Source organism: Bos mutus, chromosome 10 (genome assembly GCF_027580195.1).
Source record: "Bos mutus isolate GX-2022 chromosome 10, NWIPB_WYAK_1.1, whole genome shotgun sequence".
Taxonomy (NCBI): Eukaryota; Metazoa; Chordata; class Mammalia; order Artiodactyla; family Bovidae; genus Bos; species Bos mutus.
In genome coordinates this window covers 87,757,815-87,901,993 of record NC_091626.1, presented here as the reverse complement: position 1 = coordinate 87,901,993, position 144,179 = coordinate 87,757,815, and the positions used below count along the sequence as shown (strand labels likewise).

Genomic DNA, 144,179 nt, shown 5'->3' with positions numbered 1-144,179 from the left:
GCAATAGTACTAGAGTGGGGTGCCATTGCCTTCTCCAAAATTCTTAACATTTTGACTTAAAGAAGAAATTCAATTGGAAATTAAATTTGCTTTAAAAATAAGAAAGTAATACAATGTATAGAAAATTCATAGTTCTTTGCTATAAATTGACAAGAAGTTCTCAAAATAGAAAGCCTGAATATACAAAAACTATAGGATACATTAAAACACTTATATAAAATCTGCCTCTTCAAAGTAAACAAACACAGATGTTTCAAGAGTAAGTGATATCAAGCTCTCAAGGAACAAATAACTCCTACCTTACAAAAACTGTTTAGAACGTAGAAAAAAGGTGGGAAGCTCTCCAAGTCACTTTGCAAGGCATCTATAAAGACAACTTTACTGTCTTCTTGGGACTTCAGCACTGATTATGAAGCTAAAGAACAATAGTTGCCAGACTGGCAGTACATAACATGCAGAGGCATCATGAACATTTGTGAATATTTCAGCCCATCTCCCAACTCAAAGCCCTAACAGTGCAGGTGAGTAGATGGAGCAGATGTGTCCCTTAGTCAGAATTCCTCTGGAGAGAATTGATAGCATACTGTGAATCCCCATCCCTTTCCCAGCAGAGAAGAGATTCAGATAGCCTTTTAGATGCCTTGATACAAGAAGACTAAACCTGGGATCACTTGGGAGATTGGCACCGACTTCCAGCTTAGTGGGAACAGGACTCATGAGTTTTTCTGTGGCTCGGGAGGGGTGAGGTACCTGCCTGTCAAAGATTCTGCATAAGAAGAACTGATGGGAGCCAGGAACTACCAGGCCATAACAGAGCAGCAAGAAAAGGCATCCTATGCATCAGATGATACGAGCATGGCCTTCTGGATACTGTGCATCTTCAAGAGTCAACGAAAGCTCTGCACAGGAGAGAAAGCCAGAACTCAGACCAATATCACAGGGATGATCCCAATACCAGGTGAGAATGGCCAGCTGAGCCACATAAGACTTCATTCTTGCTCTCTAATCCTAGTCCCTAACATTGCTTATTTTCCTGTAATGTTGCTCCCCACACTTGACCTTGGAGGAGCCAAAAAGATAGGCCAACTGGAGGAAAGGGAGATAGAGCAAGGAAAAGAGTGAGAGAACTGGCCCCTTCCCCGTTCTCCCTTTCCTTTGCATCAAGTAAATCGGGGTAGCTTTGATATTATGCTGGACATGCAGGTAATTAGGAACTGTCTGCTGTTATGTTATAATAATTCAGTAAGTTATGGGTTTTGCACAACAATCACCCCTGAAACATGCTTATAATTCCACCTCTACTGAGCCAATTTCCTTCAGTCTACTGGTAATACTGCAACATCTTGATAACCAAACAGATTTGGATAGCACAATAAAAGCAAAGAGTAAGAACATCTCCTTAAAAAGAAGATAATGAATGAAATGGCAATAGGTAGGAAAGTAGAATTTATCCCTAGTTTTAAAGAAATATGTTTCAATAGCACAAAGCATATAGATATGTATATATACATACATTTATATATATATATATATGTATATAATATATGTGTACATATATTTTTTCTACATAGAGTCTTTCTACTTATGCATTCTACATAACATTGGATTGGCCACAAAGTTTGTTTGGGGTTTTATGTAGGACCTTTTGGAAAAACAAACTCTTTAGTCAATCCAATACACACATTCTACATGTATGTATAATTTAATTATCTATATTCATAAATCAAACTGGAAAATATGATCCCAGTACATGCCCATTAAGCCTTAGCTAAAGTTAAATAGCTATGATGAAATTAAATTCAAAACAATATGTTAGAAGTTATGAAGTAGGGGTTTTTTTTTAATAAGGAACATATTCATTAGAATAGCATAAAATTATTTTTTCAATGCAAGAAATAAGAGATAGTAAAATTTACTATCACAACCTTTCAGGATAATATTGGACTTTCCAGTCAATTGAACCAGATAAAACATTGATAAGGTTTTATAAACTAAAAAGAAAGCAAAAGTTTTTATTTCAGATAGTATAGTTGTCTACCTAATAAATCCAAGCAAATCAACAACAAAGTAGCAAGGAGCTATATAAAAAAAATAGATCATAGAATTCAATACCATTTTCAAATAAACCTTCCAAAAACAAAAAGTCACAAGAAAAAAAGAAAAAAGCCCTCTTTTACCAAGTGTTGAGACTATTAAGTACCCAGGAATAATTACAAATGTGCTTTTTTTTTTAGTATAGTTTAACTGAATGATTTTTTTTAATGAAGTATTACTCAGCCATTAAAAAGAATACATTTGAATCAGTTCTAATGAGGTGGATGAAACTGGAGCCTATTATACAGAGTGAAGTAAGCCAGAAAGAAAAACACCAATACAGTACACTAACGCATATATATGGAATTTAGAAAGATGGTAATGACAACCCTGTATGCGAGACAGCAAAAGAGACACAGATGTATAGAACAGTCTTTTGGACTCTGTGGGAGAGGGAGGGGGGATTTGGGAGAATGGCATTGAAACATGTATAATATTATATAGGAAACGAATCACCAGTCCAGGTTTGATGCAGGATACAGGAAGCTTGGGGCTCGTGCACTGGGATGACCCAGAGGGATGGCATGGGGAGGGAGGTGGGAGGGGGTTCAGGATGGGGAACACGTGTACACCCGTGGCAGATGCATGTTGATGTATGGCAAAACCTATACAATATTGAAAAGTAAAATAAATAAATAAAATAAAAAATAAAAATTGAATTAGTGGAATAAAACTGTGATCATGAAGGGGATAAAGTAGAATAATGGTATTACATTGCTGTCATCAGTCAAGTCCCAGATATTATTCATAGAATCTGATAAAATAATTCAAAACTACTTGTGAGGCTTTTACTGTGTTACAGTAGACGAGATGATTATGAGGTTATGAGAGAAACAGAGCATCAGAGACAGAAGGAAGGAAATTATCTTATCACATTCCAAAATACTCATCATATAATTTCAGTCACTATGATACTGTGCAGAAATGGACAAAGAGATTAAATTGACCAGAACACAGTCAAGAAACAAACCTGTATTATAGGATTTTGCCAATTGGTGAAGAGTATTTCATCCCATAGACAGAGGAGCCAGGCTGCAGTCCATGAGGTTGCAAAGAGTCTGACATGACTGAACAACTAACACTTTCACTTTCTTTTTTTTTATAATGGTTTTCTGATGTTTAATTGTATATACATCTATGTGATTTACTTATTTATGAACATCAACATAGTTTATAGTCTTTTCCTGTTATAAATTATGCTGTAGTAAACATGCTTATATGTATATTCTTGCATATTGTCCATCTGTACTAGAATTTCCTAAAAATAGAATTGTTGGATCAAAAAGAATATACATTTAATCTTTCCTTAGAGATAAATACCCATTCAAAGAGCTTATAGTAATTTACTCCTCTACGGTTACATGAGAGTTCTTATTTCCCCCAAATCTTGTTAAAAATAAGTATTATCAAACTTACTTTTACGGTAACCTCGAATCTATTAGGAAAGTGAAATATTTAATGTAAAAAACTGGACAGTTATTAATTATAAGTTTTAAAATTGAGAAACTTCTTAAACTAGTCTTATTTCTCCTCTGAACTTAGGAGTTACTTTAAATTTGGTTTTTTAAATGAATACATGGTAAAACTGGCTTATTTTTATTCTATAGTGCTGTGAATTTCAAAGAGTATTTCAAACCGGTGAGTAAGCAATTCAATAAATACTGCCAAGAAAGCTTGATATTAATATGAAAATAAAAAATATATACTTCTTCCATTTATTCAAATCCTAAATAGAATAGAAAAAAAAAAAACAAATAGCAAAATGATAAATACACTGAAAGGAAATATAAGAAAATACGTTTATGACTTTTGGGGAAAACATCTTTGTACAGAGAATATAAAGTAAACACCACAAATTAAAGAAGGCATAAATTCACCAAATTGAACTTTTTAAACTTCTATAGGAAAAAAGACAACCGGAGTAAAAGTAAGAAGCATACTAGGGAGATACTCTTATAATGTGAAAAACTCTAACAGTTGTTCTGTATAATACAAAAGGGCATCCGTCAGTATCAATACCATACAAGCAAGTCAATAAAAATGGATAATTCCTATAACAGACAATTTTCAGAAAAGGATGTGAAAATGACTGAGAAAGTAAGAAAACTTTAGTACTCCCTAGAACTATAGTACTACCCTTAGTCCTATCGGCTGCTGCTGCTGCTAAATCGCTTCCGACTCTGTGCGACCCCAGAGACGGCAGCCCACCAGGCTCCCCCGTCCCTGGGATTCTCCAGGCAAGAACACTGGAGTGGGTTGCCATTTCCTTCTCCAATGCATGAAAGTGAAAAGTGAAAGTGAAGTCGCTCAGTCGTGCCCAACTCTTCTCGACCCCATGGACTGCAGACTACCAGGCTCTTCCGTCCATGGGATTTTCCAGGCAAGAGTACTGGAGTGGGGTGCCATTGACTTCTCCGTAGTCCTATCTAGCTAAATGCAAATCAGAACAACAAAATACCACATTTCAAGTTGGAGGGCTTAGGTGCACCTGTCAATAGAGGTAAATTCATTCAATCACTGTGAAGTGGTGGAGGAGATTGGGAAGAATCTTCAAAAATAAATAATAATATTGAAAATTCCCATGGCCTAATTAGCCAAGTACTCAATTTTTGAATCACCAACTTCACACATACATAGGCAATATTCTAGACGGCAGTTTGAAAGAATGAGATAGACCACATGGCATTGATTACACACAAGCGTACCTTGTTTGTTGCACTCTGTTTTATCACACTTCACAGATATTGTGCTTTTTGCAGCTGAAAGTTTGTGACAAGTCTACCAGTGCCATTTTTTCTAATGTATTTGTTCCCTTTTTGTGTATGTGCTGCATTTGGTAATGCTTGCAATATTTCAAATTTTTTCACTATTATATTTTTAGGGTGAGTTGAAGAGTTACTACTAGGACTCACTGAAGGCTCAAATAATCGCTAGCATTTTAGCAATGAACTTTTTAAAATTAAGGTATATACATAATTTTTTATACATAATGCCATTGCACACTGACTTATTGCACAATAGACTTATTGCATAAGTCTATTCCTTAATAGACTACAGTGTAGGATAGTCATATACTTTTATATGCACTGGGAAATCAAAATACATATATATGTTTCCTTTAAGACAGGACCAGGACCTCGGTGGTGTATGGAAGGTGGTTAAAATGATGTTTGAAAAAGTGAAGGTATTAGTTGCTCAGTCGTGTCTGACTCTTTGAGATCCCCATGGACTGTAGCCCAACAGGCTCCTCTGTCCATGGAATTCTCCAGGCAAGAATAATAGAGTGGGTTGCCATCCCCTTCTCCAGGGGATCTTCCAAACACAGGGATAGAACCCAGGTCTTCCACATTGCAGGCAGATTCTTCACCAACTGAGAACCTGAGAAGCCCAAAAGTAGTGTTCAGCCAATTCCATTTTCATTTTGTGAGCACTCAAGCTGTCACATGATGCTGTAGTGGGTCAAATGAGAAAGAATATTGGATCATCTCGAGTGATTCATATGATTGTTTTTCCTTATCTCATCTTTATAGTCTATCATTATAACTTCTATCACTTATGCATTGCATTTGTAGATCAATTGATATCTTCAGGCAAGGGGAAAATGCATTTATGTTTTGCCATTCTTATTAATGTACACATGCAAGGTTGCTCTTCACACTTCCCAGAAGAGTGGTCATCTCTGCAAGTTGTGTGGCCCTCGACCATAACTGCTTTTAAATAAGGCTGCCATTAATAACACAACTACAATGCATTTTCCGTCAATGATTCTGGTATACTCTATTTATTGACCTACTTATCTATGATTTGTCTATCTACATATCTATTTAAAACATTTCCAACTATTATTCTTTTGCCTAAAACTAAAACTTATTTAGGATTGAAAGAAAGAAAGAAAGTTTAAACTGTAGTGAGGCAATAAAAACCATCAACCCTTCTCTAAAGATCAGGCCATTCCATTCCTTCCAACCCTCATCAGCTCTACCCCGTGTATTAACAGAGAAAATAATCGTTTCCAGTTTCTCTGCAGCTGAGAGCCGGTGACAGCAGGCAAATATTGTAGATGAAGCACTTGAGCGTTTAGGGGAAAAGGGGTGCCACTATCACTCCACTCTGTGAGATAGCAATTAAGATGTGGTGCCCAAGTGCCGCGTCGGCAGAGCTGATGAATATTCTGTCCTTTAAATCTTAACTTTGAGTAATGTCTTGCAGGGAGAGAATTCAGCAGCTGTTAATTTCAGGGGTGGACCATTCTGATGTGTAATAGCTTGGGGCTGGAAATTATTGTAAAGTTTAGGATGGGATTAAAATATGCCCAAAACCTAGACAGCTTAAAATTAAAGACAAATGTGAATCTATTTCCACTATTCATCAGTTGAGTTCAGTTCAGTCCCTCAATCGTGTCTGACTCTTTGCAACCCCATGAATCGCAGCATACCAGGCCTCGCTGTCCATCACCAACTCCCAGAGTTCACTCAAACTCATGTCCATCAAGTTGGTGATGCCATCCAGCCATCTCATCCTCTGTCGTCCCCTTCTCCTCCTGCCTACAATCCCTCCCATCCTCAAAGTCTTTTCCAATGAGTCAACTCTTCCAATGAGGTGGCCAAAGTACTGGAGTTTCAGCTTTAGCATCATTCCTTCCAAAGCCACACCCAGGGCTGATCTGTAGAATAGATGAGTGGATCTCCTTGCAGTCCAAGGGACTCTCAAGAGTCTTCTCCAACACCACAGTTCAAAAGCATCAAGTCTTTGGTGCTCAGCTTTCTTCACATTCCAGCTTGCATATCCATACATGACCACTGGAAAAACCATAGCCTTGACTAGATGGACCTTTGCTGGCAAAGTAATGTCTCTGCTTTTGAATATGCTATCTAGGTTGGTCATAACTTTCCTTCCAAGGAGTAAGCGTCTTTTAATTTCAATGGCACCCTACTCCAGTACTGTTGCCCGGAAAATCCCATGGACGGAGGAGCCTGGTGGGCTGCAGTCCATGGGGTCGCTAGGAGTCAGACACGACTGAGCGACTTCTTTCACTTTCCACTTCACGCATTGGAGAAGGAAATGGCAACCCACTCCAGTGTTCATGCCTGGAGAATCCCAGGGATGGGGGAGCCTGGTAGGCTGCAGTCCATGGGGTCGCACAGAGTTGGACACAACTGAAGCGACTTAGCAGCAGCAGCAGCAGTCACCATCTGCAGTGATTTTGGAGCCCAGAAAAATAAAGTCTGACACTGTTTCCCCATCTATTTCCCATGAAGTGATGGGACCAGATGCCATGATTTTCGTTTTCTGAATGTTGAGCTTTAAACCAACATTTTCACTTTCCACTTTCACTTTCATCAAGAGGCTTTTGAGTTCCTCTTCACTTTCTGCCATAAGGGTGGTGTCATCATCATATCTGAGGTTACTGATATTTCTCCTGGCAATCTTGATTCCAGCTTGTGCTTCTTCCAGCCCAGCGTTTCTCATGATGTACTCTGCATAGAAGTTAGATAAGCAGGGTGACAGTATACAGCCTTGACATACTCCTTTTCATATTTGGAACCTGTCTGTTGTTCCATGTCCAGTTCTAACTGTTGACTCCTGACCTGCATATAGGTTTCTCAAGATCCAGGTCAAGTGGTCTGGTATTCCCTTCTCTTTCAGAATTTTTCACAGTTTATTGTGATCCACAAAGTCAAAGGCTTTGGCATAGTCAATAAAGCAGAAATAGATGCTTTTCTGGAAATCTCTTGCTTTTTTGATGATCCAGCGGATGTTTTGACAATTTGATCTCTGGTTCCTCTGCCTTTTCTAAAACCAGCTTGAATATCAGGAAGTTCACGGTTCACGTATTGCTGAAACCTGGCTTGGAGAATGTTGAGCATTACTTTATTAGCGTGTGAGATGAGTGCAATTGTGTGGTAGTTTGAGCATTCTTTGGCATTGCCTTTCTTTGGGACTGGAATGAAAACTGACCTTTTCCAATCCTGTGGCCACTGCTGAGTTTTCCCAATTTGCTGGCATATTGAGTGCAGCACTTTCATAGCATCATCTTTCAGGCTTTGAAATAGCTCAACTGGAATGCCATCACCTCCACTAGCTTTGTTCGTAGTGATTCTTTCTAAGGCCCACTTGACTTCACATTCCAGGATGTCTGGCTGTAGGTGAGTGATCATACCATTGTGATTATCTTGGTTGTGAAGATATTTTTTGTACTGTTCTTCTGTGTATTCTTGCCACCTTGTCTTAATATCTTCTGCTTTTGTTAGGTCCATACCATTTCTGTCCTTATTGAGCCCATCTTTGCATGAAATGTTCCCTTGGTATCTCTAATCTTGAAGAGATCTCTAGTCTTTCCCATTCTTTGTTTTCCTCTATTTTTTTTCATTGATCTCTGAGGAATGCTTTGTTATCTCTTCTTGCTATTCTTTAGAACTCTGCATTCAGATGGTTATATCTTTCCTCTTCTCCTTGCTTTTCACTTCTCTTCTTTGCACAGCTATTTGTAAGGCCTCCCCAGACAGCCATTTTCCTTTTTTGCATTTCTTTTCCACGGGGATGGTCTTGATCCCTGTCTCCTGTACAATGTCATGAACCTCTGTCCATAGTTCATCAGGCACTCTTATCTATCAGATCTAGTCCCTTAAATCTATTTCTCACTTCCACTGTATAATCATAAGAGATTTGATTTAGGTCATACCTGAATGTTCTGGTGGTTTTCTCTACTGTCTTCAATTTAAGTCTGAATTTGGCAATAAGGATCTCATGATCTGAGCCACAGTCAGCTCCCGATCTTGTTTTTGCTGACTGTATAGAGCTTCTCCATCTTTGGCTGCAGAGAATATAATCAGTCTGACTTTGGTGTTGACCATCTGGTGCTGTCCATGTGTAGAGTCTTCTCCTGTGTTGTTGGAAGAGGGTGTTTGCTATGACCAGTGCGTTCTCTTGGCAAAACTCTATGAGCCTTTGTCCTGCTTCATTCCGTATTCCAAGGCCAAATTTGCCTGTTACTCCAGGTGTTTCTTGACTTCTTACTTTTGTGTTCCAGTCCCCTATAATGAAAAGGACATCTTTTTTGGGTGTTCGTTCTAAAAGGTCTTGTAGGTCTTCATAGAACCATTCAACTTCAGCTTCTTCAGTGTTACTGGTTGGGGCATAGACTTGGATTACTGTGATATTGAATGGTTTGCCTTGGAAACGAACAGAGATATGCATAGATTTCAGTAAAATATCTTTTGAATTGGATTTAACACTGCTTTCACTAGAATTGCACATTCACATTAATCTGATGGACAGATTTGCATATATAAAGATACAGTATGTCTTGTATATATTTACTACTTTAATCATTCAGACCCACACAGTATTTTAAAACAATCTTTTTTCAATTAAAAAGTAAATTGAAAAAATATACATAAAAGCAGGTAAAAAACAAACAAACAAAAGATACAGCATATCCTACCCACAGAAAGAAAGATGAAAGTAAAGGAATGGATCTGTAAAATAACATGGTATGTGAAGAGTCTTAAGCACTTAGTTTCTGCAGGGAGCAGGGGAGGGCGGGGGTCGGGGGTGGGGACAGAAGAAGAGAAGAGATTGATAAAAGGGTATGCAGAGCCAGGTCAAGGAAAGCCTTGTCTGCCTGGTTAAGAATCTTGGGTTTTGTATTGAGACAGTCAGTCTTCTAAGATGGGCTTATTAGATGGGCTTCTAGAAAGAAAGTCTTCTTAGATGGACTTCCCCAGTGGAGCAGAGGTAAAGAATAAACCTACAATGCAGGAGACACATGTTCTATCCCTGGGTCAGGAAGATCCCCTGGAGAAGGAAATGGCAACTCACTTCAGTATTACAATGCCAAAGAATGTTGAAACAACCACACGATTGCATTCATTTCACATACTAGCAATGTAATGCTCAGAATTCTCCAAGCTAGGCTTCAGCAATGTTCTTGCCTGGAGAATCCCAGGGATGGGGGAGCCTGGTCGGCTGCCATCTATGGGGTCGCACAGAGTCGGACATGACTGAAGCGACTTGGCGGCAGCAGCAGCAGCAGGCTTCAGCAATATGTGAACAAAGAACTTACAGATGATCAAACTGGACTTAGAAAAGGCAGAAGAGTCAGAGATCAAATTGCCAACATCTGTTGGATCACAGAAAAAGTATGAGAATCCCAGAAAAACATCTACTTCTACTTCATTGACTCACAACAAACCAGGAGATTCTTCAAGAGATGGGAATACCAGACCATCTTACTGCCTCCTGTGAAACCTCTTTGCAGGTCAAGAAGCAACAGTTAGAACTGAACACTGGGCAACAGACAAGTTCAAAATTGGGAAAGAAGTACATCAAGGCTGTGTCTTCTCACCTTACTTATTTAACTTATATGTAGAGTACATCAAGTGAAATGCCAGTCTGGATGAAGCACGTGCTGGAATCAAGATTGCCAGGAGAAATATCAGTAACCTCAGATATGCAGATGATGCCACTCTTTTGGCAGAAAGCGAAGAACTAAAGAGCCCCTTGATTAAAATGAAAAAGGAAAGTGGAAAAAAAAAAACAAAACTGGATTAAAACTCAAAAAAATTCAGTCCCATCACTTCATGGCAAATAGATGGGGAAACTAGTGGAAATAGTGACATACTTTATTTTCTTGAGCTCTAAAATATCTGCAGAATGTGACTGCAGCAATGAAATTAAAAGATGCTTGCTCCTTTGAAGAAAACCTATTACATACCTAGGCAGCGTATTAAATAACAGAGACATTACTTTGCCCACAAATATCTGTCTAGTCAAAGCTATGGATTTTCCATTAGTCATGTAGGGATGTGAGAGTTGGACCTCAAAGAAGGCTGAGTGTGGAAGAACTGATGCTTTTGAACTGTGATGTTGGAGAATTGCTTGAGAGTCCCTTGGACTGCAAGAAGATCAAACCAGTCCATCCTAAAGGAAATCAGTCCTGAATATCCATTGGAAGGACTGATGCTGAAGCTGAAACTCCAATACTTTGGCCACCTGATGCAAAGAACTGACTCATTGGAAAAACCCCTGATGCTGGGAAAGATTGAATGTAGAAGGAGAAGTGGACAACAAAGGACATGCTGATTGGATGACATCGCTGACTCAATAAAATATGTTTGAGCAAGATTCAGGGGGTGGTGAAGGGCAGGGAAGCCTGGCGTGCTGCAGTCCATGGGGTCACAAAGAGTTGGACATGACTGAGTGATTAAACCACAATCAGGATTCTTGCCTGGGAAACTCCATGGACAGCAGAGCATGGCAGGCTACAGTCCCTGGGGTCACAAAAGAGTTTTGTGTAACTTAGGAACTAAGAACAAGAAACAAAAATATCAGTCTTCAGAAAGGAAATCTAGCAGGTACATAAAGCCTTTGCAAGTAGTACCCAACAGAGGTAGTAGACAGGAGTCAATTTTGAAATCCTCAATTGTGAGATTCTGAATTTTCACGTAGTCTCTTTCTAAAGCTGAATGCGAGCATGCATGATCCGGATAGCCTTTCCCTTACTTCACAAAAGAAAGGTATAGCACTAAGCTTCGTCAAAGAACAAAGAAAGGACATATATTATTTTTATATAAACTCCACTAATGATTAATGGATATGACTTAAACTTAGAGGCCTGCCTTCTTTTCCTGGCATTTTGCATATAAACATTAAGAGTGTTGGAATGTTCTAAATTCAAAAGAACTCTTGAGTTAAGGGTAACTGAACCTGATTCTTTTAAACCTAACAGAATTTTTGCCTGGGATGACCAAATTCCTCAAGGCATATTAAGTAAAAACTTCAGGATTAAAAAAAAATGTACATGAGTCTTTAAGATAAGATGTGCATTATTCAATAAGATATTTAAAACACATTTTATTAAAATATTAAATATTTATTCCAATTACAGTGAATCCTTATTTCATCTTACAAAATACTGAATGTACTTGTCTCCCATTAACCAAATATAATCTTCTATAATTGTGCTGATATATTTAAATTTGGAATAATTATTGAGGGAGAATGAAAGCAAAATATTTTGAAGACTATGGTTGAGGTCTTCAATGGTGAATCCCAAGGCAGGAAGAGGTGGACTTGTTAATCGCAGTTAACCTTGAGTGATATTAACAGTGAGATGGCAGAAGTTCTATCATGATGCATTAAGGATTTTAAAAGTATTGTGAAATCGAAGAGCAAACCAAATTGCTGCTTCTGTCTTCCACAGGTGTGCACGCACCCTTCAGTTAGTTAAGCAGAGAGCTTCTAAAAGCTCCAGGGTGGAGCAGGGGTATGAACATGGCAGATGTGTCTTCTCCCACAAGATCATGTACATAATGCTCTCCCAGTGTTTTTAATTATCATTCTTAAAGGTAGAGTATATCAGTTTTGGAAGTTCTACAGGAAAGAAATTTGATGCAATGTTTTTACAGAAAGGAATATTCATTTTTTGAAAAGTGAGTTCAGTATTTTCAGAATGAAAGAAAAAGTCTGTGACCTGATCAAAGACATGTTAAGAACCACTATCAGAGGATCTTAATTGCGTCATGCTTCCATGTTTTGCTTCATTTTATCCCTTTTTCTTCTTTCCTTCTTTTTCTCCCCCATCTTCTTCTTGGTCATATTCTCTCTCCCTTCCTCTTCTTCATTTCTCTCTCACTCTTTCTTCAGTAGTGATATTTGAAAACAAACTATGATGTTCATAATGTCTGTAATTTTATGTTCTGAGAATTTTGCTTTCTGGTTCTCCTCCTTGGAACTGTCCAGTGAAAGCTTCATCTATGGCCCACTGCCATATATGTGGGCTGTGTCTAGAAATGTAACGCTTGCACCATGATGTTGCTGAAACTTCAGGTCTGTAGTGAGAAGTGCTGGCGCATACACGGAGAGGACATCGTGATTATCTGGTAGCCACGCCTTACTGGAACGTGGATGAAACCACTGAACACCCATCCCACATCCTGCAGTGAAAATCTTCAAGAATTTTTCAAAGACGAAAGCCTGCCAAAAAGGCCAATTTTGAACTTCAGCTGTCTGAGCAAACAAGAATTGTTTTAAAGCCAAAATTGGAAAGGACTTCGGAGACCAATGTTCTCTGCCATAAAAATGAAATGGACTTTTTTTTTTCAACTGGAAACAATTGCAAAATAATTCATGGTCAATTGAAAGAAGAGTAAAAGTAGTGAATAACTTGTTTTGAAGAAGCAAACCTGTGTCTAATGAAAGTATGACTGCTTTAGGAAATTAATGTTGAAGTTTATGTATTTTGTGTGTTGGTTTCTATGAGCGTTTCTGCTTTCTCAAAACATTTCCATAGTTTGTCAGATTCCTTTCTTACTGTCTCCCTTTCTCTCTTAGGAAATGTGTAGTTGAATACAATACTACCATTTATCTTCTGCTGCCACATGTTACATGTGTAATTATAAATTTCTGTTTAGAATTCAAACTTTTGTTGAAACATAAAGTCTCCTTCAATAACCCAATAAATGAGATCAAAATTTGGCATTTTTGCTGTGAGAAATACCATCATCTTATATCAAGTCAAAGAACCATGGCCTGAAGTTGCTGACTGACTTGCCTGTCATTTCCTTTGCATCATGTGGTATACGTAAATATGACTTTCTAGTAAAAATAGCAAATTTAAAAGAAATTCCTCCTGTCACAGTGTATCAAAAGCAAACTTCTGATTCAAGGCAAGGCTCAGAAAAACTTAGACCTTAGACAAATTCACAGGAAAGCTTTGGCAGAATGCTTAGTTGATTAATAAATATGCTCATGCTCTAATTTGGGTGTCCAAGAGAAAAGTAAATCTATTTAGCAGCATTTGTTAATCAAATATAGAGCTTCATAAAACCATGCACTTGAGTGCTTAGTGAAAGAAACTGGAATATCATAAATGACATGGTGAGCAAATTATTATTTTTTGTATTAATACAAGAACTGCAGGGGAGGGGGAATCAGTGTCTGAAATGCTCTCTTATTCTAGGAGTGTGGTATCATCAAATGGTTAACTGCAATGTTAATGCAAAATGTCAGGGTGAATTGTCAAGGTTGTGAGATAGTATATATTAATGCTACATAAAAAGCTCGTATTATGTAGTGTACAATACGGCGCTGTCAATTCAAAGGCTTATTTTAAAAGTAGATAATTCTGAATTATATTCTTGTCTCTGTGCTGTGACAGCCTAAACCGAATATGTTCTTTGCTTTTCATTCTAAAGATGAAACTGATGTTAGTTCATCCGAGGGGAAAAGAATGGAAATGGGAGGCATCACAGGGAGTTTGGGACTATATCATAGTCTAAATTAAATACCAATTTTGCCTCTATGTGAGCCAAGGCTTTCCTGCTGCACAGAGGTGGAATTCAGCAAAGGCAGAAGCTAATTTCCTTGCTCTGTTCCTGGAATGCCAAAGGCAGAACATTCAGCACCCCATCAGGCAAGACACCCATAAAGCTAATAGATTTAGCAGAACTGAAAAGTAATGTGACCCCTGGAATTGAAAAACTTGTTGGCAAGGTAGAAATACCATAACCTTAGGATTTTCTACTCTTGGTTCTATAGCCAACTCAGAGGAGTTTGGCGCCTGCAGAGGACCACCTGGTAAGACAACAGGCTTTTCAGAGTAAGAATCCAAGACCCATAAGCTTTATCATTTGGTCAGGCTCACAGAGTGGTCTGTGGGACTACACACAACTGGGAGTGGTGACCGCAGAAAATCCTGGTTTAACGGGAGATAAACGATGCAGCTGGTGCATCGTGATAAGACTTGCATGTTTTATCAGATTCCCCTCTTTCTCTTTCCTTCCCTTTCTCTCTTAGGAAGCAATGTAGTTAAATGGGATACTACTGTTGACCTGCTGCTATGTTTTATGTTCACGAATAAAAATTTGTGATTAAAACTAAGACATAGGTTGAATTACAAAATCACTACGAATAACCCAATATATGAGATCAAAGCTGACGTTCTTGCTCTGAGAAAATCATCATCTTAAATCAAGTAGGCTATTTTGGGAAGGTCAAGTGGGGTCGGCAGGAGAGACGGGACAGAGTTACACAAGTCTCCCAGTCACAGAACAGGCAAAAGTCAGGTCGCTGAAACTAAGAACCAGAGGTTATTACGAACGATTATGAAAAATGCTCCACTTCCAACTTTGCAAATTAAAAACTTGCATTTTGCAATTTCTATATAGTTATGAAGGTGTACATGAGATATATTATTGTTACCATAAAATTCATATTCATATTAAATCACTATGACCAAAGGGTCTGTAGCTTTATGTGTCTGCGTATGTAGAGAAAAAGAGAAAGAGATTATTAGAGGTTGCAAAAGAGCTGATAAACCCATTGAAGAGGATAGATCAAATATAGCAAACCAAAATAAGGTCAACATTTACCTAACAAATTTCCGATAGGCTGAAGGAAACTCCTCTTATCTTTGACAACAGTATAGATAGTGCAACATTCAGTTATATTGAAACGTTTCGCTTTTATCTGCCTCAATAGTTTAATGAGCTCCGACTCATTATATTCCTAATAATACAAGTTTAGATTACTTGGCAATAGAGTGCATAACTAGCAGTTGCATTTATTAAAGAAAATGTTTTGTATTTTACAACCTAATATTTGAGAATTTGTTGGTCAAAATCTGAGGTGCTTAATTTAAAGAAGCCAGTTATCTGAACTTGTTTCCTAATAATAACTGTTAGATGATAAATCTTTTTTCTTGAAAGACCTTTGTGTTATTCATACAGGTATTGAAATTTGGGGTTATGCCCAAGACATTTCTCGTGATAAACATCTGACTTTCGAGCAGCTAAAATTTTAGCATGTTCCTATGGGTTAACATCAGAGAAGGCAATGGCAACCCCCTCCAGTACTCTTGCCTGGAAAATCCCATGGATGGAGGGGCCTGGTAGGCTGCAGTCCATGGGGTCGCTAGGAGTCGGACACGACTGAGCGACTTCACTTTAACTTTTCACTTTCCTGCATTGGAGAAGGAAATGGCAACCCACTCCAGTGTTCTTGCCTGGAGAATCCCAGGGACGGGGGGCCTGGTGGGCTGCCGTCTAGGGGGTCGCACAGAGTCAGACACGACTGAAGCGACTTAGCAGCAGCACGGGTTAACATAATATATAAATACATACATATTCTAATCACCTATAGAAGAAATGGTATTAGTAATAAAATAAATGCTACAATAAAATATTAGATAATAATTAGAACAAGGAAGTTAAACATCATTTAAATTATTACTGATAATTTTCTGATTTGTCTCATTTATGTTTCAAATATTTACCAACTGTGCCTTAATCAGGATACTCTGAATGTAGGTAGTTTAATATTGAACACAGAGACAAACACACACACACACATACATATATATACATGCAAATATATCTTTTTTAAACTTACTTTTTCTATAAAAATAGAAGGAAAAAATAAGATTATATAAGCTGAATTATGAATTTTGCTTCACTTGTATAATGTCATAAGATGCTCTCGTAAGAAAATTGGTTCCAAGAGATTTTGCCTGAGTATTAGTAAAATTAAACTGGGAAATTTTGTTGGTTACTTTGTATCTTATAAAGGTCAGAAGGGATAAAGTTTACTGTCCTCCAATGTAGAGAATTGGCAAGGTCATTTAATGAAAAAATTAAAACATTTTCCAAAAGCTGCATTTACATGTTGAAGTCATCCAAAGACTGTGTTTATGTCCCATTAAGGTATGTGGGTTTATATAGCTATCTATTACATTATTGAGACCAGTTCTAATAGCAGCTGCCATTTACAATACCTGAGAGATACTGAACAGTTTATTAAAGTGCTTATTTTCACTAATAGGAAATCTGATCACTAGTTTTGTTTTTTTTTTAAGTTTTTTTTTGAAATTTTATTTTATTTTTAAACTTTACAATATTGTATTAGTTTTGCCAAATATTGAAATGAATCCGCCACAGGTATACCCGCGTTCCCCATCCTGAACCCTCCTCCCTCCTCCCCCCGCCACCCTCCCTCTGGGTCGTCCCAGTGCACCAGCCCCAAGCATCCAGTATCGTGCATCGAACCTGGACTGGCAACTCGTTTCATACATGATATTATACATGTTTCAACGCTATTCTCCCAAATCTCCCCACCCTCTCCCTCTCCCACAGAGTCCATAAGACTGATCTATACATCGGTGTCTCTTTTGCTGTCTCGTACACAGGGTCATTGTTACCATCTTTCTAAATTCCATATATATGTGTTAGTATACTGTATTGGTGTTTTTCTTTCTGGCTTACTTCACTCTGTATAATAGGCTCCAGTTTTATCCATCTCATTAGAACTGATTCAAATGTATTCTTTTTAATGGCTGAGTAATACTTCATTGTGTATATGTACCACAGCTTTCTTATCCATTCATCTGCTGATGGACATCTAGGTTGCTTCCATGTCCTGGCTATTATAAACAGTGCTGCGATGAACACTGGGGTACACGTGTCTCTTTCCCTTCTGGTTTCCTCAGTGTGTATGCCCAGCAGTGGGATTGCTGGATCATAAGGCAGTTCTATTTCCAGTTTCTTAAGGAATCTCCACACTGTTCTCCATAGTGGCTGTACTAGTTTGCATTCCCACCAACAGTGTAAGAGAGTTCCCTTTTCTCCACACCCTCTCCAGCATTTATTGCTTGTAGACTTTTGGATCGCAGCCATTCTGACTGGTGTGAAATGGTACCTCATAGTGGTTTTGATTTGCATTTCTCTGATAATGAGTGATGTTGAGCATCTTTTCATGTGTTTGTTAGCCCTCTGTATGTCTTCTTTGGAGAAATGTCTGTTTAGTTCTTTGGCCCATTTTTTGATTGGGTCATTTATTTTTCTGGAGTTGAGCTGTAGGAGTTGCTTGTATATTTTTGAGATTAGTTGTTTGTCCGTTGCTTCATTTGCTACTAGTTTTTTTCTAGTGTTATTAGGAAGGCAAAAAATACATATTCTCTAGGTTAGATTTGGAAGCCATTTGTCTTTGTAGTAGATATAGATTTACCCTTACTGTTTCAATATATCAAAAAGGTAGGATTATGAAAGTTGTTTAATAAAAGGAAATCTGCAGAAAATGTAAAGAGTAATGGTGCACTCTGCCAGAGATATTTCTCCCAGAGAATGAATTGAAGCAATTAACTCACCCACATCCAAGTATCTAGATCTCTCATTTACTTGACTTTTTCACTCCTTTTGAGGAAAAATATTGAATTTGGAAAATAGAGCAGGTGGCTTCAGAAATCTAGATTTCTACATAAAATTTCTTCTGCATGATTTGTTTTGCTATTAGTGAGCACAGTCCCAAGGTCAATGAAAATCGAACTTTATTTTTCTTGGCAAATAGAGATAAGTAGCAGCTTGAATAAAAGAAATCAGTAGAATCTATTTCAATACTTTTGGAAACAAACATTCTTAGATACTAACTATACCTCCAATTAGTCCAGGGTATTCCAGAATATTAAATCGTACCATAACTTATGGTTACTTAAATTGGAATATCATATCATTTCAAACAAATTTCCACAACGTGGGAAATCATTTATAACAAAATAAACATCTATTTAGGACTAATGATAATAAAATAACAGTGATGATAATTATTTATTGTGTGCTGTCTATATGCAAAGCATTGTGGCAAATGCTTTACCTACAATCTATTATCTCATCCAGACAACTGAAAGTGAAAGTGAAGTTGCTCAGTGGTGTCCGACTCTTTGGCATCCCATGGCCGTGGGATTCTCCAGGCAAGAATACTGGAGTGGGTTGCATTTCCTTCTCCAGAAGATCTTCCTGACACAGGAATTGAACCCAGGTCTCCTGCACTGCAGGCAGACTCTTTACTGTCTACTCTATGGGTATTATAGTAGTCACCACCAACTCTGATACTTTCATTAATTTCTGTCTCATTTTCCTTAACTCTTTGTAACTATCTCATTTTGCACCCTGCAGGGATGAAAAAATAAAAAGAAAATTTTTTTTTACTTTGATTTCCCTAAAACATGACTTACAAAGACAATTATTTGCAATCTAGTTTTCATTCTATTTTGTAGGAAATAACAGAGTCACTTTTCTGAACATTACAGCAGAATGTATCCATGCAATAAAAATATTCCAGGTTTTTAAATCCTCATCCTTTCCACTTATTAGGTCTGGCTCAATTCATATCTTTGGTCTTGATGTGTGTCCAGAAATTCAAAAGCTCATTTAATTTTTGTGCAGAAGAATTTAACTCTCTGCCTATAATAATTTATATGTACATACCCTGATGAACTGCTGCATTTTAAATCAGTTAAAACAACAACAATAAACCACAAAGTTTCCACTACTACAGTTAAGAAAATAATATTTGACTCTGATTCTAACATGTAGTGATAAGACAAGCTTGATCTGTATCCTTTGCTGAATAAATTCATTTCTGCATAAGTAGCTTAATTCAGTTGGTCTCTGCTGGTTGCAACTCAAAATATCAGCTGGAAATATGGCCCAGAGGAAATGTGATCAAATTTTCTGTTATAGATCACATACATTCCAAAATGGGCTGTCTGGACTTCCGCACTCCGCCTGGCTCTTTGGAAGAGTACAAACTTAGGCAGAGTTTTCAAAGGTTTGGAAAGCATTTCCCCCTACTATGAACTCTGAGAGTATTTAATTGTCTGTATTTATTTGTCTCTTCCGGGTTTGCACCTCTGCACCATGCCGTAGTGAAGCAGAGCATGACCTGGACCAGAGACTGTGGGCTGTGTCTGTGACATGCAGCCTACCAGGGGAGGTGCGTTTCTCATTCATACATGGCCTGTGGCCTTGAATAGTCTGCTTTTCATGCACCTGCGCTTATTATCTGGTGGAGTGGGCCATGCTTGCTTCCTCTGTTCACTTAGTTTTTCAACCCAATTTTTAAAGGTTGAACTCCATTTACAGTTATTACAAAAATATTGGCCATCTTCCTTGTGTTGCGTAATACATCCTTGTAGCCTGTTTTACATCCAGTAGTTTGAATCACCCACTGGCCCACCCCTATTCTCCCCCTCGCCCCCCAGCACTGGCACCACTGTGCACCCACTGACAACCAGTGCTTATTCTCTGTATCTGTGCTTCTGCTTCTTGCTTGCTTTAGTCACTTTTCTTTGGTTTGTTCCCTAGATCCCACATAAAGTGACAAGTATTTGTCTTTCCCTGTCGGATGTATCTCACTGTGTATAATGCCTTCCAAGACCGTCTATGTTGCTGCAAATGGCAATTTTTTATGGCTGAGTAGTATTCCATTGTATGAATGCCTTTATCCACTCATCTGGTGTTTAGACACTGAGACTGTTTTCATATCTTGGCAATTGTAAATAACGCTGCTATGAACACTGGGGTGCGTGTACCTTTTTGAATTAGTGCTTTTGATTTTGGATGAATACCTAGAAGTAGAATTGCTGTGTCATACTGTAGTTCTACTCTTAGTTTTGGGAAACCTCCGTACTGTTTTCCACAATAGCTACACCCGTTAGAGTGTGTGAGAGTTCCCTTTTCTCCACATCCTTGTCAACACTTGTTGTTTGTATTCTTTTTGGTGATAGTCATTCTGACAGGTGTGAGGAGATATCTCATTGTGGTTCTGATTTGCATTTCCCTGATAATTAGCAATTCTATTCCATTCACTTTTGAGGGGCGGCACAAATATGTTCCTTATACACCTTTTGAATTTTTCATATTTTTAAATCTGCCTGCAATGCAGGAGACCCTGGTTCGATCCTAGGTCTGAAAGTTCCCCCGGAGAAGAGATAGGCTACCTACACCAGTATTCATGGACTTCTCTGGTGACTTAGATGGTAAAGAATCTGTCTACAGTGCAGGAGACCTGGGTTCAATCCCTGAGTTGGGAAGATTCCTTCGAGAAGGGTATGACAACCCACTCCAGGGGGTGGGTTGGAGAATCTTGCCTGGAGAATCCCATGGACAGAGGAGCCTGGTGGGCTACAGCCCATGGGGTCCCACAGAGTCGGATACGACTGAGTGACTAAGCACAGCCATATGGTACACACTGAAGGTGAATAGATGAACTATAATGACTAAAAGACTGAACCCAGCACTTATCTCACAAATCCCTTCTAAAACCTCCTGCATCACACACACAGAGAACTCCCTAGAAAGTGTTCTACAAATGCTCACAAACAAGCCCAACTGGGGCCACAGTTGTTGGGTTGAAAGCCACTTTCTGGGAAAGCCTTCATTTCTCAGGAGTATCATGGCATATTACATGTTACTGCTCTGCTATATTCCTGGATAATTAGATATTTTTACATCCATGCCCCAATCAAATATTAGCTTTTCCCACTATCTTCTCTGTAAAACGGTATGCTTTTTAAAGTTAAATTATGAGATACAATCTGGAGATACGCTCAAATGATAAAGTCATGCTTAGAAAATATGGTTCTCTCTAAAAATTCTAGCTGAAGTGTCCATGAGAGATGAAATAAATGTTTCCCATGACAATTTTCTGCTGTGAGCACAGTAATGCAGAACACTCGTCCTCAACTCTCACAGCCCAGGAGAATTCACCTGGGAGCTTTTAAAATTCAGGATGCTCAGGGTGCATCCCAGGCCAATTAAATCAGATGCTCTGGGGGTGGAGCTAGGGCACCAGAAGTCTGTCACACTTCCCAGGTGATTCTAATATGTGACTGAGGTTACGAGCTCCTGATGCATGTGCCATTTCATTTTATTTGCAATAGAATCAAGTATGTGATAGACACCAGTTAATAATAGAATGGAAAGAATATATATTACGCTTTTGATACAAGAGCCAAAAGCCAGTCTTACTTTAATTAATGAATCACTAATGTTTGACCCTCAAATTGTCTGGAAAATTCAAGGTAAAGAAACCCAACAGTCATAGCTATTTATTAGCTCGTATTTAATTTGAATAAGTGCGTGATGTACGTACAAGAGATATTTTTATAAGAACAAAACTTTCACTCTTAATAGAGCTCAGTTTCCTGCCGCCTGTTTCCCGCTTAATATCTTAATCTTCTGTGACATCACAATTAATTCCTATGGAGATGGTGCTAGTTACACAGAGAGGATTATAATTTCAGGCAAATGATAAACAGCAGGAAGAGAAGGTCATTTTTCACTTCTGAAGCAAAAACAGCCTGATAGGAATGACAGCCAAAAAAAGAAAAAAACAAACAAATAAAAAAATAGTTACTTCAGAATATTATGAAACTGTAAATTTAGCTTCTTTTGTGAAAGGCAATTTACTCTTTAAACAGTTATCTATCAATGGCACCAGCTTAATGACTTAAACGGTGAATGTTTTGTTAGATCAGATATTTCATTAGGATTACTTTAAATTAAGATTACTGATGTACCTTTGTGGTTTGGATTTATCAGTATCATTATTGCGGATATTGGCTACCTGTGACCGTTTAGCTTTGCAAATACCTCCAATTTTAGAACTTTAGAATAATGATAAGATATATTTGGCCTTCATGGAGTGCATTCATTTCTCCTTAATTTTTCAAGAGTTGGGTAATAAAATAGTTATTTTTTTGCTTATATAGCTTCATATTTCTTTGAGTGCAGAATCTATCTGCTCTTAATGCCATGGTATAATAATCAAAGGGCTCTGTACAAAAGATCTCCATCTGCACTTTCACTTGGACATCGTTACTTGACTCACAAGTCTCTCTTGATAATACTATCTGTCTATGTATCTAGAAAGTGAGTACCATATTTGGGGTGTGACATAGGTTTATGCCAAAAATGGCAGAAATAGGAATAGCCAAAATGCAGATCAAGTTTGACTATTAAACAAATATTATTTGCACTTGGCCTGACCATCTGATGAGTTTACCAGCAGGGATATTTGAGTGGCTACAATTTTTATTTGTCTGTCTGTATAACAGATTTTCATAGAAGTTGTAGTCAAATACGTAAGGGGATGTAAATAACCAGCTCCCTCAACTAATCATTTACACAAAAATCACATTTTAAGCTCAATGGTGGTTTTTTGTTTTGTTTTGATTTTTCAAAAATTTCTAGGAGAGCAGGAGCATTATTTAATAGTTAAACTATACTCAGTCTTGAAGGATTCAAAATTATCTACTTGGTTTCTAGAAATTCTTGAGTTCTCTTAGAAATCTTAAATGCTATAATCACAAACGGTTAACTCTTTTCTTTTTCACAATTTTGACACTGTGCTTGAGACTTAAAATCAAAACAAAATTTAAAAGTTTATAAATAACTTAAGGAACCTGCAAAATGGCATTATGTGAGGCTGTCTTTCTATAAAAACTTTCTTGATAATTGCCTGCATATAATTTTCACCCTGAAAGCTTTTTAGCTTTGAAAATTTCCTAAATTATAATTAATTGATTTAAATCTTGCCTTGATGAAAGAATCCAAGAAGATAAGATTAATTTCTTAGTCTCTAACTATCTAGCTTACCCAAGAGGCTATTCCAAAATGCTCAGCACTCATACACCCATCGATTATAATTTGTATAAATGGTCTTTTTTTCTCTAAAACTACTGAGGAAGTATAACAGATACACAAGTCAGCAGGCTGGAGGGAACAGACAGAGCAGACTCTCCACATGGGCTATTATGAAAGCTGATTTAATTATTTCTTTCAGAAGTTTAATACATGAAAAGTTAACTTCTAGAAATAGTCAGACCCTTTCCAGATGGCTATGAAAATTGTTTTTCATTAAATTGGACTGTTCAAATTTTCCAGGCCCATGAACCCAAAGACAGTCTAATCATAGTCGAGAGGGAATTGTAACTCTGGAAAACTAAGTGGAACGCTGTAGCCAGGGCTATAAGGATAATTATAATGAACTAAGACCACATGATCGGCAATCAGTCTACAAGAAGTTAATTCTCGTCATCTCGTCATGGCATGAGAGGTTTATCAACAGCAAGCCTTGTGGAACATTTCTGGGTAGGTTCTTGAAGAAACAGGGAGTGGAAGTCTCTTTAGAAGACAAGGTGATGGACATTGTCATCTCTGGGTTGTGCGAGCCATTAAGTTGGGATTATGGTTTCTCATGTAATATTCATTTACCCAGTGAAAGGGACATTTATCAAATACCTCATTTGCTATTCAAAATTTGGATACAAACTCAAGTGATTGATTTTGAAAACTGTCAAATGAGTGACATTTTCACCTGTATCTTTATTAGACGTTTTCTGCAAGGCTCCCCAATTCTCAGACTATTTTGGAAATCCCTCTTTGCAAAGCATTTTCAGAATAATTTCCTAAAAATGTAAGAAAATACATTATTACCTCAGATGTAGAATCTTAAAAGCACCGTGACTGAATTTTGTGGCTTGATGAGGTAGTAAAGAATTTAAGATTAACCTGAAATAGAGTTATTTCCAGGCTATGTAGCAAGTATGGAGTGTGTGTGCACGCTCAGTCACACAATCATGTCTGACTCTTTGCAGACCAATGGACTCTACCCCACCAGGCTCCTCTGTCCATGGAATTTTCTGGGCAAGAATACTGGAGGGGGTTGCCATTTCCTCCTCTAGGGTATTTTCCCAATCCAGGGATCGAACCCATCTCCTGTGTCTACTAAATTGCAGGTGAATTCTTTACCACTGCACCTCCTGGGAACCCTAAGTATTGTGTGGCTCAGCAGTAAAGAATCTGCACCCAATGCAGGAGACACGGGAGATGGGGTTTGATCCCTGGATTAGGAAGACACCCTGGAGGAGGAAATGGCAACCTACTCCAGTATTTTTGCCTGGAAAATCCCATGGACAGCCCACAAGATCGCAAAATAATTGAAAATGACTCAGCAAGTACACAAAAGAGTGGTACAAACGTAGCCTCTCAAAATACTCCCGCAGCAAGATCAAACTCCCAGTATTCATTGTCCTGCTGCAATGGGTACGTTTGATGGTGTTGTTTAGGGATTATTAGGTCATTCTTATTTGTGCAAAAACTAGGGATCTATTTTCACAGAAAAAACAGTCAGGGAATGCACCTTTGCACCCAGAGCAGATTTAATAAGTCTGATGCCTTCTCTAAGTTTGCAAACACTAATCCCACACTAAAAAAAGATAAAGTCAAAATAGAATCACTTTAATAATCACTCAGAGTTTTATAGACATTGCAGAGATACAAAGCCTTTCATAAACAATTAATGAAAAGTAGGTACCTGAAACCTTTACAAAGAGTAATTTAAATGCAAAGACTGGGCTCTGAAGCAGGACCCATACATCTTCCTCAGGAGTATCGTGAGATTCCCAGAAAACACTTGAGATTGTAACAGAAGTATTCCCTTAGTTCTCCTGGTTACAAGTTGTACCTGGCCTCTGTAAACAAGAATTCAAGTCTAACAATAGAAACTGCTATCCTTCAAGATTTATATATATCTATGTGTGTGTATAAATATATATAAATGCATAATCATAATTCTCATTAAAGAATGGGATTCAGTAGATCTCAATTAGTGATTTTGTCATACTTCTAAACACCTTCATTCATTATTATAAAGATATCACAACTGAATTTTTATAGTCAAATTATGGGACATTGAAGGATGAACATACTGGTAAACTCTCACCTGTAAACGTCTGGCTGAAATAGACCTATGTTAGATAGCAGCTGGACTGTAATGTGTGTGTTTTTAAATTCAAAAGAAACTCCAACAAAAGCATTATCTAAGGCTGACAGCAATGTGTTAACTCCATGCACGAGTTTCCATTTGTTCTTTCCTGAAAAGCACTGAAGTATGCACATTATTTTCTAAAATAAATGTACTCGGTTATCGAATGACTCATTACAATTTGCCAGAAAAGAAAAAAAAGTCTCCTAATGGTGATTTTATATCCAAAGATGAGTCAAAGTGTTCATCGCTCAGTGGTATCTGAATCTTTGTGACCCCATGGACCGTAGCCCACTAGACTCCTTTGTCCATGGAATTCTCCAGACGAGTATACCGGCATGGGTTGCCATTCCCTTCTTCAGGGGATCTTCCTGACCCAGGAATTGAACCTGGGTCTCCGGCACTGCAGGCAGATTCTTTAGTATCTGAGTCACCAAGGAAGCTCCGAAGATGAGTCAAGGCTTACTTTAACCAATAATGACTGTTCTCTTTTCTGCATTTCATTAGGTAAAGGACAGAAAGGAGTTAAACAAGACTTTCTGAAAAAAAAAAAAAAAAATCGACATATGCAAGAAACTAGTAAAATGCACACCAGTAATTTGGTGTGGATTTTACACCAAATTACACCATATGTATATATGTTTTCTTTTCTTATTTTTATCATAAAATACATTCCTAAAATTGAAATTGATGTGTCAAAACCTTTTTTAAAGGCTTTAAAACCTTGCAACAAAATCCAGAAAGCTCATGCTTTTGTTTTGAAAATACTCGAAAGGCCTCAAAGAAACAAAGCTAAATGTTAGCACTTGATTTGAGGATGATATGTTTTCATTTGGTGATTATTTGGAGTCCTTCCTCAGAGACCGCCCTTAGGCTCATGGTGCATGTATGCTCAGTACTGTCTGGCTCTTTGTGACCCCCAGCACTGTAGCCCGCCAGCCCCCTCTGTGCATAGAATTTTCCAGGCAAGCGTACTGGAGTGGGTTGCCATTTCCTACTCCAGGGGATCTTCCCAACCCAGGGATAGACTCCATGTCTCCTGAGTCTCTGCAATGGCAGGCAGATTCTTTACCACTGCGCCACTTGGAAACCCAGCTAACATGGCTTATGACCCTGGCTCCAGGAAACACTGGGAGGGACAAATGATTGGACTTACTAGGAACTGGGATCTTTACATGAGCTCCCAGTGTTTTATCTGCCAGGGGTCACTGATATGTTCTTTGACTGACATAAGAGCTACAATTTTCTACTAGTATCCCAGGTGACACAAGAGGTACAGAGTCCACCTGCCAATGCGGGAGATGTGAATTTGATCCTTAGGTAGGGGAGATATCCTGGAGAAGGAAATGCAACCCACTCCAGTATTCTTGCCTGGGAAATCCCATAGGCAGAAGAACCTTGCAGGCTACAGTCCATGGGGTCTCAGAGCATTGGACATGACTGAGTTACATAAAAATGATCTAGTTTAAACCAAACTTTTAAAAAGAAAGTGTGGGTACATTCATGGCTGAACCCCACATCTGTTTATTTGCACTCTTAGAAAGGAAACATATCTTGGGAATCTCTGTTTCTATGATTCAGTTATTAAAAAAAAAAAACTCTGCTCAACACTTGTTCCCAGAAATGTTGTAGATGGTTTGATCCTGAATTCTCACACACTTTCAGAACAATTCTTACCTCTGTCTTAGGATCATTGAGTTTAGTGATCTTTTAGGACCATTGAATTGAGTGACCTTTAAATGATTTAATATTTACAAAACATCTGGACCTCCTAGAAGTACTATGTAAATATGAAAATCACAGACAAGACAGTCAATATATGTAAATACCCCTTAATTTAAAAAAAAAAAAGAGAAATAAAAGGACTTGAATTAGGCACAAAAGGCTGTCTATTAACCTTATTTGGACAGAAAAAAAAAAAAAAAAAACACGAATTCTAGAGAAGGTTTTTCAATTTCACTTGTTTTTTTTTTTTTTTCTTCCGCCCAGCTCTCCCTGCACTCTCTCCACACCCAGCCGACTCCCGGCTGCGCGGCGGGGTCACAGCTCCAGCTGCAGCGCCCGCGGAGCTTCCGGTGGTCGCCTTTCCCAGAGCCGGAGAACAGGAGGCTCCCGCCCTGCTCTCGCGAGAACAGCTCCCGGACCTCTCGCCTTTCCCAGAGCCAGAGAACAGGAGGCTCCCGCCCTGCTCTCGCGAGAACAGCTCCCGGACCTCTCCTCGAGCCGAGATTTTACCCAATATCTTCACTTGATTTTAAAACAATCCCTTGAAAAATCCTTTTTAGTGTTTGTGAATAGTTGATGACTCAAATCTACACGAAGAAACAACATTGACTGTGCAATGTGACTTGTTTTCAGACTTTCTTCCCCACAAAATGATGCAGGTCTTGACCTGATGTAGCACATCACTCAACAAGGGCTGGGACGAAGCGGCAACCAAATATCAGACGTAGTCATGACAGTTTGCTTAGAATTCTTTGTGTTTATCCCTAAGGTTGTCAATTACCCCACACCCCTTGGTGCTGAGACTCCTTCCCGAGTTACAGGGATGAGAAACATTTGTCACAGCCCAAGAACTGCTTCCTGAGGTCATGCCATAAGACATAACAGGCTAGACCAAGCCCTAAAAAGTTTGCATGCTTATCTGTTCTCCATTCAAAAGTAATCTAAATGACTTTTGATATAATATTCTGACACTTTCCATTTAGATGTTGTTGGAGAGCAAGGGCAGAAGCAATAAAAAATGAGATAAAAATGTAAGGTGGGAAGAGTAAATATTGAGACTTCATGAACATAAAAGATTCAAATGAAATTTGTGGTGAAGGTCTGAAGAGTATATTGATGGAAACTGGTTATCTATTACCATAGCAAAGCCATCCATCACGTCCCCCTGGAAAATGCACATACCATAGGGTTAGCTAAGATCCTTGTCTATGCAGGCTGTTCTGTTTCTCAATGGAATAACAGACCTAAGACCCAATTATCTATTTTTGTTGTTTGTTTGTCAACAAGATTCTGTTTTTATAAGCTGGATGAAAACAGAACAGGCACAGCAAAGACAAGCAAATTCCATGGTGTTCAGGGCTCACCCAGTTTACGGATATTGCTGATGCTGCCCCTCCCTGCTCAGAGCACAATGCTCACTCCTTACTGAATGGTGATAAAGGCGTACCCAGAGTTGGGCGAGGGAGGACTTGGCTTCAGTACCCAGGCTTCCCTCAGCCATACCCTGTGATGGATGAGAATCTTTCTTCTTCTGCATTATAGTTGTGTGTGTATATAAGCTATCTATCTATCTATCTCAATTCAGTGGAATGACTCAGAATTAGAAAGTAAGATCATTCTCTGGAAAATGAAAAATAATCAGAATGAGATCATGTCCAGATTAGAATCAGAAATATTTTACAGGCATGTAGCTTAAGAATTGGTTTGTAAATATATCACTGGAAAGCTGGAAAGGTTGGGAAAAAAGATATATATATATAAGTTCAATTCAGTTCAGTTGCTCAGTCGTGTCTGACTCTTTGCAGCTCCATGGACTGCAGCACACCAGGCCTCCATGTCCATCACCAACTCCTGGAGTTTACTCAGACTCATGTTCATCAAGTCAGTATGCCATTCAACCATCTTATCCTCTGTTGTCCCCTTCTTCTCCTGCCTTCAAATTTTCTCAACATCAGGGTCTTTTCCAATGAGTCAGTTCTTCACATCAGGTGGCAAAATATATATATATGTGTGTGTGCGTGTGTGTGTGTGTGGTTGTGTGAGTGTGCTAAATCTCTTCAGTCGTATCCAACTCTTTGCAACACCATGGACCGTATCCGACTCTTCGTAACACAATGGACTGTAGCCCACCAGGCTCCTCTGTCTATGGGATTCTCCAGGCAAGAATACTTCAGTGGATTGCTGTGCCCTCCTCCAGGAGATCTTCCCGATCCAGGGATTGAACTGCATCTCTTAAGTCTCCTTCATTTCTTTACCACTGGTTTCTTTACCACTAGCCACCTGGGAAGCCCACATCTATGTATGTATATATGTAGAAAAATAAATAAATAAATATATATATAAAAACAGAACTTTCCCCCAATATTTTCTCTTTTTAAAAAGACTATTTATTTGTTTGGCTGTGTTGGATCTCAGTTGTGGCACGTGGGATCTTTCACTGCAGTAAGTGGGCGTCTCTCGTAGTGGCTTGCGGGCTTCCCCATGGCCTGTGAGATCTTAGTTCCCTGATGAGGGATTGAATCTAACTCCCTTGCATTGGAAGGTGGATTCTTAACCACCAGGGAAGTCCCCCAAAATCCTTAGCAAATGTTTGAGTCTCAGTGGAGAAAAGAGTATTTATTTAATTATGTTTATTTTTGTTGTCATTGTTTTACTATTTTGATTTACTCTTAGACCCAAATGCCAAAAAGTGTCTGATACACTGCAGTTCTCAGTGTCAGTTGTATTAATAGAATTCAACAAATCAGTAATAAGCAAAAGCTAACATCTTAGTATAAATATTGAAAAAAAAATATAAGGGTACAGTTAAAAAAGTAAAGCAAAGAATTAGTAATATTGGTATTCAGCTTATTAATAATCAAATATATATATATGTAAAACAAATATATTTGCCTATCAGAGTGACAAAAATTGACAAAAATCACTAATATAATTTTGATCAAAGTGTGGTACAGTTCTGCTTAAAAGTTAAATTCTGGAAAGCAATAATGTTCATATTTAAGCCAAATTTTCAAAATGTACATACCTTTGACATATCAATTCTAGTTTTAGGAATTTATTCTATGATAAAAATAAAAGAAAAAACATACATACATATGTAAGGATATTTTGTCCAATAAAATTCATAAACAAAGGAAACTTTATGGTAGATGTAATCTAAATTTCTATCAAATTCATTGAATATGTAAAGTATGGGTATAGTTGTAACCAACGGAGAAGGCAATGGCACCCCACTCCAGTACTCTTGCCTGGAAAATCCCATGGACAGAGGAGCCTGGTAGGCTGCAGTCCATGGGATCACTAAGAGTCGGACACGACTGAGCGACTTCACTTTCCCTTTTCACTTTCATGCATTGGAGAAGGAAATGGCAACCCACTCCAGTGTTCTTGCCTGGAGAATCCCAGGGACGGGGGAGCCTGGTGGGCTGCCGTCTCTGGGGTCGCACAGAGTCAGACACGACTGAAGCAACTTAGCAGCAGCAGCAGCAGTTGTAACCAAAACATGAGGTATATTAATCAATGCCGCTAGATGTTAATAATCTATCATTGAATTGCAAAGATATTTATAAGTACTGTAGGTTTATGTGTACATTATGTGTGTCAAAAGATGCAAAGATTTCTTATAAGTATCAATAGAGGTTGGAGAAAAGGTGATTTCACCTTCACACTTTTATATTTAGTAAATATTAATACATATTTTTGAAGGATTTATGTTACATTTATAATCTGATAGCTTTTATTTTGGAATATATATCCTTATAGAAAGTTAAGAACTCTTAGTCTTACATTTACTACAATTTAAAGAATCTTTAAGGAAAAAACTGTGTGATCTAGAAAATTAGTAAGAGTGATTCTAAGAGAAAGGCCCATGCATTTATTTTTAGGCCTCTGAAATGACTTTGATTTTGCACATAATTAATTTTACATTTTGTTTTTTCCCCATAGATGAATGGATTTGTTATGCTAACTTATTTTCATGTTTCCATCAGTAAAATTTTCCAACTCGTGTGTTCTGTTTGTAGGCTTCATGTGCAAGACAAAATGGACTACAAGTGGATACAAGTGTTCTTTCACATTTAGACCTCATGTTATCTGTCTCTTGTGAATCTGACCACCCTAAACTAGAATTCTAGATGAGCTAAACAAACTGAGTTTCTGATCTATAAAAGTGAGGACACGTTGGTCCTCTTACAGCAGAAGGCGGTGTCACCTGGGGAGAGGCATAGCTTCTCCCATGGCCAGCAGATCCTCCTGTAGGATGTGGCTTCATGGGTATGACTGGGGCCAGAACTTACAGCTTCCGTCTTATTGCACCATAGGGAGCTTTAAATATACACTGTCTGTACCATGCATGGCATGAAAATCCTCCTGTGATATGACTCATGCCTGCTCCTCCAGTGTGACCCCATGGACTGTAGCTCACCAGGCTCCTCTGTCCATGGGATTTTCCAGGCAAGAATACTGGAGTGGGTTGCCTTTTCCTTCTTTAATGGATCTTCCCAATCTGGGGATTGAACCCGCATCTTCTGAGGCTCCTGCATTGGCAGGTGGATTCTTTACCACTTGAGCCACCAGGGAAGCCCCAGTGCTATCTATAATCACGGGCAGGAATTCATAATCCTCTTGGCTGTAGAAGCATGCATACATACCTGAGCACACCATTCCTCCAGACTCAGCCCTAAATATAAGCTCCCAATCATACCAACTGGCTAATTTTCCCTGTTTGCCATTGAAATGACCTCTGTGACTACAACTAACCCCTGCTTTCTGCAGTCCATTCTTCTCTGCTAAGCTTCCTCTGATGACGGTATTGTGCTCTCATAGTTCATTCTGCACAATTCCAGTTTCACGTTGCTCAGGTATATGTTGGTTTTCTTGTCTCTTTGCCTGTTAGATTCTAATTCCCTAGAAGGAGTGACATGTCTGGTAGAGCCTATGGTAAGACAATGACAGACACTAACCACACAAAAACTGTTAATATGAATGAATGCATAAATAACAGCATAACTGAATGATGGAAAGTGAAATAAAGAGACTACTCTCCCTCTAAAGATAATCAACACAGTCCTCTCATAAGTGGAACTCAGCATTTTTGGACTTTGTATGTTTTAATTACTATGTATTTTGATATAGATATTATAAGATATTTAAATGACAGGAAGAAAAATCAAATAAATCCTAAGCATATAATTAATGTTATGCCTTGGACCTTATCTTTGTGTTCCATATATTATTTCCACTGCTAGCTCAAAGTTAATATTTACAGTGAACTACATGACAAGAGAAGACTCTGCACATGGACATCACCAGATGGTCAACACCGAAATCAGATTGATTATATTCTTTGCAGCCAAAGATGGAGAAACTCTATACAGTCAGCAAAAACAGGACCTGGAGCTCACTGTGGCTCAGATCATGAACTCCTTATTGCCAAATTCAGACTGAAATTGAAGAAAGTAGGGAAAACCACTAGACCATTCAGGTATGACCTAAATCAAATCCGTTATGATTATACAGTGGAAGTGAAAAATAGATTTAAGGGCCTAGATCTGATAGAGAGAGTGCCTGATGAACTATGGAATGAGGTTCGTGACATTGTAGAGGAGACAGGGATCAAGACCATCCCCATGGAAAAGAAATGCAAAAAAGCAAAATGGCTGTCTGGGGAGGCCTTACAAATAGCTGTGCAAAGAAGAGAAGTGAAAAGCAAAGGAGAAAAGGAAATATATAAGCATCTGAATGCAGAGTTCCAAAGAATAGCAAGGAGAGATAAGAAAGCCTTCCTCAGTGATCAATGCAAAGAAATAGAGGAAAACAACAGAATGGGAAAGACTAGGGATCTCTTCAAGAAAATTAGAGATACCAAGGGAATATTTCATGTAAAGATGGGCTTGATAAAGGACAGAAATGGTATGGACCTAACAGAAGCAGAAGATATTAAGACGAGGTGGCAAGAATACACAGAAGAACTGTACAAAAGATATTCACAATCAAGATAATCATGATAGTGTGATCACTCACCTAGAGCCAGACATCCTGGAATGTGAAGTCAAGTGGGCCTTAGAAAGCATCACTATGAACAAAGCTAGTGGAGGTGATGGAATTCCAGTTGAGCTATTTCAAAGCCTGAAAGATGATGCTGTGAAAGTGTTCCACTCAATATGCCAGCAAATTTGGAAAACTCAGCAGTGGCCACAGGACTGGAAAAGGTCAGTTTTAAGTCCAATCCCAAAGAAAGGCAATGCCAAAGAATGCTCAAACTACCGCACAATTGCACTCATCTCACATACTATTAAAATAATGCTCAAAATTCTCCAAGCCAGGCTTCAGCAATATGTGAACTGTGAACTTCCTGATATTCAAGCTGGTTTTAGAAAAGGCAGAGGAACCAGAGATCAAATTGCCAACATTCGCTGGATCATAGAAAAAGCAAGAGAGTTCCAGAAAAACATTTATTTCTGTTTTTTTGACTATGCCAAAGCCTTTGACTGTGTGGATCACAATAAACTGTGGAAAATTCTGAAAGAGATGGGAATCCCAGACCACCTGACCTGCCTCTTGAGAAATCTGTATGCAGGTCAAGAAGCAACAGTTAGAACTGGACATGGAACAACAGACTGGTTCCAAATAGGAAAAGCAGTATGTCAAGGCTGTATATTGTCACCCTGCTTATTTAACTTCTATGCAGAGTACATCATGAGAAACACTGGGCTGGAAGAAGCACAAGCTGGAATCAAGATTGCTGGAAGAAATATCAATAACCTCAGATACGCAGATGACACCACCCTTATGGCAGAAAGTGAAGAAGAACTCAAAAGCCACTTGATGAAAGTAAAAGAGGAGAGTGAAAAAGTTGCCTTAAATATCAACATTGAGAAAACGAAGATCATGGCATCTGGTCCCATCACTTCATGGGAAATAGATGGGGAAACAGTGGAAACAGTGTCAGACTTTATTTTTCTGGGCTCCAAAATCACTGCAGATGTTGGCTGCAGCCATGAAATTAAAAGAGGCTTACTCCTTGGAAGGAAAGTTATGACCAACCTAGATAGCATATTGAAAAGCAGAGACATTACTTTGCCAACAAAGGTCTGTCTAGTCAAGGCTATGGTTTTTCCTGTGGTCATGTATGGATGTGAGAGTTGGACTGTGAAGAAGGCTGAACGCTGAAGAATTGATGCTTTTGAACTGTGATGTTGGAGAAGACTCTTGAGAGTCCCTTGGACTGCAAGGAGATCCAACCAGTGCATTCTGAAGGAGATCAGCCCTGGGATTTCTTTGGAAGGAATGATGCTGAAGCTGAAACTCCAGTACTTTGGCCACCTCATTCGAAGAGCTGACTCACTGGAAAGGACTCTGATGCTGGGAGGGATTGGGGGCAGGAGGAGAAGGGGAGGACAGAGGATGAGATGCCTGGATGGCATCACTGACTTGATGGACGTGAGTCTGAGTGAACTCCGGGAGTTGGTGATGGACAGGGAGGCCTGGCGTGCTGCATTTCATGGGGTCGCAAAGAGTCGGACACGACTGAGCAACTGAACTGAACTGACATGAAAGTATCTTTATAAGTTAGGGAAACATAGGTGAATAAGATCAACAGGGTCCATGACCTCATAATGTCTGTGCTGGGAGCAATGAGTATACAATCAACAACCAAATAAACACATTTGTAAACAATATAATTTGAATACAATGGAAAATAGAAAGAGCAGGTCTTATGAAGAAGATAACAGTATAAATGGTGTTTATGATTTAGAATAAGTGGTTGAAGAGGATTTATCTAAAGAGGTGATGGATGATTAAATACTTGACCGGGGACAATATCAGAGTTTAGAAACTTCTCTTTGTCTGCCTGGTCATAACTTTTTTTCCAGTCCTAAATCTTCACCTAACTTGATAATCTCCCAAAACCAATGATATGTTTGATGGAGAAAGAATTCCTCAGGAGATGGAATTTCAAGATTGTACTTGCTCCTTATTTCATGGATCTTAACAAAAGCTGTCAGATTTCAGGCTTCTTTTCTCTTGACATTTTGAGATGCAACTTTTTCTTTTCCTTTCTGCTAGTTAATTGGTGACATATTTGCTATTTTTTAAGGGTCGCTCCAGACCCGTGGGCACAGTGGGATTCTTGTCTTCTGCATTTACACTCTTTGTCAAGAAAAAACAAAACAAAAACCAAAGCTGTTGAAATTGATGAAGGAAACCACTGTCTCTCTAGCTTTAGAGAAAATATTTCTTCAAGTTTCATAAATATGTTCCAGTTTGTTACAGCTCTTGAATAATATTAATATAGTTGCTTATTGTTCAGTTCCTACTCTTTGCAGCCCCATGGACTGCAGTACACCAGGCTTCCCCATCACTTCCTATTTTATTAACATGTATTATTTAGATACATATATATGTATATATAGCATGTATTATATTAACATAAGTATATTTCACACTCTTCCTGTACAAACATAAATAGGCCATCTATGCAATGCATGTGTATAAATAATAAGCTATATGCCATGGCACATCATATAGGCTCAAAACATCATGTTCATTTTACTTAGTAAGCATTTTTCTAGATTATTTTTTGTAGACTATGATTGGCTTCTCCAACACATGGGCTAGTTTATAAGATAAATTCTTAGATGGATATAGAAACCTTCTGACAATTTTAACTCTTCACAATTTAGTGATGTTCTCAGGAGGGAAATCTGAGATAGAAGACCAAAGTGATATGAAAAAAGTGCAGCCATCAAGTGGCATCTTTCCCACTGCTTTCAAAACATTGTTTCTGTTGTCACACATTCCACTTACTCTCATGGGAACAGAAAAAGCAAAACAAACACAAAAATATCCACAAAAGAACAAGACGGACGCGCACGCACTCAGAGATGCATGCACACCTTTAAGGCACAAACTTAAAGAGTTTGAAGCATAGCTTTCTATTTCACCTTAGAGAACAACTGTAGCAGTATTCAGACCAGCAAAGTTATAAAATGATAACTCTTTTTACAGTTTCTCTGACAGTTTCTAAAAGAGCTAAGGATTTCATGCCCCCTCTCCAACTTCCTGCCCCTTCCCTGGGCTTCCCTCATGGTTCAGCTGGTAAAGAATCCTCCTGCAATGCAGGAGACCTGGGTTCGATCCCTAGATTGGGAAGATCTCCTGGAGAAGGGAAATGCCACCCACTCCAGTATTCTGGCCTAGAGAATTCCATGGACTGCATAGTCCATGGGGTTGCAAAGAGTCAGACAAGACTGAATGACTTTCACTTCACTTGGCAATTAATCACTCATTATCTAGTCTTTGGTTTTGATATTTTGAAGTGTTACATAAATGGTCTATTTCCCTCAGCAGGTCTCCAGAGTTTCCTTCTTTATTTCCTCTAGAGCAGCAGTCCCCAACTTTCTTGGCCCCAAGGACCAGTTTCATGGAAGACAGTTTTTCCACAGACCAGGATGGGGATAAATGGTTTCTGGATGATTCAAGTTCATTGCATTTATTGTGCACTTTATTTCTATTATTATTACAAAAACTCCACCTCAGATCATCAGGCATTAGATCCCAGAGGTTGGGGACCCCTGCTCTAGAGCATTCAGAGCCTCAGAGAAGCTCCATTCACGTTAATTGATGCTTCTCTCTTCCCTTGTCAATAATTCTATTGCTTGAATAGAAACATATTATAAAAACAAGTATAAAATGACAACATCTTGTCATTAATTAATGAAAACAATAAAAGCCCTGGGATATTTTATCTAAAGGAGGAACATTTAAGTTGAGACCAGGTAAGCAGTTGGGATGGCACCCCACTCCAGTACTCTTGCCTGGAAAATCCCATGGACGGAAGAGCCTGGCAGGCTGCAGTCCATGGGGTTGCTGAGGGTCAGACACGACTGAAGGACTTCACTTTCACTTTTCACTTTCATGCATTGGAGAAGGAAATGGCAACCCACTCCAGTGTTCTTGCCTGGAGAATCCCAGGGACGGGGGAGCCTGGTGGCCTGCCGTCTACGGGGTTGCACAGAGTCAGACACGACTGAAGTGACTCAGCAGCAGCAGCAGCAAGCAGTTGGGAAACTGAAAATCAAAGAATCTCACTGTGGCTGGTGATCAAAGAACAAGAGGAAATTCTGGTGAAACAATCCTAGAGGAGAACGCAGAAACCACATTATGCGATATTTGTACGACAGGCTATATAGATTTTGAATTGTATTCCACATGTTAAAAGATAAACTGAGGCACAGTAAAATGTTTCAATTCAGTTCAGTCGCTCAGTCGTGTCCGACTCTTTGTGACCCCATGAATCGCAGCACGCCAGGCCTCTCTGTCCATCACCAACTCCTGGAGTTCATTCAAACTCATGTCCATCAAGTCAGTGATGCCATCCAGACATCTCATCCTCTGTCGTCCCCTTCCCCTCCTGCCCCCAATCCCTCCCAGCATCAGAGTCTTTTCCAATGAGTCAACTCTTAGCATGAGGTGGCCAAAGTACTGGAGTTTCAGCTTTAGCGTCATTCCTTCCAAAGAACACCCAGTAAAATGTTTAGGTTTATTTGATTCCAATCTGCAGCAGTAAAGCATAAGTGGTTGTTAGCACTCTACCCATGGAAGGTTGGGGGCAAGGTTTTTATAGAGAAGACAGAGAAGTGAAATAAGACAATTATTTGATTGGTTATGGCTTAAGGTTGCACTATTTAGGAAGGCCTAGTTGGCTGTTTGTGTTCGGTTTTCTTAACCTTGAGACATTTACAGAAATTGACTTTGGCTTAGGCTTGGGTTTGTTTATGTAGACCAAAGCATGAGAGCCACTTCACTTTAATGCCTCCTTTTTTGATCATTTTAGCACGGATATAAAGGGGAACCAATAAAGGACATTATGAAGGAGAGAGAAATTTTATACATCAAAACGATGTCATGATATGTTTTCCCCTTGACTCAAGGTCTTAATGTTTTCTTTCCTATGTTACTTCCTGGTTAAACAACTTCAAGTGCAGTTTTTATTTCACTTTATTCAGAAATATAATCACAATCACAGCTCTTTCTGGAGAGCTATCTCTGTGCATCTCACATACATTTTCACATTTATCCTTTATTGTCACCATAAAAGCCCCAGAGATGTAGGTGTTAATATTCTCATATTAAATATAAAGAAACTCAAGGCTAGAGACATTAAATAGCTTGCCATATTTATCCCAGGTTTGACACCAAAGTTGGTTGTGGGATATTGTCTATTATCCTCCACAAACCTCAATCACATTTGAACTCACAAATATATTTGTCGACATTTATCAGATGACAATCTTATATCTACATTTATCTCTCTATTGTCATCAAAGAAATTTCATTTGATTTTTTTTTCTTTACCCACTAATTCTCATCTTCTACTGTTATCACTCATGACATGCTTACTCTATCATCTTGGATGACAATATACAAGATTGGCAAGATTGCTGGTCAGTAGAAAACTTCAGCTTCAGTTCTGTTTCTTCCACAAATTGGGCCTCAATGAATGAACCTCAAAAAGTTTTCTGTAATTTCAACATGGTTATTTTTAGTTCACCTACGCTCTAGGAATGAAGTGAAGTTTACATGATATGTTGAACATAAGCATTTTCTTTTAACTCTATGAGACTATGCTGCTGCTGCTGCTGTTGCTGCTAAGTCACTTCAGTCGTGCCTGACTCTGTGCGACCCCATAGACGGCAGCCCACCAGGCTCCACCATCCCTGGGATTCTCCAGGCAAGAACACTGAAGTGGGTTGCCATTTCCTTCTCCAATGCATGAACGTGAAAAGTGAAAGTGAAGTCATTTAGTTGTGCCTGACTCTTAGCGACCCCATGGACTGCAGCCCACCAGGCTCCTCCATCCATGGGATTTTCCAGGCAAGAGTACTGGAGTGGGTTGTCATTGCCTTCTCTGCTAAGTGACTATACAGGTGTCCATTTTATTTAATATCTTGTCTAAGATTCTGTGCTTAGTCAGTGATGGTTTCCTCCCATCCTCCATCTGTCTAAACACCACCATATTCAAGAAATGAAAGAGAAGAAATGCTGTGAACAATAAAGCTTTTCTCATTGAACATAGCTGCTGTGTTCTTTGACTGAACTCATATCCACAGCAAATTAAGAGCTAATAATTATATTTTCCTGTGTTTTTGTGTGTTTAAATTATATTTGGCTATCAGTGATGCAAAATTCTTACAAGGGTCATCTTTTCTGCTATCTGCATTCTTACCAGGCCTGGCATGATGCTACTAGAAAAGCCAAGCCTAGCAGCTTAGAGAACAGATCCTAGAAGCAGGCAGCTCTGAAATCGAGTTGTGGCTCTGATCCTTATTAGCTGAATAGGTGGCTTCTATGCTAGAGAATCTGCCTGCAATGCAAGCGACCCAAATTCTATCCCTGGGTTGGGAAGATCCCCTGGAGAAGGGGAGTATTCTTGCCTAGAGAATTCCATGGACAGGGGAGCCTGGTGGTTAGTCATTCCCTTCTCCAAGGGATCTTCCTGAGTCAGGGCTCAAACCTGGGCCTTCTGCCATGCAGGCAGATTCTTTACCATCTGAAGTATCCCAATAACAGGGAAGTGAGTGTATTCTATATGTACACTTAAAACAATTGAATTGAACTCACCAGATTTAAAAACATTTATTTTATTTTATTTTTAATTTTACATAATTGTATTAGTTTTGCCAAATATCAAAATGAATCCACCACAGGTATACATGTGTTCCCCATCCTGAACCCTCCTCCCTCCTCCCTCCCCATACCATCCCTCTGGGTCATCCCAGTGCACTAGCCCCAAGCATCCAGTATCGTGTATCGAACCTGGACTGGCATCTCATTTCATACATGATATTTTACATGTTTCAATGCCATTCTCCCAAATCTTCCCACCCTCTCCCTCTCCCATAGAGTCCATAAGACTGTTCTGTACATCAGTGTCTCTTTTGCTGTCTCGTACACAGGGTTATTGTTACCATCTTTCTAAATTCCATATATATGCGTTAGTATACTGTATTGGTGTTTTTCCTTCTGGCTTACTTCACTCTGTATAATAGGCTCCAGTTTCATCCACCTCATTAGAACTGATTCAAATGTTTTCTTTTTAATGGCTGAGTAATACTCCATTGTGTATATGTACCACAGCTTTCTTATCCATTCATCTGCTGATGGACATCTAGGTTGCTTCCATGTCCTGGCTATTATAAACAGTGCTGCGATGAACATTGGGGTACACGTGTCTCTTTCCCTTCTGGTTTCCTCAGTGTGTATGCCCAGCAGTGGGATTGCTGGATCATAAGGCAGTTCTATTTCCAGTTTCTTAAGGAATCTCCACACTGTTCTCCATAGTGGCTGTACTAGTTTGCATTCCCACCAACAGTGTAAGAGGGTTCCCTTTTCTCTACATCCTCTCCAGCATTTATTATTTGTAGACTTTTGGATCGCAGCCATTCTGACTGGCGTGAAATGGTACCTCATAGTGGTTTTGATATGCATTTCTCTGATAATGAGTGATGTTGAGCATCTTTTCATGTGTTTGTTAGCCCTCTGTATGTCTTCTTTGGAGAAATGTCTATTTAGTTCTTTGGCCCCTTTTTTGATTGGGTCATTTATTTTTCTGGAGTTGAGCTGTAGGAGTTGCTTGTATATTTTTGAGATTAGTTGTTTGTCAGTTGCTTCATTTGCTATTAATTTCTCCCATTCTGAAGGCCGTCTTTTCACCTTGCTAATAGTTTCTTTTGATGTGCAGAAGCGTTTAAGGTTAACTAGGTCCCATTTGTTTATTTTTGCTTTTATTTCCAATATTCTGGGAGGTGGGTCATAGAGGATCCTGCTGTGATGTATGTCAGAGAGTGTTTTGCCTATGTTCTCCTCTAGGAGTTTTATAGTTTCTGGTCTTACGTTTAGATCTTTAATCCATTTTGAGTTTATTTTTGTGTATGGTATTAGAAAGTATTGTAGTTTCATTCTTTTACAAGTGGTTGACCTCAAAACAGGGGACACATACAGACTGAAAGTGAAGGGCTGGAAAAAGATTTTCCATGCAAATAGGGACCAAAAGAAAGCAGGAGTAGCAATACTCATATCAGATAAAATAGACTTTAAAACAAAGGCTGTGCAAAGAGACAAAGATGGTCACTACATAATGATCAAAGGATCAATCCAAGAAGAAGATATAACAATTATAAATATATATGCACCCAACACGGGAGCACCGCAGTATGTAAGACAAATGCTAACAAGTATGAAAGGAGATATTAACAATAACACAATAATAGTGGGAGACTTTAATACCCCACTCACACCTATGGATAGATCAACTAAACAGAAAATTAACAAGGAAACACAAACTTTAAATGATACAACAGACCAGTTAGACCTAATTGATATGTATAGGACATTTCATCCCAAAACAATGAATTTCACCTTTTTCTCAAGCACACATGGAACCTTCTCCAGGATAGATCACATCCTGGGCCATAAAGCTAGCCTTGGTAAATTCAAAAAAATGGAAATCATTCCAAGCATTTTTCTGACTAAAATTTTTATTTTATACTAGAGTGTAATTGATTTTCCCTGGTGGCTCAGAGGTAAACAGGAGACCCAGTTTGGATCCTTGGGTTGGGAAGATCCCCTGGAGAAGGGAATGGTTCCCCACTCCAGTATTCTTGCCTAGGGAATTCCATGGACAGAGGAGCCTGGGGGGCTACAGAGTAGGACACAACTTATGGACCAAACAACACCAACAACATATTTGATTTACAATATTATATTAATTTCAGATGTACAGCAAAGTGATTCAGTTATATATACACATATACCTATTTCAAATGTTTTTCCCACATAGGTTATTACAGTGATGAGATTTTTAGTAGTAGCTATTTCCCAACAGCCTAAGGTAAATCATAGCCAGGTTGCCTGAAGCTTTGAACAAAAGAAGTTGCTTTCTGTTTTATTAGCTTATAACACCACTTCCCAGAGACTAAAAGCATTATAATTTATGTTTAAATAACTTTTATCAGTGGTTATCACTATAGTTTTGAATATTTAATAATTTAAAAGGCAGTACTTACATCAAATATTATTTTTCAAGGAATATAGAAGCAGCAGGGCTGAGGAAGTGGAGCTGAGTGTTTTATTACCGGTTGATTTACTAAAGATGAATGTGGTTGAACGGAAGAGCCAGTGTCTTTTTGTCAAACGGAAAGCTGAATGTCGAATTGCTCCCACGTAACTATGCAAAGAATGCACCTGCAAATGATTTAAGTTGTCATCCTTAATCTCTTAAAATTTTAAACTAGATATTAATTATTCTATAGTACCATGTTCAGCTCATCACACATTCACCTTATGAATATTTTGAATCCTCTTGCCCTAAGTAAAGGATAGAGAAAATTGTAGGGATAAAATATTAAGTACTTTAGACAAGGAAGACTTTGGAAAACACTTTACAGAGAATCTATATGCCTTTAGAACTGTATTTATAAATCTGATTTAAGAAGGTTTAGTCATGTCAGTTCTTGTTTATATTCATGGGATTAAACTGATGGCTGGGTTTGAGAATGGAGAGTTTTTAAAGGACAACATGAACATAATTTGGCTTCTAGCTATTTTGTAATTGAAAAGTTCAGTTCATTAAGCAGATTTGTCTTTAGAGCTTGTGTGACAGAGCTCACCATTACTTTAGAATTCCTCAGAACACTCAGGTCAACCTAGGAACGAAGCTCTTTGAAACTTTTAAGTTTTTCAGTCTCAATATATTCAAGAATTGAAGCAGAATTGGAGATTAACATCAATCCAACTGTCTGCTACATTTCTCTTTCTATAATCTCTTTCTTCTCTTTCTCTTTGCCCCTCTTCTTTTTTTCTCTTCCTTGCCTCTTTCCTACAAGGAAATTGAGTGTATAGGACAGATACGTGGAACAGAAAGAGATTCTAGAGCTTAACTACTCAGTCTAAACCTCACAGGTAAGTGTCCAGTGGGGAGTAACTGATTTATTTTGATTCTAGTGTCTTTATCCTACCCCACAGCCTAAACTGAAGGCAGGTACAAATTCTGTTCCTCGAGAATGGGTTGGCAAGCTGGGTGGCCACAATGCCTGCTATCAAAGCCAAGTTCTTCTGTTGCGCTGCTATGGGGCACTGGAGAAGTTGTTTTACCACGCTCCACATCATTCCTCATCTATAAAAGTGAAACTCGCTCAACCGTGTCTGATTCTTTGCAGACCCCATGGACTCTACTGTCCATGGAATTCTCCAGGCCAGAGTACTGGAGTGGGAAGCCTTTCTCTTCTCCAGGGGATCTTCCCAACCCAGGGACTGAGCCCAGGTCTCCCACTTTACAGGTGGATTCTTTACCAGCTGAGCCACAAGGGAAGCCCAAGCATACTGGAGTGGGTAGCCTATCCCTTCTCTAGCAGATCTTCCTGACCCAGAGATCAAATCGGGGTCTTCTGCATTGCAGGCAGATTCTTTACCAACTGAGTTGTGAGGGGAGCCCTCATCTACAAAGGAAAGATAATACTAGCATGTACTACCAGGTTTATTGTGAGTATTTAAAAAGTTAATCTACATAAAGACATAAACGTGTGTCCTAAACATAGCTGTGATTAGGGACTTCCCTGGTGGTCCAATGGTTAAGAACTGGCCTTCCAATGCAGGGAACGCAAGTTCTATCCCTGGTTGGGGAACTAATATTCTACATGCCTTGGGGCAACTAAGCTTGCATGCCAACTACTGAGCCAGTGTGCTCTGGTGCCACAGCTAGAGAGCAGCCGGTGTACCACATACCTTAATGAAAGATTCCGCACGCCGCAACTAAGGCCTGCTGCAGCCAAACAAATGAATATTCAAAGCATAAATACAGTTGTGATCAATAAATATTAGCTATTATGATATTCTTAATTGTATTATTAATATACAGGAGATACAGATAGGGAAGTGGTAATTTCAGAAGACAGAATAGCCTGTTAAGAGGAGTCAGATTTTAAACATAGCAGTCTCCTTATCTGGAAAATTGGAATAATTATTATAGTGTCTACTACTGAGTTGCTTTAAGGATTCAGGGACGTAGTGCATTTAAAGTATTCAATTCAGCATTTTGTGCATGGTATACACTTTAAAAATGGATGCTGTTATGGTAATGGCAGTGGTGAATAAACTGACATAGAACCAAAGTTAGCAGGGAGTGACCTTGTTGCCATATGCAGACTAGAGACAGGGAAACTGTTGAGAGGAATGCTAAACATGATTCATGTTGATGTATGGCAAAACCAATAGAATATTATAAAGTAATTAACCTCCAATTAAAATAAATTTATATTTTAAAAAATAAATTTTAAAAAACCTATTATTCCAAAAGTAAAAAAAAAAAAAAAAAAATGTTACTAAGTCTTACAAAAGCATGAAGAAAATCATGATACTTCTCTTCCTAAAAGCCCTTAAGCTCTTTTCACTGTTGTATCTCAGTCCTTCCTAAATCTGTCCCCTTAGGTAGGTGCTACTCTCACATGTGTTATCATAGGGTACACTTCCTGACTCTGTCTCCTCCTGAGGAATAATGTTCAAGAAACGATATGTTGGTGCCTGAATTGTATTTTTCCCAAGTGCATACCCCCTAAAATGTGTAACTGTCAAAACTAAAAATCAGATCACCGACGCACCAAGAAACACCTTGCACGGCCGTGTGTGATGCATTCGTGGGAAGACTGAAAGTGGCACATATTAGTCACTACCTTTACTGTCACATGCCAGATCTAAAGAATGGAGTTTCATTCAGAAAATAAGCGACCAGTCACACCGAATTCAGGCGTGGGTTCTCCAGATCCCTGCCTCTCCATAATCAGTCAGTCAGTCTTGGAGAGTTTTTCACTTCACATTATGACAAGTTGATCCAAGAGCTTAGCATTTTACAAACAGCTCAGACACTTAATATATTTTACTTGCCTCTTATTATACACGTGTGTTATATGTTACTAAAACTATATTATTGTTATGCATAGGGTGTGCATGTGTGTGTTTAGTTTATTGTCTATTTTATTTTGCATGGGTTAGCGACGATCAGGATGTCATGCTTGTAAATCTAGGCCATAACACTTAGGTAAAGGACTGAAGTTAGCATTCTTAAAGTTCAACTCCCTCCCTTAATTCCTTCTTTTTTTTCTTTGCCTCTCTCAAGAGTTCTTAAAAGTGGAGGGAAGAAGGAGTAGTTTGACTCAAGTGCTTCAGATAGTTTTCTCACCTTCGTGCTTCACGTTGAGACAGAGACTATTAATTATTACAACTCTGAGTCGAGAGATAAGAGAGATGTACTGAGACAAGGACGAGGCATAAAGCCGCTCATTACAGCGCAGGCATCCTCTGCCCGCTCCGAGGCTCGGGGAGCCTTGATCACACACCTGTGCGACTCATCTCCGCTCCCCAGGCCCTGCGCAGTCGACCCGCAGCCGCTCTGACCTCCCTGCGAGCTCTGGGTTGGGTTTTTCATTTCACACATCATTCAACTCCTCGCCCCAGTGATTCCGGAGGGCCAATAACCCATCCGATCCTGTGTGCACATCAGCGCCAATCATGCAAATTCCTGCTTCAGAAAGGTGGAGATCCTAATACAAATTCTTGAAAAGCGTATACCCTGGGACTTTTATAGCGGGTCCTCTTACATCACCTCAGAAAGGGATGAAATCTGGAGCCAGAAAACAGAATAGTTTAGTTCCCGACCAAGCTTGGCAATTATATTAATGTTTCCTTGGGTAACTTTCTCTTTTCATGGTCATAATATGTAATTGAACTTGAGTTTACATTAGACAGACAGTATTTTTATTAAATTCAAAATAGCTTCTTCAGTCAAATTGACTTAATCTGGCCGCCTAATGGAGAGTAAGGAGAATCGGTTTCTAATCCTGAGTTGGTCCTCACCTAAAAATATCCACTTGCTCTAAAAGTAAATATTTTCAAATTTGGTTGTCTACCTGATACTGATTGGAATAGTCTCAAATAGAGAAATTAAAAATAATAATATTTTTAAACCAGCAACCCAATAGCAGGCCATTTTGTGATCAAAAAGAAAAGAAAAAAAAAAAGCCTAAAGTAATAGTTGAGCATTTATTAGAAAGCTTTACTTTCTTTAGAAGTGTTTTCACTTGATGTTGAGTTAACAAACTCAGTGATAATGTTTTTGGAGCTGCTATAAAACGTTTAATATTAGGAAAAAATAGAAAATTTAAATAGAAATTAATATTAGCCATATTTTGAATTTAAAATTAAATTTGAATTTGGGTATGAAGGGGAAGGAGCATTTTCCCCACACCCTTCTTTGTTCTTGCTGAGACTCCACTGTAATAAAACACAGGCAAACTGGAGAAAAAAATAAGTTTAATAAAATGTATAATCCCTGTACCTATGGAAGATACCCACAAAGCTAAGTAACTCCCTGAAAGGACCCAAGCCACCACCTTAAATATCTTCTGCGGCTAATGACAAAGGATGTTGGCGGGAGGGGGAGGACAGTTGTAGGAGGCTATCAGGAAAAGCACAGAAAGATTCTTATATAGATTGAATTTTTTGCCTTTTTCATTGATATATTTCTAGAGATTTAGTCATCTTTCTCTTCCCGGCAAAGAGAGGGAAGCACACTTACAAATAGAGATTTCTCTTCTAAATATTAAATATTGCTTACAAACAGATAATTTCTACTCTGTTGTTAAAGCTTTTACTGTGTCTACTATTTCTTAAAAATAATCAATCTGAAATAATTCTTATGCCAAAGAAGCATATTGTGGGGTGGTGAATTTTGCCCCCACCACCCCCCCCACCCAGGGCACTGTAAAATGTTGAGAGGTCATTTTACCTCCCTGTCTGAGTATCTTTCACACTGGAGTGGGTTGCCAGTTCCTTCTCCAATGCATGAAAGTGAAAAGTGAAAGTGAAGTCGCTCAGTCGTGTCCGACTGTTAGTGACCTCATGGACTGCAGCCTACCAGGCTCCTCCGTCCATGGGATTTTCCAGGCAAGGGTACCGGAGTGGGGTGCCATTGCCTTCTCCGTTCATATGGTCAGACACTGTCATCTACTCAGTAGCCATTGTTTACTTTGTCTTTGCTAGCAGAACCCTGCATTTTTTTTTCCCGAAATCATGCAACCATTCCTTTTATGAAATCTGTTAGCTCTGGATAATAAATGTTGGTTAGCAGAGGGAACCAATTCCAGTAAACCCCACTTAACTGTAATTTGTTTAGGCAAGAGAATTTGATACAACATTGGACTCCTAGAACATTTTTTTTGGGGGGGAGGCATTAAAAAAGTATAAAAGAAAAATTTTGTTTCCCTAAAACTGAGCCATGAGAATGAAAGTTCTTGTGAAAATAAAAATACCTCTCACTGACCTTGGATATTAAAGTTCATAATACGATGCTTGGATCCTCTGTAGTCATTGTTAACACATTGCTAGTATCCTAGAATAATGCAATTCCAGAGTACATTTTTATATAAGAAAATAAATATCCCACTGTTAAAATAATTTATGGTAAGATTTTCTGATACCCCAAACTAAGAGCATAGTAACTTTAACTTCAAGATTTTGGATCAATCACTGTGTCTTTATGACCTCATTATTTTATGTCTGCATGAATCAGATTAAGCAGAATAAATCAAAGTTTATTTCCATCTATATGAATTCTGCTGCAGCTCCCATGGAGTTCCACGTAAACTCTAAGCATTGACTTTGGGATTCATTATTCTTCTCTTTTGTGATTGTTCCATCTAGAATTATTAATATGATTTCTAGGGTTACTGAATGAGGAGAAGAGAAAGCTAGACAGTTACTCAGAAACATTTTACTGCCTCAAAATGATGGTGACTTCTATTTTTCAGTCCACTGTCCAGAGATAGGCACATGTACTGGGTCAACCACAAGACTCTGGAAAGCGTAGGCTATCTTGGATATTCAGTGAACTAAGAAACCTCTATTGAAGTGTGCCTGATGTAGATTAGACATATTAGAAGCCAGGGTTAGGAAATGTATTTCTCTTACTATATAAGAATTAGAAGGAGTTCTCCAGATTCCCTTCAGTTCTATCGATCCTTTGAAGGGACATTTTAGGAGACTTAATTTTAATTGCAAAGCAAAGGTTTTATAGTGTAAGAGTTTGAATAGGAGAAAGGACACACTGTAGGGAACTGCACATGTATGTAGCAGAATGCTCGCATTGATGGGACTGAATCAGAGCGTGGACACTGGAGTCTGATGACTCTGCAATGTGCATCAGCTCGTTTACACTCTACTTGTGTAAGGAGGGGAAACTTGAGCTTTAAATATTTGAGCTTGAATTTTTGCTGTTGTTGTTTAGTCGCTAAGTCGTGTCTGACTCTCTTTTGATCCTATGGACTGTAGCCCACCAGACTACTCAGTCCATGGGATTTCCCAGGCAAGAATACTGGTGTGGATTGCCATTTCTTTCTCCAAGGGATCTTCCCGACCTAGGGATCGAACCCAGGTCTCCTGCTTTGCCAGGTGCATTCTTTACCACTGAGCCACCACGGAAGCCCCTGAGATTGGATTGCTCATCTGAAAAATGGGAATAATATGAATACCAGTTCCAAAGTTTTGGAGAAAATATTCTCAGTTTTAGAAAAATGCACAATATATAATGAACTGTATTTTCCTATAACGTTGTAAGTATGGAACTTAAATAAGTCCAACAATAACCTAAACACAATTTTGAGAATCCAATATGGCAAAGCCATCTGTGTTGTGTGTTTTCCGACAGTACTGTGCAATTCTTCAGTTCTCTGTGGACATTGACCGGGTGTGCTATGAATTTACCTCAATTCTGATACTATTTATTTAGGGATAGTGTCATATTTCACAGGTTAAGAGCTCATCCTATCCCCCTTTCCCAGAAGAAGTAGGTGGGTGGGCTTGAAAGTTCCAGCCCTCTAACCCCATAGTCTTTCTGGAGACCAGCCCCATCCTAAAGCTATCTAGTAGCCCCATTCATTGCAAGTCACCTCATTAGTGTGATTTCAGGTGTGACTGAAAGGCCTCCATGATGAATAACAAAGACACTGAGTCACTCAGGAAATTCCAAGGGTATTAGGAGCTTTGTGCCAGGAACCTAGGAAAAAGACCAACTATATTTCTTACCATACCACACCATCCTATATGAAACAAACATTTTCTTTTCTTCTGTAAGTTTGCTACTCAGGATGCATATATTATACTTAATATGCAGGAAAGCTAGAATTAATAAATGTGTTATTTCACAAGTAAAATGGTCTTCCCAGGTGACTCAGTGGTTAAAAAAAAAAAAAGTTGCCTGTCAATGCAAGAGACACAGGTTTATCCTTGTGTCTGAAAGCTCTCCTGGAGATGGAAATGGCAACCCAATCCAGTATTCTTGCCTGATAAATACTGTGGACAGAAGAACTTACCTCAGTCCATGGGGTCACAGAGTTGGACATAAGTTAGCAACTGATCAGGCATGCACAAGTAAAATAACACATTCTTTCTTAAGCAAACTTTCTCCAAACTGCTCTCCGTGTTTGGTATTTTACAATCATGTCATCATTTTGTCAGTGGAAAGAGGATAGCAAAAGGCAATTAAGTATACTTAAGGTTATACTAGGCAATTACAGCAAATGGAGTACCATGGCAATAAAGCGTAGATTTTTCTCAATAAATAAAGTCTTGGGTTATAAATTCTTCTGCATTATATTTCCTACTCTCTGCAGTACATCCATAAGAAATTATGCTAGAAAGACTGTGTTATTGATATTTTAAGTGCACATTGGCATAACAGCACCAGCATTCTTCAACCATAATTGTGTCAAAATTTGCTAAACTTTCTTACTTTAAATATATATAGAGAAAGAATAGCTTGAGCATAAAAAGACCCTTAATCCCTTTATATCACCAAAGGTTAAGCCTTGCTTTTGGTAATTCCATGTTCTTTGTGGATATGGGTGTGCACTTTTGTGTGTACATGTGTGTGAGTGCGTGCGTGTGTGTGTGCTTGGTGTTGGTGGCGTGATTAAGTGGAACAAGAGAGGAAGTAGGGTCTGCTTCCCTCTTGGTCCGCTCTTCATTTATTTACCAAATTCCTACTGAGCATTCATTATGTACTGAAAACTCGGGCTAGGCAAAGAGGGCAAACATAGCCTGGGTCATCAAGAGTACGAAGGTTCAACTTCCCTAGCGGTGTAGTGTAATGGATGGGAGCCTGCCTGCCAGTGCAGGGGACACACGTTCTATCCCTTCTCAGAAGGATCCACATACCGTGGAGCAGCCGGGCCCGTGGGCCACAGCTGCTAAAGCCCATGTGCCTAGTGAGTGTGCTCCGCACCAAAAGAAGGTGCTGCAACGAGAAACACACACACTGCGACCAAGAGCAGCTCCTGCCCACAGCAACTAGAGAGAGCCTGGGCAAAGCAACAGAGACCCAATACAGCCGAAAATCAAAGGAATATATACTTTTTTATTAGAAAATAGTGTCCGGGTTAGCACAATAAAGATATGGTCACCCTACTTTATATATATAAAGTATAAAAGTTAGCAGCAAAGATTAAACACACTCAATGAACTATGATCAGAGTCATGACATGCCACCATGTTATACAAATATTTATCTGATAATGCAACGTAGTTTAGATGAGTCAGATGGGCTTATGTGAAGAGCAGAAATTTAACAGAATGGGTAGGAGGCAAAAGAAGGAGTCAAAAAAAAAAACATTCCCACAGTTCAACACATTCATTCTATTCTGAGATTCATTTTCTGCATTTTGTAATACACGTGTGTACAAGGGTTCCGAGGGCATGGGGTAGAGGGATTTTCAACCAAACCGAGTAATTAACATCTGCAAGGATCTCCCATCATTATACAAAAAGATTATTCTAGATCCCTCTATGCACTGTAGTCTGGAAAAGAAAACATAATGAGCCTGGAGTCTGACAGATACGTGAGTGAGTGTGTGTGTGCCAGTTGTGTGACTTGGGGGAGTTTTTGTTTGCAGGGGAAAGGGGAGATTTTTCAGCAAGCAAATTTTCTCAGTTCAATCAGATACTGGTTAAAACTTAACCTCTGCTGGTGCTTTGGTGAACCAGAAGAAAAAGATGCCAAAGCAGATGACTATCAGGAACAGAGGAGGAGAAAAGGGTATTTTTAAAATGTGGATGGATTCATGAAACATGGCATTCACTGTTCATATATACTGTACACTGAATTAGAGAATGGAAGATTAATGAGGCTGTAACAATAGCAATGATCACCAACGTGTGAATATTGCCCTAACACAGTACACAATAACTATTTACACCTATTCTCAGTATTGATCTTTATGTCAGCCACCTTAGTTCCAATTCCGTAAGCTTTTGCAAGGCAGAAGCCAATGAATGGTTTTATGTTAATTCCTACTCCATCATCAATTATTGCTGTGGCCTTAGGCACGACGTTTAAGTTTTGGCCTTGTACTCCTTAGCACAAGGAGTACAAGTACGAGCACTTGTACAAGGAGTACTCAGGAGTACAAGCACAAGTCTAGCACAAGTGCTCCTTAGGCATGCCATTTAAGTTTTGGCCTTGTACTCCTCGTCTGTAAATGGGACTGCAGTTCTCCAGACTTACTAGAGCTTCTGTAAAATAAAAAGCATTCATCCTACACAAACACGCAACTCACTAGAGGCAAAACTTGGTTTTTGGTGATACAAAAGAAAGATCAGTGTAGTAAGGCAAAAAAATCTTTCTTCTCTATCTTTTCATAATCCTTAACATTACAAAGATTGCCTTAGCCAAAAACCTGGAGGAGCAGAGGGAAAATAATTTTTCCTCCTTTACAGAGGATAAGAGAAAGGCAGAAAGGGAAAGAGAGAGAAAGATAAAAAAATTACTTAAACTTAACCCATGTTATTTCACGCAGTGAAAAGCCTAAAAGTAGTTTCATCCACTTGGGGATAAATATGAATAGATTTGAGAAGATCCAGAAGAAACGAAAATGTCAAAAGTAGATGATCGTGAGAGTTGCCAGAATGATGGTATCATGGAGATGGGAGGTTTGGAAGAAAAGCAGATTTTCTTGATAAATGTATTATCGTGGACATTTCTATGTTCATTCTATGCTAAATCAATACTTTGAAGCAAACTTAAGTTTTAAAAGCAAGGCTAGATACTATTTTTTCACAAGAACAATATATATTTGAACTCTGTTTTAAAATATTTTTTATGATATAAAATATTTATGTTTTCCTTAAAACAGAAAAAAAAAATCAAGGTCCATTTCCTTTGTAGAATAAAAGTATGACATTTACCTTATTTATCATTTTTCCCTGTAATGTTTTTTTAATCTAATGCAGCCAGGAATCAATAGTACAGAAATATTGAATGTTGGTAACAATGCCTGAAGGCTCAGCAATGTTGACAAGCACATTCCTAACCACCAATGAATAAACCGACCATGACTTAATTAAATTTGTGTATTAAGAATGAGTGGTGCTCTTTGCTCCTGAGAAGGCACTTTCATTTATTCAATAAGCAATATTGAGAGACTACTGTGCATTGAAGCTCAAAAATAAAGCAGGTAAATCCTTATGCATACAAAGTTTGCAGCCTAGAGACAGATAAACAGAAATTCGCAGCCGCTTGTACTGAGTGCTGCAGTCCTGTGACAACAAGTTTGAACTTCACTGTAACCTTACAGACTGTGTGCTTGTGTGTACATGTGCATGAATGCTCAGTCGTATCTGACTCTTTGTGAGCCCATGAACTGGAGCCTGCCAGCCTCCTCTATGAAATTTCCCGAGCAAGAAAACTGGAGTGGTTGTCATTTCCTCCTCCAGAGGAAACTCCCTGATCTAGGAATCGAACCTGTATCTCCTGGGCTTCCTGCATTCACAGGCAGATTCTTTACCAGTGAGTCACCTGGGAAACCAAATTACAGATTAGATTAAGGCAAAAAGCATAGGTGACCCTTAAATAATGTGGTTCTAAATTGTGCAGGTCCACTTATATAAGGATTTTTTTTACGTAAATAATTACTAGAAAACTACATGACCCAGGTTTGGTTGACCCAGAAGATGAGAAACCTCAGATTCAGAGGACTGTTTATAACTTTATAGGAGGACTTACCACTGAGAAGAAGGTTGGTGTTCCTAACCTTCCCCACTCCCTGTGTCGTTTGAAGGTCAACTGTAATTTGTCTAGTTGCCATAAGTTTTTAAAAGCAATGTACAAATCTTAATCTTTTACCCCAAAGTTACTTTTTTTTTCAATAACTTCTGACTTTTTAAAATACTTCTCTTTATAGAATATGAAGAACATATATTTTTAAGAGTTTCTCATTTGCACACTCAAATTCCATGATCCCCTCCTTCAGCTAAGGTGGACATACTGATAGACACGTGTTAGCTACCAAACCACAAAGTCTACCAACTGCCCTAGCATGTCTGTCTGCAGAGGGCTGCATCGGGAGCACATTCAGGGCCATATCCAGTCTCCTCTGTCAACCCACTGACTTTGATCTGACCATCAGTCACCAGTCTGGACTTTTCTTCTCTTGCTATCATTTCCATTTTGTATGTTGTTGCTCTTGCAGTCACAGAAATTGGAGTACCTCCTTCTTAGGAACCTGTTCTGTTACCCAAAGATTTTACTAAATCTTCACTCTTGGGGTCATAAAACTTTCCACTACATCTTTCTCCAAAGCAACTGATGCCAGCTAGTCTTAGACTTCCATAATCAGTGGAACCAAGGGGAAGCAACGTATAAAAACTCTTGGAAGTAAGGATCAGCTAGAAAGTGACACCTAGTCACCAACCTTAGACAGCCTTAGAGTCTTGCATAATTTTATGTCTCATCCCAGGGATTTCGTTGTGTTATTTATGTCTTAGTAGGAAGATTGGGTGTCCCCTATATTGCAAATACAATTATAATAATGGAGACATCTCAGCCTCAAAATAGCACACCTGAGCCAGTTCTTGACCTGAATGAGCTCACCCAATGAGCATTGAAAATTCACATATATTGCCGCTGAAAGCTTTCTCAAAATGGCACGATGAGAATTCTATCCATAGAAAGCAGCTTTGCAACAGTTTCTCGCTGGTGGGAGTGTAGCTTTCCACCACTCTCCCCTTGCCAGGTATCCGTTCCTTTTCCAACTGAGTATAAAGTTGGAACACAGTTTTCCAACTGTGCTTCTTCCTCGCCTTTGCCTACTCTCATTTCTTAACTCTATTCACATTATGTGCATTTTAGTGTGCAGTTTGTCAATTGACTGCTTAGCAACTACAAAATTATGTTGGAGGAGAATCTGTATTAAAAAATCAACTTTCAGTAATGTGTCAGTGCTTGTCCTTAGAAAACTAATTTTAGTGGAAAGAGATGCTCAGCCAAGACTGACATGATAAACAGTAGTAATGTGCATTTTAGTATATCTAATGGTAATAAAAATGCAAGCTAACGTTATAGTCCTCGTTTTATTTATTTTTTCTGAAGTAACATCCCATTTGTTTACTGTTTGATTCTCTGCTTAAACCAATTATTTTAATTTCAGAATTATATCTTCTTAATCATTGCAAACAATTTTTAAAAGCTGATTTATTTTAATTGAAGGACAATTGCTTTACAATATCGGGTTGGTTTCTGCCATACATCAACATGAATCAGCCATAGGTATACATATGTCCTCTCCCTCTGGAACCTTCTTGCAAACTCCCTGCCCATCCACCCACTCTGGGTTGTTATAGAGCCCCAGTTTGAGTTCCCTGAATCATAAAGTAAATCCTCACTGACTATCTATTTTACATAAGGTAGTGTACATGTTTCCCTGTTACTCTCTGTTCATCCCACCCTCTCCCCTTCCCGTTACATCCGTCTGTCTGTTACTCCATCCCACCCTCTCCCCTTCCATAAGTCTATTGTCTGTTACTCCATTCACATCCGTAAGTCTATTGTCTGTTACTCCATTCATCCCACCCTCTCCCCTTCCCGCACCCTACATCCGTAAGTCTATTGTCTGTTACTCCATTCATCCGTACATCCATAAGTCTATTGTCTGTTACTCCATTCATCCCACCCTCTCCCCTTCCACATCCGTAAGTCTATTGTCTGTTATCCGTTCAGTCTATTGTCTGTTACTCCATTCATCCCACCCTCTCCCCCCACCCACATCCATAAGTCTATTGTCTGTTACTCCATTCATCCCACCCTAAGTCTATTGTCTGTTACTCCATTCATCCCACCCTCTCCCCTTCCCGCACCCTACATCCGTAAGTCTATTGTCTGTTACTCCATTCATCCCACCCTCTCCCCTCCCGCACCCTGCATCCGTAAGTCTATTGTCTGTTACTCCATTCATCCCACCCTCTCCCCTCCCGCACCCACATCCATAAGTCTATTGTCTGTTACTCCATTCATCCCACCCTCTCCCCTCCCGCACCCACATCCGTAAGTCTATTGTCTGTTACTCCATTCATTCATCCTCTCCCCTCCCGCACCCATCCATAAGTCTATTGTCTGTTACTCCATTCATCCCACCCTCTCCCCTCCCGCACCCACATCCATAAGTCTATTGTCTGTTACTCCATTCATCCCACCCTCTCCCCTCCCGCACCCACATCCATAAGTCTATTGTCTGTTACTCCATTCATCCCACCCTCTCCCCTCCCCGCTCCTGTTACTCCATTCATCCCACCCTCTCCCCTCCCGCACCCACATCCATAAGTCTATTATCTGTGTCTGCCTCTCCATTGGTACCCTGCAAATAGGTTTTTTTATAACAATTTTTTTTGCAGTACAGTTATTTTTTTTAATATGTAAGAAGAATAAAGGATAGGTTGTATTACAATGGCATCAAAGCATTCCATATTTTTCTGTATGTAACATTTTTCAGTCATTCAAGTGGATAGTATGGCTAAGTGGGTTATGCCGGGAAGGAATAGTGACAGCTATACACACCTAAGGAGATATTGGGAAGCGATAATATATAATATGCCACAGGGTAAAACATGCACACAGAGGGAAACAGGATATACATTTATTTCAGTTGGACCCCAGATCACTTTTCCAAAAATTTCATTATTGTTTCTGGAACAGCCATGTCATCAGTGTCTTTTTAAAATTTTTTCTCTCTTTGTTTTTTATTTTATTTTTTGACTGTTCCGTGGTTACGGGATCTCAGTTCCCCAGCCAGTGATTGAATCCAGGCCACAGCAGTTAAAGCTCAGAATCCGTACCACTAGGCCGCCAGGGAACTCCCATAATGTGCCTTTCTTTCTTGGCCAGAGTTGATTTATTTTGTAGGAAGACATATCTGCTCAAATTGATAAGAAGAATACTCTGGCCACCAGTGCCACCGAAACAACCTCAATGGCTGTTTCAGCGGCTGAGAACCAGCTCCAGGCTGAAATCTGTGAGTTCTTCATCAAGTTCTCACTTGGACCCAAGAGACTTGGGACAGTAATTCCTTGGGTACCTGAATCCTAAGATGTGCAATAAGGGAGCCAAGAACAGCAATGTTTTCTGCTTTATAAACTGAAAAGAAGGAAGATGTTCTCCAGATACAAGGGGCTGTAGAAAGTGATATATGAAAGAAATAGGGAAAGGTGGAGAAAGTCCTGATGTTTGAATTCTTGGATTTATAGGTCTCTAAAGCCAATACACATTCTTGCCATTAACTTCTGAATCCAAGAATCTCCTTTAAGCATTACTCCTTTTTGAATAATGCAGTATGTGGCCCTGCTGATCTGTTGCTCCTGCATCCTCAGGCACTTCTCTAGCCCATGGTTGTTGTTTAGTCACTAAGTCATGCCCAACTCTTTGGGACCACATGGACTGTATCTGCCAGACCCCTCTCTCCATGGGATTTCCCAGAGAAATTACTGGAGTGGGTTGCCTTTTCCTGCTCTGGAGGATCTTCCCAGATTAGGGATCAAACACTCATTTCCTGTGTCTCCTGCACTGGGCCACCTTGGAAGCCCATTGGTGGCCTCATGATTAAGCTCCATGATTAAACTCTCCAAACTGCAAGACATCCCCTACGGAAGAAGCAGCAAATGGTACTCAGACTATATCAGATGCCACTTCATTCAAAAAACAACAGCCTAGAAGCCAATAAGCCAGGGCAGACTGAATAACACTTGGTTGAAATAATTGACTTTTTGCAAGTGCCCTGGGGTCGAACTTTGTGTTACCTTATTCAGTTAAGTCTCTCTCAGCAGCTTTCCCTCTGATCCTCTCTCTTTCCAACTCAGGCATATAGGTATCACAATACATAGACTTCTTTCCTACCCTCTATATTTGTGGTCAGGAAAATGAAATAAAATGAGTGTGAATCTGGAATTGTCTGAAGCTGAGTACAAACGCTTTCAAGATCTATGGACTTTAGATATGAGCTTAAGGTAGACAGAAGTATATGCAAGTCCTCACTTCTGTGTACATTAGAGATGGGATGGACTTATGGTAGTTGGCTCACAAAACTCTTGAATGTGGGCTGTTTAATAGCAATATTTGGTATAAGTTATCTTAATGTATGTGAGTATATTTGTATATGTGTGATCATGAAGTTGTGTATTTATGTAAAATGCCTGTTAACTTCAGATAGCATTCTTGACAATTTCTAGTTTTATTACTTTTCATATCACTTTGAATTAATGACATTCATCCTTGGGCAATAACAGACACTTTTGCACCCTGTTAGTAATCATCTTAGGGGAAAAAAGCCTTTGTTTGTTTATTAGTTTGCTGTTTTTCTTTAGGCAGTTCTTTTATAGGATATCATCAGACTGTTTCACTTTCAGGATTCTTAAGCCATGGTTAAGGAAACTGAATAATAAAGGCCATGGCATGTCTGATATTTATGATAGAACTTGTGTTCTACTCATGAACTTCTGTCTAATTGTGAATTACTTTATCTGAAGTCCAGATGAGATATTTGTTCCCTTCTCCAGGGGATCTTCCCAACTCAGGGATTGAAGCTGGGTCTCCCTCATTGCAAGCAGATTCTTTACCATCTGAGACACCAGGGAAGCCCAGAACTTGGGTGCTGAGGCTACAAAGAGTAATGCCTAAGACTGCAGGATGCTTCTGGCACCGGTGGAGTTGTTTTCTGGTGTGTTTAAATAATGAGTGCAGTGTGGGGGCCAAAACAAGCTGCCTCAGATGGGCATGTTTGCATTCATCAGAGACAAGGGCAAGAAGAGGATAGAAGGGGTTGATTGGGAAGAATAGAATGCATTTAAAATTCAGTGCCTCCTGGACAGAGTGTAATTGACTCCCACTGGCAGATCGGGGCCCTGTGCCAGGTGCTGGCATTGGCAGGGTGTGGGTTCTCAATTAGGCACATCTAATCGCTTCTTACCACCAGCACTGCGCGTGCTCCGGTCTTTGGCTGAGATTATTGCAATAACCTCCTAACAAGTCCCCCTGCTACTCCTTGGGCCCCTTTACAATCTACTTGCCATATGTCAGCCCAAGAGATCCCTTTCAGTTTGTTAAGTTACATTACATCACTCTTCTGCTCAATGAACTCAATAGTTCCCACTCACTCGGCGAAAGTCAATGTTCTCATGGCTTATAAGGTGCTAGATGCTCTGCTTTTCCCACTCCTCGTTTTGGCCTTAAATCCTGCTTCCCCTTCTTGAACCCTGTCCCTCCAGTCACAGGTGGCTCCTCGCTGTGCCTCCAACAGAAAAGGGACGAGTCTTCTTCAGGGCCTTTGCATTTGCTGCCCCCCTCTCTGTGGCATGCATTTCTCAAATAAGTACGTGCATGCTTCTGTACTTCCTCAGACTCAGATGAGGTGTAAGCTTCTCAAACCTTCTGTGCTTCATGCTAACGCTACAGGCCTCATGAGTATTCAAAAATCCATTCCTCCAACTAAAATTCTCTGTATAGAAATGACAACATGTAAATACATGTGTGTGTACATATTTTGTTTAATCTTCTATCTCTTGAAAGATAGAGTTTATCTGTTTTATTCATTGATCTACTGTAGTACTTAAACATGTCATATACATTATGTTCTCAATGAATTTATGTGCTCAGTTGTGTCCAGCTCTTTGCAACTCCATGAATTGTAGCCCACCAGGCTCCTCTATCTATGGGATTTCCAAGTAAGAATACTGAAGTCGGTTGCCATTTCCCTCTCCAGGGGATCTTCTCAACCGAAGGATCAAACTCATGTCTTTTGTGTCTTGTGCACTGCAGATATATTGAGCCACTCTCAATCCATATTACAAATTTGTTAAAGGAATGACTCCTTTAATAATTTGAGATGCCGTCGATTGAAATCATTTTTCTTTATATATATATCCTAAGATGTAATCAAATATATAAACATATACATATACATGCCTATGGGCTTCTCTTGTGTCTCAGATGGTAAAGAATCTACTTGCAATGCAGGATACCTGAGTTTGATCCCAGGGCCAGGAAGGTTGCCTGGGGAAGGGAATGGCTACCCACTCCAGTATTCTTTCCTGGAGAATACCATGGATAGAGGAGCCCGGTGGGCTACAGTCCATGGGTCACAAAGAGTCAGATGTGACTGAGCAACTGACATGTTCACTTTCATATATAGTTTCACGTATGTTTATGTGTGTATGCAACTTCTGCTTAATCAGCTGGAAAAGAAAAGGTAATGACAGCAAAGAGGAGAGGAATAAGGAGGGTATAAGAAAAGAAGAAAATGTCAACATAAAGAGGAAACAAAAGACGAGGAAAAAAAAAACAGAATGAATAAGGGAAAGACATTGGTTTAAAAGCTAGCCATCAGTCATCTTTAAAAGGAGATTTTTAATTTTTAGGAGGATGGGGGGAATTCATTAAAGAATTTAAAAGTTAAATGGACCTGGGGAAGAGAGCCAGGGCTTCTTGGAGAGTTGGTGATTCACAGTCTGGGGCAGGAAATGTACCTTGAATATCCTGTCATGCTAGAAATTAAGCATGCTATAAAAAGTCCTTGAACATGATACCATTGACCAAGGATAAGACAATTTGAACATTAACATGAATGATAAATATGTGGTAAATTTTATTAAATATGATGATATATACAGATTCATAATAAAAAGAAAAATGAGCAAAGAAACTGGAAATTGACCATCTTTGGGAAGTACTAGGAAACAAGCTTATAATTTTGGAACTGATACATGAAGAATCAGACATTTACACTGACTTTTTGATACCAACTATAAAACTAGTAAGCCAGATATTAGATGCAGGGAATTTTCTCTTCATAGAAATGTTCATCTGAATAAAGAAAGTCCTATAACATTAGGAGTTATCATCTTGAAACTTTTATTTGAGCTAATGAATATAAGTACTTAGCATCAGCAAAAAAGAGATAATTAGACATTACACATGTCCTGATGGAAGAACATACCACCAATGAAGCCATATTGCCAGAAGAAACAAAACTGAATCTCATCAAGCCTCTTTAAACAGCCACCAGTTTACAGAGAAACCCTGGGAAGGTGATCCACAAAATGCAGATCAGGAGAAATTTATAGGAGAAACAACTCAGTATTTTCAACAAGTAAATCAAAAGGATACATAAACTGAGCAAAACATAGGCAAGAGACTAAAGGAAACATTGAGCAATTACTTTGGATTTTATGAGGACTCTGACACAAAAACTCATAAACATAAGGAGACAATAGAAATTTGAACAGAGTGGGTATTTGAAGTTATTAGGATTTATTGTTAATTTAGCTTAGGTGTGATAAGGATACATGAATATCATTATCTCTTGAAATATTTATGGTTGAAATCATATGATATCTGATATTTCCTCACAATTCGTGTTCTCTCTTTTCTTCAAAATGCTTATCTAATACTTAACCCTTGTGGTAAACTTGTGTGCACCAATGGCAGAGGCAGAAATAACAATTGTGTGCAAGTGGTTCACTAAGAAAACACTCTCAGGGAGACCCACAAGCTTGTGAAGCAGAAAGGGGGGGAGGAAAACCCAATAAGAGTGAAGCAGCAATACATAAATAAAAATATAATATAATGTTAAATTATATTTATAGACTTCCTTTTTCCAACTGGGTTGTAATCTTCTTGATTAAAAAAAAATCTAATAATTCTTTTATAATCCTAGTAGCCTTTCCATAAGAGGTGTTTGGTAATATTTCTAATGCTACATAAACCTATATCTTTAATTAGAATTTTTATTTCGTTTCATAATTGTCTTTATTTCAAGATATAACCCTCCTTTCTCACTTGCTCATGAAGCACTCATGTAAAATAAGTCTTTACTATTTTCCACTGGAATTACTGAAGAGGTTCCTTAACCTGTATCCCTAAAGATGCACAGCCCACAACTAATCTTCCAATTTTATTGTTATTTTCATACTTTAATGAATTTTATAAAAATATAAAGAAAATTACAGATTCTTTAAGTGTGCCTGAATGATCCTGTAGAATCAGGGATCAACCTCATTTTCTGTCTTTATCTTCCAACATTTCCCCATCCAAACCATTTTTTTTCCCAATCAAATAAGACTAAATTTTGTCTCTTGAATATGCTTTGTCTTTTTCCACTTTTTTTTCCCTCTGCTTCTGTGAGAATTAAATAAAGTATGTGAAGATATTTTATCAACTTGTAGTTTGGAAAATTAAAAGATCCATTTTCCAAATTAAAACTTTAACGTCTTTGAGACACTTATCAATAGGCTGAGTCTCTTCTTTTTACCTTGTGAGATTTTTTCGTTTGTTGTTGAAACTTTTTATCAAGCTGCTGAGCATAGTGTAGTAAAATTGTAAAATTAAGTGAGCTCCCATTATATATAAAATATCCAATCTCATGCAAACTTTCTCAAATCTCAGCCATTACTGGTTTCTATTGGATTTCTTCTACAATGTCAATTTTTTGTCAATTTCCTCAATTACCAATATATACACAATACTTCCATCTTTAGACATGCTTATCACCAACCAAAAGATACATCACAATTCAGGGATTGGGGTCCTTTGAAAGTGAAGTTGCTCAGTCATGTCCGACTCTTTGCGACCTCACGGACTGTACCCTACCAGGCTTCTTTGTCCATGGGATTTTCCAGGCAAGAATACTGGAGTGGGTTGCCATTTCCTTCTCCAGGGGATTGTCCCAACTCAGGGATCGAACCTGGGTCTCCCACATTGCAGGCAGATGCTTTAACATCTGAGCCACCAGGGAAGCTGGCTGGGGTCCTTTAATTTCCCTCAAAAATTCGTCTCTAATAATTAACCATTTGTACATATCCTGTGTTGGAAGAAGCAGAGACTGAGATGAAGATTGTGTACAAGTGAATTCCTCAGGAAATGCTCTTAGGAGACACTTGTAAGGCTGCAGAATCAGGATAGTGAAGAAGAAGAAGACAAGTGAGATAAAATTCCAGTCTCAGTCAGATTCTGCAGAGAAGCACAGACATATTAATTTCACATTGGAAATCTGGAAAAGACTCCAGGTATCTGGAAATGAGAAATCTGTAGGAATGCAAAAAGGGAAACAGTCAACTTCATGGTCATGGAGGTTCAGAGTGGTGAAAAGTATGACCTCAGGAATCAGAGAGCTGAGATTTAAATTGTATATCCTGGCTCTTCTACTTACTGTGTGTCAGCATTCACATCTGAAAAATGGGGATAATAATAGCATTCACCTCAGAGAGTCATCACGGGGATTAAATGAAGCAATACTATCAATCATTTAGAGCAACGCTTGGATCAAATGCTTGATTGCTAATATGCTCTTTAACTGATAGATTCCCTGAAACATAGGATCTGTTTTTAAGGACCCATAAAGTTAGTAATAAATATAAGTAATACAAAACTATACATTTGGTCAGGCATGGAATTGTTAGGAAAGTGTTCAACCAAAGAGATGGGGACCATCTTAGGTGGTTTTCCCAGGAAGCAAAATCTGAGATGCTGATATGAATGTATTGAGGAATACTCTTAGGAAAAACACCTCTGAAGACCAAGAGAAGCAGAAATGGAATCTTAAGTAATAATAGGGAAGCAACATGGGATCTCCACTTTCAGGATGAACATACATGAAAATGAAACAGAGACCTAAAGCACTACTCGAGTAGAGGCAGCTGGATCCCATGATCAATTATATCAATTGAGTTTAAAGTCAAGTACAAGATAAAATTCTGATTGCTGTATATGAAGTATTAGGTAAGAGTACAGAGAGCAAGAAGGTTAACTTGATGATATAGACTGAGTTATCTCACTTAATTCTCACAACAACCCTATAAAACATGGTTCATCATCATTTTAGGGATAATAAACTTTGGAGGTGAAGTTTGAGTATTATGTCCAAGTCAATGCAACTATTAAGTGAAGCAGTTGTGACTAAGTTCTAGATTTTTCTAACTCCAGGGCTTAAGTTCTCAACTTGAATGCTGAAGTTTTAGTCTTAGGGCTATGAAGGAATTCTCAGCAGGTACTTGACCATTAAGTTCCATAAGAACATGGCCTTTTGATGGAATAGATCTAATATGAAGATTCTCCACAGAAAGTCACAGTATTCTCCAGTTAGCATGCTGTCCCAAGTGTTGAATATTTTTGATGGAAATCCAGAAACAAAAGAGAATTATTTTAAAAGTTTTTATTCTATTTGTTCCTCTTCAACCTCCATCAGTGCTGAGAGACATGAAACTGAAGTTTCTGTTTATAAAAGTAGTATTGCATTGTATCTTCAAAGAGACAAAGTTATTTTCTACTTTGTAAATTGCCCCTAAAAATCACTGTCTATTGATCAAAAAAAGTGAAGGCAAAATCTTCCAAAGGATCCCTTATCCCTAGATAAGATAAAAAAGAAGATAGCCATATATTATCAATTGAGGATTGAATAATCTATGTTAGAGTAAACAAAAGAGAAAAATCTAAAAGTTGAGAAATAATTAAAATATATCAAAAACTTTAAAGATATTAAAATTATTTCACAAATTATTAAAACATATATAAAAGCTAAAAATAAACATCTTCTAAAGGTGGGTTCCAAAAAGAAAAAGCAGCATGCATGGGATTTATGAAGTCCATTAGCCTCAAACATAGAAACAAAGAAACACAGCTATAGAAATATTTTTTGCATCATTAGTCGTTGTCACTTTGTCAGCAAGCATGAGATCATTTCCATTCGACTACTGTATTAATGCCAATTTAGGGACAGAATGAGAGTAATTGGCTCAACATGCCTGTAGTCACTTTTTTTATCTAAGAATAAAACACTGAGAGACATGTTGGCAAATTAAATGAAAATGAATCCTGTTCGTAATCAAACAAAAATTCAATACCTCCAAGGAATATTCTTGTATTGAACTTTCTCCCATGCATTAATGAACTGGATAGAATGACTATCTAAGTTCATCTTATACTTTTATTTTTTTAATTTTTTGAAATGCAGGATGTTCCATTTAATGAGAAAACTGCATTTTATTGTAAAGCTGGACTACAAGTCTTGGCATTGCTATTCAAATTAGAAACAGATTTTTTTTAGAGGTATCTTTTATTAAGCATATAGATAAGCACAAATCCTAAGTAAATTTTTATTCCAGGATGAATCCTGGAATCTGACCCATAAAGAGAAAAACTGTAAAAAAAATATTTTATTATAAATATAATCTCAATTCAGTTCAGTTCAGTTCAGTCACTCAGCTGTGTCCAACTCTTTGTGACCCCATGGACTGCAGCACACCAGGCCTCCCTGTCCATCACCAGCTCCCGGAGCTTACTCAAACCAATGTCCATCGCATTGGTGATGCCATCTGACCACTCATCCTCTGTCATCCCCCTCTCCTCCTGCCCTCAATCTTTCCAACCATCAGGGTCTTTTCCAATGAGTCTGTTCTTCGCATCAGGAGGCCAAAGTACTGTAGTTTCAACTTCAGCATCAGTCCTTCCAATGAATATTCAGAACTGATTTCCTTTAAGATTGACTGGTTGGATCTCCTTGCAGTGCAAGGGACTCTCAAGAGTCTTCTCCAACACCACAGTTCAAAAGCATCAATACAATATAGTCAAGGCAAAGAATAAAAATTCATGAATGTGGCATATGACAATATTAATGCTTAAAAATCAATCTAAGTGAAAAAAAATTATTTATCATTCTGAATAAATAATGATAGTTGTGGAAAGATTATTATTAAGATATAAAGCTTTGGTAAGTAGTTTTTTCGTAAGTATTATTCTGGTAGGATATAAGACTTCAGAATGATTACTAAATATTTGAATTTGGGTAAGTAGAAGAACAAATTCAAATCATAGTTTATCTGAATTTTTAATCCAAATGATGAAGGAAGAAATTTCTATAAAAACAAACAAACAAACAATCCTAAAAAGCATGGCTTATGGACTTGGATACTCATCTAAGTCTTATTATGCAATATGAATTCAGGGAGCGTGTGTATTGAACAGTCAGATAAAGCATGAATTAAAAGCCCAACTAGAAAATTTATTAGACCTTACACAGGATTGGAAAAGGTCAGTTTTCATTCCAATCCCAAAGAAACGCAATGCCAAAGAATGCTCAAACTACCGCACAATTGCACTCATCTCACACGCTAGTAAAGTAATGCTCAAAACTCTCCAAGCCAGGCTTCAGCAATATGTGAACCGTGAACTTCCTAATGTTCAAGCTGATTTTAGAAAAGGCAGAGGAACCAGAGATCAAATTGCCAACATCTGCTGGATCATCAAAAAAGCAAGAGAGTTCCAGAAAAACATCTATTTCTGCTTTATTGACTGTGCCAAAGCCTTTGAGTGTGTGGACCACAATAAACCATGGGAAATTCTGAAAGAGATGGGAATACCAGACCACCTGACCTGCCTCTTGAAAAATTTGTATGTAGGTCAGGAAGCAACAGTTAGAACTGGACATGGAACAACAGACTGGTTCCAAATAGGAAAAGGAGTACGTCAAGGCTGTATACTGTCACCCTGCTTATTTAACTTACATGCAGAGTACATCATGAGAAACACTGGGCTGGAAGAAGCACAAGCTGGAATCAAGATTGCCGGGAGAAATATCAATAACCTCAAATATGCAGATGACACTACCCTTATGGCAGAAAGTGAAGAGGAACTGAAAAGCCTCTTGATGAAAGTGAAAGTGGAGAGTGAAAAAGTTGGCTTAAGGCTCAACATTCAGAAAATGAAGATCATGGCATCTGGTCCCATCACTTCATGGGAAGTAGATGGGGAAACAGTGGAAACCGTGTCAGACTTTATTTTTGGGGGCTCCAAAATCACTGCAGATGGTGACTGCAGCCATGAAATTAAAAGACACTTACTCCTTGGAAGGAAAGTTATGACCAACCTAGACAGCATATTCAAAAGCAGAGACATTACTTTGCCAACAAAGGTTCGTCTAGTCAAGGCTATGGTTTTTCCTGTGGTCATGTATGGATGTGAGAGTTGGACTGTGAAGAAGGCTGAGCGCCAAAGAATTGATGCTTTTGAACTGTGGTGTTGGAGAAGACTCTTGAGAGTCCCTTGGACTACAAGGATATCCAACCAGTCCATTCTGAAGGAGATCAGCTCTGGGATTTCTTTGGAAGGAATGATGCTAAAGCTGAAACTCCAGTACTTTGGCCACCTCATGCGAAGAGTTGACTCACTGGAAAAGACTCTGATGCTGGGAGGGATTGGGGGCAGGAGGAGAAGGGGACAACAGAGGATGAGATGGCTGGATGGCATCACTGACTCGGTGGATGTGAGTCTGGATGAACTCCAGGAGTTGGTGATGGACAGGGAGGCCTGGCATGCTGCAATTCATGGGGTCGCAAAGAGTCAGATGCGACTGAGCAACTGAACTGAACTACATGGCTTATTTAACTTTCTGTCAGTTTTTGTACTTAAAAGAGGAAATCTACTTTAGTGAAGAAGATGAGAAATAAAGGAATTTAGCATGTGAAAGAATCTAAAATTATACTTTACATAAAATAGCCACTTTAACTCATTTTATAAATAATTTTGAGTCTGAATTCTCCTTTCAAAAACAACTGTTACCTATTAGCAACAGTACTGGCAGATGCACAAGGAAGTCTATTGGAGATGGTAGCAGTGTTGACATGTTTTCTTTATGGATGAACAAACTCAGAATTGGGATGATGGTTTTAGGAAGCTATTCTTTGATAAGCTCAGGAGGATTTGAGAAAAATTCTAGAAACAAAATGCCTTCCAGAATGATTCAGCTTATTTTATATGCCACAAAATGTAACAGATATCTCAGTGTCTAATTTTAAACATTAAATGTTATTCAGTTTACCTTTTTAAAAGTTATCCATAATCATTTAACAGTATAAAGAACCGGATGACTGAATAACAGGATGAGTGAATAACATCATAACTGAACCTGAAAAGTGGGCTTGAACAACACCATTAGTTGTAAAATTCCTAGCCATTTACTGAAACCATCTAGGTTCTAATTCCCACAAATCTGAACATTATAGCCTAAGAATCTACTTAAGAAAAAATAAAGTTGAGAAAGAAGATAGTCTAAATAAATTTGAGTGATACCACATACATGAGGTGACATAAATCTTTATTAAGTAGCTACTAGACTTCTTGAGATATTTTAGTCAACAAATCGTAGATTTTTCATATAGAACAGTGCTGCAGCCATGTTTGTATAGATCAAGCATAAGTCATAGTATAATATGATCTCTATCTGCCCACATTAACAAAAACTAATGTTGGTAATGCCTTATATTGTTAAAGACCCACCTCTCTCCAGTTTCATATGGCATGTTTTAAAGATAGAAATTTCACTAGAACATTAGGGACATTACACAAAGCAATTGCAATTCCTCATGAATTCTTTCAAAAAACTGAAGGAAGAGAGATAAATAGAAAAGATTCCTCTAGAAATAAAGGAGGAGGGAACAATTTCTGATTCATTCTGTTAGGAAAGCTTTATCTTAGTCTTATCACTAGGGAAAAAAAATATATATATATATAAACATCAATAGGGAAAAACAAAACTAGCCAATATATCCAATAAATATAAATACAAAGATTCTTAAAATAGAAGATAAATCTCTGAAAAACAGCCAAAGGATTATACACCACAGCTAAGTGGTATTTGTCTCAGGAGTGAGAGGTTGGTGTAATATTCCCAAATCAATCCAAGTGCTTCCAGGGTGGTGCAGTGGTAAAGAATCTGTCTGCCGTGTAAGAGACTCGGATTTGATCCCTGGGTCCAGAAGACCCCCTGGAGAAGAAAATGACAGCCTACTCCAGTATTTCTGCCTAAGAAAATCCATGGACAGAGGAACCTGGCTACAGTCCATGGGATTGCAAAGATTTGGAATGACTGAGTACCAATGTTCACACATGCATATACTACATTAATAAAATAGAGTACCAAAACTGCATGATAATATCAATGATTGCAGAAGTATATTTTTAAAAAAATCTTATATCCATTTTCATTATAACTTTTAACCAAATTAAAAATAGAAGGGAACTTCTTTAAACTGGTAAACAGCATCTACAAAAATCCTATAACTCTTTTTCCTGATTTTAAGGGGGAAGCACTTGGTTTTCCTCTGGATAGAAGTTCCTAACATTGTAGAGGAGGTGCTGATCAAAACGATCCCCAAGCAAAAGAAATGCCAGAAAAAAAGGGGGGTGCAAAATGGTTGTCTAAGCAAGCCTTACAAATAGCTGAGAAAAGAAGAGAAGCAAAATGCAAAGGAGAAAAGGAAAGGTATATCCATCTGAATGCAAAGTTCCAAAGACTAGCAAGGAGACATAAGGGAGCCTTTTTAAGTGAATAATGCAAAGAAATAGAGGAAAACGATAGAGTGGGAAAGACTAGAGATCTCTGCAAGATAACTACAGATACCAAGCGAATATTTCATGCAAAGATGGGCAGAATAAAGGACAGAAATGGTATGGACCTAACAGAAGCAGAAGATAAGGTGGTGTCAAGAAGGTGGTGGCATGAACACACAGATGAACTATACAGAAAAGATCTTCATGACCCAGACAACCACGATGGCGTGATCACTCACCTAGAGCCAGACATCTTGGAGTATAAAGTCAAGTGGGCCTTAGGAAGCATAGCTAGGAACAAAGCTAGTGGAGGTGATGGAATTCCAGCTGAGCTATCTCAAATCCTAAACTGTGCAAAATCCTTTAAAAGATGGGAATATAAGACCACCTGACCTGCCTCCTGTGAAAGCTGAATGCAGGTCAAGGCACAACAGTTCAAACTGGACGTGGAATGGACTGGTTCCAAATTGGGAAGGAGTACGGCAAAGCTGTATGTTATCTTCCCGCTTATTTAACTTCTATGCAGAGTACATCATGCTAAATGCCAGGCTGGATGAAGCACAAACTGGAACCAAGATTATCGGGAGAAATATCAATAACCTCAGATATGCAGATGACACCACCCTTATGGCAGAAAGCAAAGAGGAGTTAAAGAGCCTCTTGATGAATGAAGGTGAAAGAGGAGAGTAAAAAGCTGATTTAAAACTCAACTTTCAAAAAACTAAGATCACGGCATCTGGTCCCATCACTTCCTGGCAAACAGGGAAACTATGGAAACAGTGAGAGACTTTATTTTCTTGGGCTCCAAAATCACGGTGGATGATGATTGCAGCCATGAAATTAAAAGACACTTGCTCCTTGAAAGTAAAGAAGAAAGAAAGTGAAAGTGAAGTCATTCAGTCACATCTGATTCTTTGCAACCCCATGAACTGTCACCCTCCAGCCTCCTCCATCCATGGGATTTTCCAAGCAAGAATACTGGAATGGGTTGCCATCTCCTTCTCCAGGAGATCTTTCTGACCCAGGGATTGGACCAATGTCTCTCCCACATTGCAGCCAGATTCTTTACCTTGGAAGTAAAGCAATGGCAAACCTAGAAAGTGTATTAAAAGCAAAAACATTACTTTGCCGACAAAGGTCCATATAGTCAAAGCTACGGTTTTTCCAGTAGTCATGTATGGATGTGAGAGCTGAACAATAAAAAGTGCTGAGTGTTGAAGGACTGATGCCTTCGACCTGTTGTGCTGGAGAAGACTCTTGGGAGTCTCTTGGACAGCAATGAGATCAAAGTATTTAAAGTAAATCAACCCATAATATTCAATGGAAGGGCTGATGCTGAAGCTTAAACTCTAATACTTTGGCCATCTGGTGCAAAGAACTGACTCATTTGAAAAGACCCTAATACTAGGAAAGATTGAAGGCAGGCGAAGGGGACGATGAGGATCAGAGGGTCAGATGCCATCACCTTTTCAATGGATATGAGTTCGAGCAAACTCCGGGAGATGGTGAAGGACAGGGAAGCCTCGCGTGCTGCAGTCCACGGGGTCACAAAGATTCGGACATGACTGAGTGACGGAAAAACAACAACTCGTTTTTTCACCACTAAAGTGAAAAACTTCATAAAAAACATTGTTAAAGTAAACCCTTCCCCTTAAGATCAAGAAAAAACAGGGAAAAAGAAGGAATGCTTGTTCTTACCACTTTCATTCAACATTGCATTAAAGGTATAAACAATGCAATAAGGCAGAAAAACAAAACAAAGCAAAAACAGCAGAAGAAAAAGATTAAAAAAAAAACCCTGATATCCAGATTGGAAAATCATAAATAAGACTGTTATTATTTGCAGATGACCTTATCCTGTATGGAGAAATCCAAATAAGTCACAAAAATTGCTAAAACTTCTGACCAAGGCTAAGATCAAGATTACATGGTTTAATATCTATATATTAATATTAGTGTTTCTTTCATTAATGAATATTTTGTAAATTAAATTACAAAATTATAATTGTATGAAAAATAAATAAAATACTTAGAAATAACATTAAGTTAAACAGGCAAGAAAATTTGGCACTTGGCAATAAAAATTAGAAGATGCTCTTTGAGAAAAATCTAAACAAATGGATAGACATTTCATGTTCATGAATTGGTAAACTAAATGTTATTATGATGGAAATTTTTCATGAACTTATCTATAGGTTTGATAGCATCATTCTAAAAACCTCAGCTGGCTTTTCTGTTTGGAGAAATTGAAAAGTTGATTCTAAAATTTATAGGGAAACGCAAATGACCTAGAGTAGGCAAAGCTGCTTGACAGAAAATAAAGCCAGCACTTACACAGCAGTTTCAAAACTGTTATAAATCTACCATAATCAAGGCAGTGGGACATTGGCATAAGGATAAGGTTACAGATAAATTGAGCAGAAGTGAGAGTTCAAAATTAAACCATTTACATTTATGGTCATAGAAGCAATGCCATAGTTAGATTTATGTTCTAAATTTTTTTGGTAACAAACACCTGAGAGGTTTATAAAAAGAATAGTTACCCAGCAGAACGACAAAGCAGATTGGCTGAAAACTGAGTCATGTATCATAAGCTGTGTCTCGAAGTTACACTAAAGTATGCTAATTGTGGAGAAACATCAAAGAAAAACACAGCCTAGACACAGCCCAGCAATTATCTGAAACAGTGAAAATAGATTTTACTCAGTCACTACTAACTGTAAAGGAACATGCTTAATTCCTTTCTGATTTGTTTTGAGGAAATTGGGCATTTTAAAGGAAAATGAGAAAGTAAGGAGGAGCAATGTCGGGGCATGAACAGTCAGGGAGGTGAAAACTTACAAAAAGCGAGAAGGGCCAGGGTGGTCCATGTGGAATTCATCTGGGTTTGCTAACTGGTACTTATCAAGCAACGATCAGTTCCTATCTTTACACAGAGACTGACGAACAGGGGCCCTGTGTTAAAATTTTGGCTAGAAGTGACACTAAATTCTTGTGGTGGTCTTGAGTTTTCTCAGTAGACACTTTAAAAGGGACTGGAATCATTTTTGGGTGCTGCCTTAAGCTGTTAGAAGGTACAGTAGGGTTTATTCAAGCTTCTAGAGGAGGAGATATAGTTGAGAAGAGGGCTCAAAGCAACCTGACTACAGCTTGGTCAAGGAAAGAATCTTTGTTAGCAGAAAGCTTAAAGAGTGCTCTCTACATCGGAACCTTTGGGGTACTTAATGGAAATGAAATCTCTGAATTCTACCTATAAATATGTAATTAAAATATCATGTTTGGGACCCAAAACGCATTATATTTAATTGTGTCCCCAGTTAATTCATACATACGTGAAAGTTTGAGGGTGACCATAATTTTAGAAATGGATATATTATACAATTTCTACAATTGCTTACCTGAAAAGAAAAATGTCACAAATGAAGATGTGATAATGATAGCAGATATGTAGGAAAAATCTAAATATGTTTCAGGCTCATTTTAAGCACTTTACATGTATTAATTTGCTTGGTTAAATTTTATCTTTGTAATATTAATGTCAATGATAAAACTGTTTACAGAAGGAGAAAACATTTATTCAAGGTCATACAGTAGAGAAGGAATTTGTCCCCAGAAATTATGTTTTCGGAGGCTGTATTGTAAGTTACTATTACAAACTTAACTGTTGAAATAATGATTAACGATAGCCAGTGCTTTTTAAGAAAATTTTCTTTGGCTGTAGCAATGTGGAGGTCTTGTTGAATTTGACAAGATTTATTTTTGTAGAATAGAGGAGTTAAAAGACAGACTGAATCAGCTTAAGCATAGAATGGTCAAAGAAACTAAGAAAATATAGTAAATATAAAAGCAAAAACTGCTAACTTATCAAGCAAACACCTTTCCCTCAACTGAAGATCAAGAAAGTAATTTTTTTTAAATACAAAATCTAACAAGACTGATCAAGGAAAAAGAAAACAAAAAATAATGCATTTCTAACATTAAAAAAAGAAAATTGAGCATCATTACAAATTTTAAAGATATTAGAAATTTCAAGAGAATATTCAAAAAAGAATATACATGTTAATGTGATACATGATGTGGACACATTAAAAATAATAATATAATAAAAGTGAAAGAAATAACTATCAACAGCACCATCTCTGTTAAAAAACAAAAAAAACATTAAATCTATTATTTTAAAAATCCCACAGAAACCTCCATGTTCAAAGAATTTCACTAACAAATTCTTCCAAATATTCCAAAAAGGGAAAACAACACCTATTGAAAATGAAATCTTCCATTTAATAGAAAAAGAGAACATAATTTTCAGTTCCTTTTTTTAAGTTAGGCTAAAATAATCTTTATATCAAGAAGCTGGAGCCTGCTACACAGAGTGAAGTACGTCAGAATACTAAATACTGTATATTAACACGTAAGTGTAAAATCCAGAAAGACAGTACTGATGTGCCTATTTGCAAGGCAGGAATAAAGACACAGACATAGAAAATGGACTTCTGGAGGCACCAGGGATAGGAGAGGGTGGGAAAAATTGAGAGTAGCATTGAAATAAATACACTGACATGTATAAAATGGATAGCTGTGGAAAGTTGTTGTATAACACAGGGAGATCAGACAAGTGCTCTTGTAAAAACAATATATGTATTTAACACATTAATTTAAAATATGTGGAAGATTTCTGAATAAAACAGCATTGGTGAAACCACTTCCTTTGCAGTGGAAATAAAAAATAAAACAAGAGGAGTCGGTATGTATACATTCCTGACAGTGTTCTCTGCATTTCACAATTCTGGGAAGAAAAGAGGTTTACTACTGGACAATTCTTCACAGCTTTCCTGTGAAGAATTTTATATCACTAACCAATTCACTTAAATTGTGTATTTCTCTGTTGGATTTTTATCTCAGAATAGATGACTGAGTTGTGCAAAAATTTGATTTTTGAAAGTCCAATATATTTCAAAAATAATATGAGATCATAGACTGCATTTAACTATTGTCTCAGTGCAAAAGTTTTGAGGAAAATCCCAATGTCTTGGCTATTATTTATAAACTAAAAGAGAGTTATGTAATCAAGGAAACAATAAAAACACTTCTCTCTCCCCTTTATCATTTTTGATATATAATTTTAGCCAGAGGATTCTCAACCACACAGTTGATACTGATTTGAGCATATGATAGGATAGCAACTGTCTTTTTAAATCCAAGAAAATAATTTTATACTGTAGAGTGGAAAATGAGAGTGGTCTGTTGGTTCACAGTTTCATCCCTGGGGCAAATCCACTGATTATTTTATGCTGTATTGCCACTATATTGAAAGGAGATTTCTTCTTCATGTTTTTCTCTCTTTGGTCAAACGAAAAATGTCACTAGGATTTTTAAGGAATTATAATCAATGAAGAAGGCTTCCCTGATAGTCCAGTTGGTAAAGAATCCACCTGCAGTGCAGAAGACCCCAATTCAATTCCTGGGTTGGGAAGATCCCCTGGAGAAGAGAAAAGCTACCCACTCCAATATTCTGGCCTGGAGCAAACCAGGGACTGTAAAGTCCATGGTGTCGCAAGAATTAATCATTTAAGAATGTAGGATGGGTTTGTTAGATCATGGTGTTTACCAAGGCTGGTACTTTATACATCAAATGATTTACCCTTGTCCACTAAATGCCTGCTGTAGTCCAGGAAATTTGCTAAGTACTGTTGCAACATCGTAGCAAAGAGGAAAATTTAATCCCAATATAATATGTGTGTGTGCAATATGTGTATAAGAATATGTATATTTTCTACCTTAGCTAGAAATTTAAGGGAAAATCCATGATAAATTTTCTGGTATTGTCTGTATTTAAAACCATGGGTCACAGAGAGCATCTGAACCGCTTTTTAAAGTAATGTTGGAGAGGATACTTCAAGCTCTCCATTCTGTTAGCCCTGCAGAGAATGATGAGTTTTACCTCCTCCTGCCATCCTTTATGAATGAAAATCTCTAGAGACGTGAGTTCATGTTGCATCTCTTCTGTGCTTTGGAATAAACTAAGGGAGTCAAAGTGAGTGGCCAAGAATAAAGGTAGTACTTGGGTCCAGAATGGAAGGCCAACTGAGACTAAGTATCAAGTAGATCTTTAGCTCCCAGGGTGCCCTGTATTAGTGCCAGGAGCACAGTGCTGGTGAAGGCTTGGCTCAGTTCAGGACTAGCAGACAAGCACATTCAAACATAAATGTGCACCCTATAAGCACAAATATAGCTCATCTTTCCTGACTCAAAGAAAATTTCAGGAATAAAAAAGTGAGCTAAAATTACCATGACAAAGAAAAAACACACAGCAACAGTTTTGATCAGGAAATTTCCCTCTTCTCTCAACTCCTTCCAATAATTTTAGGATTATCTGATAAGTCTTTAGGCTAATTTACGCTTCTGCCTTCACCGCCACTCCCTGCTTATTTCCTACTTCTGGTCATTCCAGCTAAAACCATGTGGTGTGTAAACACTGCTCCCTGCCCCACCTGAATCATCTCACTCCCTTTGAGTACATACTTGATCTCTCAAGAAAAAGTAACCTTTACAAATATGGGTAAGCTTTCATTTCATATGCCAACCAACAGAAATGAGGCTCAAGCCTCATTTCAATGGTGAAAACATAACCCCAGTTACCTAAATTGATACTAATCATATAAGGATACCTGATAGTGTTTTCTATATTCCAAGCATCTTGGTAAGTATTTTACGTCTATTTCACTGAAAATCATTACAACCAACATATGAAATATCATTATTATTGTATCTATGTTAATAGATAAAGAAATTGTGGCATTTTAAGGATTTGCAGATTGATTAAAGTTTCATGGCTAGTCAGGGAAGGAACCAGAATACCAATTTAGGAATATGAAGCCAGAAACCAAACTCTTAACTAATGTAGTATCTGCTTAACGAATACTCTAAAATTGTCCATTGATCTTAGAGTTTCATTAAACAGTACTCTGGGTAAGCAATGGTTTATTCAACGTGAAATAAATGAAGTGAAGTGAAAGTCGTCATTCAGTCCTGTCTACTCTTTGCGACCCCATGGACTGTACTGTAGCCCCCCAGGCTCCTCTGTCCATGGGATTCTCTAGGCAAGAATACTGGAGCAGGTTGCCGTGTCCAAGGGATCTTCCCAAGGCAGGGATCAAACACAGGCCTCCCACATTGCAGTTGGATTCTTTACAGTCTAAACCTCCAGGGTAGCACAATAAGTCTATTAAAACTATGAACTTCTCCATTAAAAAAAAGAAGAAATATACACAATTAATACAAGTAAAATTTTATAAATATGCATATATAGTTTTAATAAATATTACAGTGTATTTCATAAAATTCATCTTTTTCCTCAAAACATAATTAAAATAGAACTCAAGATATCCTTTAATAAAATAAGATAGATGTCTTTTATTTCTGCTGTTCCTATTTACTTCATGGAGAAACGCAGGGTATTCTTTTTTAAAAAAATAATTAGAAGAGAACAGGATTCTATCACCATTACCGTTGGGAAAAGTCATTTTAGCTGACATTACTATTTGTAAAAACATTTCAAATATTATATTTCTCAGTCTTTAAAATAAAAAAATACAAATATTCCAAACTTGCTAACCAAGCTGATTGCAAAACTGGCCTGCTAACCACAAAATTTTCCAGAAAGCTACACAGGCAGCTATATTCTCTCCTCTTAATTTAACCAGGAAATCGTTTCTATTGCAACTTGTAACACTCCACTGACACACGTGATGCAGTACAGTTGCTTCTTCAATTATATAAAAAGCTATGCTCCATAGACCCCAGGCTGGGTGCGCTGCTCTGAGGTTTAATGTGATATACAGACGCTTTCCTGAAGTGTCAAAGCAATGGAGCCTTTGCTTACAAACTACCTTCCAGTGTGAACGGGTCACTTCCTGTTCTACTGAAATATAATTTTATTTCTTCCCCAGGTTTGATTCTTTTCACCACAGCTTCCAGGAGGAATACATATTTTAAAACATTGATATTATTTAAGACATAATATAAATCAACTAAAAGTATCTCTACATTAGAGAAGTATGCAGAAGTAATCAAATCCCTTGGCATAATATAAACAATTTGAGACTGAACTGTCATGATATTTATGAAACAAAATATTAATGCCCTTAGAGAATTAGCATGATTGTATTTGAACTGATCAATTTGTCCCAAAATTAGTGTATATATAATATTTTCATAAGAAATTTGGAAGCTTTCACCATTTTCTTAACCAGTATAGCAGTGAACTTTTGTCTTATGGGTAGTTTAATTTATCTGTGAAATTTTACTGAATTCATTGCTTTTATATAATGTGGGGAAGGTTAAGAGAAAAGGGAAAGATTTTTAACAACTTCTCACTTTCTCTTAAGTCTATGATATATTTAGATTTGGTAAACGTTTCTGTGTCAAATTAAGAATTTGTATTTTCTCCATAGATCAGCTGTTTCATCCAGTATTACCAATATATTTGCCAGAGTTGAATATAGTACATGTAATTATTTTATGACAGCTTGCATTGATATTTATTTTCATTCTTCTCATTGTTTTTTGTGTTTTTCTCTCCATTTTTAAATGAAATACTAGTACTTTATTGGAGAAGGCAACAGCACCCCACTCCAGTACTCTTGCCCGGAAAATCCATGAACAGAGGAGCCTGGTAGGCTGCAGTCCATGGGGTCGCTAAGAGTCGGACACGACTGAGCGACTTCACTTTCACTTTTCACTTTCAGTTTTTGGAGAAGGAAATGGCAACCCACTCCCGTGTTCTTGCCTGGAGAGTCCCAGGGACGGGGAGCCTGGGGGGCTGCCGTCTATGGGGTCACACAGAGTCGGACATGACTGAAGCGACTTAGCAGCAGCAGTACTTTATTTTTCAGTACTTATCTATTTTCCTGATTTTCTGTTAAATCAGGTTATTATTATGACTCTTCCGCCTGTGCTGTGTGGCTCAGTTTGTAGTAAGTGCAGAGCGTTCTGCTGCTGCTACTGCTCAGTGGCTCGGTTGGCTCCGACTGTGTGACCTTATGGACTGCAGCCCTCCAGGCTCCTCTGTCCGTGGGGTTCTCTAGGCAAGAATACTGGAGCAGGTTGCCATGTCCTCCTGCAGGGGATCTTCCTGACCCAGGGATTGAACCCAGGTCTCCTGCATTGCAGCCAGATTCTTTACAGCAGAACATTCTATATAAACATAAATCACCTGTTTTACAGCACTTTTTTTTATTATTGAATACAAGTTGCTTGAGTTCTTGGAGTACATTTTTGAGAATATCTCAAAGTAGATACATAATATTAAAATTGTTTCATAGAAGGCCTTTAATTAAATGTTTTAATGTTTCCTTTTGGTTCAATCATATTTCCTCTGGCTCTTCTCTCTGGGCTTGAAAGTTTTTTCCAATGGACAGAAAAATTTTCACCTCTGAAAAAAGCCAGTGGTTTGTCTTGGGTAATAGTGTCTCTCCATCAGACTAATCTTATAGGTATTCTTAGAGAAATTTCCTATTTTTTTTTTTCTTGGCATGTATAAATGTCCTTCTACTTCTCATTTTCTTCCTTCTCTTTCATGTTTGTAGTGATTCAAACACAACTTGGGAAAATAGTAATATCCCTTATCAAAATTGTTTCTGTAAAAATGTTTTGATGTATATCCAGTTTGAATTAACAGTTTTTCTTTGGTTAATACAAGTTTCTTTGAAAGCAGATTTTTTGCAACATCATCATAATGTTTGTATATTCTTTACATATTGTTTTAAATGATAGCATATGCTATTTTCTGCCTTTAAGACTATCAGAATGGCTATTCTGATTATGCTGACTGAATGATTAGGTCAGCTCCTGAGAATTATCACCAGTCAACAGTTAAGTGATTATTTTCCCCTCGCATCTTCAAAAACAAAACCAGCTTAGTTGTTATCCATAGTTGTTTCATTGTCAGATACACATACAAATGGCAATGTCTGCCCAACTTGATAAACTAGCAGTATACGTATCACATTCTGCTTTGTCCGAGGGGCTTTTGGCACAAAAAGCAACTGCAAATGCAAATATTTATTAGTAGCATTCTGCCTGTGCCCCTATCAAATAGCATGAGTGTAGTTATTAGAAAGATATGTGAACATGGCGAATTGTAAGTATATACTTAAAGGTACTATTAATGCTCATTTGAGCTATAGCTGAGTTCCCCAATTGTGCTTTACCCAAGAATGAGTAACACAATATCTGAATAAAATAAGTCTCATGGTGTGATCTTATAAAATGGAGGGCTCTGAAATGCAAACTTCTCAGGTTATACAATTTATTAAAATGGAAGTAATTTAAAACAGCCTGTTTCTTGTTAGTCTTTAAATATGCAAATAAGAGAAGCTATTCAATTCATTCATTTTTATTTATGCCTTTCCAGATGGGAGCATAACTACTCATTACAAATTCATTTTCACTTTTCAGCCTCTTGACTTTGCATCTTAGTTTTGCTTTTTAGCATTTTAGAATAAATTGATGCCTAAATATTACAAATTGAATTTTAACTATTATAAACCCAAGGTGGTATAAATTTCAAATTTCCAACAGTGAAGTATTACTTCAAGTTATTGCCTTATGCAGTTTAGTCTAAGGTTTTTAATGATAGCCATATCAAGAAATTCATTTGTATTTAATTTAAATAAATGATTTACAGATGAAGAAAGGATTATATTTCATATGTTCTCACATTTCTCCTTGAACTGGAAAAGACTTCATGACTTTTTGCATTGTTACAATGAAGTTGCTTTGGTGTTGTTTTTGTTCAAGGAAGTATCGTGCTTTTTTTTTAATCAAGGAAAATATATTCAATTTTCACAATTAGAGGCATTTTTCAGATGGGGTCCTAATTCTCTGATAGAGTTGACCTCTACAGATAGCTTAATATGTAAATATTAAATATAAATATGTAAATGTAAATATAAAAGAGTTCCTTGAATGAAATTAACCAGACTTGAAGATTAGATGGAGCACTGGGAAGTTGGAGAATATCACATTCCTCATGGTTCCTTTTAATTGAATATCAAAGCTTATGCCTATGAAAACATCAAATCATTTTTACCAATTATGATTCTTCACAACCTGTGAAAAAGACACTACTTCTGTTAACTATTTTTCATTCATTAAATCCACAATTATTGAGCATTTTCTAAAGGTCAAATGTTATTTTTTATCTACACAGAATTTTAAGATTTGAATTGAACACAAACTTTTGTCTTCCTGCTACCCATTGTTCACAGCCTCATCCAGAGCCCAACTTCCTAAAAATTGTTTTTATTTGCTATCTTTGCCTCTTATGTACACTGTTCAATCCATTTAATCATGGAAACTATAAGAGAAATGTTTCAAAAAGAAAAAAAGTACTCAAAATTACCAAAAGGTGTTAAGTCAATTAAAGATAAATGTCCAATCAGATGTTGCTCATCCTGGATAATTTCTGTAGACTGACAAGTGGTTAGTTATCACAGCTCAGTGAATGTCAGTGGTAAATATTCCCACTTTCCCTACTATCTTAGAAACATTTTCCTCCTCATCTTTACTTTGTATAGGGCATCTATGAGATCAACCAAATAACCAATTAAAACCAATCGCAGTTGTTTGAGCTACTACATAAAACCTTCTCTGGTAAATGCATTGCTATTGACACTTTCAGCCTGATGAGAGATGATTCATTACTTTTGGCCTGGCAGCTTCAAGAATCTATTCCCAAATACTTTCTCCATGTATGGGCCAATGTAAATTATTCAGGTTTTGTAGGTGTTCCAGGTTTAAGCTTTCTTCTCCGAAGTCAGATTTCAGATCTTGTACTTTCCATCTCATACTGCAATACAGCTCTTGTTATGTCTGGAGACAATGAGCAAGTGACATGAGGACCTTTGACTTCCCAACCAAAGGTCAAGAAGCAAGGTTGAAGAGTCTCATCAGGCAGAGATGGACAGGCTGCGTCTTCTGCTAAGCACCACTTAGCTTGGTTTTAGGGTTCAGATTCTCTGAGTCATGTGATCACATTCTCAATAATATGCAGATTTTATTTGTTATAGTCCAATTTTGTTTTCTTCTTTCTGGTTAATATCTGAAGGTTTACTTAAGAGGCCTGGTGAGACTGTGATCTCATAGTAGCATATGAAGAATAGAACTTTAATTTTAGGCTATGCCAGCCAAAAACATGCTGGGAGTCCTTTAATACAGGAAATATCATTGGAGACACTGGCTGTTCAATTTGCTATAATTATTCTTTGTAGTACAAGCCATGACATATATCTCTCTCTTATCCTGCTGTGGTTACATCCCATAAGTTTATGTGTTTTCATTTTGATTTCGTTTTGAGTATTTTCTATATTCTAAAGTGTGTTTTTTTACCTTTTATTATCCTTTTATTTTTTTTTCTATATACTTAATATTAGACTGTTTCTAGTGAATAGCATGCAATATTTTTTAAATGAAATTGATTACTCTTAGACTTTTTTCTATATTTTAATATATATATGTTGCTTATTTACAGTTAATGGAATTAATGATACAGTTAATTTTGAATATGATCTTATGTTGTGAGTCCTACCTGTTCTCTATCAATTTTTCTTTCTAACTTGGTTGTATTTATCATTTTCCTTTTCATTCCTCTATGGCCTATGAAAAGCATGTTTAACTTATCAAAGACAAAATGATCTTTCCTTTCTCTTATATAGTATCAGAAACTGAGAACACTTTTAACAATCGTTTCTTCTTTTCCTGGTTAATAATTATTTATTGTATGTTTAAAACTTCTGTAATCTAATGAAGTATGATTCTATACCATTAGTATTCCTTCAAAATTACCATCTTTTTTTGACTGCCCCTTTTTCTTGCACCTTAGACCTTCTATCTGCTCATCAGAAGTTGTACTCCTTCAAAGACATTTTACATGTTTTTATTTCTGCAAAATAATACTACCCAGTAATCAATCAATCCAGGAGTATTTTACATTAATTTCATAGACTTTTTCTGTATGACAAATTCCTAGCCATGGATTCTCAGAGATTTTATTTAAGACCCAGCCATCATCTTAAGACCCAGCCCTGATTTTCTATGTGTATATGGCCTACTATGCCAAACTCCCTGATTACTGAAGATAGCAGTCCATCATGGGGCTGCTCAAGACAGTATCTTTAGTAGCTCTTGTTTTTTAGTTTTTTGTCTCGAGGGCTCAGCTATGTATTGGGGGACTTATTTCTATCTTATTATTTTACCTCTCATGTTTAACTTTTTCTAGGGTTCAAGTTATTTTTTGTATTTAAGTTCTCCAAAATGATAGACTTATAAATTGATGCTTTATAAAATTATAATAATTTTATGAGGAAGAAGTTGCAGTCTTCATTATTTAAATTTCTGCTATTTTTCCTTAAATATCCTCTCTATGACATACTCAGTAACAGAATATACAGGAGGAGACAGTGCAGATCCTCATAATTTTCACAATTATAAAAAGGTTTTGAAAGAATCGCAACATTTTTCGGGGCCCTGTGCTGTTTTATACTACATTTATAGAGCATTCTACGCACTGTAAATATTTTGTAACTTTGATTTGCTTTTTTACAGCCTATGTAGAATTACTTTATCAAGAAAGCAACAAAATGAGTATCTGATTTGATACCTCCTAACCTCTAATTTTATGATGATTTGTCATTATAATTTTTCTGAAAGTGGCATGTCATTACCTTTAAAATGAAAGTCATTTAGTAAATGGGGTTAACGTACCATTTTTTTATTCCTCTATCAAAACAGAAACATACTTTTTGCAATGTAAGGTAATGGTAAGGTGGAAATAGTGAAGTCTTGAAAGTATGGTAAAGGAGATTCAGTTCCCAGTGCTTAGAGCTTCGTGACTTTTCAGTTACTCATTTCACTTCCTGAACAATGGTTGGGTATTCCATACAAAATAAGGCCAATGTTAGTTCTTAAATTAATGTATTATTTTACACAGTTCAGTTCACTTCAGTCGCTCAGTCGTGTCCGACTCTTTATGACCCCATGAATCACACCACGCCAGGCCTCCCTGTCTATCACCAACTCCCGGAGTTCACCCAGACTCACGTCCATCAAGTCAGTGATGCGATCCAGCCATCTCATCCTCTGTCGTCCCCTTCTCCTCCTGCCCCCAATCCCTCCCAGCATCAGAGGCTTTTCCAATGAGTCAACTCTTCACATGAGGTGGCCAAAGTACTAGAGTTTAAGCTTTCGCATCATTTCTTCCAAAGATCCCAGGGCTGATCTCCTTCAGAATGGACTGGTTGGATCTCCTTGAAACACTGTTTCCACTGTTTCCCCATCTATTTCCCATGAAGTGATGGGACCAGGTGCCATGATCTTCGTTTTCTGAATGTTGAGCTTTAAGCCAACTTTTTCACTCTCCACTTTCACTTTCATCAAGAGGCTTTTTAGTTCCTCTTCACTTTCTGCCATAAGGGTGGTATCACCTGCATATCTGAGGTTATTGATATTCTTCCCAGCAATCTTGATTCCAGCTTGTGCTTCTTCCAGCCCAGCGTTTCCCATGATGTACTCTGCATATAAGTTAAATAAGCAGGGTGACAATATACAGCCTTGACGTGCTCTGTTTCCTATTTGGAACCAGTCTGTTGTTCCATGTCCACTTCTAACTGTTGCTTCCTAACCTGCATACAGATTTCTCAAGAGACAGGTCAGGTGGTCTGGTATTCCAATCTCTTAAAGAATTTTCCAGAGTTTATTGTGATCCACACAGTCAAAGGCTTTGGCATAGTCAATAAAGCAGAAAAGATGTTTTTCTGGAACTCTCTTGCTTTTTCCATAATCCAACAGATGTTAGCAATTTGATCTCTGGTTCCTCTGCCTTTTCTAAAACCAGCTTGAACATCAAGAAGTTCACAGTTCACGTATTGCTGAAGCCTGGCTTGGAGAATTTTGAGCATTACCTTACTAGCATGTGAGATGAATGCAATTGTGCGGTAGTTTGAGCAATAATTGGCATTGCCTTTCTTTGGTATTGGAATGAAAACTGACCTTTTCCAGTCCTGTGGCCACTGCTGAGTTTTCCAAATTTGCTGGCATATGACCAGTGCAAGAAAATGCACTAGTCATAACAAACACCCTCTTCCAATAACACAAAAGAAGACTCTACACATGGACATCACCAGATGGTCAACATCAAAATCAGATTGATTATATTCTTTGCAGCCAAAGATGGAGAAGCTCTATATAGTCAACAAAAACAAGACCAGGTGCTGACTGTGGCTCAGATCATGATCTCCTTATTACCAAATTCAGACTTAAATGGAAGAAAGTAGGGAAAACCACTAGACCATTCAGGTATGACCTAAATCAAATCCCTTATGATTATACAGTGGAAGTGAGAAATAGATTTAAGGGCTAGATCTGATAGATAGAGTGCCTGATGAAGTATGGAATGAAGTTCATGACATTGTACAGGAGACAGGGATCAAGACCATCCCCACGGAAAAGAAATGCAAAAAAGCAAAATGGCTGTCTGGGGAGGCCTTACAAATAGCTGTGAAAAGAGAAGTGAAAAGCAAAGGAGAAAAGGAAAGATATAAGCATCTGAATGCAGAGTTCCAAAGAATAGCAAGGAGAGATAAGAAAGCCTTTCTCAGCAATCAATGCAAAGAAATAGAGGAAAACAACAGAATGGGAAAGACTAGAGATTCTTCAAGAAAATTAGAGACACCAAGGGAACATTTCATGCAAAGATGGGCTTGATAAAGGACAGAAATGGTATGGACCTAACAGAAGCAGTAGATATTAAGAAGAGGTGGCAAGAATACACAGAAGAACTGTACAAAAAAGATCTTCATGACCCAGGTAATCATGATGGTGTGGTCACTGACCTAGAGCCAGACATTCTGGAATGTGAAGTCAAGTGGGCCTTAGAAAGCATCACTACGAACAAAGCTAGTGGAGGTGATAGAATTCCAGTTGAGCTATTCCAAATCCTGAAAGATGATGCTGTGAAAGTGCTGCACTCAATATGCCAGCACATTTTTCACAGTGGTGTTACTTTATATTGATAGTAGTAATATCTCATTTTTACAGTGACTTTTTGCTAGTTTTTATTCTATATCATTCATTCATCTTCTCTTCAAGAATATAAATGTATCAGAAGGGCTGTATGCCATTAGAAATATTGTTATACCCTTGGCATTGACCGCTAACCTTGCTTACTACTTTGACTTAAAGTTTGAGCATTGTAGATCATGTGCTTACATGCTAAGTCATTTCAGTTGTGGTCGACTCTCTGAGACTCTAGCCCATCAGGCTCCTCTGTCCATGGGATTCTCCAGGCACAAATATCAGATTGGATTGTCATGCCATTCTCCAGGGGATCTTCCAGATCCAGGGGTGGAACCCATGTCTCTTACATCTCCTCCACTGGCAGGCCACCTCAGAATGCTCTTGTAGATAATGTAATGATCCTTTAATGCTATTTTCCCTTAGACTGCCCCTAATGCAATACTAAGATTCATACCTAACTTTCAATCTTAATACCTTTAAAACTCTATTTAATTACTTAAGGTAAAGTAAAACACCAGTGTTACTGTCTTACTGTCAAACAAAATTTAATACAATAAATAACTTAAATTTATTACCCTACCCTACTTCCTCAAAAAAATTCCCAGGCTTCTCTGGTGGCTCAGACAGTAAAGAATCTGCCTGCAATGCAGGAGACCCAGGTTTGATCCCTAGGTCAGAAAGATTCCATGGAGAAGGAAATGGCAACCCACTCCAGTATTCTTGCCTGGAAAAAACCAATGGACAGAGGAGCTTGGTGGGCTACAGTCCATGGGGTTACAAAGAGTTGGGCATGACTGAGTGACTAACACACACACACAATTATTCCAGGCTTTCCATGAAGTCCTGGAAATAAAAAATTATTTTCTATAACTTTCATTTCTTCTGAAATCATTCTTACTCTATATTCATTGTTTTCAGTGAAAGATATATGTCTGCCCTCCTGAACTGTATGAGTATAAAGTTGAAAGAATATAGATGCAGTGTTGATTGAATGGACACCTGTTGATTATAGGTGGACAGCACAATGAAGGGGATTCTCACATGAATTACCTGAAATCTCTGCCACTAGGGAGCTTTAAATCTAGTGAAGGGATATAAACACACACAGACAGATGTATAGCAGAGAAGTGTTGAGATTAGTCTATGGAAGGAGAAATTGGTTTAGATAAAGGAGTCCTTTTGTATAGTCTGAGAGTTGAACGAATGTATTAAAAACAGATGACAGTGCATTCAATGCAGACTTGTTGAGTGTAGGCAGAATATGGTTTCTGTGTTCAAGAGTATATGACATGGTTGTGTCTAAATATTCCTAATTTTTCTTAATTGAAGTAATACTTAAAATGTATACAGATATTCACAATTCCTTGGGAGCATAAGAATGGTATCAGAAAAAGTTTTAGGCTTTTGAGCTAAAGGGACTGATGGGGCAGCTGTGAAGTCCTAGGACTGGGAAACACTTGGCACACACAATTAGGGTGGTATTTATATCAGATGCTTCAAATGCACTTTAACCTACATCCCTGAGACTTTGTAATAGGAAAACAAAGTAATCCACATGGTACTACACGTGTGTGATAAGTCACTTCAGTCATGTCCAACTCTTTGTGACTCTACGGACGGTAGCCCACTAGGCTCCTCTGTCCGTGGGATTCTCCAGGCAAGAATACTGAAGTGGGTTGCCAGTTCCTCCTCCGGAGAGCTTCCTGACCTAGGGATCAAATCTGCATCTTTTATATCTCGTGCCTTGTCAGGGGGATTCTTCAAAATTAGCACCACCTGGGAAGTCCATGATGGTGCATAGCATAGAATAACAGGGCTTTCATCGTGGCTCAGATGGTGAAGAATCTGCTTTAAAAAATCTGGAAGAAATACAGTTATGCTGTGAATAAGCAGTGTCATTCAACTTGCAGATCAATAAAACCATGGGTATCTTGGTACTTTTATCTGGAGTTGTCATTGAGGGAGAGGGTAAAGCAAGGCTCAGCTTTCTCTACAAAACAGCAAAGTATAGTAGTATGAAGGTTCAGTAAAACTTAATTAGTATCCCTCCTGTAATCCAGACATATATGTGATAGATGCAGGTATAAATGAATGCACTGGTGCAAAGTGATAACATATTAAATGGAAATTTCCCTTTTCTGAGGGCAGTCAGCTTAGCTGCCTCTATAAGTAAAACTTGTTGTGTAAACAGATGTTCTAGAGGTGAGTGTGCAGCTTCTGTGTGGTTCCTGCGCATGTGTGTCCTGTGGCATTAGTTGTCATAATTGATGGCTATCTTCTGAATCATGGAGATAATCTTAGTAACTTAAAACCACTTCTACTTTATAAGTAGAAGAGATTGAGTGGTACAGAGGAAAATATTTTTTCTAGCATGGGAAGGGAATTAGTCAACTTGCTATTCATATAAAATGCTATGATAGTTCAGAAGGAAGAGCAATTTGAACATACTGAGAAAATTTAATTGAAGCTAGACATAGTAAAATTTTGGTGATGACTCTTCTAAGATGGCAATCAGCATTTAATTCATAACTTTCAGGTAATACCTTTATTTTGATTATCTGAGATCTTCACAGTTAAGAAATTGTAATAAAGAGGTCAAGAAGTGAAATGCATGCTACAGAATTATAGTTATTAGCACAGCACCACATATACCTAGGATCTAAGTATTTCTAGATAGGAACTTGATAGACTGTCATTGCTTAATATTGTCATTTATTAAAAGAGAATGTGGGAGTGTGAACAAAAGTGGGTTCATAATAGATTTGAATCCATTTTGTTGTTGTTCAAGTTCAACTGAAAGATTTTGAATAACATAGTAATCAGAAGCTGAATGCAGACTTGATTATTCAAACAATTTAGGGTTTTGTCAATTCTCTTCAAGACACTCTGATGTGATCATGAAATGCAATGCAACTTACAATGTTAAATATAAATAGAATATGTTTACAGGTATAAAAATATGACAGTGTCTAAAATAGGGTGCTATTTACATGAATGTGTCTGCTTTTTGACAATTAATCAGTCTATATGCTGTATGTTCCTTATTGCCAAATTAAGATTTAAATTGAATAAAGTAGGGAAAAGCACTAGACCATTCAGGTATGACCTAAATCAAATCCCTTATGATTATACAGTGGAAGTGAGAAATAGATTTAAGGGATTAGATCTGATAGACAGACTGCCTGAAGACATATGGAGAGTGGTTCATTGTAAAGGAGGCAGTGATTAAGACCATCCCCAAGAAAAAGAAATGCAAAAATGCAAAATGGCTGTCTGAAGAGGCCTAACAAATAGCTGAGAAAAGAAAAGAAGCTATAGGCAAAGCAGAAAGAAAAGATATACCCATTTGAATGCAGAGTTTCAAAAAATAACAAGGAGAGATAAGACAGCCTTCCTCAGGGGACCAATGCAAAGAAATAGAGGAGAGTTCCAGAAAAAAAATCTATTTCTGCCTTATTGACTATGCCAAAGCCTTTCACTGGGTGGATCACAATAAACTGTAGACAATTCTGAAAGAGATGGGAATACCAAACCACCTGACCTGCCTCTTGAGAAACCTATATGCAGGCCAGGAAGCAACAGTTAGAACTGGACATGGAATAACAGACTGATTCCAAATAGGAAAAAGAGTACGTCAAGGCTGTATATTGTCACCCTGCTTATTTAACTTCTATGCAGACTACATCATGAGAAACGCTGGGCTGGAAGAAGCACAAGCTGGAATCAAGGTTGCCGGGAAAAATATCAATAACCTCAGATATGCAGAAGACACCACCCTTATAGCATAAAGTGAAGAGGAACTAAAAAGCCTCTTGATGAAAGTGAAAGAGGAGAGTGAAAAAGTTGGCTTAAATCTCAACATTCAGAAATCTAAGATCATGGCATCTGGTCCCATCACTTCATGGGAAATAGATGGGGAAACAGTGGCAGACTTTATTTTGGGGGGCTCCCAAATCACTGCAGATGGTGATTGCAGCCATGAAATTAAAAGACCCTTATTCCTTGGAATGAAAGTTATGACCAACCATGATAGCATATTCAAAAACAGAGATATTACTTTGCCAACAAAGGTCCGTCTAGTCAAGGCTATGATTTTCTGAGTGGTCATGTATGGATGTGAGACTTGGACTATGAAGAAAGCTGAACATCAAAGAATTGATGCTTTTGAACTGTGGTGTTGGAGAAGACTCTTGAGAGTCCCTTGGACTGCAAGGAGATCCAACCAGTCCATTCTAAGAGATCAGTCCTGGGTGTTCTTTGGAAGGACTGATGCTAAAGCTGAAACTCCAGTACTTTGGCCACCTCATGGAAGAGTTGTCTCATTGGAAAAGACCCTGATGCTGGGAGGGTTTGGGGGCAGGAAGAGAAGGGGAGGACAGAGGATGAGATGGCTAGATGGCATCACTAACTCGATGGACATGAGTTTGGGTGAACTCCGAGAGTTGGTGATGGACAGGGAGGCCTGGCGTGCTGGAATTCATGGGGTTGCAAAGAGTCGGATACAACTGAACTAAGGAACTGACTGACTGACTAAGAGATCTCTTTAATAAAATCAGAAATACCAATGGAAAATTTCATGCAAAGACGAGCACAATAAAGGACAGAAATTATACGGACCTAACAGAAGCAGAAGATATTAAGAAAATGTGGAAAGAATACACAGAAGAACTACACAAAAAAGATCTTCATGACCCAGATAACCCCGATGATGTGATCACTCACCTAGAGCCAGACATCCTGGTGTGTGAAGTCAAGAGAGCCTTAGAAAGCATCACTATGAACAAAGCTAGTGGAGGTGATAGAATTCCAGTTGAGCTATTTCAAATCCTAAAAGATAACGATGTGATAGTGCTGCACTCAATGTGCCAGCAAATTTGGAAAACTCAGCAGTGACCACAGGACTGGAAAAGGTCAGATTTCATTCCAATCCCAAAAAAGACAATGCCAAAGAATACTCAAACTACTGCACAATTACACTCATCTCACACACAAGCAAAGTAATCCTCAAAATTCTTCAAGTCAGGCTTCAACAGTACGTGAACTGTGAATTTCCAGATGTTCAAGCTGGATTTAGAAAAGGCAGAGAAATCAGAGATAAAATTGTCAACATCCACTGGATCCTTGAAAAAGCAAGAAAATTCAAGAAAAACATCTACTTTTCTTTATTGACTACACCAAAGGCTTTAACTCTGTGGATCAAAACAGACTGTGGAAAATCCTTAAAGAGATGGGAATACCAGACCACCTGATCTGTCTCCTGAGAAATTTGATTGCAGGTCAAGAAGCAACAGTTAGAACTCGACATTGAACAACAGATTGGTTCCAAATCAGGAAAGGAGTATGTCAAGGCTGTATATAGTCACATTGCTTATTAAACTTCTGTACACAGTACATCTTGCCAAATGCCGGGCTGGATGAAAAACAAGCTGGTGTATGGCTGATTCATGTCAATGTATGGCAAAAACCACTACAATATTGTAAAACAATTAGCCTCCGATTAAAATAATTAATTAAAAAAAACAAGATGGAATCGAGATTGGCAGGAGAAATATCAATAACCTCAGACAGACAGATGACACCACCCTTATTTCAGAAAGCAAAGTAGAACTAAAGAGCTGCTCAATGAAAGTGAAAGAGGACAGTGAAAAATTTGGCTTGAAGCAATGTTCAGAAAACTAAAATCGTGGCATCCGTCACATCACTTCATGGCAAATAGATAGTGAAACAATGGACACAGTGAAAGACTTTATTTGGGGGGGCTCCAAAATCACTGCAGATGGTGACTTCAGCTAGGAAATTAAAAGACACTTGCTCCTTAGAAGAAAAGCTATGACCAACCTAGACAGCACGTTAAAAAGCAGAGACATTACTTTACCAACAAAAGTCCATTTTGTCAAATGTATGGTTTTTCCAGTAGTTATGTATGGATATGAAAGTTGGACTATAAAGAAAGCTAAGTGCCAAAGAATTTATGCTTTTGAACTGTGATGTTGGAGAACACTCTTGAGAGTCCCTTTGACTATAGGGAAATCCAACCAGTCCATCCTAAAGGAGATCAGTCCTGAATATTCACTGGAAGGATTGATGCTGAAGCTGAAACTCCAATAATTTGGCCACTTGATGTGAAGAACTGACTCATTGGAAAAGACCCTGATGCTGGGAAAGAGTGAAGGCAGGAGGAGAAGGGCATGACAGAGGATGAGATGGTTGGATGGCATCACCAACTCAATGGACATGAGTTTGAGTAAACTCCAGGAGTTGGTGATGGATAGGGAACCCTGGCATGCTGCAGTCCATGGGGTCACAAAGAGTCAGACACAACTGAGCAACTGGACTGAACTGAATGCTCATGATTTCTGCAATTTTTGGTACGTATGCTATCCTTCAAGAAATATTTTGCTAAAGCTGTTATGGTGCTCTTTTTTGTCCATGATTCTAATATATGCTCCAGTTATTGTTGAATAAAATTGACTTCATGGGCATAATATGAAGGATGAGAAAAAGTGTATTGAACCAGAAAATAAGCTTATAGAAATATAGATATGAAGGATCCCAGGTACATTGGAAAAATTTTGATTAGACAAAACTTTGGAAGCTTTGTATTGAAATTCATCAGGACAGATTTTTTCATGGTAAGTCAGTAAAACATATTATCTTCCATCTGGGGTGGTTTGTTGAAGTGATGCTATAGGGCTAAAACTATTATTTCATTCTCTATTTTAACAACAATGAAAATAAAATTCTCTGCTTCAGAATAAAGAATGACTCTGTTACACCTAGGTTGAATTTTGGAATCACAGTAGTTTTATAGTAAGTGGAAAGAACTTACAGAGCTTAGAATTATCCACACCAACTCTCAAGTATTACTTAAAATTATTAACATTTTCATTTGCAATGAGAGAAGGACTATTCTTATTCTCAACCACCTGCTTTCAGTGTATTGATAATATGTCTCTTTTATGGCATGACAATTATACTTCTGATTATATGAAGAGGGTGGATGAGAAATGAAGAACATTTGGAAAAAAATATTAGTGGTTGAGAGTCAAAGAAAATAAAGACTATTGCAAAAGAAAAGGCACCAAGAATATGTGAAGTGAGTATTGCACATATCACCTTCAGCATGTCTTCTTCTTATTCTAAATTTCCCATTATTAACATGCTTTATAGTGCCTGAACGTTGCTCAGTCATAATTTGTTGAGTTATTACATTTCAGATCCTGTGCTAAATGGTAAGGTAATAAAAAACCGCATCTAATATTTGTGTAAGCATAGCTCCTGTCCACTAAAAATGGTATGGAAAAAGAAGAGCGTGAAAAAAATTGAATAAGCAATAAAGATGGTATCTAAATTAGGTCAGTGGCCTAGTTTCTTACCAGACAGTCTAGGCCTGTTTCCTATGTGCAAGTTAGAGACAGGAAAATTGTTGCAAATATCTGAAATTTAACGGATACCCATTCATCCAACTCAATTTCTTACATCCTAAGTGTGCTATTCCTTGAGACAGAAAGATGTAGAAAACACATCCTCCCCTTACACTCTAATGAAATGTAAATGCGATAGAGCATATAGTAAAAGATAATAAATATTGCTGCTGCTGCTGCTAAGTCGCTTCAATTGTGTCCGACTCTGTGTGACCCCATAGACGGCAGCCCACCAGGCTCCCCCGTCCATGGGATTCTCCAGGCAAGAACACTGGAGTGGGTTGCCATTTCCTTCTCCAAAAACTGAAAGTGAAAAGTGAAAGTGAAGTCGCTCAGTCATGTCCGACTCTTAGCGACCCCATGGACTGCAGCCTACCAGGCTCCTCTGTCCATGGATTTTCCAGGCAAGAGTACTGGAGTGGGGTGCCATTGCCTTCTCCTAATAAATATTATGATAGGGAAAATTAAAAAGTGCTATGGGTAATGTTGAATAAACTTCATCCTCAGTCTGTTACCATTCTGGTGAGTCTTCCCAAAGAAGTTAATGTCTTTGAAAAATAAAACTGCCATGAGAAAATCAGAGAAGTTGGATTGTGAAGAAACAGAACTATGTGAGAAAAGATACAAATATGGATTACAAATCCATATTACATTTTCAAACTACTGGATATAGCTGAACAAAATGGATATGAGTTTGAACAAACTCTGGGAGGTGGTGGACAGGGAAGCCTAGTGTGCTTCAATCCATGTGGTCACAAAGAGTTGGACACAACTCAGGGACTAAACAAGAGTGTGTAGCCTGGCTTAACAAAAATATGTGTGCAAAACAGAACAGTGAACATGAAAGTTGGATTGGGATAAAGGAACTGAAAACCTACAGAATGTTTGTACACCAAGGGACATCATTGGATTTATCCTAAAGAAGGTGAAAAACTAGGGAGACATTTAAAGCTGGAGGTGACATGATTTGATTTCTATTTGAAAAAAAAACAAACAAAAAACACTCATGTGGCAAGTAAAGGGTCATGTTGGGCATGGCTTGGGGAGGGTTTTAGAAAGAATGCAAATCACAAGGGAAATAATCAGTTTCTCCTGAGATAATACTCTTAATGGTTCCCTCTTTAATATGGCTTCTTTTATATGGCATCTGGTACCATCACTTCATGATAAACAGATGGGGAAAAATGGAAACAGTGACAGACTTTATTTTCTTAGGCTCCAAAATCACCATCGATGGAGCCTGCAGCCATGATATTAAAAGATATATGCTCCTCAGAAGAAAAGCTATGATGAACCTAGGTAGTGTATTAAAAAATACAGGGACATCACTTTGCCAATAAAGATCCATATAATCAAAGCTATGGTTTTTCCAGTAGACATATGTCTAGTAGACATTTCCCAGTAGACTGGTCTCTCCAGTAGAGATGTGAGAATTAGACCATAAATAAGGCTGAGCACTGAAGAAATGATGCTTTTGAATTGTGGTACTAGAGAAGACTCTCAAGAGTCCCTTAAACAGCAAGGAGATCCAATCAGTCTATTCTAAAGGAATTCAACCCTGAATATTCATTGGAAGGACTGATGCTGAAGCTTCAATATTTTGGCCACCTGATGCAAAGAGCCGACTCATTTGAAAAGATCCTGATGCTGGGAAAGATTGAAGGCAAAGAAGGGGACAAGAGAGGATAAGATGTTTGGATGACATCACCAACTCAACAGACATGAGTTTGAGCAAACTCTGGGAGATAGTGAAGGACAGGGAAGAATGGTGTGCTTCAGTCCACGGGTCGCAAAGAGACAGTCAAAACTGAGCCACTTAACAAGAGCTCTAATTATGGAGTGGGTCTCTGGCTTTCTCTAGCATCTCTCTCTTCAAAGTAGAAGTGCTTCAGGTAGACACCAAGATTCTGTTTGCAGAATCTTTTTAATCAGTTGTATCTTTTATCTAAGGTTGGCCCTTTGCTTCAGACCTGATGGATGTTCTCATTCCTTGCATTGGATTGAGAGGGCAGACAGCAAGTCATGCTGAGTATTCAGGTCAAGTATACTATTTGGCCTCCCTCTGAGAAAGGTGCTTTTGTTCAAGATGAATACAAACTCTGTGCTCACGCTAATTGTGCCCTACTATTTGTGACCCTTTGGACTGTAGCCCACAGGCTCCTCTGTCCATGGAATTTTCTAAACAAGAATAATGGAGTGGGTTGCCATTTCCTTCCCCAGGGACTCTTCCTCACCAGGGTATCAAACACGCTTCTCCTTTGTCTCCTGCATTGCAGGCAGATTCTTTACCCTCTGAGCCATCGGGGAAACCCTCCCAACTAGGTACTCTTAAAAATATTATCTATTTATTTAGGTAGATGATATTAAATAATGAATGATATTAGATAAGTAATATTATCTCTTTAGATGCTGCTGCTGCTAAGTCACATCAGTCGTTTCTGACTCTGTGCGACCCCGTAGACAGCAGCGCAACAGGCTCCCCCGTCCCTGGGATTCTCCAGGCAAGAACACTGGAGAGGGTTGCCATTTCCTTCTCCAATGCATGAAAGTGAAAAGTGAGAAGTCGCTCAGTCATCTCTCACTCTTAGTGACCCCATGGACTGTAGCCTCTAAGGCTCCTCCGTCCATGGGATTCTCCAGGCAAGAGTACTGGAGTGGGATGCCTTTAGATGACATCTCTTTAAATACATAGAGATGGGAGAGTTGTTGGAAATATCTGAACTTTCATAGATGCTTAGAAATCAAGTGGTTGATACTTATAGAAACATGGCTACTATGTGTTATACATTTGTTTCAACAACTAAACATAAAAAGAAGAAAGTAGGAATTGTATACAGGGCCACCACATCCAGTTACTTTTCAGGGGTTGCAACATTTTCCTTAGGACACTCGTTATATAGCCTGAGAGCAGATGCCATCACTGGTGGCACGTGGCAGAGTGATACTCTGTGTGATGAAGGATACTCAGGGTGATAAAGGACAAACTGAAGACCCTAAAGAGCAGATTCAATATTTTGGGTAGATGAAGGTTCCCACTTAGAAGATATAGCAGGTCAGATTCAGTGTGTTGAATAGAAAGAAGCTGGTGTCCAGGCAGGTCAAGACACAAGGAGAAAACAGAAATATAAATCCAAATATGTGCCAACACCCAGGTCCATATTATAAGCTTTCTCAGCGATCTTCCATACTCCAGACTTATACCAATATCCCCCCTCACTTGTCCTCACTCTAGTCAGCTCGGGAGACCTCTGAATTTCAACTGAACAAAGGCATTGTTTTCCATACACATTGGACTGTCTGAACTTTTGATGATATCCATATGAATATTTCGTTAGGCAGTTGGATCTTCAGGCCAGGCAGTCAGGAGAGAAATATCAATTGAAGTTAGACACTAGATACTTTTAAAAATTGAGGTAGTTAAAAACATGGAAATAAATGTGTTCTCACAGGTCTGTAGATTGTAGGGCTGCTGCTGCTAAGTCACTCCAGTCGTGTCCGACTCTGTGCAACCCCAGAGATGACAGCCCCCAAGGCTCCCCCATCCCTGGGATTCTCCAGGCAAGAACACTGGAGTGGGTTGCCATTGCCTTCTCCAATGCATGAAAGTGAAAAGTGAAAGTAAAGTTGCTCAGTCGTGTCTGACTCTTAGCGACCCCATGGACTGCAGCCTACCAGGCTCCTCCGTCCATGGGATTTTCCCAGCAAGAGTACTGGAGTGGGGTGCCATTGCCTTCTCCAAGATTGTAGGGCAGGAAGATTAAAAAAAAAAAATTGCCTATTCATCCTTTCCCTATGACTATGCTAGACTTCAACCTGTGGACAATTCAAACTAATAAATCGAAGGTCACTAGAAAAGTGATTGTCAATAAAGCTGGAAAAAAGTTATGAAGCCAGAATTTTAAAAAAAAGTTATCACACCTCTGTTTCAATGTTCACATCACAAGTGGGGAAAGTCAATGACTACTAACACCTCTGTTCATTCCAAAATGTAGATTTTTCTTAGGCTAGTGTGCTAGTTTAGAGCTGGTAATGTTCAGGAAGAAAGGGCAAATGCCAAAACTTGTGAAGCTGACTAGCCCCGTTACACTTTAATTTAGGCAACATTCCAAGCATAATAGACATCACATTAGCAAAATTCTTTTCTTGATTTCCCAGAATACATTTGCAACTCCTAATGGGCTGGATTATTCGGATTAGCAGGGATCAGACTACAAACTTTACAAAGCTTTTGTAAAGTAGGCCCAACCTGGAAGCTTAATAATTCATAATGCAAAATGTTTTGAATTTACACTTGAAAACGGCTATTGTGCGTAATGAAGCATGCATTACAGTATAATTTTATACCATTGTTCATACAAGAATGGATTACAACTGATTATAGCTGTATTGAAAATACAATTCTCCTCAATAAGACACAGTTCAGTGCCTGCATGGTGTGGGAAGAGGTCCATGAGAATGGGGCCAGGTGGACAAGACAGCTCAACCATGCTCATTACGCTGAAGGCTGAGAAATGAAACCAAACGACACAGTGACATATTTCCTGAACAATTCCCAAGCACTACAGTTTTAGGGGCCAATTTTTATTTTAGTTTTTCTTTTTTTTTTTTCCTTTAATTTAATCAAGATGCAGGGGTAGGGATCACACATCTCTTAGCCAGAGACATTCAATCATGCTGGTTATATCAAACACATAGGACTTTATTTTTATCTTTGGGAGGAGTTCCTCTGCCAGGAAGAAAGGTGATAAAGACATCAATGTGCATGCTATCTCTGTTTGTTTCCAAGGCAAACCATTCAATACCACAGTAATCCAAGTCTATGCCCCAACCAGTAACACTGAAGAAGCTGAAGCTAAACGGTTCTATGAAGACTTCCAAGACCTTTTAGAACTAACACCAAAAAAATATGTCCTTTTCATTATAGGAGACTGGAATGCAAAAGTAGGAAGTCAAGAAACACCTGGGGTAATAGGTAAATTTGGCTTTGGAATATGGAATGAAGCAGGGCAAAGGCTAATAGAGCTTTGCCAAGAGAATGCACTGGACGTAGCAAACACCCTCTTCCAACAACACAAGAGAAGACTCTACACATGGACTTCACCAGATGGTCAACACTGAAATCAGTATTGGAGAAGTTCTACACAGTCAGCAAAAAAAAGACTGGGAGCTGACTGTGACTCAGATCATGAATGCCTTATTGTCAAATTCAGACTTAAATTGAAGAAAGTAGGGAAAACCACTAGACCATTCAGGTATGACCTAAATCAAATCCCTTATGATATACAGTGGAAGTGAGAAATAGATTTAAGGCACTAGATCTGATAGATAGAGTGCCTGATGAACTATGGACTGAGGTTCGTGACATTGTACAGGAGACAGGGATCAAGACCATCCCCATGGAAAAGAAATGCAAAAAAGCAAAATGGCTGTCTGGGGAGGCCTTACAAATAGCTGTGAAAAGAAGAGAAGTGAAAAGCAAAGGAGAAAAGGAAAGATATAAGCATCTGAATGCAGAGTTCCAAAGAATAGCAAGGAGAAATAAGACAGCCTTCCTCAGCGATCAATGCAAAGAAATAGAGGAAAACAATAGAATGGGAAAGACTAGAGATATCTTCAAGAAAATTAGAGATACCAAGGGAATATTTCATGCAAAATGGGCTTAATAAAGGATAGAAATGGCATGGACCTAACAGAAGCAGTAGATATTAAGAAGAGGTGGCAAGAATACATAGATCAGATCAGATCAGTCACTCATCGTGTCCGACTCTTTGTGACCCCATGAAACGCAGCACACCAGGCCTCCCTGTCCATCACCAACTCCCAGAGTTCACTGAGACTCATGTCCATCGAGTCAGTGATGCCATCCAGCCATCTCATCCTCTGAGATGTGAAGAAGGCTGAGCACTGAAGAATTGATGCTTTGAACTGTGGTCTTGGAGAAGACGCTTCAGAGTCCCTTGGACTGCAAGGAGATCCAACCAGTCCATTCTGAAGGAGATCAGCCCTGGGATTTCTTTGGAAGGAATGATGCTAAAGCTGGAACTCCAGTACTTTGGCCACCTCATGTGGAGTTGACTCATTGGAAAAGACTGATACTGGGAGGGATTGGGGGTAAGAGGAGAAGGGGACGACAGAGGAAGAATGCATAGAAGAACTGTACAAAAAAGATCTTCACAACCAAGATACTCATGATGGTGTGGTCACTCACCTAGAGTCAGACTTCCTGGAATGTGAAGTCAAGTGGGCCTTAGAAAGCATCACTATAAATAAAGCTAATGGAGGTAATGGAATTCCAGTTGAGCTATTTCAAATCCTGAAAGACGATGCTGTGAAAGTGCTACCCTCTATATGCCAGCAAATTTGGAAAACTCAGCAGTGGCCACAGGACTGGAAAAAGTCAGTTTTCATTCCAATCCCAAAGAAAGGGAATGCCAAAGAATGCTCAAACTACCACAAAATTGCACTCATCTCACATGCTAGTAAAGTAATGCTCAAAATTCTCCCAGCCAGGCTTCAGCAATACGTGAACCATGAACTTCCGATTTTCAAGCTGGTTTTGGAAAAGGCTGAGGAACCAGAGATCAAGATGCCAAAATCTGCTGGACCATGGAAAAAGCAAGAGAGTTCCAGAAAAACATCTATTTCTGCTTTAATGAGTATATGCCAAAGCCTTTGACTGTGTGAATCACAATAAACTGTGGAAAATTCTGGGAGAGATGGAAATACCAGACCACCTGAACTGCCTCTTGAGAAACCTACATGCAGGTCAGGAAGTAACGGATAGACCTGTACATGGAACAACAGACTGGTTCCAAATAGGAAAAGGAGTATGTCAAGGCTGTATATTGTTACCCTGCTTATTTAAATTATATGCAGAGTACATCATGAGAAATACTGGGCTGGAAGAGGAACAAGCTGGAATCAAGATTGCCAGGAGAAATATCAATAACCTCAGATATGCAGATGACACCACCCTTATGGCAGAAACTGAAGAGGGACTAAAGAGCCTCTTGATGAAAGTGAAAGAGGAGAGTGAAAAAGTTGGCTTAAAGCTCAACATTCAGAAAACAAAGATCATGGCATCTGGTCCCGTCACTTCATGGGAAATAGATGGGGAAACAGTGGAAACAGTGTCAGACTTTATCTTTCTGGGCTCAAAAATCACTGCAGATGGTGATTGCAGCCATGAAATTGAAAGATGCTTACTCCTTGGAAGGAAAGTTATGACCAACCTAGATAGCATATTCAAAAGCAGAGACGTTACTTTGCCAACAAAGGGCTGTCTAGTCAAGGCTATGGTTTTTCCAGTGGTCATGTATGGATGTGAGAGTTGGACTGTGAAGAAAGCTGAGCACTGAAGAATTGATACTTTTGAAGTGTGGTGTTGGAGAAGACTTGAGAGTCCCCTGGACTACAAGCAGATCCAACCAGTCCACCCTAAAGGGTGTTCTTTGGAAGGACTGATGCTAAAGCTGAAACCCCAACACTTTGGCTACCTCATGCGAAGAGTTGTCTCACTGGAAAAGACTGATGATTGGAGGATTTGAGGGGAGGAGGAAAAGGGGAGGACAGAGGATGAGATGGCTGAATGGCATCACCAACTCAGTGGACGGTGATGGACAGGGAGGCCTGGCATGCTGCAATTCATGGGGTTGCAAAGAGTCAGACACGACTGAGTGACTGAACTGAACTGATACAAAACCAGTTACTAATGTTATGATTTTTTCAATGCTATAACATCATTTATTTTGATGTGAATATTATTGAATATTTAAAATATTATCTGGTCCCCTGAGTAACCAGTGGGTAAGCCTTAGGAAAAACTTCAAACAAACTTTTGTTTTTTGTGTCTTTCAGATCAGTTCAGTTCAGTAGCTCAGTCATGTCCAACTCTTTGCGACCCCATGAATCGCAGCATGCCAGGCCTCCCTGTCCATCACCAACTCCCGGAGTTCACTCAGACTCACGTCCATCAAGTCAGTGATGCCATCTAGCCATCTCATCCTCTGTTGTCCCCTTCTCCTCCTGCCCCCAATCCCTCCCAGCATCAGAGTCTTTTCCAATGAGTCAATTCTTCGCATGAGGTGGCCAAAGTACTGGAGTTTCAGCTTTAGCATCATTCCTTCCAAAGAAATCCCAGGGCTGATCTCCTTCAGAATGAACTGGTTGGATCTCCTTGCAGTCCAAGGGACTCTCAAGAGTCTTCTCCAACACCACAGTTCAAAAGCATCTATTCTTCAGCACTCAGCTTTCTTCACAGTCCAACTCTCACATCCATACATGACCACTGGAAAAACCATAGCCTTGACTAGACGAACCTTTGTTGGCAAAGTAATGTCTCTGCTTTTCAATATGCTACCTAGGTTGGTCATAACTTTTCTTCCAAGGAGTAAGCGTCTTTTAATTTCATGGCTGCAATCACCATCTGCGGGTGATTTTTGAGCACAGAAAAATAAAGTCTGACACTGTTTCCACTGTTTCCCCATCCATTTCCCACGAAGTGGTGGGACCAGATGCCATGATCTTCGTTTTCTGAATGTTGAGTTTTAAGCCAACTTTTTCACTCTCCTCTTTCACCTTAATCAAGAGGCTTTTTAATTCCTCTTCAATTTCTGCCATAAAGGTGGTGTCATTGCATATCTGAGGTTATTGATATTTCTCCCAGCAATCTTGATTCCAGCTTGTGCTTCATCCAGCCCAGCGTTTCTCATGATGTACTCTGCATAGAAGTTAAATAAGCAGGGTGACAATATACAGCCTTGAGGTACTCCTTTTCCTATTTGGAACCAGTGTCTTTAGTCACCCAATATTTATTTCATGTTCAACTATGTGATATTAACATGGGAAAGGAATTATTGGCAGATGGAGTACTTGATGATGTTTTATTATTATCTGAGCCATGAAATATATTAAAATAAGAAATTTTAGATGCAATATATAGGAGAGATTTAAATTATCACATAGATGTAAGAGTTTAATTAGATTTCTCATTTTGTTATTTTTCCCCATTGACTTATGGATAGGAGCTTTGAAGATATGCCGATTTAGAGACAGTATCTTTTCATTTGAGACATAATTGACACACAACAATGTTCAAGTATAACACGTGCAATACATTAATTTGATGGATCTGAATTGCAATATGATTGCTATTGTAATGCTAGCTAACACTTCTATTGTGTCACCAAATGAGGTTCGTGACGTTGTACAGGAGACAGGGATCAAGACCATTCCATAGAAAAGAAATGCAAAAAAAGCAAAATGGCTGTCTGGGGAGGCCTTACAAATACCTGTGAATAGAAGAGAAGTGAAAAGCAAAGGAGAAAAGGAAAGATATAAAGATCTGAATGCAGAGTTCAAAAGAATAGCAAGAAGAGATAAGAAAGCCTTCTTCAGCAATCAATGCAAAGAAATAAAGGAAAACAACAGAATGGGAAAGACTAGGGATCTCTTCAAGGAAATCAGAGATACAAAGGAAGATTTCATGCAAAGATGAGCTCGATAAAGGACAGAAATGGTATGGACCTAACAGAAGCAGAATATATTAAGAAGAGATGGCAACAATACACAGAAGAATCATACAAAAAAGATCTTCACGACCCAGATAATCACGATGGTGTGATCACTGACCTAGAGCCAGACATCCTGGAATGTGAAGTCAAGTGGGCCTTAGAAAGCATCACTACGAACAAAGCTAGTGGAGGTGATAGAATTCCAGTTGAGCTATTCCAAATCCTGAAAGATGATGCTATGAAAATGCTGCACTCAATATGCCAGCAAATTTGGAAAACTCAGCAGTGGCCACAGGACTGGAAAAGGTCAGTTTTCATTCCAATCCCAAAGAAAGGCAATGCCAAAGAATGCTCTAACTACTGCACAATTGCACTCATCTCACACGCTAGTAAAGTAATGCTCAAAATTCTCCAAGCCAGGCTTCAGCAATACGTGAACCATGAACTTCCGATTTTCAAGCTGGTTTTGGAAAAGGCTGAGGAACCAGAGATCAAGATGCCAAAATCTGCTGGACCATGGAAAAAGCAAGAGAGTTCCAGAAAAACATCTATTTCTGCTTTAATGAGTATGCCAAAGCCTTTGACTGTGTGAATCACAATAAACTGTGGAAAATTCTGGGAGAGATGGAAATACCAGACCACCTGAACTGCCTCTTGAGAAACCTACATGCAGGTCAGGAAGTAACGGATAGACCTGTACATGGAACAACAGACTGGTTCCAAATAGGAAAAGGAGTATGTCAAGGCTGTATATTGTTACCCTGCTTATTTAAATTATATGCAGAGTACATCATGAGAAATACTGGGCTGGAAGAGGAACAAGCTGGAATCAAGATTGCCAGGAGAAATATCAATAACCTCAGATATGCAGATGACACCACCCTTATGGCAGAAACTGAAGAGGGACTAAAGAGCCTCTTGATGAAAGTGAAAGAGGAGAGTGAAAAAGTTGGCTTAAAGCTCAACATTCAGAAAACAAAGATCATGGCATCTGGTCCCGTCACTTCATGGGAAATAGATGGGAAACAGTGGAAACAGTGTCAGACTTTATCTTTCTGGGCTCAAAAATCACTGCAGATGGTGATTGCAGCCATGAAATTGAAAGATGCTTACTCCTTGGAAGGAAAGTTATGACCAACCTAGATAGCATATTCAAAAGCAGAGACGTTACTTTGCCAACAAAGGGCTGTCTAGTCAAGGCTATGGTTTTCAGTGGTCATGTATGGATGTGAGAGTTGGACTGTGAAGAAAGCTGAGCACTGAAGAATTGATACTTTTGAAGTGTGGTGTTGGAAGACTTGAGAGTCCCCTGGACTACAAGCAGATCCAACCAGTCCACCCTAAAGGGTGTTCTTTGGAAGGACTGATGCTAAAGCTGAAACCCCAACACTTTGGCTACCTCATGCGAAGAGTTGTCTCACTGGAAAAGACTGATGATTGGAGGATTTGAGGGGAGGAGGAAAAGGGGAGGACAGAGGATGAGATGGCTGAATGGCATCACCAACTCAGTGGACGGTGATGGACAGGGAGGCCTGGCATGCTGCAATTCATGGGGTTGCAAAGAGTCAGACACGACTGAGTGACTGAACTGAACTGATACAAAACCAGTTACTAATGTTATGATTTTTTCAATGCTATAACATCATTTATTTTGATGTGAATATTATTGAATATTTAAAATATTATCTGGTCCCCTGAGTAACCAGTGGGTAAGCCTTAGGAAAAACTTCAAACAAACTTTTGTTTTTTGTGTCTTTCAGATCAGTTCAGTTCAGTAGCTCAGTCATGTCCAACTCTTTGCGACCCCATGAATCGCAGCATGCCAGGCCTCCCTGTCCATCACCAACTCCCGGAGTTCACTCAGACTCACGTCCATCAAGTCAGTGATGCCATCTAGCCATCTCATCCTCTGTTGTCCCCTTCTCCTCCTGCCCCCAATCCCTCCCAGCATCAGAGTCTTTTCCAATGAGTCAATTCTTCGCATGAGGTGGCCAAAGTACTGGAGTTTCAGCTTTAGCATCATTCCTTCCAAAGAAATCCCAGGGCTGATCTCCTTCAGAATGAACTGGTTGGATCTCCTTGCAGTCCAAGGGACTCTCAAGAGTCTTCTCCAACACCACAGTTCAAAAGCATCTATTCTTCAGCACTCAGCTTTCTTCACAGTCCAACTCTCACATCCATACATGACCACTGGAAAAACCATAGCCTTGACTAGACGAACCTTTGTTGGCAAAGTAATGTCTCTGCTTTTCAATATGCTACCTAGGTTGGTCATAACTTTTCTTCCAAGGAGTAAGCGTCTTTTAATTTCATGGCTGCAATCACCATCTGCGGTGATTTTTGAGCACAGAAAAATAAAGTCTGACACTGTTTCCACTGTTTCCCCATCCATTTCCCACGAAGTGGTGGGACCAGATGCCATGATCTTCGTTTTCTGAATGTTGAGTTTTAAGCCAACTTTTTCACTCTCCTCTTTCACCTTAATCAAGAGGCTTTTTAATTCCTCTTCAATTTCTGCCATAAAGGTGGTGTCATTGCATATCTGAGGTTATTGATATTTCTCCCAGCAATCTTGATTCCAGCTTGTGCTTCATCCAGCCCAGCGTTTCTCATGATGTACTCTGCATAGAAGTTAAATAAGCAGGGTGACAATATACAGCCTTGAGGTACTCCTTTTCCTATTTGGAACCAGTGTCTTTAGTCACCCAATATTTATTTCATGTTCAACTATGTGATATTAACATGGGAAAGGAATTATTGGCAGATGGAGTACTTGATGATGTTTTATTATTATCTGAGCCATGAAATATATTAAAATAAGAAATTTTAGATGCAATATATAGGAGAGATTTAAATTATCACATAGATGTAAGAGTTTAATTAGATTTCTCATTTTGTTATTTTTCCCCATTGACTTATGGATAGGAGCTTTGAAGATATGCCGATTTAGAGACAGTATCTTTTCATTTGAGACATAATTGACACACAACAATGTTCAAGTATAACACGTGCAATACATTAATTTGATGGATCTGAATTGCAATATGATTGCTATTGTAATGCTAGCTAACACTTCTATTGTGTCACCAAATGAGGTTCGTGACGTTGTACAGGAGACAGGGATCAAGACCATTCCCATAGAAAAGAAATGCAAAAAAGCAAAATGGCTGTCTGGGGAGGCCTTACAAATACCTGTGAATAGAAGAGAAGTGAAAAGCAAAGGAGAAAAGGAAAGATATAAAGATCTGAATGCAGAGTTCCAAAGAATAGCAAGAAGAGATAAGAAAGCCTTCTTCAGCAATCAATGCAAAGAAATAAAGGAAAACAACAGAATGGGAAAGACTAGGGATCTCTTCAAGGAAATCAGAGATACCAAAGGAAGATTTCATGCAAAGATGAGCTCGATAAAGGACAGAAATGGTATGGACCTAACAGAAGCAGAATATATTAAGAAGAGATGGCAACAATACACAGAAGAATCATACAAAAAAGATCTTCACGACCCAGATAATCACGATGGTGTGATCACTGACCTAGAGCCAGACATCCTGGAATGTGAAGTCAAGTGGGCCTTAGAAAGCATCACTACGAACAAAGCTAGTGGAGGTGATAGAATTCCAGTTGAGCTATTCCAAATCCTGAAAGATGATGCTATGAAAATGCTGCACTCAATATGCCAGCAAATTTGGAAAACTCAGCAGTGGCCACAGGACTGGAAAAGGTCAGTTTTCATTCCAATCCCAAAGAAAGGCAATGCCAAAGAATGCTCTAACTACTGCACAATTGCACTCATCTCACACGCTAGTAAAGTAATGCTCAAAATTCTCCAAGCCAGGCTTCAGCAATATGTGAACCGTGAAATTCCTGATGTTCAAGCTGGTTTTAGAAAAGGCAGAGGAACCAGAGATCAAATTGCCAACATCAGCTGGATCATGGAAAAAGCAAGAGAGTTCCAGAAAAACATCTATTTCTGCTTTATTGCCTATGCCAAAGCCTTTGACTGTGTCGATCACAATAAACTGTGGAAAATTCTGAAAGAGATGGGAATACTAGACCACCTGATCTGCCTCTTGAGAAATTTGTATGCAGGTCAGAAGCAACAGTTAGAACTGGACATGGAACAACAGACTGGTTCCAAATAGGAAAGGAGTTCGTCAAGGCTGTATATTGTCAACCTGTTTATTTAACTTCTATGCAGAGTACATCATGAGAAACGCTGGACTGGAAGAAACACAAGCTGGAATCAAGATTGCCAGGAGAAATATCAATAACCTCAGATATGCAGATGACACCACCCTTATGGCAGAAACTGAAGAGGGACTAAAGAGCCTCTTGATGAAAGTGAAAGTGGAGAGTGAAAAAGTTGGCTTAAAGCTCAACATTCAGAAAACTAAGATCATGGCATCCGGTCCCATCACTTCATGGGAAATGGATGGGGAAACAGTGGAAACAGTGTCAGACTTTATTTTTCTGGGCTCCAAAATCACTACAGATGGTGACTGCAGCCATGAAATTGAAAGATGCTTACTCCTTGGAAGGAAAGTTATGACCAACCAAGATAGCATATTCAAAAGCAGAGATATTACTTTGCCAACAAAGGTTCGTCTAGTCAAGGCTATGGTTTTTCCAGTGGTCATGTATGGATGTGAGAGTTGGACTGTGAAGAAGGCTGAGCGCAGAAGAATTGATGCTTTTGAACTGTGGTGTTGGAGAAGACTCTTGAGAGTCCCTTGGACTGCAAGGAGATCCAACCAGTCCATTCTGAAGGAGATCAGCCCTGGGATTTCTTTGGAAGGAATGATGCTAAAGCTGAAACTCCAGTACTTTGGCCACCTCATGGGAAGAGTTGACTCATTGGAAAAGACTCTGATGCTGGGAGGGATTGGGGGCAGGAGGAGAAGGGGACGACAGAGGATGAGATGGCTAGATGGCATCACTGACTTGATGGGTGTCAGTCTGGGTGAACTCCGAGAGTTGGTGATGGACAGGGAGGCCTGGCATGCTGCAATTCATGGGTTCGCAAAGAGTCGACACGACTGAGTGACTGATTTGATCTGAATTATCATTTATTTTTGTTTTTTCAGTGAATAAATTATAGTCTCTTAGAAAGTTTAATGTCATAATACAGTTTTGTTATCTATAATCACTGTTCTGAAATCTCCAGAACTTATTACTAGTTGCAATAGTTACTATACTCTTAAATGATATCTCTCCCATTCACCCACCTCTTTCTATATATATTTGTGTATATGTGTACATGTTTATATCTATATCCATGGATAATAATATGATCATTAACATCAACATATATTAAACTTTTTTACTTTGTTATAACTTTCTTAACACAAGAAACAAATGCTAACTTTGGAAAAGGCACCAAGCAGGGTAAGGTCAGATGGATTGAAAAATTATAGCTGTGAGGTATTTTCCAGGAACCCAAAGATTACACTTTTTTTTGGTAACTTTTCAATTCTGTCTCTGCAGACAAAGGTGCATGAAATTAAAAGGTGCTTGCTCCTTGGAAGAAAAGCTACGACCAACCTAGACAGCATATTATACAGCAGAGAGAGTACTTTGTCAGTAAAGGTCCATCTAGTCAAGGCTATGGTTTTTCCAGTGGTCATGTATGAATGTGAGAGTTGGACTATAAAGAAAGCTGAGCACTGAAGACATGACACTTTTGAACTGTGGTGTTGGAGAAGACTCTTGAGAGTCCCTTGGACTGCAAGGAGATCCAACCAGTCCATCCTAAAGGAAATCAGTCCTGAATGCTCATTAGAAGGACTGATGCTGAAGCTGAAGCTCCAATATTTTGACCACCTAATGCAAAGAACTGACTCAATGGAAAAGCTCCCTGATGCTTGGAATGATTGAAGGCAGGAGGAGAAGGGGACAACAGAGGATGAGATGGTTGGGTAGCATCACCAGCTCAATGGACATGAGTTTGACCAAGCTCCAGGTGTTGGTGATGGACAGGGAAGTCTGGCATGCTGCAATCCATGGGATCACAAAGAGTTGGACACAAATGAGTGACTGATCTGAACTGAATTCTATCTTATCTCATGGTGGACTTGCATAAATACTGAGTGTACCATGATAAACAATATAGTATCTGCTTATTGATGAAAAGCACATTTTGCTCAATTCTTCAGCCTATAAGAAGAAGAATAGGAAAAAAAGAAAAAAAAAAGACTTTCCCATGGATCATTGAGGATTTGAGTTCTGACTAGATTCTTTTGAGTCTCATCTCATTGCTGAGCTATTTTGCTATCCTAAGTGCTGTGTGTACTCAGTGATGCCTGACTTTGTAACCCCATGGACTGTAGCTCACCAGGCTCCTCTGCCCATGGAATTTCCCAGGCAAGAATATTGAAGTGGGTTTCCACATTCTTCTCCAGGGATCTTCCAAACACAGGTTACAAATCCTAAGATTTTTATAACCAAATAGAATTTGGTGTCAGATAACTAGAAGTATCTTTTGTATAATACCATTAAAACGTGTGTGTGTGTGTGTGTGTGTTTTAAGCCACTTCACCTGTGTCTGACCCTTTGAGACCTTTTGTACTATACCCCACCAGGCTCCTCTGCTCATGGGATTCTCCAGGCAAGAATACTGGAGTGGGTTGCCATGTCCTTCTCCAGGGAATTCTCCCTAACCCAGGGACTGTACCAATGTCTCATATGTATCCTGCACTGGCAGGCAGGTTCTTTACCACAAGCACCATCTAGAAAGCCCTCATTATCTATCTATCATCTATCTATTGATCTATCTATCTATATAAAACCCTTAGATTATATAAAGTGAAAGTGAAGTCTCTCAGTCGTGTCTGACTCTTTTCCCCAAGGACTGTAGACTACCAGGTTCCTGTACATGGAATTCTCTAGGCAAGAACACTGGAGTGGGTGGCCATTTCCTTCTCCAATATTATATAAATCCTTATATTAATTACAAGGTATTGGATAGCTCAGCAGGTAAAGAATCCACCTGCAATTCAAGAGACAAAAAAGAAAGTGTTCCATCCCTGGGTAGGGAAGATCCCTTGGAAAATGAAATGGCAACCCACTCCAGTATTCTTGCCTGAAAAATCCCATGTACAGAGGAGCCTGGTGGGCAACAGTCTATGGGGTGGCAAAGAGTTGAACACAACCGAGTAATGAAGCACACAGCACATGTTTCATATGTTTTTGTTTTGTCCTCAATGGTCTTTTGTTTCTGTTGATGTGTAAAGGGAATATTCTGTTGAAAGTGAATGGAAGCATAGGCTTAGTAAATCTCTATTTCCATACTAAGCTTTTATAAGGGAACTCCCTGTCTTGTCATTTGGTGAAAGAGGCTCATTTTGGTTTATGTGTGCTTTGGATTCAACGTTGGTTGGGTCATTGATCATCTCTCCTATTTTAGTCTCTGCTTCTTTAGGAATCTTGAGATACCATGTACAAGCACACACAATTTGAACAAAAGAAATAGCCTCTTTCTTAGTGGCCAAAGTTTTTGTCCATGTCAAAGCAGCAAAGTCTCCCAAGAGCTCTTACTTCATATATAGTATTGTAATATAATCCTAACTTTTTGCACTCTAGAGAAAATAGGAAACAAAGCACCAAACACTTAAAAGTCAGCTTCCTGAATGGATGTGCTGAGTTCTCATAATTCCAAGAGAGTCTCGAAGACTCTATAACCTTCTGATAAGTCAGATGCCACTTTGCACATGTGTCTCTCTTCCTACTCCACTTAACCTACACAACTCATTTAATATTTCTTCTATGTCTTCTGTTCCTTCTCATGTCCTTTTAAATGAGCTATGCTTCTTTGGAAATTTGTCAGAAGAAAATTAAATTGTAAAATTGCTGGACAAAAGGTGATCTACAGCATTTGAATTAAAACCTTGATCAAGAGCCAAGTTAAGAATTATAATGAAGGGCTTTCCTATACCTCAGAAAAGTCACTACAGAATGCAAGATTTTGCTAGATAATTATTGCCCTTAAGTACAGATCAGTGCCAACCAGTTCAGCTAATTGTTAGTTGAGTTAATTTTTTAAAGGCAACAGAATAAGAAAGACTGTAGCATTGGCTAAGAAATTGGCAAGTAGGAAAGAGTATAGCATTGACTTAGAAATTGGCATCTACATCAGTAGCTGCTTATATATCACTATGTAAGTCTGAATTTTCTTTATTATTATTGTTATTTTATTTATTTATTATTATTATTTTTTTTTTTTGCTTTACAATATTGTATTGGTTTTGCCATACATCAACGAGGTGGATGAAACTGGAGCCTATTATACAGAGTGAAGTAAGCCAGAAAGAAAAACACCAATACAGTATACTAATGCATGTATATGGAATTTAGAAAGATGGTAACGACAACCCTGTATGTGAGACAGCAAAAGAGACACAGATGTATAGAACAGTCTTTGGACTCTTTGGGAGAGGGAGGGTGGGATGATTTTGGAGAATGGCATTAAAACATGTAAGTCTGAATTTTCTTTCAAGAATGGTGCAAATGCCGTCTCTTCTGAGACACACTGTGAACCTGCGGGATCACTAGTTCCCTTCTTCTGTCCCTAAAGCTTTATGTAGACGTGGAACAGTTAAACAGAGAACCCCATGAGTTGTTGTTGCCAAACCGGACACTTAAGGCCATGCAGAGACTACAAGATCGCCAAAGATGCTTTCCAAAAGAGAATCTCTTGCTGCATTGAACTCTAATCCTGAAGATATTCTAGTTGCCAAGTTATTAGAGAACAAATATCCCTTTCAATACCATGATAAAGTCAATAGGCATGTACATAGAAGGAACAAAAATGCCAGACAGCTTAAAATATATCTGGAAAAAAATAAACCCAGAGACAGTTCTTTCAGTGATATTTGGATTAGGGTTTTCACACATTCTTGGAGAAGGAGAATAAAAACGATTCTTTTCTGAATGCTTCTGAATGTAACTGTATCATTACATTTAAGCTAAATGAATGATAATAAACTGCTGGTGGCCATTGCAAATTGTAGAATCAACTGTTCTCAAATTACATACATGTGTTTGTCATAAATCTCAAGTTTAATATCTTCATTAATTGCAAAGAGACACCTAGCTTTGAACCTTACGTGACTTGCGTGACTTCCAAGAAGAGCATGTGTGCTTAGTTGCTCAGTTGTTTCTGACTCTTTTTGACCCTTTGGACTGTAGTCTGCCAGGCTCCTCTGTCCACAGGATTTTTCAGGTAAGAATACTGGAATGAATGGTCACTTCCTCTTCCATGGGATCTTCCTGATCCAGAGATCAAACCCATGTCTACTGAATCTCCTGTGTCTCCTGCATCGCAGACAGATTCTCGACCTACTGAGCCATCAGGGAAGTCCAAGAAGAGTACGGTAGAAGAATTATTAAAGAAGAATTTTAATTCTGAATTATCCTGTTTCTTGCTGGATATGCTAAGCAACACATCAACATGTCATTTTATTATGGCACTTACCATTGTGTTATGACTACACATAACTTTCTTATTAAATTATTTATTGTAGTTATATTATGTACTTTTAATTATGTATGTAAGAGAAAGTACCCAACTTAGGCCAAAGATAGAAGCCATTGCCTTGACCAGAGACAGACATACAAATTAGGTCAACAAGTCGTTCCACCAAGATTGCGGACTTCAGATGGATTAAATATACTTGTCTTTTTCTTAGCTCCAAATGTGAAAGTTAAAGCTCATGTCATTTGTCCTGAGTTCGAAGTTTCTGTTTGTTTGTTTGCTTAAAGTCTTTTTGAACTGAGCAAACCAATTAAAAGAAAGTATGGGGAGAACCCCATGAACAGCATGAAAAGGCAAAAAGATAGGACACTGAAAGATGAACTCCCCAAGTCAGTAGGTGTGAAATATGCTACTGGAGATCAGTGGAGACATAACTCCAGAAAGAATGAAGAGATGGAGCCAAAGCAAATACAACACCCAGTTGTGGATGCGACTGGTGATGGAAATAAAGTCTGATGCTGTAAAGAGCATTATTACATAAGAACCTGAAATGTTAGGTCCATGAGTCAAGGAATATTGGAAGTGGTCACATAGGAGATGGCAAGAATGAACATCAATATTTTAGGAATCAGCGAACTAAAATGGACTGCAATGGGTGAATTTAACTCAGATGGCCATTACATCTACTACTGCGGGCAGGAATCCCTTAGAAGAAATGGAGTAGCACTCATAGTCAACAAAAGGGTCTAAAATGCAGTACTTGCCTGCAATCTCAAAAATGACACAACGGTCTCTGTTTGTATCCAAGGCAAACCATTCAATATCACAGTAATCCAAGTCTATGCCCCAATCAGTAACGCTGAAGGAGCTGAAGTTGAATGCTTCTATGAAGACCTACAAGACCTTTTAGACCTAACACCCCAAAAAGATGTCCTTTTCATTATAGGGGACTGGAATGCAAAAGAAGGAAGTCAAGAAACACCTAGAGTAACAGGCAGTTTGGCTTTGGAGTACAGAAAGAAGCAGGGCAGACTCATAGAGTTTTGCCAAGAGAACGCACTGATCACAGCAAACACCCTCTTTCAACAACACAAGAGAAGACTCTACACATGGACATCACCAGATGGTCAATACTGAAATCAGATTGTTATGTTCTTTGCAGCCAAAGATGGAGAAACTCTACACAGTCAGCAAAGACAAGACTGGGATCTGACTGTGGCTCAGACCATGAACTCCTTATTGCCAAATTCAGACTTAAATTGAAGAAAGAAAAACACTAGACCATTGATGTATGACCTAAATCAAATTCCTTATGATTATATAGTGGAAGTGAGAAATAAATTAAAGGGACTAGATCTGATAGACAGAGTGCCTGATGAGTTATGGATGGAGGTTTGTGACACTGTACAGGAGACAGAGATCAAACCATCCCCAAGAAAAAGAAATGCAAAAAAGCAAACTGGCTGTCTGGGGAGGCCTTACAAATAGCTGAGAAAAGAAGAGAAGCAAAAAGCAAAGGAGAAAAGGAAAGATACACCCATTTGAATGCAGAGTTCCAAAGAATAGCAAGGAGAGATAAGAAAGCCTTCCTCAATGACCAGTCCAAAGAAATGGAGGAAAACAAAAGAATGGGAAAGACTAGAGATCTCTTCAAGAAAATTAGAGATACCAAGGGAGCATTTCATGCAAAGATGGGCTCGATAAAGGACAGAAATGGTATGGACCTAACAGAAGCAGAAGATATTAAGAAGAGGTGGCAAGAATACACAGAAGTACTGTACAAAAAAGATCTTCATGACCAAGATAATCACGATGGTGTGATCACTCACCTAGAGCCAGACATACTGGAAAGTGAAGTCTAGCGGGCCTTAGAAAGCATAACTATGAACAAAGCTAGTGGAGGTGATGGAATTCCAGCTGAGCTATTTCAAATCCTAAAATATGATGCTGTGAAAGTGCTTCACTCAATATGCCAGCAAATTTGGAAAATGCAGCAGTGGCCATAGGACTCGAAAAAGGTCAGTTTTCATTCCAATCACAAAGAAAGGAAATGGGAAAGAATGTTCAAACTACCGCACAAGTGCACTCATCTCACACGCTAGCAAAGTAATGCTCAAAATTCTCCCAGCATGGCTTCAACAGTACATGAAGTGTGAACTTCCAGCTGTTCAAGCTGGTTATAGAAAAGGCAGAGGAACTAGAGATCAAATTGCCAACATCTGTTGGGTCACTGAAAATGCAAGAGAGTTCTAGAAAAAGCATCTACTTCTGCTTTATTGACTATGCCAAAGCCTTTGACTGTGTGGATCACAATAAACTGTGGAAAATTCTGAAAGAGATGGGAATATCAGACCACCTGACCTGCCTCTTGAGAAACCTGTATACAGGTCAGGAAGCAAAAGATAGAACTGGACATGGAACAACAGACTGGTCCCGAATAGGAAAAGGGAGTCCATCAAGGCTGTATATTGTCACCCTGCTTATTTAACTTCTATGCAGAGTACATCATGAGAAATGCTGGTCTGGATGAAGCACAATCTGGAATCAAGATTGCTGGGAGAATATGCAGATGATACCACCCTTATGGCAGAAAGTGAAAAGGAACTAAACAGCCTCTTGATGAAAGTGAAAGAGGAGAGTGAAAATGTTGGCTTAAAGCTCACCATTCAGAAAACTAGGATCATGGCAACTGGTCCCATCATTTCATGGGAAATAGAGGGGGAACAATGGCTGACTTTATTTTTTTTAATTTTTTTTGACTCGAAAATCACTGCAGACCATGGGTTGGGAAGTTCCCCTGGAGAAGGAAATGTCAACCCACTCGAGTACTATTGCCTGGAAGATCCTATGGACAGAGGAGCCTGGTAGGCTACACTACATGGGGTCGCAAAGAGTCGGATATGACCAAGGGATTTCACCTTCACTTTCACTAATTGGAAGGAAAGTTATGATCAACCTAGACAGCATATTCAAAAGCAGAGACATTACTTTGCCAACAAAGGTCTGTCTAGTCAAGGCTATGGTTTTTCCAGTAGTCATGTATGGATGTGAGAGTTGGACTATAAAGATGGCTGAGTGCTGAAGAATTGATGCTTTTGAACTGTGGTGTTGGAGAAGACTCTTGAGAGTCCCTTGGACTGCAAGGAGATCCAACCAGTCCATCCTAAAGGAAATCAGCCCAGATGTTCTTTGGAAAGACTGATGCTGAAGCTGAAACTCCAATCTTTTGGCCACCTGATGCCAAGAGCTGACTCATTGGAAAAGACCCTAATGCTGGGAAAGTTTGAAGGTGAAAGAAAAAGAGGGTGACATAGAATGAGATGATTGGATGGTATCACCAACTGAATGGACATGAGTTTGGGTAAATTCCGGGAGTTGGTGATGGACAGGGAGGCCTGACGTGCTTCAGTCCATGGCATTGCAAAGAGTCAGACATGACAGAATGCCTGAGCTGAACTGAAGTGAACTGATAGGGGAAAACCAAGGCTAGTAACAGGTACACAAAATCCTAAAAGATTTTTTCTTAAGGATTATATCATTCCTATCTTTGGGTATCATGAGACTCCAAAAATCTTAGTTTAAGGTGTGTTCCTCTTACTTTTAACCATAAAATTCCTAAATAATAAAAGAAGTGACAGTGAAGTGAAAATGTTAGTTGCTCTGTCATGTCCAACTCTTCGTGACCTCATGGACGATAGCCCACCAGGTTCCTCTCTCCATGGAATTCTCCAGGCAAGAGCACTGGAGTGGTTTGTCATATCCTTCTCTGGGGGATCTTCCTGACCCAGGGATCAAACCCAGGTCTCCTGAACTGGCAGACAGATTCTTTACTGTCCGAGCCACCAGGGAAGCTCCAATATGAGGACTGGGTGGGGATAAACAGAGACTTTCCAGTTAGAACTCACAAGGTTATAAATATATCCTCTTCACATGAGTTTATATAAAAATGTTTCTAACTAGAAAATTGATGAGCAGCTCATGGAAATCCAAGAACAGAAATCCTAATATAGGTAGGTTATGTGACAACAGAAAGGAAACTAAAATATCATCAGGCAGCCCTCCCTAGGAGGATAATTTCTCATGGCACCTGTGTGTCTTTCTGTACATTGAATCCCCTTTCCTTTCTCTATCAGTTTGCTAACTATTTATGGCCCCTGCTCTACTAAACTGTTGGATTGGCTATGGTCTCCCTAAGGCACCAAATCACTTGCTTGTACCTGATACCAGGGATAACAGGAACACAACAACAGCAACAGCTTACACATACAGCACTTAGCACTCTCCTGGCATCCTTTATGGTGGAGACACAGAAACATGACCGAGGCTCCACACATCATGCAAATCCGCCAGAAACCAGTTACAAGAAAGAACAGGGGAATCCATTCTGCAATCCATTTTGATGAGGATTGTAGGGAAATTCCCCCTGGTCCTATTCAGCATTTTCTGTTTCCAATTGCAGTTCCAGGGACAGCATCAGCTGATGATAGAATGGAGGGAACAGGTGGTGGTATCTGTGCCTCACAAAGTACACAGCAGGCAGGTCTTCATGGGCAAATTCTACCACATGATTAAAAGCTCCTCTAACCTAGAGGTGTCGGTCCTGGTTTACAGAGTCACTCCCAGAATGCGTGTATATTACCTGGCCTTTGTCATAATTCCCTTAGATTGCCTAGATGTGGTTGCTTTCTGCTTGGACGTGCAGTGCTGATCATTACAAGTGCCCTTAGGCCAAGAGTTGGCAAACTTTATTGTGAGTGGTCAGAGAGTAAATATTTTAGGCTTTGCAGGTCACGCGCAGGCAGATTCTTTGTTATCGTTGCTGTCGGTGACTGGCTGTGCTGAGTGCGTGTTTTGTTTTCTACAACCTTCTGTTCATGTGTTACACGCTGAAAATAGTTTGCAGTTTACAATCTCTGCTCTAAGCGCGATGTGCTGCTGCTCCTTACCTCAGTGTCTTACTTACTCAATTTCAGGTTGCAGAGAAATTGATTTCATGTTATCACCAGAGCAAGCTCTTCCTAAAGATGACTTCACAAGCAGAGGAAGGACTCTGAGGCCAAGAGTGCTTACTTGTTTAAGTGCATCACCCAGGGAAAACTTGGGCTTTTCCCAGCCTGACTACCTCTAATGACCCAAAGTGAGTTTATCCTGGACATCACGTGATGCGTTTGGTCCCCAAGCATGTGACTCTCCTTTTGGGACAGAAGCGGAATAACCAGTCATATAAACTTTGAACATACTTATCCTATCTTTTAAACTAATGAAATAATCCTCAAAGGCCACATTTAGAATTTAGTATTACGTCCATTGGGTTGGCTAAAAAGTTTGTTTGGATGTAAGATGCTACAGAAAAACTGGAACAAACTTTCTGACCAACCCAATATTTTATGTAAATGGACATGAAAGCAAGCCTAATCAAGGAAGTTATAAAATGGAATAGAACAGAAAATAAACAAGAACGAAAAAACAAATTGTACTAGCCAGGGGAAGTTATTAGTGGCAATTAACTCTAAAACTTTTCTTCCAAGGAATAAGCGGCTTTTAATTTCATGGCTGCGGTCATCATCTGCAGTGATTTAGGAGTCGCAAAAAATAAAGTCTGCCACTGTTTCCACTGTTTCCCCACCTGTTTGCCATGAAGTGATGGGACCGGTTGCCATGATCCTAGTTTTCTGAATGTTGAGCTTTAAGCCAACTTTTTCACTCTCTTCTTTCACTTTCATCAAGAGGCTCTTTAGTTCTTCTTCACTTTCTGCCATAAGAGTGGTGTCCTCTGAGTGTCTAAGGTTATTGATATTTCTCCCAGCAATCTTGATTCCAACTTATGCTTCATCTAGCCCAGCATTTCTCATGATGTACTCTGAATAAGTTAAATAAGGAGGGTAACAGTATACAGCCTTGATGAACTCCTTTTCTGATTTGGAACCAGTCTGTTGTTACACATCCAGTTCTAACTCTTGCTTCCTGACCTGGCTACAGATTTTTCAAGAGGCAGATCAGGTGGTCTGGTATTTTCATATCTTCAAGAATTTTCCACAGTTTGTTGTGATCCACATAGTCAAAGGCTTTGACATAGTCAATAAAGCAGAAATAGATGTTTTTCTGGAACTGTTCTTGCTTTCTTGATGATCCAACAGATGTTGGCAATTTGATCACTTACTCCTTGGAAGAAAAGTTATGACCAACCTAGATAGCATACTAAAAAGCAGATATATTACTTTGCCAACAAAGATCCATCTAGTCAAAGCTATGTTTTTTCCAGTGGTCATGTATGGATGTGAGATTTGGACTATAAAGATGGCTGAGTGCTGAAGAATTGATGCTTTTGAACTGTGGTGTTGGAGAAGACTCTTGAGAGTCCCTTGGACGGCAAGGCAATCCAACCAGTCCATCCTAAAGGAGATCAGTCCTGAGTGTTTATTGGAAGGACTGATGATGAAGCTGAAACTCCAATACTTTGGCCACCTGATGCGAAGAGCTGACTCATTGGAAAAGACCCTGATGCTCTGAAAGACTGAAGGCAGGAGTAGATGGGAATGAGTGGATGAGATGGTTGGATGGCATTACTGACTCAATGGACATGAGTTTGAGTAAGCTGAAGGAGTTGGTGATGGACAGGGAGACCTGGTGTGCTGCAGTCCATGGGGTCACAAATAGTCGGACATGACTGAACTGAACTGAACTCTAAAACATAGATGCATAAACAGATAAGGAACAAGCGAGCAAATAAATTAACAAAACTCCAGAAAGTTTCCAGATTGTTGAAGCCTGACTCTAGCTTCTTTTCGCTAATCTTGCTTTCACCTCAACACCTAGCCCGAGGGGTCTCAATCTTCCTCTGTCACCAGTCAGGCTGATCTGGGCTTGGGTGCTAGCGAGCACCACCCAGTTGTTGTCCTTCAGCAGGGCGTGGGCAGCATGGGCACAATTAGTCGTATCCATTGCAAGAAGGATATTATGGAGAAGGAGTTTAGGAAGAGATGATGTAATGCCCAGTACCAAATCAACCAAATCAAAACAAGCCCATCTTGCTTACAGAGACTCAATTAAGCTAGCCAGACCATGGTGGCAAAGTGCAACTTGACATAGTAAATACTGTAATTAGTTAGTTCACTGACATTAAATTATATTTGATTTTGTGTTGCAAATTACAGTCATTCTTTTGTTTCTTAAATGAATAGAGAAGTATAGTTTATAGTTAGGAACAGCCAAGAAAGAAAGATGGTTGATTATCCTCTATGAGAATCTGTAAGATGCCTCTCTGGTCATCTTTGATACTGAAAAATTCTACATTTAGCCTTTTTTCCCCCAGTAGTTGAACTCCCTAATGGGAACAGGCTTCTGCCATCCCTTGTCAGCATTCAAGCTAAACTAGAGAACAATTTTCTTTCAGGTGTTTAAAATTGGACACAGCAGAGGTCTTTAATTGCCATGTCCATCATTCACATTTGATTATTACACGTTTCCCTGAATGAGGCTGGATTTAACTTAATCTTAGTCATTTAACAGGAATGCTAGCATTTTACACATTTGTGGTTTAGATTTCCAATAATTTTGCAATATTATGAGTGTGAAAACCTCCAATGATGCCTAGTTAGTTTTCAGAAGAATCTTCAGGGCTTGAGGAGTAATATGAAAATCATAAAAAAAAAAAATATTAGGGGTGGAATGATTGTTTCTGTTTGATTTCAACACCTTTCATCTGAATCCTGTTGTATTTAAATGTTCTGGGAATTATTTCAATAAAAGAAGAAAGAAAAAGAAAAGAATTTAGCCCAGAAGGTTAACTCTAAGCATATCAAAATTATTTAAGTGAAAAGGAGGAATATAAATATGCTAATATTTGAAGCAGTTGTAATGAAGTAGCTAAAAAAAAAAATCTGTCTGCTCAGGTTCAAATCCTTGCTTTGCCGCTTAATAGGTCTACAACCTGAGCCAAAGTACTAAAAACCATACAGATGAACATATAAGAGACCAGGTTTGCTGGTTAATTTGGGGAGAGAATGTGTACTTCAGCAAGTGCCCATATGATTTCAAGTACTTAGTGCTAACTCGCTTCAGTCGTGTCTGACTCTTGGGACCCTATGAACTGTAGTCTGACAGGCCCCTGTTTCCATCAGATTCTGCAGGCAAGAATACTGGAGTGGGTTGCCATTCCTCTTCCAAGGGATGTTCCTGACCCAGGGATTGAACCCTTGTCTCTTGCGTCTCCTGTATTGGCAGGAGGATTCTTTACCACTGAGCTACCTGGGAAGCCAGGTGATTGCTAAATATTTACTATTAATAAGATCATGTTTTGGATTGCTAGCAATGACTTCAGATTTTGGTTCCCTCTTACTACTTGTTCAGTTACTAAGTAGGGTCTGACTCTTAGTAACCCCATGAATTGCAGCATACCAGGCTTCCCTGTCCTTTACTATCACCCAGAGTGTGCTCAAACCCATGTCCATTGAGTTGATGACGCCATCCAGCCATTTCATCCTCTGTCGTCCCCTTCTCCTCCCGCCCTCAATCTTTCCCAGCATCAGGGTCTTTTTCAATGAGTCAGCTCCTTGCATAAGGTGGCCAAGGTATTGGAGCTTCAGCTTCAGCGTCAGTCCTTTCAATGAATATTCAGGACTGATTTCCTTTAGGATGGACTTGTTGGATCTCCTTGCAGCCCAGGGGACTCTCAAGAGTCTTCTCTAACACCACAGTTCAAAAGCATCAATTCTTCAGTGCTCAGCCTTCTTTATGGTCCATCTCTCACATCCACACATGACTACTGGCCTTGACTAGACGGACCTTTGTCAGCAAAGGTGTGTCTCCACTTGAGTGATTGTCCTAGTCATCTTGGGTGGCCATAACAAGGCACCATATTTTGAGGTGGCTCAAAATACATAAATTTATTTTCTCATGGTTCTGGAGGCTGGAAATCCCAGGTCCAGTGTGGATAGGGTTGTTTTCTCCGAAGGCCTCTCACTGGCTTGCAGATAGCTGCTTTCCTGACTGTGTCCTCAGATGGCCTTTTCTCTGAGCATATCCATGCCTGGGTTTCTCTTTCTTTCTCCTCTTTCTTGAAAGGACACCAATGATATAGGGTTACGCCCAACTCTTGTGATCAATTTCAGCTGTAATTATCAACATAAAGGCCCTAGCTCTAAATACAGTCATAGGAGGAACTACAAATCTGACATATAGATTGTGTGTGTGTCAGGGTGGGTGGAGTAGGGGTGGAAGGTAGGTCACAGTCAGTCCATCACAGGGACCTGGGCCAAGTTTCTTTAAACCACAGATGCTTCATCTTGATGAGGAAAATAAAGCTATTGTGAGGATAAATATAAATAACTGGCCAGTTCCCAGAAAAGTGGCACAGGTGTGGGAACGTGACCTATTCACAAACAGCCCTTCCGTCTGGCCAAACTTTGAGTTCAGAAGCCATCACTAGGCAAATCTGACTAGGAGAAAGTTAACCTGACCTTGAGAACTACTGTTTTCCTGTGGGTCAAGCAACATAATGAAGATCTCTCAGAGTATAAGAGAAGAAATGGAGTAGAGCAAACCTCTAAAATACTAACACAGTGACTACAAGAATTCCTCTGTGTTCACCCATCTTTAGAGTTGTAAATGTGAGAGAAAACATTAATTGGGAAGATATGTCAAGTAGCATTTGCATGTTTTATCATTCAATAAAAAATCAAAATACTCCTATATTCTTCAAATAAAGCATACTATGAACACTTGTTAAAAAAAGTCAGTTTTAAGATACCTTACAAATATTTCAATACAGAAAGTACATTGGATTAAATGTGCATGTTGAAAATGTTAATCGTTACTGTTGCTTAGTCTCTAAGTAGGGTCCTATTGTTATGCAATCCCATGGATGATAGCCCTTCAGCCTCCTCTGTCCACAGGATTTCCCAGGCAAGACATACTCGAGTGGGTTGCCATTTCCTTCTCCATGGGATCTTCCTGATCCAGGGATCGAACCTATGTCGGTTGCATTGAATTCAGATTCTTTATCACTTGTTGCAAATAATTCATTGATTCTTTACCTCTGAGCCTGCAGGGAAGCCTGAAAATGTTAATAGACACACAGAAAGTTTCATGTAAAATAGAGAGACTGTGACTATGAAGGGTCTATTTTATGATATCCATTAACTACTACCATTATTATTATTTGTCCATGCTAGTATATAGACTTAGCAGCAGCAACGGCAGCAGCAGCAGCAGCAGAAGTATATAACCAGATGGAGGAAAACCATATCTATTATATTTTTATTGAAGTAAAATTGCTGAAGCTGAAGGTCCAATAATTTGGCTACCTGATGAGAAGAGATGATTCATTGAAAGAGACCCTGATGCTGGGAAAGACTGAGGGCAAGAGGAGAAGGGGACAGCAGAGGATGAGATGGCTGGATGGCATCGACAATACAATGGACATGATTATAAGCAAACTGCATGATAAAGTGAAGGACAAGGAAGCCTGGTGTGCTGTCATTCATGGGGCTTCAAAGAGTAAGAGACAACTTAGAGACTGAACAGCAATGTAATTGCTTTACAATATTGTGTCAGTTTCTGCTGTACAGTGAAGTGAATCAGCTATATACATGCATGTATCCCGTCCCATTTGAACCTCTCTCCCACCCTTCGAGGTCATCACCAAGATGAGCTCTCTGTGCTATTCAGCAGGTTCCCACTGGGCATCTATCTTACATAGTGTCATGTATATGTCAATCCTAATCTCCCAATTCATCCCATCTTCCCTTTCCCTAATTCCATGTTTGGTCTCTATGTCTGTGTCTCTCTTCCTGCCCTGTAAATAGTTTCATCTATACCATTTTTCTAGATTTCACATATATGCATCAATACACAATATTTACTTTTCTCTTTCTTTCTTTATTCTGTATGGCATACTCTAGGTCCATCCACAACTCTACAAATGACCCAAATGAAATTGGGCCTTTTTATGACTGAGTAATATTCCATTGTATATATGTTCCATGCTTACTCCTTGGAAGGAAAGTTATGACCAACCTAGACAGCATATTCAAAAGCAGAGACATCACTTTGCCAACAAAGGTCCATCTAGTCAAGGCTATGGTTTTTTCTGTGGTTATGTATGGATGTGAGGGTTGGACTGTGAAGAAGGCTGAGCTCCAAAGAATTGATGCTTTTGAACTGTGTGTGTTGGAGAAGACTCTTGAGAGTCCCTTGGACTGCAAGGAGATCCAACCAGTCCATTCTGAAGGAGATCAGCCCTTGGATTTCTTTGGAAGGAATGATGCTAAAGCTGAAACTCCAGTACTTTGGCCACCTCATGCGAAGAGTTGGCTCATTGGAAAAGACTCTGATGCTGGGAGGGATTGGGGGCAGGAGGAGAAGGGGACGACAGAGGATGAGATGGCTGGATGGCATCATGGACTCGATGGATGTGAGTCTCAGTGAACTCCGGGAGTTGGTGATGGACAAGGAGGCCTGGTGTGCTGCGGTTCATGGGGTTGCAAAGAGTCAGACACGACTGAGCGACTGATCTGATCTGATATGTACCAGATATTCTTTATTTGTTCATCTGTTGATTCACATTTAGGTTGCTTACACGCCTTGGCTGTTGTAACTAGAGCTGCAGTGAAACATTGGTGTCTACGTGCCTTGTTGAATTATGGTTTTCTCAGGGTGTATTCACAGTAGTGGGTTTGCTGGGTCATATGGTAGTTCTATTTTTATGTTTTAAGGAACTTCCACACGCTCTCCATGGTGACTGTAGCAGCTTACACTCCCACCAGTAGTGCAAAACAGTTCCCTTTATACCACACCCTCTTCAGCATTTATCGTTTATACCATTTTTTGATGATGGCCATTCTGACCACTGTGGGGTGATACCTCAAATGAAATAAAAACTTCATCTTTACTCTTAACCAAATACCTAGTCTCATTTCAATCCTCCTTTGAACTCCAATTTTATTCAAAACATTGTAACTGTTTCAAAATGCAGCTGTTTCATGCTTTGAGTATCGATAATATGTTCTGGACCTCTTGTCATTTTCCAGTATCTGAGGAGTAAACAGCAGTCCCAGATGATTCAATCCTTTGGCTCATGCAAATTTCAAGTCCCTTAGCAGCACTGTTTTTTGCCTAATAATGGTAGAATTCAGGCTTTTTGTGTTTTTCAAGTGTCCCCTACATAGCTTTTAGAAGCTGTATATATCCTAAAACATTTTAAACATCTAAAAACTTACATTCTGAGATTAAAAAGTTGCAAAAAAGATAAATTTTACAGTATTGTATAAATATTTTAACCTCAGATTGTTGTGTTAATCTTTTAAATGTACTAAATGACTATAGATATCATTTTAGTTGGATATCTATCATTAAAATTATATATACATATAGGTTCTTCAAGTATTGCATATTTTTAAATCTCTTTTTTGCTCTCTTTGAATTAAGTTTTCCATTCTACAACCAACTCATAATTTTTTCTAACCTAACTTTACATTTAAAAGTGTTTTATTGATAACAATATTATTTTTTCTCCATTATTACATATATAGCATTTACATGTATATGCAACAGCTATGTACAGTTCACTTTTTAACAACACAAGAGATCCAGATGCTGACCCTCTTCTATCAAAACTATAATTAATATTTAGCTTTTCATATCCAAAGCCTTTCAGTTCAGTTCAGTCACTCAGTCATATCTGACTCTTTGCGACCCCATGGACTGCAGCATGCCAGGCCTCCCTGTCCATCACCAACTCCTGGAGTCTACTCAAACTTATGTCCATTGAGTCAGTGATGCTATCCAACCATCTCATCCTCTGTTGTCCCCTTCTCCTCCCACCTTCAATCTTTCCCAGCATCAGGGTCTTTTCAAATGAGTCAGTTCTTCACATCAGGTGGCCAAAGTATTGGGGTTCCAGCTTCAGCATCAGTCCTTCCAATGAACACTCAAGACTGATCTCCTTTAGAATGGACTGGTTGGATCTCTTTGTAGTCTAAGGGACTCTCAAGAGTTTTCTCCAACATCACAGTCCAAAAGCATCAATTCTTCAGCACTCAGCTTTCTTTATAATATAACTCTCACATCCATACATGACTACTGGAAAAACAATAGCATTGACTAGACAGACCTTTGTTGGCAAAGTAACGTCTCTGCTTTTTAATATGCTGTCTAGGTTAGTCATAACTTTTCTTGAAAGGAGTAAGCATCTTTTAATTTCATGGCTGCAGTCACCATCTGCAGTGATTTTGGAGCCCCCCCAAAATAAAATCTGCCACTGTTTCCACTGCTTCCCCATCTATTTTCCATGAAGTTTTGGGACCAGATGCCTTGTAGTTCATAATTCTAGTATCAGAGGGAAGAGAGAAATGGCAGAACCATGAGATTCCTACGCGTGTCAGTTTCTGCTCATTACATGGGTCAACACCAGTCACAGGGACAGGCCTAATGTTAATGGCAGAGAAGGCACGGGCACCCCACTCCAGTACTCTTGCCTGGAAAATCCCATGGACGGCAGAGCCTGGTAGGCTGCAGTCCATGGGGTCGCTAAGAGTCGGACACAACTGAGCGACTTCCCTTCACTTTTCATTTTCATGCATTGGAGAAGGAAATAGCAACCCACTCCAGTGTTCTTGCCTGGAGAATCCCGGGGATGGAAGAGCCTGGTGGGCTTCTGTCTATGGGGTCGCACAGAGTCGGACACGACTGAAGCGACTTAGCAGCAGCATATATGTGTGTGTGTGTAAAGAGTGAGAGACATAACTTTAAAATATCTTGTCACCGCAAGTTGTAAATCTTTTTAAAAGTTTGGATTCCTTTTGCTTTAATTATTTTACCTTTAGGTAAGAATCATTTGTGCCTCATATTAGAAAACACAGATTATTATTTATTGTTTTATTTAATCTTTTATAAATGAAAGGAATAAATGCTTGTTTACCTAAATAGTATGTAACTGAATTCAATAAAATTTATTTGGAAGCTATCACTTTTAGACATCAAAATGTATTTTTAAAAATCAATCAGCAGAAAATTCTTATTTTACTCTCTTTATTTTTGTTGAGAGCACCAATTCACAAAAAAAAAAAAAAAAAGTTGTCCAGGAAGTTATTTACTTTCTCAATTTCCTTAATGTGTACAAAAAAAAAAAAAAAAAACTTATACTAATGATTGTTAATCCTACTCATTCCCTTTTTCTTAGAGGAATCTTATTTATTTAACTGGGCACTCTCAAAAATATTTAGAAATATCAACTAGTATTTAATTCAATCTCATTTGTCAACACAATATTCTTGATAATAGGCTTTAATCTTATTACATGATTTAAGCATATTTTCAAATGTAGATGTGAAATATAATGAGTGAATCAGAGAAGAGTCCCTCCATTCTCAGTAAGAAGACCACAGTGCAGAAAGAAGACCAGATAGGTATTTCTACAATGACTTTCTAAACCTTTTGGATATTAGGAATACCCATCTTGTAATCTGGTTTCATGAATGGAATATATCAATATTATCGCTGTATTTAATATATTTGACAAGGGCTCTGTTTAGTTGGTTTTCACAACCTTTCTCTGTGGAAACAAACCACTTACTTTTTGAATACCTAGGAAACATCTCACTTTGTCACCCAACATATGATATATGCAAATTATTGGCATTATAATTTGTGAAAAATATTCAATTTCTAAAGACATTCTTCACCAATAACAGAAATATTTAAATGACAAGAAAGACACAAAGAGTATTGTGGGTTCAAATTCCTCAACACCTTTATTTAATTTGGAGAGCAGAGACTTGCACACTGTAAAGTCAATGTTAATTAATAAGATTTGTGGTCAGTAAGAATTATACTTTTATAAGTTGCAGCAAGAGCTATTGTGACACGGGAATCAGAATAAGACAACCAGCAAGACAGCAAGAAAACACAGGTGCAACATCAAATTTAGGGAACATAAAAATGGGAACATGCAAAAATTAAAGGATCTAAAAGGAAGAGTCTCAAAATTTGCTGCACACCCACATGATCTTTGGAAAATTTTGACATATCCTTTAGCATGTGCATACTGCATTTTACAGATTACAGTTTTAATACAGCCAGAAGTGAGACATGGCAGAAAGAACATGGACTTTGTGATTGGTCTACCTTCTCTTTGAACAATAGATCTGTAACTTACTACCCTTGTGGATTCCTTATATCCCCAGTTAGTTTTAGTTAGTTTATGTTTAATATGTAAAAAAAGAGATATCGATTATTTGGTTGAGATAAGATTTATATGCGATAACCTGTGCAAAATACCTAGCATAGTGGTCTAGTAGATAATTGGTACTCAAAAATGTTACTTCCATCTTATTTTCCCTGTACAAAAAATACTTAATTTTCCCAGAACTCACTTTTGCACTTGATGCAACAAGGAAGATTACAAAGACTTCAAATTGTCAGTAATTTAATTTTTTTATAAAAAATGTTTATTGAATTACTACTATATGCAAAACTTTACAACCTCCATGTACTTTATGGTCTAGATTACCAAAATCATTTCATGTTGTGATTTTTGTACAGGCATCCAGAATGTAAATTTCATAAGTATTTGTAAACATTTCTATGGAGAAAAAGAATTGTTCCTGTGCCTAGAATACTTTTGTCAGCCTGCTCATCATGGTTTGCCTCCCAAAGTCAAGCTTCATAAGGGAGGCAAGCTGGAATGTTTCTGGCCAAAAGTGAAGTTAGAATGTGGGGAACTGGGCAGTTGTATGAATTTGTTGCTTAATGGCATCAAATAAAGACATCATTATGCATCTTTCTTACCAGAGTGATGGCCTCCTTTGTTAGATCACAGACACTCAAGAACTTTTGGTTAAAGCATTGTCTCCTCTCTCCATATTAGCAGTTAAATTGTAGGTGGGCTTCATCTCCATTGGGCAACGTCTGGACAAAAAATATCATAGTTTGCTTTTGCAATCTATATTCTTTTCCTATGGGTTTCTTGGAATGACAAATCAGTGTATCTATAAATGTGTCCTTTTTAGTCAGTCATTATTTTATTAAAAGGCAATTCAAGTTTTATGGGCTGAGGAGTAACTTACTGTTCAGGATATGGGAACGTGAAAGTATCAGTACTCTGGTATATTTCTATAATTTATGTTTAAAAATATAATGTCTCTAATTTCCAACTTCTTAAATAGTAGCAACAGTAGCATTATTACTACTTAAAACTATCATTATTTTTCCTATTAAGAAGAATTATTAGAAAGTAAATATAACAAAAAATTGTACATCCTAACATAATCAAATAAGACAAGTTTGAGGCTTTGTCAGTAACAGCACTTGTAATTAAAATTGCCATTGATTCGTGTATATATTTCTATCTGTGAGTTCCATTGTAGGAAAATAATTTATTTGAATCTACATAAGGGTATCATTTCTTTTTTTTTGTTGCTGTTGGCTATGGTCAGCTGAATTAACTACTAAGTTCTTACTATATTTTATAAAGACTAAATCAGGGGAAGACTGACCATCTAACTGATAGAAAAGTATATAAAAGAAGAAAGAAAACATAAAGAAAAGAAGGTCATTAAATAAAACAAATGGTTTTAAAAAATGAAAAGAAAAAGAAAAAAAAATCAGTGCTTAAAAAAAAAAAAAAAAAACTTGCATCCCCCCCAAAAGAATGTTTAATGCTGAAATTTGAGTATGTCATTCAGCTGTGAAAATTACCTACTTATTTTATGGAATTTTTCTGAATATATTTGAAAAGCAAAGTAAAATGATTTGGATGTTTTGAAAATTTAAAAATGGCTGCATGGCCCCCAAATTTCTGCAAAGTCTAAGCATGTTTAATGCATTTGCTTATTTTTTTACTTTACCTTATTCCGCAGACTATTTCAAGCAGCACAGAGTTTCAACTTATAACATGCAGCATATCAATAGAGTTAGAGTACTTACTCTGGCTTCATCCTGCAAGGGTTCTTTCTGACTGCTGTATTTATTCTGGACACCAGAATTGTGCATACATTTGGTATGGTCCATCTGGCTCAGTAGAAGCACTGACAATTGAAAATATAGAGAAAACCACTAACATTAAAGAATCTACATGATGGAACAAACCAGTTGCAAGTTGTTAAACTGTTAACCTAACCACATACTTTAATCTCAACAAACCATGATTAATAGACCAGCCTACCTACAGCATGGCTAAAAAAGCTCTCTGCCAGAAGTAAGTTTAAGATTTAGATATGTTTCTGAACCTACTTAAACATTTAAAACATATTTTACACAAAAATCTTATTATCTCTTTGCTAATTATTGAGATTGTTCAAAATTCGAAATTTCAAGCATAGAATATCTACTTGTATATCTGTTTCACTTTGGGATTTTTCTATATCTATTTCTTTCTCAAATCCTTGAAATATACAATTTTAAATGTTTACAATTTTCAACCCATGCTCTTAGGTAAACAGTCATAGGAAGTCACTGAACACCCATTGTCTCAGTTCATTTCAGTTCAGTTGCTCAGTTGTGTCTGACTCTTTGCAACCCCATGGACTGAAGCATGCCAGGCCTCCCTGTCCTTCCTCCAAAGTCTTCAAGGAGGATTCCTTCCCTTTTTCAGTTTCTGATGGCCAGAGGTGTTCCTTGGCTTGTGGCAGCATCACTCCAGTGACCAAAACCATCCCCAAGAACAGAAATGTAAGAAGGCCAAGTGGTTGACTGAGGAGTCTTTACCAATAGATGAGAAAAGATGAGAAGTGAAAGACAAGGGAGAAAGGGAAAGATACACCAACTGAATACAGAGTCAAAGAGAATAGCAAGGAGAGATAAAAAGGGCTTCTTTGTGAACAATGCTAACGAATATAGGAAAAAATTAGAATGGGAAAGACTAGAGATCTTTTCAAGAAAATTGGAAATATCAAGGGAACATTTCATACAAGGATGTACCTGATAAAGGACAGAAAAAGTATGGACTTAACAGAAGAAGAAGAGATTAAGAAGTGGCAAGAATGCAAAGAACTATAAAAAAAAAAAGTCTTAAATTATCCGGATAACCATGAATGGTGTAATCACTCACCTAGAGCCAGACACCCTGGAGTGTGAAGTCAAGTAGGCTGTAGGAAGCATCACTAAAAACAAAGCTAGTGGAGGTGACAGAAATCCAGCTGAGCTATTTCAGATTCTAAAAGATGATACTGTAAAAGTGCTGCACACAGTATGTCAGTGAATTTGAAAAATTCAGCCACAGACTGGAAAAGGTCAGTTTTCATTCCAATCCCCAAAAAGGGCAATGCCAAAGCGTGTTCAAACTACCATAAAATTGTGTTCATTTCACATGCTAGTAAGGTTTTACTCAAAATCCTTCATGCTAGTCTTCAGCAGTATGTGATCCAAGAAATTCTAGACGTACAAGCTGGATTTAGAAAAGGCAGAGGAACCAGAGATCAAATTGCCAACATTCCTTGGACTGTAAAAGGCAAGATAATTCCAGAAAAACATCTACTTCAGCTTCATTAACTATGCTAAAGACTTTGTGGATCACAACAAACTCGAAAATTCTTAAAGGGATGGGAATAACAGACCACCTTACCTGCCTCCTGAGAAGCCTTTATGCAGGTTAAGAAGCAACAGTTAGAACTGTACATGGAGCAATGGACGGGCTCAAAATTGGGAAAGTATTACAAAGCTGCATAATGTTACCCTGCTTATTAAACTAATATGCAGAGTACATCATGTGAAATACCAGATTGAATGAATCACAAGCTGTAATCAAGTTTGCTGGGAGAAATACCAACAACCTCAGAAATGCAGATGATACCATTCTATTGGCAGACAGTGAAGAGAAACTAAAGAGCCTCTTGAAGATTGTGAAAGAGGAGAGTGGAAAATACTGGCATAAAACTCAACATTCAAGAAACCGAAATCATAGCATGTGGTCTCATCATTTCATGGTAGATAGATGAGGAAAAGTAGGAGCAGTGGTGGGTTTATTTTTTTGGGTTCCTAAATTACTGTGGATGGTGACTGCAGCCATGAAATTAAAAGACAGTTGTTCTTTGGAAGGAAAGCTATGACAAACCTAGACAGCATATTAAAAAGCAGAGTTATCACTTTGCTGACAAAGGTCTGTCTAGTTAAAGCTGTGGTTTTCCCAGCAGTCATTTATGGATGTAAGAGTTGGACCATAAAAAAGGCTGAGTGCTGAAGAACTGATGCTTTGAATTATGATGCTGGAGAAGATTCTTGAGAGTCCCTTGGACTGCAAGAAGATCAAACCAGTCAATCCTAAAGGAAATCAATCCCAAATATTCACGGGAAGGACTTATGCTGAAGCTGAAGCTCCAATACTTTTACCACCAGATGTGAAGAACTGACTCATTGGAAAAGACTCTGATGCGGGGAAAGATTGAGGGCAAAATGATAAAGGGGTGGCAGAGGATGAGATGGTTAGATAGTATCATCAACCAAATGGATGTGAATCTGAACAAACTCAGGGAGATAATGTAGGACAGACGAGCCTGGTCTGCTGCAGTCCATGGAGTTGCATGCAAAGAGTCAGCTATGACTTCGGAGAAGGCAATGGCAACCCACTCCAGTACTCTTGCCTGGAAAATCCCATGGATGGAGGAGCCTGGTAGGCTGCAGTCCATACAGTTGCTAAGAGTCGGACACGACTGAGCAACTTCACTTTCACTTTTCACTTTCATGCATTGGAGAAGGAAATGGCAACCCACTCCAGTGTTCTTGCCTTAAGAATCCCAGGGACGGGGGAGCCTGATGGGCTGCCATCTATGGGGTTGCACAGAGTCGGACACGACTGAAGCGACTTAGCAGCAGCAGCAGACATGACTTAGTGACTTTAAAACAACAACAAAAGGTATAGTAGTGATTATGAGATGGTACAAAAGGGCCTTTTAAGGGTGTTGATGGAAGGAAAGCCGGGAAGAGGCAAGGTAGCGACCTTCTCGTCTCCTGCGCCTGACACTTCCTGGGACCCGTGATGCGAGGCAGCTGCAAGGAGCGATGAACGGTTGGGGTTGAGCCCCGAGTGAGCTGAGGGCTAGCGCTCTTCTGGCCCTCCACTCTGGGCCCGCCCCACTTGAAGAAATAAGTGGTGGATTGGCCCCCAAGTAAAAGCACAGTGTGTGTATCCAATCTGCCCTTTTCCCTGACCAACAATGACTTATATCGGATATTTTCCAAGTATGGCAAAGTTGTAAAGGTTACTATAATGAAAGATAAAGATACCAGGAGGAGTAAAGGGGTTGCATTTATTTTATTTTTGGATAAAGACTCTGCACAAAACTGTACCAGGGCAATAAACAATAAACAGTTATTTGGTAGAGTGATAAAAGCAAGCATTGCTATTGACAATGGAAGAGAAGCTGAGTTCATCCAAAGACGAAACTGCTTTGATAAATCTAAGTGTTTAAGAATGTGGGGAAAGTGGACACTTAAGTTATGCCTGTCCTAAAAATATGCTTGGAGAACGTGAGCCTCCAGAAGAAGAAAAGGAAAAAAAAGAAAATCCGTGAGCCAGAAGAAGAAATTGAAGAAGTAGAAGAAAGTGAAGATGAAGGGAAAGATCCTGCTCTTGACAGCCTCAGTCAGGCCATAGCTTTCCAGCAAGCCAAAATTGAAGAAGAACAAAAAAAAATGGAAACCCAGTTCAGGAGGTCCTTCAACATCAGATGATTCAAGACACCCAAGGATAAAGAAAAGCACGTACTTCCATGATGAGGAGGAACTTAGTGACTAAAAATATACATATATTATGTAAATATCATTAAATTTTTTTTTTTAGTCTTGGAGTACCAAGTTCCCTTGGGACTAAAAATTACTTTTAGAATTTGAACATAAGAACACTTAGTACCAAATACTTTTTTACTTTAGACAGTTGATAGGGAATGGTAATTTTATAGTATCATGTTTACCTTGCATCAAGATTTGCTAATAATCATTAATCTTGAAAAGTTCATTTGAATAAAAAAGGAAATGTACTACTATCATAACAATGCTATCCCAAGAAGAAAGTCAAAGTCGCTCAGTCATGTCTGACCCTTTGTGACCCCATGGACTATACAGTCCCATGGGATTCTCCAGGCCAGAAATACTAGAGTGGGTAGCCTTTCCCTTCTCCAGGGGTCTTCCCAACCCAGGGATCGAACCCAGGTCTCCCTGCATCGCAGGCGTATTCTTTAACAGCTGAGCCAGAAAGCTAGATAGTAAAAAGATTTGAGACGTTCATTATAAAAGTTTATTCATGATTGATTTATATAAGAGCTTTTGAAATAAATTTCATCTTTAAAACAAAAACTTCATAAAGACTGTGGAAAGTCTGGAGTGATTTATTGTTATTCATGTTAATAAAGTTTTCTCAAAAGAACTTTAAAAAAAAATAAGGGTGTGGATCATTTCTATTTTTGACTTGGCTATTATTCGATGATGTATTCACCTTGTGATTACTTATTAGACTGTGACACCAATTTGTAAACATTTTTGTGTATTAAAAAGAGAAACATAAGGGTGGAGTAGTGGTTACAAAGGGAGGTTTGGATTTTCACAATGTAAAATTATTGACTTGTTAGGCTTTCGATCTCTTGTCTAGGTTTCTGTATATCCAACTTTGATCTCCAGAATTTTTCTAATGGATGGCCACTAGATGCTGTTGGCAGTTTAGGCCCAGGGAATCACTTGCTTTAAAGAAAGGCTATATTTCTCCAACATTCCATTTCCCTATCCATCTGCAACCTTGCTGAAGGAGATTATTTCCTGATGTAACACAATAAATATACCATAATAAAGCCTTCCCCCACCACAGTGAACTTGGTATTGCTAGCTCATTTGGTAAAATGAATGCACCTCCCTTGTCCCCAACTTGTGACAGAAATAATAAATAACTTTGCTTTCATTTCACAAAAGGAAAGCTGGATGAAAGTAATTTCAGTGATTTGCTGGGGTTGCTTATGGGGTCACTAGCAAAGTTGGGATGCAGACTCTCAATTGATATCTCCAAGTGTGTGTTTCCCCTGCCAGCTACGGGGCTGCTGGGGAGAACTTTTCCCAGGGTAGCACACTAGAATTCACTTGGTGGATAAGGTCCTTGTTAGGTTTCACACAGGAAGAATGAAAACTGAGCACAAGCCTTCAGGATACACTGCGATTATTGTGCTACAGGCTACAGTGGGTTTACCCAACAGCTGCAAGATCATAAGTTCAGAGGAAGTTAGATAAAATGCCACTGCACTCAGGGGTTCAAACTTGAAGAGTCATATTTCATCGTGCCTTAGGAAGTAAAAAAATAATAATAATAATAATAACAATAGTATCACCGCAACCTAACAGCAATGACCTTCGTGTCGTAGTTGGAGTGGCCGTCTGAGGAAAATCGGAGCAGAATTTGTGTCTTGCTCCAGCTCAACACATCATACATTCGGAGAGTCAGTTCTCTCATGCAAGTAGGCTGCGGATGTGGCGTCAAACAAGGGAAATGGTTTCTGGTGATGAAAGGTTGGGGAACCAGGCTGGATCTCTCATTGCACGCGACTGTCTGTTGCATGCGCCATCGGGGGCGTCACGCGATTTTGGCACTGGCCTAGAGGACCGCACAGCAGTGGAGTCAGCAGGCGCTCAAGTTCTGCGACACTCATAGAACTAAATAGGAAACGCAGTGGATTTCTTGTGGCCTTTAGCAATATGTTTTAAGTTGAGGAAAACTTACAGTTGGGAGCCTTGTTCTTTCAGATTGATTTAAATCCTCGGTGTTAGTGTGTTTATGTGATTCCTGCGGGGCTACGGCCACGAAGTACTCAAGAGTAAGAGCTCTAGAGATAGAAAAAATAAAATCACCAAACAACAAGACACCTCATTTCTCACAGCCAGGGTGGGTTAGGTAACACACAGGCTTGTGAAGAGTCTCGGCGAGGGCGGATTACTGTCACTGTGTGTGTGCTGAGTCACTTTAGTCAAGTCAACTGTGACTAGAGAGCTTCCGAATTTGAATTCCAGAGAAGAAGCAATGTAAAGCAATATTAGCTGTGTAAGTGTGGATAACAGAGATTAAACTGGAGTGTATGCAAAAAATCTATTTGAGTGAGAAAGAGAAACAGAGACAGCAAGAGGGGAAAAACAAAATCTGCGTTTTTCTTTTTTAGAGGGACACACATGAATGAGGAAAATATACTAAAAGAAGAAATTTGTATAGCCCTAATATTTCAAATTTAGAATCAGCCATCTTACACAGAGTTTATCTGCACTTTTGGAGTATGAATTAGTTGGCCTTTTGAGAAGATGACATTGAGACAAAATTTCATTTCAGGCCAGGACCAAGAAGAATTTGGGGCTCTGATAAATGCAACTTTGCCTTCCCCACCCAGAGATACTTGCAGCATAAACATATATAAGCACTCAAAATAAAAATGAGTATATATTTGAAAATCTGGTTTTGAAGAAAGCCAGAGACGTTCTAAAGAGAAAATAAACTTACACAGACATTGCCTGATTTTCAAACATAAACAGGTGATTATATCACTCTAACTTTGGTCCTCAATTATCTTTTTGAATGAAAGGACAATGTATAAACATTTTGTTCAGAAAACTGTTTCTCTTAAATAATAGTCTTATGGAGTGGCTTGGAAATACTGGCTTATCGGGGGAGTTAGTTTACACTAGAACTTCAGAATCAGCTAAAACAGTACCTTGGTTTCCCTCTGGGATATTGCCTCTGAATTGCATTGTCTAGTTGATGTTATAGCTCTTGCATCAATCTTAAGACTGAGAAAACAAAATCATATCCTTGAAAACAGTATAATCCACCCGACATCCCTCTATCCCAATATATGCTGTATTTATCAAGGTCTCAGTCTCTTCACCCAAACCACCTTATAGTCCTCTTTAATACAACCCCCTTTACCACGCACTGTGTTGAAGTTTTCATCCCACTGACACTCCCATTGCTTGTCTAACAGGAATCCCAATAACAAAGGTATGAATGATAAGCAGAAAACTCTCCAATTCTCCCTTTCTTTAAAAAAGGTACATGTTCAAGTAACCCATGATTTTAAATTATCATAAGGATAAATAGAAAAATATTTCATCTAGAATAACATTGAAAGTAAAACATGCCAAACATTTTGAGATTCCCCAAAAGTGATGTTTCATGAGAAATACATAACTTTAAATGATTATAGCAGTAAAAAATAAAGCTCTAAAATCAATGACTTAAAGTAGTATCACAAGCATCTAGATAAGGAAGAGCTTAGTAAACTTCAAAGAAGGGGAAAAAATACTTGATAAAAGAGCATAAATCAATAAAAAGACAAGAAATTGACATTAAAATTAAATTAACATTTATGCTGCTGCTGCTGCTAAGTCACTTCAGTCGTGTCCGACTCTGTGCAGTCCCATAGACGTCAGCCCACCAGGCTCCCCCATCCCTGGGATTCTCCAGGCAAGAACACTGAAGTGGGTTGCCATTTCCTTCTCCAATGTGCGAAAGTGAAAAATGAAAGTGAATTCGCTCAGTCGTGTCCAACCCTTAGTGACTCCATGGACTGCAGCCTACCAGGCTCCTCTGTCCATGGAATTCTCCAGGCAAGAGTACTGGAGTGGTTGCCATTCCCTTCCCTGGGGGATCTTCCTGATCCAAGGATCCAACCCGGGTCTCCTGCACTGCAAGCAGATACTTTACTGCTGAGCCACCAGGGAAGCCCCATCACGTTGCTGATTGATACAGATATTCTCAAGCTTGCCACACCCATATCAGAGCACTATACCTCTCCATGCATCAGATGAAGGCTACATACCCTTCCACTCATTTGCCACAATTACTGCTACTCTTTTCTCCTAATGTCCAATGGATTTATTCCAAAATGGTTTGAAACCACTCTCCTCTTAATAATGTCCTCTTACAATCTTTTAATGTGAATATACTTTCAGATGACTGCAATCTGAGATCCTTTCATTTACGTATTCCGTCTGCTTTGCTTAAGCATCACTCTCTGGTCCATACATCTAGACAAGGCTAATCCATCACAAGTATATCTCAATAACCAAATTCAGTTTTAGGTATCTTCTCACTGCCTGCAAGTTTTCCACCTGTGATCTTTCACATTAATTCATATGTACAAATAGATCCTGTTCAAGCTTTTATGAGGCCCATGGTCACTTCCTATTTTGGGATTCTCCTACCTTTAAGTAACTGTTGCAAAGCAGTCCTACTGTGCATGGCTTTTTCATCCACATCAACCCTCCATGTCCTTCCCTCTTGCTTGTACCTGGTCTGATAAATGCTGTTGGAGTAATGTGCAGTAATGCTCCAACCTTCTTCACTATGAATTAAATCTTGTATAAGTCTTTGAATAGCCTTCATGGAGGCTCAATAATACTTTTAATTGTGGCAACACACACACGTTAAAGCACCTAAAACGCATCCTGGGGTTTAAGTGCCAATTGTTATATCTCCTCTGTAACCACTTTCCCTAATTCCTCGGCCTCTTTCCACTTTATGATACATGTTTTATTCAGATCATTCTATACTTACCACAGCAGTACTTTCAAGTATCTTCTCTGCATGAACCTTGTTTCCTGTTTAATATTCCATCACCTGGTCAACAATCATTCATTCCTAGAAATAATTCTTCAGAACCTCTATGTGCAGAAAAGGCTGAAAGTCAATGTATTCCATTCTCTTAGAATGAAAAAAAAAACATATTTGTAATCTTCACATCACATTATACTAGACAGAGTATAAAAATAAGATTAACAAGAATTAGATCTTAGATTAACTTATTATTTATTTTTCTAAAAAAGAAATACATGTTCATCTAAAATTCCATTATGTATATTAAAGTGTATAAAATAAAGGATTAGAAGTGTGCATTCTCCAATCATAAATTCATTCTCTAAAGACAAATATTGTAGATTGACAATTTGTAACACTGTTGCAGCTCTTTCTGATACTTATAATACATGCGTGGGTCACAAGATAATAGTTTTGCTACTTGCTTTATTATTCTTAACCATCCAGTTTCATTTTTCTATGCAACTACATACAGATAACATTATCTTATTTTGGTAACTGGATAAAGTTTTTGGATGATTTTGTAAATTGAGATTCAGAAATAAGACAAATCTTTAAAATATACACTATTATTGACCATTCCATTATGCCTTCTTAGAAAGCAATGTAATAGAAAGATAGTTTCTTCTCTGTGATGATCCACTTTGTTAATAATCTGCCTCTCCAGAATTGTTAACAATAGTAGCTTTGAAAACAGGAAGATATTCTCTCAGAGAAAGATCATATCATCTTCAACATAGAGTTCTGATTATCAAAAACACTTTTACAAAGATAAGTTGTGAGTTAGATAACATAATTTGGCCTTAATTTTACAAATCTATGACTAATAATAAGCTAGAATGGGTCTCAACTGTACTTCAAGAACCACTCAGATTTGCGAAAGTTTCTTGGTTCTTCCAATTGTGAATCTCTTGCACATCAAAGGTTGATAAAGCCTCATATGATTAATAGTCATTCTTAATTAACATAAAAGAGCACAGTATATCAGAATGCCTCTGATCTTGTAAATTTTATTACTGGTTGTTACAAAATTCTGAAAGCTCACAAAGCATATAATATGGAAGGCATGAAAAGGAAATGTTCTACTTGGGAAATAAATTTTGAAAAAGTGAGACCTCCAGTTCTCCATGAAAAATAACACATTGCATCGTTGTTGAAGCTTGCATTTCTGATCATACATCATTTTCATCTTTTTATAATGATAAATTAGGACATGTAATGTGAACTTCATTTTTATTATTATTGTATGACCTTTTGAAAACTTCTAAGAATGTCTGGATTCCCTTAATCAAAGGGCAAAGGATTTGAAAGGGAGGGATTTTATTTTCTGAAAGTGATAGGCTAAGTTATGCGTGTACTATGTTTACTTCAGTAAATAAATTACATTTTAATAGGTTAACCTTAACTGAGAAAATATGACCTACTTTTTCACAGTGACCATTGTTATGAGAGTCTTCATCTGTCATGATTATGTCTTTGTTATAATTGAGATCATGCTCTTATTAATGACTAGAAGAGAAAAATCCAAGCGAGATGAGCTATTCCCAGCTAGCATTTAAGAAATTGTTATAAAGGGCCAAATCATATTCTCTGCTTGATCTTTCCAGGGTAGTCAATTTGCTATCACTGACACAAATTTAAATCCCAACACTGAAAGGTCATGGAAAGTGCTCACTACAGGATTGCAAAAGCAGCAGCAGGGTGGATAGAGAAAATTAGACTGTCAGGATTACAATGCCACCAACACACTTGGCTTTCCAAGAACTGACGCACCCAGAACTTTGCAGATAATATTACCATTGTTGCTGTTAGCTGGTATTTACATTTACACAGAGTAAATGTATGTATATAAATGCATATGCTGTCATACATATGTATTTATTATTAATAAAAGGCATTAAGGTTTATTAACAGTAAAAAAAATGAGTGCTTTTGACTGAAATAATGGACACTTTGGGGATCATTTCTGTGGTTCACATTTAATGGATAATTCTTTTCTCAGTACTTTTCTCTTTATCATCATATCCAACATCACCAACATTACTATAATTACCACTGCAGAAGGTATTGTGTTAAATGCTTTTTATACACTATATTATTTAAAGAATTATTTTAGTGCAGTGAAGTAGATTTTATGTGTTTAAAACTTAAAAAATGAAGACAGTCATATGTCATTAGGGAAATGCAAATTAAAACAGCAATGAGATACCACTGCACACCTATTTGAATGTGAGTTCCTAGACTGTAACAAAGATACCACTCTGCTGGGAATGTTGATGGAGACTGTGAAGAATGAGGGTATATGGGGATGCGCTGTATTTGCTGATCAATTTGCTGTGAACCCAAAACTGCTCTAAAGATAGAATCAATTAAAAAAAGAATGACCAAAATTTGAAACGCTGACAGCACTGAGTGCTTCCAAGGAGGTGGAGCAACAGGGACACTCCTTCATGGCTGACAGCAATGAAAATTGGCACACCAGGTGGGAAGGCAGTTTGCAGGTTTCTTACTGAGTTGAACATACCAATATCATATGATCCACAATCATGTTGCTTAGCATTTACCCAAAGCAGTGGAAAACTGATGTCTATGCAAAATCCTACACACAAATGTTTATATCAACTTTATTCATAATTGTCAAAACTTGGAAGCCAAAACCAAGATTCCTTCAGTAGGTGAATGAACAGATAAACTGTGGTGCATCCAGACAATGGAGTGTTATTCAGCCCTAAAAAAAAAAACAAATAAAAACAAAAACTGTGCTAGTAAGTCCTGAAAAGATGTGGAGGAAGCTTAAATGCATATTACTAACTGAAAGTAGCCAATCTGAAAAGATGACATACTGAATGATACCAATTACATGACAACTCTGGAAAAGGCAAAACTATGGAGACAGTAAAAAGATCAGTGATGCTAGGGATGAGGGCTGGAGGGGTGAACAGGTAGGGCATAGAGGAGTTTTAGAGCACTGGAAACAAACAGTATTATAACGATACATACATGTCATTATATCTTTGTTCAAACCCAAAATATGTACAATAAAAAGAATGAAACCTAAGTAAACTGCGGACTTTGGGTGATTGTGATGTGTCAGTGTCTATTTATGCTGCTGCTGCTGCTAAGGAGAAGGCAATGGCAACTCACTCCAGTACTCTTGCCTGGCAATTCCCATAGGAACAAATACCTCATTCTTGTCACTGATGTTGATAATAGAGGAGGTCATGCATGGGGAGTTTTGGGGGTTATATAAGAAATATTTTCTATTTTGTTGTAAACCTAAGGCTGCTCTAAAATATGCAAACTCATAATAAAAAAATTAATAATAATTAAGAAATATTTGCTGTTGTTCAGTCTCTAAGCCGTGTCCTAAGACAAGGCAAATGAATTTGTGTAATCTGCTTAAGTGGACAGCTTTATTTTTGGGGGGCTCCAAAATCACTGCAGATGGTGACGGCAACCATGAAATTAAAAGACGCTTACTCTTTGGAAAAAAAGTTATGACCAACCACCCTGCATATTAAAAAGCAGAGACATTACTTTGCCAACAAAGTTCCATATAGTCAAGGCTATGGTTTTTCCAGTAGTCATATATGGATGTGAGAGTTGGATTATGAAGAAAGCTGAGCGCTGAAGAATTGATGCTTTTGAACTGTGGTGTTGGAGAAGACCTGAGAGTCCCTTGGACTGCAAGGAGATCCAACCAGTCCATCTTAAAGGAAATCATTCCTGAATATTCATTGGAAGGACTGATGTTGAATCTGAAACTCCAATACTTTGGCCACCTGATGTGAAGAACCAACTCATTGGAAAAGACCCTGATGCTGGGAAAGATTGAAGGTGGGAGAAGAAGGGGAGGACATAAGGGGAGATGGTTGGATGGCATCACCAACTCAATGGACATGAGATTGAGTAAGCTCTGGGAGTTGGTGATGGACCGGGGGGCCTGGCGTGCTGCAGTCCATGGAGTTGCAAAGAGTTGGATGTGACTCAGTGTCTGAACTGAACTGAATCTGTTTAAAGTAGCAGAGTGAATGGCAAATTAATAGCTAACGTCAACAATGACACTCATACACAAAACTACACTGACTGACTCTCTTGTAACTCTTCACGAGGAAGACAAGAACAGGAAATACAGGAAGCTTTCTGTGAGAAACAAAAGTCCTCAATAAACTCATGTGTCTGTCTTTTTAATATCACCTACTTATGACATCTGCTATACTCTACTACTTCTTTATATGAAAGTTTCTCCAGGGCTCTCACCGTCTGTGTGACTCTTTCACTTTACAGATCTTAATAATAACTAACATAGACATTTTAAGGTCAAACATATAATGTCTCTCATGAAAGAAAAAATAGTATGCCTAAAAAAACATAATCCAGACACTTGTCTTTAAAATAGCAACATTAATAATTTATCAAATGATGTCTATGTTATTTTAGAATAATTTAAAGCACACACTTCCTCTGTGCTGTCCTGAGTTTAAATATAATAGATAACAATTTTAATTTCTTGTAATTATACTTTCTCTTGAAGAGAATATCTTTAAAAGTTTTCAAGGACTATTCACTGTTCCCAATAATCCTAATTTCAACAACTTCTGAGAATTACTTTCATCTAAGGACCTCTTTCCCAAATAAATCTAGAGTTATGCATGTCTGAGTGTGTGTGTGTGTGAGCACATACCCACATTATGCCAATGTGAGATGCTATTTCAAAAATATTTTTATTTTCATTTACAACTTTGTTGAGCTCACAGTTGAAATTTTAAAAAAGCAGAGAGTAAAAAGCATAAGATAAAAATTGTCTACATCACCAGTAGGAAAAAATATCTTTGATAATTTATTGAATAACTTCTTACCTTGTTATGCGTATTTGAAGTATATAGAGATACTAAATAAAAAGTAACAAACAAAAAAAGGGACAGAATCACACACATAGAGAAAAAACTTAAAACAATTTTATTGATGTATAGCTGTTTTACTGTTGTGTTATTTTCTTCTGGACAACTGGTTCACTTTGCTGTACAGCAGAAACTAGCTCAACGCTGTAAGGCAACCAAACCGTGGTTTTCAGAGCAGGTTGCGGGGGGGCAGGTTGTAATCCAGGAGTGGGGGAGTGGAAGGTGCAAACTGTTAGGTGTAAGATTGGCTCAAGGATGTGTTGCACAACATGGGGAATAGAGCCAACCATCTGTAATATCCACAAATGGAAAGCAAGTGTATAAAAATTTAAGAAAATTAAAAATAAAATATATAGTGGTTGTGATGTATATGTAGTAATTTGGCCACTGTGTATATCTTAATAGTGTATTATTTAGAGATAATTTTTATCGTTATAACTTTTTCTTTTATCTATATGTCTTAAGACTTTTAACTAAATCCTTATTATAAGTTCTTGTTATAAGTCCTTATTATCTATCCTGTAAATAATATTTCTTTTCAGAAAATAAAATATAAATAATCCTGCAATTTCAGCAGTGAAATATATCTTTTATCACCTAGCTGCTTATGTTTGAGGAGGCTAATAATGATAGCAATTGTAATAGCAGCAATAATATTAGTGATTAGATGCCATTTACCAAGTGCTCATTATGTCACTTGGTAAGTATATTGTGTCTATAACTGGATTGGATCCCCACAAAAGCCATCATGAGAATGAAAAATAGGTTTCTTTCTTTCTTTTTTTTTTTTATTTATTTTTTTAATTTTATTTTATTTTTTAACTTTACAATATTGTATTGGTTTTGCCATATATCGAAATGAATCCTCCACAGGTAAACGTGTGTTCCCCATCCTGAACCCTCCTCCCTCCTCCCTCCCCATACCATCCCTCTGGGTCGTCCCAGTGCACCAGCCCCAAGCATCAAGTATCATGCATCGAACCTGGACTGGCAACTTGTTTCATATATGATATTATACATATTTCAATGCCATTCTCCCAAATCATCCCACCCTCTCCCTCTCCCACAGAGTCCAAAAGACTGTTCTATATATCAGTGTCTCTTTTGCTCTCTCGTATGCAGGGTTATTGTTACCATCTTTCTAAATTCCATATATATGCGTTAGTATACTGTATTGGTGTTTTTCTTTCTGGCTTACTTCACTCTATATAATAGGCTCCAGTTTCATCCACCTCATTAGAACTGATTCAAATGTTTTCTTTTTAATGGCTGAGTAATACTCCATTGTGTATATATACCACAGCTTTCTTATCCATTCATCTGCTGATGGACATCTAGGTTGCTTCCATGTCCTGGCTATTATAAACAGTGCTGCGATGAACATTGGGGTACACGTGTCTCTTTCCCTTCTGGTTTCCTCAGTGTATATGCCCAGCAGTAGGATTGCTGGATCATAAGGCAGTTCTATTTCCAGTTTTTAAGGAATCTCCACACTGTTCTCCATAGTGGCTGTACTAGTTTGTATTCCCACCAACAGTGCAAAAGGGTTCCCTTTTCTCCACACCCTCTCCAGCATTTATTGCTTGTAGACTTTTGGATCGCAGCCATTCTGACTGGCGTGAAATGATACCTCATAGTGGTTTTGATTTGCATTTCTCTGATAATGAGTGATGTTGAGCATCTTTTCATGTGCTTGTTAGCTATCTGTATATCTTCTTTGGAGAAATGTCTATTTAGTTCTTTGGCCCATTTTTTGATTGGGTCATTTATTTTTCTGGAATTGAGCTGTAGGAGTTGCTTGTATATTTTTGAGATTAGTTGTTTGTCAGTTGCTTCATTTGCTATTATTTTCTCCCATTCTGAAGGCTGTCTTTTCACCTTGCTTATGGTTTCCTTTGTTGTGCAGAAGCTTTTAAGTTTAATTAGGTCCCATTTGTTTATTTTTGCTTTTCTTTCCAATATTCTGGGAGGTGGGTCATAGAGGATCCTGCTGTGATGTATGTCGGAGAGTGTTTTGCCTATATTCTCCTCTAGGAGTTTTATAGTTTCTGGTCTTACATTTAGATCTTTAATCCATTTTGAGTTTA

At 38.5% G+C, this 144,179-nt stretch overlaps 1 pseudogene; it reads left to right on the top strand.

Annotated features, from left to right (window-relative positions):
- The first annotated feature begins 52,397 nt into the window (after window positions 1-52,397).
- LOC102268411 (zinc finger CCHC-type and RNA-binding motif-containing protein 1 pseudogene) lies at window positions 52,398-132,370 on the top strand (annotated as a pseudogene).
- The last annotated feature ends 11,809 nt before the right edge of the window (window positions 132,371-144,179 follow it).